Source organism: Cottoperca gobio, chromosome 15, assembly GCF_900634415.1.
Source record: "Cottoperca gobio chromosome 15, fCotGob3.1, whole genome shotgun sequence".
NCBI lineage: Eukaryota > Metazoa > Chordata > Actinopteri > Perciformes > Bovichtidae > Cottoperca > Cottoperca gobio.
The window spans coordinates 14,692,255-14,804,911 of NC_041369.1; the positions used below are offsets into that span (position 1 = coordinate 14,692,255).

The following is a 112,657-nucleotide window of genomic DNA, read 5'->3' on the forward strand; positions in this document are numbered from 1 at the left end:
TGTGTTATCTTTTTTTTTATAAATAAAAAGGTGTACTTTACTTGAGTATTTATTTCAGATGTCTATTACACTAAATTTCAGAAGGAGATATTGTCATTTTTATCCCACTGGATATATCTGACAGCAATCTTGGAACCCATTGGCCTGATGACGATAAACTGCGGATGCAGAATTTGTTTATAGAGATTAATCTGACAGCAATAGACTTTAAAGATAACATTTTTTTTAACACAAAATATGTTATTATCTTATATAATATGAGGCATTGTTGTAGAGTAAAATGTCCAGAAGTATAATTTAGTAGAAATTGGCTTCATTTATGCTGCTAGCATATCTCTGCGTCATTAAATAATAAGAATGATGTGGCTATTGTACATTAAAATGTTGTAGGCTACTTTTGATACTTTCATTTGCTGTTAATGCTTTTTTGCTTTTACGAAGTAAAATGCAGGACATGTACATGTAGGCTACCATAGTATTAGTTGTTTTACTTTAATGAATGAGGAAGAAAGTACTCTAACCTTATTAAGTAACCGTGCAGAGGACTTCCTCCTCAACGTGCCACAGGGCTGCCGCCTGGTTGGACTCAAACCCACAGCACTGCAGTTCACCATTCTGCATTGAGATGACAAGACATGTCTAAAATAATCTTCAACACTACTGTTTTTTGCTATCTAGTCTTTTTTGCACTGATAAAAGCGGCATGCAGGGGTAAAAAATATATATCAGATGATTCACTCAAGCATTGTACTTGTAATTCTTAGCTACTTGCACTTAAGTATTACCATCTTTAGCTACTTTTAGGGAAACTTTGTACGTTCAACTATTTTTATTTCACAACTTTAGCGACAAGTTACTTTTGATGCATTGTATTAGACTAAACTGCCCAAAGTATATAAAGCTGGAGAAATTAGTAACACCACTACAACATTAAGTAGAAAAATGCATGACACTGTGAGGCGTCATTCTGCACAATAAGTACTTTCTTTTGACATTACAGTAAGAACATTATGATGATAATACTTTTACTTAAGTAAACAATCTGAATCTGAATACTTCTTCCGCCAGTACTCATCTAAACAATGCGCTGTACAGTAGGAAGCAATAATCTCATTGTTGAAGTATAAAACAGGACATGACAGTATTTATTCATTGAACATGCTCAGAAGTAGTCCCTGCTCTGTTTGCCGCTCTTTATTAAACAACTGAGCCAACAGTTTTGAAATCTTGAACCAATATTTACCGCTGGTCATCATTGCTTCAGCACTGTATTGATAACTTGGCGACCACTCTTCATGAGATGGCAGTTCACACTGTACCTTGCTCAATGGACTGATCAGCTGATGGAGCCTTGCTCTGTTTTGTCAATGTCAGACTGGTATTGAACTCGATAGAGTTCATCATATCAATCACTTTGATCATTGGAACTCTGTGTTGTTCACCTTTGGTGACAGCCTTTTAAAGCCAAATAATCTTATCTCAAAAGCATTTTGTGATAAAAAATTAATTAAAAGACCTGATACACCTTGTATGTTTTGTCTTGACTCAGGCTTTATCAGCAGATTTCCACTGCAGGGACTAGTTTTGGGCTCCCTGGTGGGTTCCCATGCTCTGTGTTTCCTGTGCAGATCAGTGAGCTGAGCTGAGCTGATCCCCCTGATGCTCCCCTCTCCCCATTCTTTGCAGATAGAGCCAGGAGATTGACCACCCCGGTGAGCCTCAAGAAGCTTGTATCTCAATCCTGCTGATAGCAACAAACATACACCGCTTCTGCCTTCTCCCCAGCAGATGGACTGCTGTCAAAACAAAGACTCTCTTGAGGAGATACTGTTACAATGATACAGTTTCCGGATGAGTGAAGGCATCTGATGTTTCTTGAGCTTATACGGCGAACAAACCGACACAAAGATACAAGATACAACAAAAATAACAGCAGATTTCACTGACTTCAGTTTTTTAGAGCACATGGTGGAAGTCCCACTCATCTATAATCATCTGTGTTGGCTTTCTCTCGCATTCATACTGACCCTCGCCCCTCTAGGTGTTGTAGGTCCAGAACCCCTAAGCCATAAATCCTATTAGTCAAGGATTCTCTGAAGCATTATAAGTCGTTTTCCCATCTTTCATTGATTGCATTATCACTTGCTACCTGAGAGAAATCTGCCCCTGTATTATTTAATAAAAAAGTATTTAAACAAAAACACATTACACCTCTAACCAAAACTCCAAATGTGTGAATTGTTTTTAATGATGCCGGGACTGTATATACATGTCTATCAATAATCTCTGGAGTTACTATAAAAGCTAAACTTGATTATTCAAGCTGTGTGAGAAAGCATCTGCTTAAAGCCTTCCTCTTCCTCTGTGGTGTCCCCTCTCCCTTTGCCATTTTAGGACTCATGTGTTACAGCAAATTGGACATGGCAGGGCTGCCCCAAGAGACGGAAGTTCAGACCCCTCGGTCGGAGGTCGTGTCACTCTGGGAAATGATGTGTCATGATCAACATTTTTTGCTTTTTCACACGCCGTTATAATGTGTGCTTCATTCAGCTCACCTCCCTTCCCTTTCTGCATTTGCAGTTGTTAATTTCAAGGAATAAAGAAGAGAAAATGCTGATGATTATTAAGCGTTTTGCTTTAAACTGGTGCCTCTGGTTGGTTAAGTGAATCTCATAGCAGTACTTTTAGTAGTCCATTATGAACAAATCCATGATTGAAGACAAATACAAAAGTATAGTTCTGAAGGGTAAAGGGTAAGTGGCGATTGTGTGTAACGTAAGCATTCATTTACTCTTTCTCTTTGAAGCTGAGATACTTTTGCTTCTCTCAGTTGAGCATGCAGCCCAGCACCTGACGCTAGGTCTCCAGGTTAAGCACAGTATTATCTTCATGTACTGCCCACCAGAGCAATGCCCTCTCTTTCATCTCCGCTGCTGATGCACAACTGATCCTGACTGAGTAAGCGAACAAGTGTCCGAGGTGTGTCAAACTGCTGAACTTAAAAACAGCCAAACGTGTTTTTCTGTGTGGCATTCCCACACATAAACTTGAGTGCTGCATAAGCAGTTTTTCCTTTGTGTGATATATGTGTACATGTGGGTATAAATAGGCAGGTTTCCACTGACAGTGAGCCAGTGCATGACAGCATGACTCATATAATTAACCGCAGCAAACGTCCAGAAATGAATCAATGCATTCTGTGCGCTGAGTTTAAAGTGGCTTTGTTAAATTTAATGCAAAATCCATGTCCTAATTATAATTCTGCATTACCTTTAAGATCCTGTGAATGAACGTTTGAATGTGTCCCTGTTGTACTCCCTATCACAGCAGAACTTCCACAGAGCCGCAGGGAAAAAGCTTGGTATGCCGGTTCTTTTGTTGGTGAGAAGGTTTTGCTGCATGCCAGGCAAAGCAATCCAGCAAGCCCACAGGGGTCATCTGAGGAGGGAGGAGTTTTGATTATGATCATTATTTGGTAAATAAGATGTCAACAAGGTGTTTCCTTGACACTTTATTGAGTAAAAGGAGGAAGGTGCAGAAATGAACGCCCCCTTCTCAATGGGCCCTCTAATCTCCTCTTTCATGTCCCATCTTGTCTGAAGGGTTTCGGCTTCGGCTGCCATGTGCTAGTCTGCCTGGGCCTGGCACTTCTTACTCGCAGGTGGGGTGAGTATCCTGGCAAGCATGTGTTTATAAAACCCACTTGTTTGGGCACAATACTTGAACTAACTTCTTTTGAGAGAACAGTGTGAATCTGTGCAAAGCCTTTTCCCAAAGTCCTTTAGAAGGCGACAGCCCATTGAGAGTAGAGAAGAAGGGATTACCTTCCTCGACAGTGGTGCATTTCCGAGAGAGCTGATTAGCTCTGCATTCATTGTTAAATCGAGCAAAGGAAGGCCCTAGAGGAGTGAAAGGATCCAAATAGGTGGGCCCAGAAATAAAACAGCCGCAGGAAGCCCTGCACAGGCAACCCAAAGTTTTCCCAACATTTCTTTCCCCCACTCCTAAGGAGGTGCGGCGTGAAAAAGGAGATTAGCATACAAAATTAGAGGCGGGGTGATTTTTAAGGGCAACTTGCCTCATGCCCTCCACCCCCATGGCCCTACTCTGTCTGGACAAAGTTAATTAAACTAGTATTAAACAGTAAAGAAACTTCCAAGCGCTTGGGAGTTAGGGGGCTCTTTGAGGATTACCATGATGAGGGAGAGGACGGGGAGGTATTTGTCGAGGCGAAATTGAGAAAGGCGTGATGGAACGAAGAGTACGCTGGAAAGTTTTCTTTTCTTGTTGGTTTGCCCCAGAGTATCCTAACCCCATTGTGAACAATGTGAAGAGGAAGGTTGTGTTTACTGCAAACCATCAGGTATCACAAAGAGTAAAGAAGGATGAACGCTTTCTTCAGGCTGAATGATATATAAGATCGAAGGATTTATTATTCTTTCATTACATTTGAATAGAAAACAAACCACAAAGGCAACTATCAATAAAGCAAAACTAGGAAATGCTGTGCAATAAATTAACAATGTACAGTACAAAGTGCTTCATTTTATATACAATTAAATACATCAAGAGGGCAGCAAAGGTCAGGGCGGGCCAGATGATGGGAGAGCAGACTTTTCCCCAAGAAATGTCAAAATGTTTCTAAATAAATTCAACGCTCGGCAGTGATAGATGGAATATACAAAGAATACGGCTGACAGTCTTAGTCATTCATGGGAATACAACCAGAAGGGTTCTTGTGTGATTTTAAAAGCTAATTATATTGTTGCCAAGCAGTCAAATCATCCACCGCTCAGTTTTTCCCCAAGGTGTATGTGTATGCATGAAAATAAATAAAGCATGTTGTGGATAATTTTGAAGTTAGAGAAATACTCCTCAAATGCCCAGTGACTTTTCAAGATGTTGTACAAAGTATAAAAAATATATTTTAAATACATTTATACCAAAGATTCTAAAAAGTTGTAAACTTCTCTATCACGTGGCTTTGTGCACATCCCACTGTCTTTAACTTTTAAAAGAAAAAAAAAGACAAGATGGTCTGAAATTGTATGTTTGCTAAGCTTTGTCCAAATCACACACTATCTGAACAGACAAAGAGTTTGGGTGTTGACCGGAGCTGCAGTGGTACAAATGCGATGACAGCAGGGGAGAAGTGATGAGGATGCTCAGTGCTTCTTCCTCAGTCTGAGGTTCTTCCGGCGGCTACCGGCACTCTCATTCCTTCCCCTCTGACCACCTTTCTTTACACAAAAGTACTTGGTCACTGTCTTCCTGCACTGCTCACACTTCACCGCGCAGCACCAGTGGAATTTACAATTACAGCTCGACACCATCTCAGCTTTACGCTCCTCCACAGCCAGCCCGCACTCTCCACATAGCCTTTTGCAGCTGCGTTTCTCCCATTTGCTCAAGTTCTTGCCCTTCTTGAGGCACTCGCGGCCTTCTGTGCCCGGCAAGCCCAGAGTGCGGTTTTCCAGGCAGTAATCGGGGGAGTCTTCGAGGTGGACCAGCTCCTTACGAGAGATGGAGTTAAAGGTCTCGGCGATGGCCCCCCGGCTGGCCGCGCTGTTCCCCGCTCCTCGGAGGAGATCCACCTTCAGAGCCCTGTGGTACTTCTCCTTCAAGTAGTTCCCCACCTCCCTGAACTCTGGCAGCTGCAGCCAGCAGGTTTGGGTGGTGCAGCTTCCTGACACCCCGTGGCACTTACATGTCCTCTGCATGGTCCCCTTCACAGCCTGGAGACACAAAAAGAAAATTAATTAAAATGTGTGTTGAAGAAAGTTTTGTGTGAAAACAAAGACATTGATTCTGTGGTCGTGAGTGTGCATATGCGCTTATATGTATGTATGTCTGTGTAAGTATGTGTGTGTGTGTGTGTGTAAAAGACAGAATGTCCATTGTCTCTTGATTGATGTGTTGTCAAATTAACTGATTGTGTTCTCAAGGTTTGCCAGTTAACTAAAAATGGGATGAATACACTGAAAGAAAGAAACGATAGCTTCAAGGTCCATAGCCGAGTCTCTTTGTCGTCCTCAGTGTTTCCTGACTTTACCTGACACAAAACAGCTGTCGGTTGAAAGGAAACGTTTTCTTTTCGCGAGGAGGGGATGAACTTTCTGTTGAGGTGAGGCTGAATCAAAGTTTCACATTGAGTCCTATTGTCCCCCCAGAAGAAATAGGAGTATTTATTTAGCATGTTCATTATCAACATGTTTTCTAGAAGACCCAATGGAGAGTCCCATTGAGTGGAGAAATGAAAAAGGAGTTTTTTCTCTCTTTCTATCCCCATTTTTTTCTGTTACAATGATGCTCCAGGTGCCATGGGGATCCTAGGGCCCAACAGGGGGGAGCAAAGGCACCGTAAACAAAGAGCACTTCAGCTGCACGCCTGTGGTCCCCTCAGACTCCCTCGGGGCCAAACAAAGACCAACATAAATGTGGGATCCTTATTGCAAGAATAAAACTAAACACTTATTTTAAAAAGCAGCATAATACAGAATGCTGTGCAATGTCTGGCTCCCCAGGATCTCTAATTAAGCTTGCACCAGTGATCCTGTGATTCTCGAGTTGAGGTTTTGTCATAAGGGGCTTTCAGCACTGGTAAATAGGCCCTTCTGGTACACCGAACACACTGTTATTATTGGGGACGAGTGGCACCTCACTTATAGCGACGTGAAAGGGATGCTTGGGTGGCAGTGTAATTCTGAGCAGGGAAAAAATTATTCAAAAGGTGCTTTACACTGTGCAATCAGTTGGAGGGCCAAGAGGGATTCCCAAAATGTTAAGCAAGCTGCCACCCAGTTTAAATACTGTATAGCAAATCAAGGCATCAACATCACATACTAGTGCTACATCTTACGCCAAGGGCTCATCTCTCATTGCCAAGTAGACGGAGTGAATCAAGAGCATCGACTGTACCTTGCGCCCGGCCTCGTTATTGTGGAGATTCATGGCTGCCCGTGAATCCTGCCCAGTCTCCAACGCATCCACAAACTGTTTGGAGATGGCCTCGCCGAAGCCAACATTGTCACTGCAGCCGCCCCAGAGCCAACCATGACCGCCTAGGAGCATGAACAAATAATTCAGTTAAATGTATCCCTGCTATTTGATTTAAAAGTGGGTATTTGTGCAACACAGTTGTTTGCTTCTCTGACCTCGTTGTCCGTTCCTGGTGTCATCACAGCCACAGTTGTCGAAGTCTCCGAGACTGCAGTTCCTGGTTAAAGTGTACATGACTCCTGCGGAGCTGATGGCATGAACGAACGCTGTCTCCCGATTTGCTGTCAGCAGAGAGAGACTCATTCATTTGTCTCATCACACAGATCGCTCAGGATTGTACTTAGTAAGTGCCATTTCTCAGTAAGTGCAATTACGCGAATATCATATTACATATCTAGTCATACTTTAAAAGTATAAAACAGCTTGAAAATGTTTGACTTAATTAGTCCAATTTCCAATATTCTGTTCAGGACCATGAAATGTCTTAATGGTGTCTTCATTTCTAACTGTACCCAGTTTTTAAAATGTTGTATGGCCTAACACATTGGACTCTTTGTCTTGTGAACTTTATAAATTGCAAATAAAGGCAGTGATTGGGGGGGATGTTGGGAAATGGATCAGTGTATTTGTTTTGCCTTTTTTCCCACTGTGCTAACTGTAACGATCCCAAAGGGTGATGATTTCCACAAAGGGAAGAAAACCTCCCCTCTAACACAGAAACTTGAAACAGAAGCACGCAATTACAAAACATCTTTGAAATTCCTTTAGCAATGCTTCCCGTTTAGAATCTCTCAGTGTAGGGATGTTTGAGCTGGTGGTGTCTGGAGCTTCTGGACTTACCGCTGCGCAGGCTGCTGTGAGTGGACAGCTGCAGAGCTCTCTCGGGGCAGTTCCAGCGGTCCCACGCAAACTGGTATTTGCACTCTTCTATGCCACTCTGAGCTCCTGCTGCCACACTGCTGGAGTAGATCAGATATGCCTGAAGCAGCAGAGACAGGGGAAATATTAAACCTATAAAATAACGCACAGGCACCCCCTTATCTTGCAATAATGAAAATAAGATTTAAGAAGTAGAGATGGTTCTGAAGCATCTGGCATGATGTAATAACCAAATGTGTCTTCAGGGAAGACTCACCTGATGTTAAAATATGAGAGGTTGCTCATAAATCCAACCCCATTAGTTGTACGTAAATATACATTTTGGGAGACAAAGTTGAATAACCTACACAAGCCTAAGCACAGAACACAGAATGGTCATAGATCAAACACATCATGAGAGCACTTCTGGTGTTACAAAATCAAATGTTATATGTAAAAATAAACTAGGAAAGGTGATGTGGATTATTTCTTCCTACTGGTGTCCAATGTTTTACTCTTCAATGTGTCTTGCCACTTTCCTTCTCAAGAATTTCAAAGTGGATAACACATATCAACAAGTCCTTAAAGTAGATTATGCTCGTTGTCAGTTTCCTGACAAAAACAACTGATTTAAACATTATTCTACTTTTTAAACTCTATCGGCCCCAGTGAATGCGCTGAATTGTTGAGCTCTCTTAAACTAGTACGCTCTGTCCTTGGCTTTCGCCCGCCTCTCTTCAGCTTGCTCACACTGTGTGAACGATAATATAACTAATATGTCTCAAGTGGCCTTTGCTGAGATGGAGTGCCACCTCTTTCACAGGGGTCTGGCTCACTAATGATGACCACCCACTACAGCAATGCCTGCCCTTGCCCCTTAAAACATTCAACCCGCACATACGCAGAGCCTCTGAATAAGGTCAAGTGTACGGAAGGGGGGGGGGGGGGGGGACAAATGGCCAAGAATATCACTGATATATCATTAGTGACATTGTTGTATACATACAGGTACAAGAGCTTGTCCATACACTTGAATTCAGATATCACAAGGACAACACAGAAACCATATTTTCTCTGCCTCTCTCTTTCGGGAAAAGGACTCGGAGAAAAGATCAAAAGAAAGTTGGCTTACCTTGGGTCCAGTCATCAAGAAATTATTCACTGACCTGGAAAAGGAGACAGCTTATTCACTCAGGGAAGCTCAGTGTCCTTCACAAATTCCTCTGCTAACATCTCTCATTAGTGCGCTTTGTAACATGTTAAACCGTGACACCAGTATGCATCCAAACCTCAGTGAACAATACTGTGGAAATTGTTCAAATGTTTCTAAAAATGCAAGAACTGAGGGCAATGACTACGTTATTACCCATGATGACAGGAAATGTGGGGTTGCCAGGTTGTGGTAAAGAAAAGCCCATTTGTTGGTGTTCCTCCGTTCTACTTGAAAATTAATGCAGTTGTAAATGTTGGTAATCCATTTATAAATGCTCATGGGCTTGTCTGTTGTTGAGTCTGCCATTATAAATGTTAATAAGTCATTAATAACATTATTTAACTCACCCAGTCTTTGGTTTTAAGTGTTAATAGGTTAATAAATGGATTTTGGTTGGCAGCCCTTTTCTGGAAATAAGTTTTCACAACCTGGCAACCCATAAATTGTTCTTACTAATGGTTTACAAGTGATCTGTAATGCATCAGGAAATTAATTTATTCCCCATCAATTAAGCCATTAGTTACATATTATATTACCTTTATTCAAAAATGGTGGCCCTAATGGTGAAATTAGCAAAAAACTAATCCAGCCAGTCTCTAATTTAACGTTTCCTTATTTCCAATTGCCAAATTGTTCAGTTCAGTGATGTTATGGGTCATCTTTTTGAATAATACTATATTAGAGAAATGAAATTACACAAAATGAATCTGCAAAAATAACAATCATAATAATATTCCACAATAAATGTAACTTACCAGCAACCGTATGACCTCATGTGAGCCAGGAGAATGAAAATGTAATAGAAAACCTCCAAATGCATGAACATCCTGACAGGTGAGGGGGGTGACGGTGACTCTGAGCCCGTCCAAAGCCTGCACACAGTCTGACGATGGAGAGGAAACTGAGCTACCAGCACATGAAGCTTCACCAGGGCTTCCAAAGATTCAAGGAGGGGGCTCTGAAATGGAGCTGCTCTCGTCCCAACAAGAGATTATCTGCTTAATTAAAGATTTTCCCCCTTCTTACTCTCTCGGCCAATCAGAAGTATTGCACCAAGGAGAGACTGAAATGATCAAAAGGGCACCCTGGGCCTTCAGGGCCGGGCAACGGTAGGTTCCCTGCCTCCATTCAAGAGCAAAGGAAGATCTGTTTAATCCTATAGGAAAAGTGTAACACTGATCCCTTGAATTTCTGGTCGGAGAAAAAAATTCTAACAACATCTAACACGCAGCTGATTGTCAGGGATTAGTGGAAGATAGTCCTCTGGATGGCGAATTGTTAGTTTGGTAGCTCTACAAATATTGTTTGTTCGTGAGGAAGTAATTCATGGTTTAACAAAGGTGTGATTGGATCAATGTTTATCACCCTAAACCACAAGGGACTATTACTCACACGGAAGACGACAAAGACTCAAAAGTGTCATCTGACCATTGGATTTCAAATGGGGTCAAACTGCATCGTTCTATTTACAAAATTGGCGACATGTAATAAGTTATTTCCACAAAGGGATCGTTGGCAAGTGGCTGCGTAACTGATTCTTATAATAGTCAGGGATATATCATTTCTACTTTTCCCCAGACACCTGCAAATAAGAAAATTGCACACGTATATTCTAATTTTTCCATTTCATATGCGTGATTTAAAAAGTCGCTGATGTCATAATAAGGAATCAATAACCGCGATTCATTGTTATGTTCCGTCAGGAATGAGAGTATTGTTGTCGTATTAACTTCGGGATGTTTTCATCTCTCGCCTACCTGTTCCCGTTTTCCTGCTGCAATATTTTCAATCGTGACTTCCATTTATTGAGGTGAGAATTTGTCTTTGTGATGATCCTCCGACAGAAAATAAAAGGTGGATTGTTACAGAGTGAAGGCCGAGCCATTGATCAGATATGGGACATTTGCATCACTAATCCAGACGGTCCCTACCTAACACTGCATGGAGAGCTATTCCCCAATAACCCCGTCTGACCCTTAGGACCCTTTCCTTTGGCATAGGCAGCCCTTTAGCAATCTTCTTGTGTGCAAATTAGGATTAGAGAAACAGTGATTTGAAAGGGAGGGGGGATTTCTGAGGGATGTTTTTGGATTACGATTTAAAGAGGAATGACAAGTGAATTGAGACAACAGCTGGATCCATCCTGTTGTTTTAGCTTTTTTTTTTTATACAAGAGAAATTATTCTTTTACATGAAGCATCACCAAAAGTGCTCAGTTCGGCCTGTATTTGATTAATTATTTCCCAGGAGCAAGGTGGGAAAAATAGCGGCATCTAGCTTTTGCACGAATGTAATTACATGAGCAAAGTGAAATGTGCATCCAATTAAAAACGTATCCAAAACATGTGCGTGCGTTACATAATTTATCTGAATCATTTTAAGTTTACTAAGATGTGACATCAGAATCCCTGATATGCAGGCAGCAACACGTTACTTAACAAGCCCTCTGAGTTGCACAAGTCTGCATGAGCAGAACTGAAACTGCCTGGCTGTCCACATCGGTGTCTGAGCTCTGGCAGTGTGACTAACAGCGAGGTGTTGCATGCTGTGAAGAGGATGGCCTGACAGTCAGCAGCCAATAGACAGAGGGCTGATGTCACTGCTGTGGCAACAGAGATCAGCAGTGGTGGGACCACTTACATGTACACATTTGGTACATTGTGTAGCAGAATGCAGGACGTTCCGCTAAAACCACCTATTGCAACAAGCAAATCACATGTACTGGTTTTACACAGAGCAGATGGAGGTGTTAGATATTTATTTTATTTGCCATAGTCATTCACCAGCAGAGGGAGCAAGTTCACATATCCTTCAAATGGTTAAAAGAGGTGTTGATAACAAACACCAAAATCCTTTTTTTATTAGAAACCCCAGTAAGGAATTTAAATTATTTGCTCACTCACCGCTGTGTCAACTTTTAAGCCTGGAGGAGAGGACACATAAAGCTGCACAACGTTAAGCACTGTATCTACAGATGTCTGTCCTCAAGGAATGTTCAAACAATATCTGCAACCATTTTAAATATGTATGGTGATGTCACAAGTGCAGCGATTTTACAGCAACGTTACATTTGCGTGAAACAAGTGAGCCAAGCATGAACAGCAGAGATAAGATCCCCATCAGTATAGGCATGTAGACAGGAGACGACGTCACAACATGCACGAAAACAGGAAGAACTAGATAAAGATAAAAACCTTCAGATTCTACATGTTGTGTAGTAGAGCACAACTGCCAGTTAACATCCAGAGGTTAACTTTTCATGTGATGAATTTACATTTAAACTCATGTGCTTTTTGGGCATTTCACAAGTGAAATTATTTCAATATGAAACTATTGTATGTCACAGTGCATAGTTTTTTCAAAATAGGTTTCAGATGTGAGAAACTACATTTTACATGTAATAATTAAGCACCACTTTTTGACAGTGACTTTTTATTTATGGCACACATTGCAAATCACTTTGTTGCTTTAAAAATAGTTCTTTACAGTATAGTTAATACACTAACTTTAATAATAGTTCATTATCAGCAGTGGTGTTATTATTGTATTTTTTTTATCACAAGCCACTGATTTAAAAAAAAAAAAAAAAAAGTGTAAGAGAAATGGTATGATCATATTTTTTATTCAGTATACGAATAAAGAGTATTACAGAATTCCAACAAAAAACAGCAAAACATATTTTGTCACAAGTAGAAAATTTGGTTTATTTACGGTACATACAGTGGGCAAAAACATTCTTTGAAAAAATTTGCCATTCTTTTAAGGCATTCAAACTTCAAGAAGTTAACACTGTAAAAAAGTGTTGCTCTGTAAAAGAGGAAGTGTGACATATTACAACATTATCAATGATATAACAAGTTCGGATCTTGTTTTAGAGCAAAGGGTTTGTCTGGTTACTCAAAAGTTAATGATAGTAACCCATTATGTTTTTAAAGGTTTTGTTGAATGGTCCCTCTTTTTTATTATAAATAAGGAATTTTATTTCTGAAGTGTTCCTTAGAAACAGACATCAAACAATAGTGATTAGACAGAAAATTTAAGCCCTAATTTATTTCCATAACTTGCACTTTTAATTATGTATTTATTTTAAAATCAGGTGTGCAACCCTCATAAGGCATTTGGGCAAGAGTTCTGACACACTTCAATATTATCACACAGCACAAAAGGTAAATGCACCCCCTACACAAGCCTCATGGGCCTTATCTGAGGGAGGGGGACACCTTGTCTCAGTGCATTTCAAATGAATACAAAAGAAATGCATATAATTATCATATTAAGAGTGAGAAGTCTGGTTCTATGTTTCAGTCTGAGTGTGAGGCGGCTTCACTACTCAACCAGAGAACTTAAGCCTCAATAAAGAACCACCCTGTACAGTTGGAGACAGTGGGTGTGAAAGTATCCCAAAGTTTAACACATCTGAACTGTATGCGAGTTACTCTGGTATGATAAATAGGGAAAGTTCAATAGAGTGTTGGCATTGAACACAGTAGCTTATGGTTAAGTAAGACTAACATCTTACTAAAAAATAAAGAAAATAATCTTAGCTTAAAATAGACAAACAATAATCAGGATGAAACTCCACTCCTTTTGGAATGAGACAAAGCAGTACAGACAGAAGTTAGAGTGAAAGGCCCTCAATATTACCTGTTGAGAAACCTCTCCGTTAAGGGTTTCAATAAAGCTTTCAAAGTGCCAAAGACAATTAATAAATAAGATATACAGTAAATTATTCTGTAATTACTGTTTCTACACACCGCTCACACAAACTTGTTTGGTTGTCCTACTGCTGCCAAAAGAGACATAAATCCCAATTAGCCTTTAATTTGAAAAAAAAAAAAAAAAAAAAGTATATATATATATATATATATATATATATATATATATATATATATATATATATATATATATATATATATATATATATATATATATATATATATATATATATATATATATATATATATTACGGTGAAAAAGCTGTGCTTGCACATGTAGCCAAGTCATTGGCTGTGGCAAATAGTTGGTGAGGACACTTCAAAACTTAAAAGAGGCCCACGCAATTTATGGAAAGGTCTACAACTCTTTAAAGCCAATATTAGTCTCAGGAGGTTTAACTTATAATCAGAAGCATGTAATCACGCCGCCGCCCCCCCCCACCACCACCACCACCACCACCACCACCACTGAAATGCTGCTATACCTGTTGCTACGTCCGGTCTTGGTTCGACATGTCGGTATCAGTTGCAAAGTTCCTTTCTAGTGTGACTCAGCCACTTTTGTTGCTGCCTTCACCCGTTCGCTGGATGCGAGCGTTGATAATTTCCTTCGACACCCTCTTGGGGTCCTTGGCCAAACCCATGAAGCACATGAGGTCTATAAAGGCAGTGGTGAGATTGAGCTTGACGCCAAACTCACTTGTGGCATAGTCAAAGGGGAATGTGTGATGGTAGTTGTGGAAGCCTTCTCCTGCAAACCAAAAAGAAAGACATAAGTGTTTTGCTGAATGTCAACCTAGTTTATTACTTGAATTAAGAAATTCAAAGAACAACCATAATGTGAACTTCTGCTCGTTTGAGGATCATCCTAGGAATGTGGCACAGTGCTACAAACACGCAGCTAGTGGAAGCATGTGACTGATAATGTAATTTGATACAAAGTGGAGCAAGTGAATTGGGAAAAAAAAAAAATCTTAAAAGGCTGACTGACTTTCACATGATGTAATTTTATAAGCTACCGAAATCAGATTTTCTAAATTAGTCTGTGCAATCAGTATGACACCGTTGGTTGTCATGGTAACAGCCGAGGTGTGCCCACAGCCTTCGGAGATATGACACCTATGAATCCCATAGGGCATTGCAGTAGAAAACATCCAATCAACAAGCTTAAGATTCTGTGGACCCACACAGGTATTGCTGAAATCTGTAGAACTTGTTGGATAAATTAAGACATCTGTCATTCAAGCCTCTGGTACCAAGTAGTGAACCGTCCAGGAGACTAGTTTGGAGGTTGATGAACATTAAAAATGCTTTCAGAGCAAGGCCCTACCACATTTACTAAGAAATGTTGTCACTACAGCTGCTCTGGGTGCTTAACAACAAGTGAGTAACATGGAAAAGCTAATTAGCATGACATAATAGGTATGATTTAAAAAATGTTTACAAATAATTGGAACATAATTGTTTCCAATACATTTTCATTTGTTTTCAAAGTTGCTGGAGACAGGGGCAGCGCAACAAACAAACAATCTTGCTTTTAAACTTGGCAGATAAAATGAGGCAGACAGTGTTCGCTCTGTTAAGACTGGATGGAAATTGCGGTTAAAGCGAAGAAAAGTCTTCCAGAAATGTTCATTTTTGTGCAATCACAAGTTAGCTCGAGAATTTAATTAATGCCGTTTTGCCGCTAACAATGCTCAGTGCTGTTTGCAGCATCACACCCCCGTGGTGTCAGCCACCACAAATAAAGTCTTGACTCGTGGGAAACAATGATGCTGAAAATAACCCCAGTGTCCAACGCTAAAGAATGACTAAATACACAACTCCAAAACTGACCACTTCTAAAGTTCAAAGCTGAAACTGGCACAGCCGGGACAAGATAAACATTAGCAACTGGATTAGCAAACTGTTCCAACTACAGATACCAGACTGAATCAGCTTTCAGACAGCTCCCACTGCGGTTGACTTTACAAGACATGCTTTCAGCAAGTGATGAAAAGATCATTCAAACATCCCTCAGGCACATAAAGGCATTACATGACATAGAATACCGATGAACGCATCGGCACATTAATGCAGGACAAATAATCGTGAATGATGAACATGCTGTTTCCTTACCTATGGCACTGAAAGCAACAAGTGGGTTTTCCCTTGGGTTAATGCTTTTGTCATAAGGCCTGTTGCCCCATATGTGCGCAGCGCTGTTGACCAGCCAGGTGGCATTGAGCATCACAGCGTATCTCAGGAGTCCAGGGACGAAGTACGCCACGCCCAAGGATTCACCCCAGAAGTACCAGGGCACCAACATGGGCACGAAGAAGCAAAGGATCACCACGGACATCTTGTAGTGCCTGAAATACACGAACAAACTGCATCTCAAACAGATCCATTCTCACTCTGCAATAATTAATAATGTAAATAGTAGTTATAGATCAACTGACATTGAATCTTTTGTCTAATAAAAGTCACACACACACACACTACATTATATAATCCAACAATATTCTTAAACAAATTTAAAAGCCATTTAAATGGCTGTTTAAATGGCTTAAAGAAGCCATTTGATTGCTCAGGGTGCAATAAGTTCAACAAAAGTAATCTTACATTGGAACATATACATACTAAGATGATTAACCTCCTTTGCATGAGAGCAGAAGTAAAACAATCTGGGACTGTAGCCAGAAGCATAGATGTTCACAGTAGACACTGCTGGGATTTGATCCTTGGTCCCTTATCAGTGGATCATTGATATCAAGTGTTATCATGGTCAATATAACCCAGACTACAACATCCTGCACATCTTGGGCCAGAGGGGAAATTCCTTTTCAATAAAAAGACACTAAACAAACACTGGAAATACAATTACATAAATCTATTCTCCATTAGCGATATTTTCAGCGGCAACAGTCAGTGCTTATGCAGGAAGTAGTGTGCCATTCATAAATCCCTTTGGGAAGCGAAGGTGCGAAGGACAAGGTGATAGATGGGCATTAGCGTTAGCGTCCATGGTGTGTGTTAGACTGATCGTCAGTCTAGACATTTTTATAATTGTACCATGACTGAGTTTCTCTCCCCCCCCCCCCCCCCCCCCAAGTGGTTTCATATCCATAACCTCAACTGCAAATTAGTTGAAATATTTAAAACGGGGTTTGCACATGAAAATGGGCCGGCAGTTCTGCAGACAGGTTTGCACCAGCATTGTGTCCGATATGTTTAAGAAAGAAATGTTTTTATTTTTGCAAATGAGTTCAAGAATGTCCCTTCATAATCCAGATGAAAAGTTAATTTCCCACAAAAAAATAAATATTTTATGACAAATAGCTGCAGAGGAGATTACTGTGAAACGAAAATACAGTTATGATTCCAAGTGGACTCTTATCACGGCTGACTAGGATCTGCTTAGTCTGCATCTTTCAGCTCCTGTCAGAGAGACACATTTGAACAGCAGTAAACCACAAAACAACTATGAGTAATGTTTGCTCACCGTCTCTGAAACATAACCACTTTATCTGCCTTCAGGTCAGTCAGCTCCAGTTTTTTGCCCTTTTCAACGACATCGGGATGTTTGCGAACCATCAGCCAACCGACATGGGCAAAGAAGAACCCCCGAGTGGCATTGTGGGGGTCTGCGTCCGTCTCAGAGTACTTGTGGTGGACGCGATGGTCCCTCGCCCACTCGTATATGTCATTCTGCTCACAAAGAGACAGGCAGAGATAGAGAGGATTACGCAAGGCACGCATAGATATGCATGGGAGAGTATCAGATCATCAGATTAAGGTCAGCGATAACAAAACAATAAATGTACATCACTCATATTGCATAATTTGAAACTGAAATCAATAACAAGTTGAAGAACAACATACATCTGCCACTTTATGCTTACAGTCAAATGCAAGAACAAGTAAATGTGATGAATATTAAGTATTAAGATAGCTTTAGGATCCCCTCCAAGAATGTTTTGTGACACTTAAAAATACTTCATTTGAGCCATACTTTGGGTTTATATGTTTTTTTCTCCAATTGCCCGATTGAATGTTGTTAAAATGATATCGACTCCTTCTCCCTCATTAGAGAGCTTCAACTTTCCACATCGGACTTGTGTGTAAGTTGCATATGGGATCCCGATTGGCTTACAAACTAGTTGTGATGTCACAAAATCCTGTTCGTACATCAATGTGTTAAACTCAGATTTAAAAAAGACAAAAAGTGACCACAGGGAAACTTTCCCCCCCCTTCAGCAGATGAATGTGAAAACATTGTTTTAGTCACAGAAAAGCAAAACCCTTTTTTGGAGTGGAGGGTGACTTAAAGTAGCACCTGCCAAGAAATAAATAAGAAAATACATTTAACACAGACAGATGTTGTGCAGCTGCAACAATCTAATTCCCCCTGTGGGGATGATTAAAGGCTTAACTTATTTACATTTATTCCCGTTTTTACCTGAAAGGCCATGGAGTTGCCGAGAGCGAGGAAGACTCGCAGAGGAAAAGAAGCCTTATAGGATCTGTGGCTCCATAATCTGTGTGCACCGGCAGTCACACCGAGAGCACTGATGAGATAGCACACCGCAGCTGGAAGAAAGAGGTGGAAAGGACAGATATTTCAGGGGAATCTGTCATCACCACACTGAGATTAATTTTACGCCCATGAGAGCAGAGTCACTGGGACACCAAGTTCTTTCCATTACACCCTGGCCTCTTTGTTCAGAGAAAAATCATGTATATGGAGAGATGGGACAGTGGGAGCATGCAGGTCTGCCCTCACACTTTTGTTGTTCTAAAACTGCTGAATGTGTTTCTATGTGAAGCCCAGACAAGACTACCCAGGATTTGAGACCCGGGGGCTTCTAACTGGCAAAGAGCATTCTGTTGTGGTGCCACACTGCTCACAATGGGATGTCTATGGGAATGGTGATTGTGCTTTGTCTTCCCCGGTGAAATAATATGCAGCTCAGCATTGCAAAGAGAGGGGGAAATTATGCAGTAGCAGTGTGGAAACAAAGTTGAGACTGTTCACGAATTTGAGTCATGCCTCAATAGTCTACATGTAAATATATATAGAGCATAAATTGTAATTATTCAGCTAACAGTTTGTCTATTATCACTGAAATTCAAATACTTCTAATTTGGGAAATGCGACACATTCTAACAATCCCAAATTGTTTACAATCAGCCACAGGCTGGAGCTCTTAAAGAGGCACAATTAAAATAAATTTGGATGGATTTGTAGAATTGAAATTACAAGGCCAGAGTGACTCATTCTCCATTATTCCCATAGGCAATGACCCCCCCAGGCTGTATGTATTGTAGTTAGCAATGATCACACAACATCAGCACATTCTGTTCTCTGACTGTGGCCTACAGGGAGAAAAGGAAAAACAACAAAATGCTGCGCAGCTAAGCCTGCTTTACAGTATAGTATATACTTACTCCACGCAAGAGTTAAAACCGATGCGGAGGGCACGAGAGTCAGTCCATAAAGCGCACCCAAATGAAGGAGGGTCATCAGCATGATATTTCTCCACACCAGCATCCTCGGCGGTTTCGGACCTTCTTTCTCTGTATAGGTATCGTCAAAAACATCTTCCACCGACGATGTTTCGGCCATGGCTCCTCCAATCTGTTGCTTGTCAGCGTGATGATTCCTGGTTTCCGTTTCGGTCATTTTTTTTTTTCCTGAAGTGGTTCTGTAACAACAGTGCGCAGCAGGAATAAAGAGAGAGAGAGAGAGAGAGAGATGTTGCTCTGTTAAATGCGTACAGTGGGATGCAGCACAGGGAGGAAGGTACGGCGGCTGGCTGTGCACATGCAGCAGTCTGCGGTTTCACTCTAGAGCAGCGCCAAGATCGGAAAGTGGCTGAAAGCGTGCCAGTCTTGCTCTAGTGGCATACTCTGGTGTGTTGGTTTGTCTATGTGCCGCTGCACTGGTTCGTATAGACGGTATGTAACGTTAGTGCATGCACACTGTTACAAGTTATACCACTTCCTACCGCCAAATGCCGACTGGCACATCCCAGTTATGATTATGATATCGTGTGGAAGTCGTGTTTCACTAGATACTACTTTTGGCCGGCTGTGTGCCCCTCTCTTATAAGGGTCACGAGTTGAGTCTAAATTATATGCCACTTTTACTATATTGCTGCTTTTCTTTGCACTCGCATATGGCACATGAAAACGGGATACTCCCCTTCCAAACATCTCTGTCCAGCGGTATATAACACTGAACAAAAGTAGGACAAAACTGTTGTACCGGAAGATGCCATTCACATGTAGCCTACTGTGTAAAAGTTATAACTTGAGTTAATGCCACATTAATAGCACGCTACAATATTACCACTTCCTGTAGGCAACTGGACGTTAAACTTTTATGGTGGCTAAGCTAGCAGGGCTAGCCGTACGGTGGACAAAGTTAGACCGTTAACGTTAGCTATATATACAAATGGGCGTTACATCAGGTCATTTTTAAGTTTTAACAAATGAATTAAAGTTCTTACATGAATGTAAGACGTGGTACAGCCTCTGATGCAGCAGTGATGGTACGCTGTGTCGGCAGAGCTTACAGCAGCATGTGTCAGTAAGACTCGTAAATTATGCCGGTGGACATATGCAGCTGCGACACCAATAGTCAAATACCACTAACATTTTGCATATGACACTCGGGCGTCTCTTCAAAAATGTCCATTCAAATTATTTTTGACACAAATGGGTGCTAAGGTTGAGTTTACTCACCGTGTGCTCTCCGGCCGCTTTGCACTACAGATGCAGGCACCAAAAGCAGCTGGGAATCCGGGTGCCCGTCAGATGGATGGTAAAGATGAGACGGCTAAAGTGCGTAGCCTGCTGGTGCGTTGGTCCCCGGATACTGATGTACTCTTATTGCATATTCTGAGGCCGTTTTAAAGCAATTGCTCGATGAGGAAATTGATGCCACAGCCTCTGGATATCCTATTGGCTGTTTGCTTATGTTAAACACCCTCCGTTTTTTACCATCCTCAGAAATTCTTATCAAATCTGCAATCCAGCCAATTACCCAATCTTTCAAATCAACCTCTCGATCTTAATATGACTCTTTTGCTGATGAAACTTTGCAAGATGTTGACACGGGTCAACTTATTTGCCACGATGATGTCATACAGCATTGACATCATACAGTCTATGTGGCCATCCTTATATTTGCATTCATATGACTGCCCTTCGCACCACTGGCATTTCCCTCCTTCCCAAGCTGTGCAGACATGCAGTGAAATGGTTGTGAACTTTGGCCTGGGAGAATACGTCCAAAGGTTAGAGAAGAGGGGATTCCCTCACCACTCACCCGATGAAGGTCTAAGGAATAGTAAAACGTGTCTCAAATAAATGTAATTTTAAGTGAACAACAGTGTACGGGAATTCCCTTTCTCGATACAGTGATATTAAATATATATATATATATATATATATATATATATATATATATATGTATATGTATATGTATATACATATACATATACATATATATATATATATATATATATATATATATATATATATATATATTTATATATATTTTTATATTATACCCTAGCACCCAGTCAGGGTTGTGAGGGTACAAAGGTTTAATTCCCAGTGTTTCTGCTAACCCTTCATGAGCATCATCATCCCATGACTTCCCTCAAAAGTTCAAACACCATCCTATCTACAAGCCAAGAACACCTTGTCGCAATGTATTATCTCAACTGTGATAACCTCTAAGGGAAAAAAACTCAGTCCAATCATACTGTACACTCATTATATTATTGACCTTTAGTAAACTGGAATGAATGGGATGTCTCCAGGAAGGATGGCTACTAAGAAGTTGTAATGGCACCATCTGCAGCACATATACAGCTACTGCAGGGCAGACGAAGAGAATCACTAAGACAGGAGGTTGAGACAATAATATGAACATCTAACACGATATAATGAAATCCAAAGTGATAGCCCTGCAGCAAATGTTAGGTTTGTGAAGCTTATAATTGTTAAACAGTGTGTAATAGATGCATTGACTCAACTCTACGGTCACCTTCCACTTAGCTGTAGTAAAGCAACATCTGTCAGAGCAGTAAGACATGAACTAATAAAATGAATAAAGGTGTACATTGTCTAAATGAACAGCAAAATCTGCACATGCTCACACAGTAGTGCCAGTTAGTTGATATGCAAAAATCAGCAGCAACATTTGCTGGCAAAGACTTCTCAAATGTGAGGATTTGCCATTTTTCTCTGTTCTATATCATTGTATATTGAATATACTATGAGTTTTGGACTGTTGATTGGGCAAAACCAACAACTTGAAAGCAATGCATTGGACTCTTTTTTTCAGATATGTTATGCACCAAGATTCATCAAAAGGAAAATGATCCAATTTATTTATTATCAAAGTAACCATAGGTTGCAGTCCTATAACAAAGACCTGAAAGGAGGTTTACCAAGAAAATAACTGAAAACACCTGTGTGGGTGAACCATGGGTGCGAGATAATCCATTATCATTTAGCATACAGTGCATCATTATTCAATGCCCCATCAGCGTTTTTAAGCAACGGATGTTGTTGAAGTGTTAAAGCCCACCTCTGAACATAAAGCATCTGCTACCTTTCAAAAAGTAGCACCACTTCACAATGAGGAGTATGTGGGAACATATCCACAGGCACAGCCAGAGTTGGAGAAAATGCTTGTCCTGTGAGTTTCTTCTGCGAGTCAGGTTCACAACAAAGCTCCCTGAAGTTCCTCATAGCCTCCCCAGCCGGTTTACAGGAAACATAGACCAGCCTGCGGATAGCAGGTTGGTTTCGTAGAGCTCGGACCACTTTGTGGTGGAGGCCAGCTCGAGAAGGGTTTACCACAGCTGCTACAGGTCCTCCACATGCCAAACTCAATTGAGACATAAGGCCAGGAAGCACCACCTCCGCCTTCCCAGGGATAAACTCACAGTTCAGTACATTATTGAGAGCTACGTTGTGTCTAGCATCTTCCACTGCCTGTTGTATGAGCTCTATACCGATAATTCTGTCCACTCTGGGAGATATAGTAATGCCGATGGCACCTGTCCCACAGCACACATCTAGGAGAGTACCACCAACTTTTGTTCTTCCTTCACCTTCCTCAAGGTTTGGGACACACAGGTCTCTCACTGTGCTATACAGCACCTCAGCAGCTGCCTGGTTCACCTGGAAAAAGGCTTCGGCAGAGATGCGAAATTTGAAGCCCAGCACCTGTGAAACAACAAAGCAAATACAAATTAAACATAAAGAAGACATACATGGATTTTGTGCTGATCGTTCTCCTCTGTTTATTATCATCACAAATTAGTTATTTTAGGGAGTTTGAAAGACATGAGCATTCAACAGGTTAGGAGGGTCTAATGCAGGGGTCGGGAACCTTTTTGGGTAGGAGAGCCATAAAAGCAAAATATTTCCTTGAGAGCCATATATTTAATACATTTGAACGTATAGCCTGTTAAATAGGTCATAATTGCCTTGAGTTTCCCTGTTAGTTCATTGTGCTATCCTCTGTGCGCGTGGGCCCGCACGCATTCTTTACTCGCAGAGCTCCCTCTTGTGTCCCGCCTGGGTCTGTCCCGGGTCGGTCCATAATGACATTAAAAATAGTTTTATGCGTGCATTTTTTAAGAATAACACGTCTCCGAGTATTAATAGCATATTGGGTATCAATGTTGCATTGAACAGGTGCTCTTTTATTAAATAAACTAAATGCTTACGTTATTTATCTCATTTATGTGCACGTGTCAGTGTTTACTGCACGGGTGTCAAACTCAAGGCAATTATGACCTATTTAATCTCTTATGTATGTTGTTGTTGGTGTTGTTTTTGTTGTTGTCCTGCATTTTAGCGCCTTGAGATTGCTTTTAACTTTGAAAGGCGCTTTACAAATACAATTTATTATTATTATTATTATTATTATTATTATTATTATTATTATTATTATTATTGTTATTATTATATCCGGCCCGCGAGAAAATATCATGTCTGTCATAACTGGCCCGCCTGCTTTGGTAATTAAATCAATACATGGAACAACCACGGGAAAAGACATTTGAGGAAGTATCTAAATGTGTGAATGAAAGGAAAGTTTTTGGAAAGCAAAGGGAAACACACCACAGATCTCTGGGACGATGTGAGCTGACCTTTTTGTACGACATAACGAAGCATCTCACTGTTAAACCTGCAGCTTCAGGGCCGTGTGATCACGGACATGTATGATGCCAAGCTGCGCATGTGGGAGACTCTGATGCAGTCTCAGTTTTTAATGTTGACCCTCTCTGTGATTGAGTTTGACACCCCCGGTCTACTGCTTGCTTTGTGCGGTTTCTCCTCTGCTGTTCGCAAAGGGCAGGGCTCCGCCCCCTACACACACACACACACACACACCCACACCCACGCACACACGTGTAAGTGTGTGCGCTGTGCAGTCAGAGAGAGGGGAGAACTAAAAATAAATCTGCTGCTAAATGTTTTAATTTAAAATGGCACAGTATAATTATTTATTACTTGCTAATCATGTTTAAAAAATGTCTGCTCAAAATTGTCTGCGAGCCATATCGCGTCATCGAAAGAGCCATAGGTTCCCGACCCCTGGTCTAATGCAAGATGCTATCACGTGGCATTATGAGACCTGTAGGATCCAGTGTTCCTGGATTTTGACCCAATTCAGGATATCCTGGTCTGTTGTACATCAATTTTGACTTAAAGAAAATGTAGAAATGTATCTGTCTTTTGCAAGTTCCCCAACTTTATGGAAGTCTAATCTTGAATCACTGGAGTACTCTGGTCGAGTATTATTGTTATTGCTGATAATTGGTAAACATTTTCTTCTAATGTCTATTTCATTTAATGCAACTATTAAATTAGCAACATAATAAATGTATCGCCATCTAAAAAACATGTTATTACAGTAAAATTAGCATGTTTAAAATGATTGTAGTTAGGAAAAGTTTTGTATTAAGACAAAGATGTACCACCAAAATAAGTACTTTGTTGTCTGCTGCAGTTGGATGCACGATTATGAAGTTGCAATGCTGGCATGTTACAATGTTTGCTGTAAACTATGTGAAGTCCCTTAAAGACTCTCTGTAATTTTGTCCTGATGTATTACCTCTTCATATATGTGTGGCTGGCCATGCAGGAGCTGGTACGGGGATTCCTCATGAGTGCAGCGAGTCATAGTACTCTCCTGGAAAAACAGGGAGTCCAGTTGGCAGACTGATCCAGGACCCCCCATGAAGTACTCCACCAGGTCAGCCTTATAGACTGCCACCTCTTCTGGGGTGAGCGTCTGTGGATGAAAGTACACTATAGCCATGGTGTGGCCCTTTGTGTTGGTCCTCACTGTGACCTCTCTCCAGTGCCCCCCAGTGTTGAACAGCAGGCAGGGCTCCAGGGAAGAGAGGCGGATGAAGTCCTGATAACATCTGGCTACCAGTTTGTGCTTCTCCGGTATGTTGAGCAGGTGGTCTCCGTTGACAGAGACAATGTTTCTCTTCCTGCCTGTGCCCACGTAATATCCAACTGTCTTTGGATTTCCATCCACTCCTCTGTTAACAGAAAATGTAGACTTGTTGCGGTAGCCATCCCTAACTGGCGATGGCAGAATAGGCAAGACAGGGAAGTTGAGTTTACTAGTGGCCGGTGATGAGGCCTGCGATTGTAAGTCACCTGAAATATGAGTGGAGAGCTGGGACAGTATCCCTTCCTGATGCTTTTGCTTGAGCTCAAGTTGCTCATCATAACTCAGCCTCCAAAGAGGGGTGACCACATCAGCTAGCCTTTCCTCCCAGGACAGAGCAGTCGTGGGGGGTTTGTTGTGACTTTTTCTCCACTGTGTCTGTGATGGTAGTTTTCTCTGGTCAGCTAGGATTGTGTCATTAGTTGAAAACAACAGACAAGCTTGCTTCGAAGTATACATAATCTTGCGTTGGACAAATATGACTGACCTGCTGCGTGCAGCTGCCAATGCCATTTTGACTTTCAAAGAAGGAACTATTATGGTGGAGGGCGCAGCGGCTGTCAGGTAGTCACGGAGACGACCAGTGCAGCTAAATATATAAAAATGAAAAGCACTCTGACTTTAAATATTAGAGTTTAAAAACGTAGTTCTGCCCGGTGGTATGCATGCTAGTGCTTTCAAACTGTTATGTCGTGTTATTTACGAGCCAGGTAGCTTCTGAACGTCATCTCCGTGCGTCCCAGGACAAGTAAACATTTCCGCTGTGTCGCGATCACCGCGATGGACTCAAACAAGGACGAAGCGGAGCGGTGCATTAAAATAGCCATAAATGCGGTCAACAACAACCAGCTGGACAAAGCAAGGAAATTTCTAGAGAAGGCACAGCGCCTGTTTCCGACAAACCAGGCAAAAAGTACGTCGAATAAACGCCTGTTTCGGCAGTGGTTGTATGTCGGATGGTGGGCCATCGCACCGCTGTGAAACCAAACCAGCTAACGTTAGCATAACCGTTTTAACGTTACACCAGCTGCTCCTAACTGACACTGGTATTTGTAGTTTTTCCAGCCCCCCACCCGCAATGTCTGCCACATAGTTGTTTACTTAATGTCCTAAATCTGTGCAGACTTATTCGCAATTTGCATTTACATCCTTGCTAGCAGCTTCAGTGCTAACCGATAGCTCACTATGCTCGTGAATTATCTGATTATGAGCGAGACTCAGGTGTCATCGTTTCATAATATGGCTCCACTTTGTTTGCAGACTTATTGGAGTCGTTAACGCAGAATGGAAAGCCTCCAGGTGAGAATGGCAGCTCTGTAAATGGAGAAGGACCCAATATGAGGCAACGCAGCCACGGAGAGGAGCCTGATGTGTCCGCACGGGGGGCCACAGACACGGCCAAACCATACACTGCAGATCAGATGGACGCTGTTAGAAAGTCAGTGCCCATGAACATCAGTTCTTTTGTATTACTAATGACGTACTAACGATACACTAGAGCTAATCAAATTAAAAAAACACTACATGTTTTATTCAGTACTCTGATATCAATCAAGTCACGTTCTTGTTTTATATTAAAACTTGGTCTCTGATGAAAGTAATGTGATTACTAAGTAGCTAGAGGCACTGTTTATATCAAATACATTAATTTGAGTTCAGCCTTTAGTAAGAAAGATCATTCTCACTAGATTTAATTAAAAATAATCAGTGATTATGAGAATGTCTCAAAGTTGCAAAATCAAGTGCAACATTTCAAGCCAGATTACAAGAAATATATTCAGATTGCTCTTTTTCTTTTTGCTGACTATTCACTGCAAGTCTGCAGTTGTCTTGTGTTATAGATAGCGATCATCATCCTCAGAAATACTGTTAAAATGCACAGATGGAATGTAACAACCTCAGAATAATCATATGGTTGCTCATACAATCAGAAGTGTTTGTGTCATTACTCTATGCTTAATGAGGTATTTGATGTCACATTAATATCCAAGAAGATGTATCTATATGTTGTGTTTCCATTTTTTTACTATCTCTGGTGGCGGTTTGTTTGTTTTCTGCAGGATTAAGAGCTGTAAAGATTATTACCAAATTCTGGCGGTTGAAAAGACTGCCTCTGAGGAGGATCTTAAAAAGGCTTACAGAAAACTGGCTCTGAAATTTCATCCAGATAAAAATCACGCACCTGGAGCCACAGAGGCATTTAAAGGTACATTTAAAGTAATCTCCTGTGCTATGGAGGACATGTGAATGTAAGCTTACCACGTCCAAATTTGCCGGGGCTTTTTTGTGTGCCTTGCAGCTATTGGTAATGCCTATGCCGTGCTGAGTAACACTGAGAAACGAAGGCAGTATGACCAGTACGGAGAGGAGAAATCACACCCAACCAGACAGAGACACCATCGTGACTTTGAAGCAGACATCTCGCCTGAGGACCTCTTCAACATGTTCTTTGGTGGAGGCTTCCCATCAAGTAAGTAAAGGCCAGATGGATATAGGGTCAGTCTGGGATGTTGTTGTACTTTGGTGCAGTACTATGGAGGCTTTGGAGTACTTTGGTTTTCATGTTTGGAGTAACATGTTGACAGCATTTGAGAGCAAGCCAGCCTTCTTAACTGTGTTCTACATAACCTAAGCGTTGACTTAAAGGGCTATGGTGTTGCTTTTGCTTGTTGTATGCTGTTGGCTCTGCTCAGCCCTTATCAGCAATCATTGTCAGAGAGTCTTGACTGGCTGTTTGTGAATCTCCTTATTTTTTCACTCCTCCGCCTTTGCTTTTCGTCTTCCACAATCCAAAAAAACACGGGTGGATCCCAGTGCCAAGCTTGACTAAGCACAACTTTTATAGTTTGGTTCACCATCTGACTCTCTTAAAGTTCCTGTGGTTATTCATAAAGAAAAAAAATCAAGTAGGTACTTTCGTATAAAGTAGTGGGTGTAATGAGAGATCATCTGCTATCCTGGAAAGACCATATTGAATCTGTCTGCAAAAGAACAAAAGCAAATGATGTATTTTCTCCGCCACCGTTGGTCTTTTGGTGCGAGTAGACAAATTGTTCTTTACTCCTGTGATTATAAGTATTCTACAGAGTTGTAGTGCTACATGGTACAAGTGTCTGTGCACCACTTTAAAGTCAAAACTGCTCCACCAAAGGAAAACATAATAACATATTAAGGCTGGCCAACACAGGGGAACAGGGGATATGAATTGTTACTTTGTACTTATATTGTTTTTATTCTATTTAATTATTGTGTGCTTGCCACTTTACTTCATATGTTCTTTTGCTGTAACAAGTTAAATGTCCCTGTTGTGGGACTAATAAAGGATTTCTGATTTAGCATCAAATCAGAGATTCCAGTTTCCCAGATTTAATAAGGTTAGACTGGAACACTCTTTTGTGCACCAGTCAATCCTAAAATTAAATATGGACCCTAATCCCGGATCAAATGTACGTTGAAGCGTCTTTAATACATAATCTTCAGTGATTGTAATGTTATGTTAAATGTGCGTGTCGTCGTTCCTGGTCTTCAATGTTTGTCTGTCTATGTTGCAAATTGAGCAAGAAAGAGAAAATTATCAGACTTAACCATAAAATATCATCATCATTATCTTATCATTAATATCTTACTGTAGGAGCATATGTCAAAACCTTTTTTAACCAGTTTCACAGTTACTTGAATATGGTTTGCCAGTTGTTTTGGTTGCGATCTGTCATTTGTGTGAAGATACAGGCATTTTAGTAGTTATTACCTTTAATCTCCTCTGTGATTACTACATCCATTGCACTGCAGTGTAATGTAATGTCTACACTATTTGGACGTTCACATGGCTAAGAGTCGCAGCACTACGGAGTGCCACATTACCGTCATTTAATCTATATTTTCCTAAATTCTTTTCAGGTAACGTACACGTTTACAGAAATGGAAGAATGCACTTTGCTCACAATAATAGGCAAGAAAGACGAGAACAGCAGAGAGATGTAAGTCCTGTCTGTAGTACTTTAATTTCACTTGAATTTGATACCAGCTGATGTACTGTATGGTCTGTAATCAAATGTTTTTTTCTTTCTCTCTGGACAGGGAGGCCTGGCTCTGTTTGTCCAGCTGATGCCCATCTTAATCCTCATCATTGTTTCTGCTCTTAGCCAGATGATGGTCACCCAGCCTCCCTACAGCCTTAGCTACCGCGCGTAAGTATTCAACCACTCGGAGAGCTTTCTCAGGTTGTGTGAAAGGTCTCCTCTGTCTCACTCTTTTATTACGTCTTCTCTATACATCAGGTCAGCTGGACATATTCACAAAAGGCATACATCTAACCTGAAGGTGCTTTTCTACGTGGGAGAACGTTTCAATGAAGAATTTTCTGGGAATAACCTGAAGAATGCTGAGAGAAGTGTAGAAGAAGACTACATCTCCAACCTCAGAAACAACTGTTGGAAGGAGAAGCAGCAGAGTAAGTTCACAGCAGGGACGGACCCAATAATTATTTTAATTATTGATTAATCTGCCAGTTATTTTTCTTCAATTGATCGTTAGTTAACGACTTCTACTTTACTGCAGCTGTACAACACGCCGTGTGGTGTGTTCTTAGTTCTTTGGTGACATGAAATAACACTGAGTTTAAAACAACAGCTTACAAAGGATTAATTGAATGTATGTGATATTTAAAGAGTAGTTTGTTGAGACCTAACGTACTGACACACTCTCCTGTACTTTCAGAGGAAGGCTTACTGTATCGTGCTCGTTACTTTGAGGATTCTGAGTTGTACAAGAGGGCAGCAGAGAATGGGGACTCCCAGCTGTTCCAGACTATCTGAGATTCAGGTTATATTGGATGGCTAGAAACCACTTGTGCACATATGGGTAAGTTGCCACAACCATCACAGTGACATTACAGTATAATTGCTACTGTATACAGTGCATGAACAGCAAAGACTCCTCATTGTATCCCACTATTTATAGATCACTCTTCCTTACAGTTTTACAAACCATACCAAACGTTTTTGGATTAATTCCCACCTTTCCAGGCTGCTGTTGCCATTCACTTTAATTAAACTACTTGCCACCAATATGTAATCTATTAAAAGGAGCATTTAATTCAGCGGCCAGTTGTATTTTCGTCCGCTAACTTATTGACACAGTTGCAGGCAGGGCCTGATACCTGATATTTAACAGCTATGTTGTCTCAGATGTCGGGGTTTCCCCACAAGCACTTTGCCTCAAGAAGAGTTTTTAAAACAGGCCCTGTTCACAACAGGACTTTGACCAATTAAAAGAAAAAGAAGAAGGAAAACCATCAATAAAGGCAACTAATGTGTCACTGTGATGGATTAGCCATCTTAAGCAAGGGTCAAGTCTCTGCAAGTTGTAAGTTGGTTTTAATACTCAAGTGCACAAAAACCAATGGCCAGGAAATATATTGAAAACATGTTGTAGAATTTGAAAAATGGAGCACAATTATGTTAAGTTTGAATTTCATTGGCGAGTGCTTGCAGAATTGTTAGTATAATCAATTTGTAGCTGTTCCACTGATACTGAGCATTGCACAAGGGATGGTGATAATGAATGATTTATGTAGAGGTCATTTGGCCAGTCTGTACATGTATAGGAATCCAATAAAAGCTCATCCCATGTAGTGACAGCTGCATAAAACTATCATTGATCATTTTTGTTTTCCGCAGGTTCGTCGGTACTTGAATCTAATTAGAAGAAATCGGTCAGAGCCCGCTGAAATTGGAGCATATTTCTGCAGCAAACCAAGAGAATCAAAAATGCCTTACGTGCAGTGGGCAGCAGACCTCATCAGGAAACCTCTCTGCAACTTGGTGTAGATTGACTTCCTGTAGAACTGTGAGAAGCTTTGAGTTGACTGCTGACATTTTCTTACTCTAGTGTCTTCAGGATTGTGAGAGTCCGCTGGGCGTCACGGGGGAAAGTAAGAGCATAGTTGTCTATTCGAACGGTAAATGAAGCTGCTAAGATTAGCGTTCTCTGTCCCAGTCTTTTTGTTTTCCTTAAACATTTTTGAGAAACCTCATGGCCTTCTCATAGACAGATGTCTGAGCCACTCACAAGGAAAGTGTGTAATTTTTATAGTTCTTAACCAATGTAAATATTCATTTTACTTTTAACAGTGCAGGGTTTATTGGAGTTAATATCATTTACTATAATGTTATTTTGTGGATTTGCTTGTAGCCTGTTGATCATAAGTATTGAAATTGTTGCACAAATAAAAGTAAACCATATTTATTAAATTAACATGCTAAAATTGTATAAAAGTTTCTTTGAATTAAATTTGTCTGATAAATGACTGGTGCATATTTTCTCTTTTAAACAAGACTAAGAGTGAGGCTGTAATTAGCATGCTAACGTCAGCATGCTATCATGATGATGCTAAGCAGGTGTAACGTTTACCGTGTTCACTATTTAAGTCCAGTTTGTTAGCATGCTAATAAGCACTAAACACAAAGCACATCTGTCATTATTTTTGCAGGTATTTGTTCAGAAACCAAAGTATTGGACAGATTTTGACCTGTTGATGGTGCAATATTAAAAGTCATGTGATCATTAGTCATAACAATTCATCCCGTGGGAGACATGAATGTCCAAATCAGATGTAATGCCCCCAAACCAACAATTGTTAAAACAATTCAGTCAAAGTGACACATTTTGACCTGACGATGGTATTGAAGAAGTTATGGTATCGTCAAAGGTTTATTCATACTGTGGAAACTGAATATCTATAGAATTTTATGGCAGTCCATATAATAGTTGTTGAGATATTTCAGTCATTGCCATCCCTAGCATGGGGACACACACACACACACACACTTTATGACGAGTCATTGATTTCTTACCAGTTAGAACAGAAAATAATTTATTTATGTTCTTAAGTAGTTGAAAATACAAAACGCACGCTTCAGGTAATATTTGACTATCAAATACATTAGTCATTCCCTCAAGGGTGTGACATTACATTCATTGGATCCATGTTCCAACATGAGTCTTCTCTGTTGAGCCACCTGCAACCAGGTGAGTAGCTGCCATGAGAAATAAGTTTGGTTTCTGAGAAACCTTGATACACATGTAATACCCCATCAAAGACAGGTATGTGCTAAGTCATGACAATGTTGTTAGTGCCATTTGGAGCCATAAAATTGTTTTTAAAAAAAAGAAGGCAAAGCTTAACCCACCAGCTGCTTTTCACAGTACATATGAATTCAGTTCAGCTCAACTCAGCGACAGAAGCCCTTAGTCAGCAGCACTCTTCAATCAGCAGCTCCCCTGAACAATACAGTTTCCTCTTGATAGCCCTAAAACTCTTACTCAGCCTCAGAGAATTTTGGTTCTTTGCAAATGTCTGTGATGACTTGCTTCCCTTGAAGAGCTTCTGAACCTTTGGCCACAGTCCACTGGACTCCAGCCTCAGCACCAGGGTCACATGGAAGGTCGGGACCAGGGTGGCATCTACTGCTATTTGGTCCACAGTACATAGGGACCCCTGGTCCCCCCTGTCCACACACAAGTCGATGAGGGCTCCCCTGAGGCCGCAAGGCTCGCTGACAGCAAGGTGCAACAGCTCTTGGCTGATGTGGTGCAGTAGACAGTCAGCTAGGATGAGTTTGGAGCAGCCCAGGATGTGTGATGCATCGGTGAGACTTTGGGCTATTGTTTCTACAACCTCAGTAGCCAGGGTCTCCTCCAGGGGATAACAGAATAAACTGCTGTCTGATTCAGACAGTGACATGTCTGCCACAGATCCTAAAACAAAATAATAAAAGTTAATAGGTAATCAGTAAAAGCTTCAGCCTCATTTAACCCTTTTGTTCTTTGTCAGTAAGTGCTCTATTTTAACAAGTGTAAGTCAACTCAAATAAAAATACACCTGGGTTACAACCCAAACAGAACACATTGGAGCCTCCTAAGACAAAAGCCTGCAACACTCACCAGTTTCACTCCTGCTGCACTGATCTGCTGTGACCCTCTGATTGATTCCCTTCAGCTCAGTCAGCCTCTGCAGCAGACTGCCCCAGGACAGCCGCTTTGAACCCCTGCCCTCCGCTGGAGATGGAGGAAAGCTGCCGTCCAGGGAATGATTGCATGAAAAAGACATCTTTACAAACAAACAAAAAGACCCTATTAAAAATAAAGTGCAATGGTATAGTCCAACGGTGGGTCACACCGCCTGAGCCAGCCAGCTGGAAAACACTCTGCAACAATGGAACAAAGCGTTAAATACCCACGCCAGGAGGCCCCGCCCTCTGTATTTTTTAACCAATGAGCTTTCAGCTCACGTCTTCAGCTCTATACCCTGCCTGGTAACATGCTTGGTCCCTTTGATGAAGCGAAGGCCAGGCCTGCCCTGACCCTGCGGCCCCGACCCCAACCAAAGTTGTTTACACAGCTTTATGTTTTTCTAAAATAATTTCACTGTCAAATATGACAAAAAACAGCCAAATCGACAGGCCAATCAGCGCCCGTCGTCAAAATGCTATGAAACAATAAAAAGACACACCCCCTCAGTTTTTGGGCAACACATGATACAATGAAAGAACTGTGGAGAGATTCATTCCTGTCAATGACAGATCAACTGGCAGCTCAACCTGACACGTATAGCACGTAGGGCTCGTTTTCCTGTAACAGGAAACGTGGGGTGCTGACAATGGATGTTGCTGCTTTTCTAAAAGTAAGAAGTAATAATTAATATATCCAAAGTAGGAGTCACTTGAGTGTTCACAAAGCCCCTTTTTACGATCCTGACGTAAACTCGATATTGTTGAGTTGCAGAGACTGGGAATTATTAATAGAGTTTATCATTCTCCACCTTGTAAAAAAAAAAGATTAAGATCTACAAGTTCTTGCCAGAGATTGTTGTATTTAGGTAGCCTTCACGTATAACCAATACTTTTATTAAATGTGTGCTTCAGTTTATTTTGTGTAAGATTATAGTTTAATTATTTAAAAATATATATTATTATGTTATTCCCATTATAGAAATTGAATGAAGCCCAGGATTAACTTTAGAATCAACTTCTCCGACTCCTGATTTGAGACACATACACACACATGGACCCTCCCGGCCTCCCCCACTCCTTTAAAACACGCCACTCTTGCTCAGGATCAAAGTTAACATTATCATCATCAGCTGTCAATCGGTTACAGTTTGTTTTGTTTTTGTGATAGTTTAAATCAATAGTAATTCATACAGTCTCTTGTGGACCCCTGAAGCTGAATTATTTCTTTGTGTTTCCAGTTTGACAGACATGGGAGTATATAGGTCTACAATTTGATAGGTTTACTAGTTTAACACAGGCAATAAGTGATCAAGTAATTAAAAATGAATGAGGCTTTCTGCACACTAAAGCTCAGCCCCACTCCCATTTAACAAAATTAATTTTACCATTTTTTAAAGGAAAACAATATAGCCAACAAGTTATAGACCCACGTTACAAAGCTTCTTTTAAATGGCAAAACTCGTTTATTTAAATGAGAGTATATGACATCTACGATATGTGTAGCTAGATGTTATTTTATATGTATACAGTATATCTTTTATTTTATTTTACTGTGAAGTTACTTATGTTGGAACATTCCTGGTCCTAACTAGTGTGATACACTACAGATGCAGATGGTGGTGCCACTGCACCACCTGTAAATTGTGTGTGTGCGTGTGTGTGTGTGTGTGTGTGTGTGTGTGTGTGTGTGTGTGTGTGTGTGTGTGTGTGTGTGTGTGTGCATGTCTTCATGTTTCTGCCTGAGTGCACCTATTGTTTTGAGTAAATGTGCCTGCGAACACACAATCTTTGAAATGCATCCGTCCATATATGCATGTGCACTTTAATGGTCACAACTGTGTCTCTGACTCTGCATATGGATGGAAAATGTATAATTTACCTAAGCTTAACCTTCTACACTACAATGTTTTGGGTAAAACATTAGAGCCACGTCATGGGAAAAAAAGTAAAATGGATAAGAGGAAATACAGTGTGGCAGGCGTTGTGTTTTACAGTTCAAACAGGCCTGAGAGAGCTGTTAGGCAGACCAGCCTCAGGCTATGTAATTAATGTATAATACATCTACTACCAAATGGATTCTCAGGAATGGATTTTTTTTTCTGAAGCAATTTGCTTTATCTGATTACAAAGAAAAACCTTTGCTTCCTATATTTTTCTCTCTCTTTCAGTAAATTGGTGTGAAAAGAACTGGAGCAATTATGAGGCACTTTAATGTATAATGCAATATATTTACACCTGACTTAGCTTAGATACAACCTTGTTCTCTTTTTAAAATATGCTCATGTTGTTAATTCATGAGGGGGAAAAGTGTTCCCTGGATTGTGTTTGCCGTGTCGTATCTATAGCAACAACCTGCTGTTGTGAGCAGGGTCCATCTGAAATGTGTTGTTGAAGCTACAGTGTAATAATCTCGGTTGCCCCGTGTTTTTAGCATTGCTCATGACTTGAGAAGGGAGGTGGTTTCAGCCACTCTGACAACATGATTCTAATAAAAAGAAGAATTAAAGTATCATTCCATCTCAATGATAGATATTCCAGCATGTAGCCTCTCACTCCTGTGCCATCTGAGCCCTGTGTGTTTATCTGGAAACCTTTTAGCTGTGAGTGCAGGATTCTCTGTTTGGCTTCATGCGCCTGCGTCACCTGAAGTTGGAGTTGGGACAGAGTTTAATTTAGGTTTTGATTTATTGCTGGAGGAAGCAGAAACAGACCTGCACTCTCAAGGGGGCAGCAGGAGAAACTGTGATGTTTGGCAAGTTTTGCTGAGACGCACTCTGCCTTATCAAAGCATTAACACTTTACACACCAATAGATAGATAGAATTCGAAAATCAAATCTGTGGGTTTCTTTAAGTTTTCGCACATTTGGGCAAGTACGACTCCATCAAGCGATGACTTTTGTTCTATGAGCTAAGCTTAACTGAAATATGCCTTTGAAAAATATTTTACATATGAAAACCCAATACCTACTGTATCTTACATTGTGAAAAAGGAGCCCATAGGGAGAATTGCATGAGAAACTCAGAGCATTATAGTTGAGTGACAGCATGAGAATACAACATTGATGAGGTGGAGTTTCTTTTAAATGTACAAAAAGCATATCTCCTATCTCACTTGTTTGACTTCATTCAAAGGAAGTTAACAGAAGTGCAGTAAAGCCTATTCAAAACAATACAGTGGAATAATGCACCACAGGCACAGCATTAAATGCATTGTAATACACCTTTTCTTATGTCTCATATCAAGTTGTCTTCTATTGGTTTTCATTTCAGATTAACTTTACTGTACTTTAAATCAGACTTTTTTATTCTTGTTGCCGGTGACAAGATATGAGCATTGAAGGCAAACGCATTTCCTCTGGAAAAGGTATCCCCCTTGTTTCCTTTCACTGACTACCGACTTGACATAAAACACAAAAAATAAACTGAATTATTTGTCTACAGTTTGTATTGTCCTGCCTTATTATTGATATTGATTGAATGTCATTATGCGCAGAGGCTGCAAAACTAAGTGATAGGAGCAGAAGTGAGAATGTCAATGCATACACGATGAACCACATGACATCAGACAAAGAGAATAGGATCCTGATTATTATTTATAAGTACTCTTACCGTGACTTGTCCCTGAGTGAAGCTATCTCTCATTTTAGAACCATGTGCATTATTTAGCAATGCTGCCAATGGTTTGCTTTTTGTGTTTGGTTTTGAATTAAACAAGACTTGTAGGGCTGTTGTGACTGCTCTTTGAATCTTAAAGTATTCTGCATATCATCCATGTTTACCCTTTATTACAGGACGTACTAATGTTAAATGCACATTATAGTTTCAATTGTTTTACCTTAAAGAAATAGTTCAACATTGAGGACTTTTGATATAGAGTTAGGTTAGCTATATTAGCGGAGAACTTTATAAAATAAACAGTTTTACCTCATCGTGAAGACAGTGAATTTGTCATATAAGCTGGTAAGAGCCTATGGCCATGTAAGTGACAATGCTAACACGCAGCTGTTTAAGAAGGTAATGCTTACCATGTTCAACATCTTCACTTAGCATGTGAGCATGCTCACATTTGCTAATTAGAACTAAACACAAAGTAGGCTACAGCTACGGCTGATGTAATTGTTATTAGGTTTGCAGTGAAAAACTACAAAACAAAGTATTGGACAAATAAACCTTTGACCTGATGATGGTGATAGATGAAAGGTCAGGGGATCAATATTTTTTTTTTCATAATTCATCCTGACATTTACATCCGAAAAGGCTGCTGTTGAGGCAAATAATTCAGTTGTAATATCGAAACACAAAGCTTAATGACAATACTTGCAAAATAGAAGTAATTTATAACTTGTGAAGACTTGTGAAATAGCCATTTCCCAATTTGGGCTGCTAAACATGAAACACAAGACAGCAGTTGATCACTTTCTAATCTCTTATACATGCCAGGCACCTGTTCTTGATGACAGTACCCACCATCTTTATCATTGAGCATCATCTGATCTTACTGTTTCTTGCCATCACAATTAGATTTCCTCCCTTTACTTCACAAAGCATCAGTCCTGGGGGAACCACGCTCACATGACTGACAGGGGAATATTTTCCCCAGCTTTTATAAGGGGATTACCTGAAACCCCCTTTGGCTCTGTGACTCTAGGATTACTCAGTCGTTTATTTCTTTAACTTGCTCTAATAAATGAGATGCATATTGTTGGCCTGTCATGTTCTGCCCTCCCCTCTTTGGATCCCTGCTCTGTGACTGTCACATCACATCTGTCAGTGAATTCTGTGACTTACTCCCAGTGCAGCGGCGGATTTTCATCTAATATGTACCTTAAAGGATGCGTACTGTTAATGCCATTTTGCTTAATTTGACTCACTGCTCTTAGTTTGATTAATGTCACTGAGAATGAAGCTGACTGATTGCAGCAGCTGTAGAGCACTATGTTAAAATGCATCAGTATAAATACACATATTATAATTTATCGCAGGGCACACAACGTGAGGACAGCCCAGGTCAAACCAACTGCATTATGCAGATTTGTTGTTTGCACACATAAATAATTTTGACCAATCTAAGTGTAAAGCTGTGTTGTAAAAAACGAGCCTCCCACTTGCAGTATGCTTCAAATATTTGTGAATTAAGACATGCTTTGTTGCTTTCAGACACTGATTTCATCACATCAAAAAGTTCTGCATCGTGTTCCATTTAAACAACTTCCCCTCTCGTTATCTTTGCTCGTAGACTTGATTGCGCTCAGCTGAGAGATAAGATCATGCCCTGTCTCGTGCCTGCCTTTATTAAGAGGGCCACTCTTTTCAGGATAAAATAAAGATGGCATCAGTTAATACAGCATTTCAATTACAAGCTGTGATCCAGTTTGTTCCTCTGGGGACAGGCTAAGAGATGCAGCAGGCGGGGCAGATACAGTCAAATACTTTAGCGGGGCACAAATGCAAATGCTCTGCTTCCCGGTTGTGGGTCAAGAGATCAATTTATTCCATACCATAGATACACAGTGATATCACAAGCCAAAGCAGTAGCCCTGCTAATTAATTCAAATGTTCAATTTCTGTCATGGAGATATTGCTTCAGCTCAATGGTAATGTACAGGCCTTGTTCACGGCATGTGTTAGCAGGAATAGCACACGTGTAGCCTAATTAACAACATTATGGCTGCATTGCGTTTAGGTGTTCCAGTTCCAGGGCGATGTTGGTACGTAACCGGCTCACTGTCACAGTTTACTGGGACAATTAAATGGAACAGAGCCATCGTTAATGTTATTAGCTGCACCTGTGCTTTTCTTGCTATGATATATATATAAAATGTTTGCTGGGAAAAAGGACTTGTTCAGGGACATTCATACAACAAGGATTATAAACTGCTCTGACATCATCAGAAAAGTCCTAGTCTGCGATTATTACACATCAAACATAAAGCTCTTTAAATTATGTCACAATCTATACAATGAAACCACACAAAGATATGTTTTGTGTTTGCTGAAACTATGTAAGACACAGTGAAACAGCACTTTAGAAGTAAATGTGGGCACGTTTTACTTTATTTATGCAATTAGCTTCAATGTATTTATCATGTAACTAAAATAACTGGAATGATTTGTAAATGGGATCTGCAGACAGATAGACGTCAACAATGTAACCTGTAACTAGACTAATTAACTGATGAATTACATACGGAGTATATACTGTAAATACATGCATTTTTCATTTTATGGCCCGAATGATTAATCAGTTTGAAGTGCAGCATGTAAACACCAACTTTCAACATCAAAATGCAAATACATCCCAAACAGTGCTTACCCTGCATACTTTCCTCAAATCTCTCTCTCTCTCTCTCTCTCTCTCTCTCTCTCTCTCTCTCTCTCTCTCTCTCTCTCTCTCTCTCTCTCTCTCTCTCTAGTAGCAGCAGAGGGAGCATCCTATAGGCTAATCAGTTGGTAGTTTCAATCCAGCCTCAGCATCCTCCCCCTACCAGAAGAGGAAAGCCGACAGCCGGTGTGTGCGAGGTGTTTTTGTCCGCTACCATGGTGGAAATTACGGATATCGTGTGCCTTCTCGTCCCGCTGGTGATGCTCGCGGGGTCTACCTTCCAGACCGACGTGAAGAGCGTCAAAGAGGCGGAAAAAACGGGGAATTTCATGGAAGACGAGCAGTGGCTGTCCACCATTTCACAGTACAGCCGCAAGATCAAGCACTGGAATCGCTTCAGAGACGTAAGTCCGCCGTGTTGATTGAGAGATGCGCGGTAATGCGGTATAAGATGCGCTGATGGGGAAACACGCACGGACATTTAGAAACAGTAGTAATAGTTGTCTCACACTTTCTTGGTCTGATAATACACACAAACTTCGTACTGTTGTTTGAGCATAGCAACACTGTAGACACACACACACACACACACACACACACACACACACACACACACACACACACTTTAGAATAAATGTTTCAAAATAAGAAAATATTAAAAAGATGGGTTTGTGTTTACAGTATTAACAGGGCATTGAATGAATGCCCTCTTCGCACACATTTCGTTGTCCTAACGAATTACCTGGAATACTAGGTCAAAATCAACCTGCAAACATTACTACTCTTCCCACTTTTTGTATATGGTTCCTTTGTTACCAGTATACACCTATTCCATCATACTGCCCTTAATACGGGTTACCTCAGATGTGTTTCCAGACTTGTCCCTGGAGATTTCACAAACAAGAGAATTAAGCAATTAGAGCAGAGGGGCGGGAATTGATTGATGTGCATATTCACCTACTGAACAGACTGAACTAGGTTGCAGGGATTGATTAAAGCCTGCAGGCTATGCACGGTGATATATTGCTGTGTCTGTGAATGTATGGACTTTATTTCGCCTCCAAGCTCTGTAAAATGATTAATAATGATCCCAACAGGATTTGGACAATAGTGCAGTTGGATTATGTTCCATATAACTTCTGTTAATTGGGTTTTAATTGATCCAGGGTGGTTACACGTGATAAGTATCATTATTGGATTTTAAATGTGAGCAGTTGGCCTCAGCTTGAGCATGTACAACAATGCGCTAACGTTTCAGGAGGAGAAGCCTTTCTAAGTAGTAACCAACGCAGAGAGGCTGTGGCTGTGTTTTTTTTTTTTGATCCGCATTCATACGCCTCCTTATGGATGTCCCTGAAGAAAAGGTGAATGCGTGTGAAAATTGGCAGCCGCCCCTTCTGGGAATCGGATTACTTTGACCGTGATTACTTAAGGAGAATGTCCTCGGGAACTATACTTACGGAAGTAATGAAATTGTGTGCATGGAAAGATTAAGTCAGAATTATTGTGGGATTATAACTCGCTGGATGCTGCTCTATATTTGCACAGCTTTGATCCAAAATGTTAGTTAGAGCAGCAACTTCACTCTGAATTCAGCACATCATGATTGGCTGTGCAAAACAAAAACCCTCCTAGAGAGAATAAAAACACACACACACCCGAAATATGTGGAGCATCCCGAGATATAAACGGTTCTTCTCAACATTGCTCAAGGGGTTGCCATCTAGCACGAAGATGTCACATGCTCTGATTTCCCTTTTCCTCCAATTTAACATCAAAGCTGCTGTGTAGCACAAACAGATCCAGCTCCACGGTGTCTCTTTCATGACTATTATTCCCAGAGGTAAATGTCTTAATGTGTATGTGCATGTGTATTTCCAAGCATACAGTGTGATCGCTTCTACACTCCTGCAAGCGCTCAAGCGTGATTTTGTCAGGGCTGTTGCATCTGCGCGTGTTTGTGCGTTATCGAGCGCGTTAAAGGGCAGCAGTGGTGTTGTCTCTGGTGATGATGATGATGATGACAGGAGAAACATCACAGAAGCGAAACCACTAAAACTCCCGGGGGGATCGCCAATAGAAAGCACTTTGATTTCAGCTTGCTGCCGTAGCAACAGCAGTCTGTGTGATATGATGTTGAGAGGGCGCATGTATCACTGAGGGTTTGATGACTCTATCCCCCCTCACCAGTCCTGCTTCAGGGGGGAGGTCTAAGTGGAAACATCCTTTTATTAGGATTTTAGCCTATCTTTCAAACTGTAAACTTCTTCAAGCAAAACACCATTTGTGCAACCAACTAGTATTTCCTTGATGATTCCTAATGAGAGCTGCTGAATATTGAATATGATGAGCATTTAAAAAAAAAAAGAAAGTCTGAACTAGAAAAGGAGCAGTTCAGTCTCTGGGAATTATATGGTTGATGTATAAAGAACTGCCAATGACACAGTTATAGGTATTCAGATTACACAAATTGATGTTGAGTTGCATAGTCCTCTGAGAGTTGAATGTTGAATATTAATCCTACACTGGAAAGCAATAATCAAAGCTGCACAACATGAAAGACTAACTCTTTCATTCTCGCTTTTGCATGTGCGCAAACAAAAACAGATGCACAAAAACCCTCACACACATAAACACACACAATAGGCTGCAGAATGCACACTGTAAATATATCATATTTATTCTCTTGTGAAATGTAAGAGCAGAATCTGGGTAAGAGGCTCTTTCACTTCAAATATAAATAGCTCCCACACTTCAATTCAATCTATTTTACTGGAAGACAAGGCGATTAAATTTAACAGTTATAGTCAACAAATAATAGAATGGGATACCTTCAATCCTTTAATCTGACAGGTGCACTCAACATTTCATTTCACTAATGCAACAAATCCAGGGAAAAAAACAGAAAACAGGGGAACCTGGAAGGCAGTCATGGTAACTGGATGCAGAGTTGGTATTTTAACCTTAAGACTCGGCGTTATTTGTTCAATGAGAAATTTGACACATTTAGTTAATTAAAATGGATACAACATGGAATTGCTTATTAATTACTTTTTTTCTCTTTTCTCTTTTATACAACCAGAACTATATTACTAATAATAAACCTTCATTCGAATTAGACAACTTTATAATGGATGAATAAAAGAGACATAAATGATAATAAAATGTACTATTTTTTATTTTAAAACCAGATGCTGAATAATATTTGAGACTCAATTAAAGGGACAATTAGATGTCAACTGGGATCATCTCACCAGTCGAAGCATTGTCTATTTTCATCTCAGCATGAAATTAAATGGCTGGAGACTACTGCATTTTATGCATAGTGGATACAATTCATTCTACTAAAGGCAAATCAACAGTAAATTCAATGTTTTGCTCAACTTCTCTTGAAATGATACTGTCCATGAAATTGCCATGCCATGAAATTGGTCGGGTATATTTTATTCCTGTTGATTTGATATAAACTCTATATGTGTCTAAAAATGGATGACGATTAGGACTTAGCAATGCAAGCTCACCCAGCAGGAGGCTGTTTGTTGTCAGCATCCATCACACATGCCTGTGTGAAACATGGCAGAAAGGGGTCAGTGTTTATGATGTGATTTTGGGTAAATATTATTCTTGTTTTCTCTGCTTCCCTTGTAGCGCTGTCTGTGCCTGGTAAATTCTTATCTTAAAAACATATGCCTCTCCACTCGGGCAGCGCTGGATCACTCAGTACCAATCCTGCTTACACCTGTTATCCATTCACTTAATGTTTAAGGAACAGAAAAAGCAAAGTGCCAGCACAAAAACATCCCATTCTTTGGTGATGCCAGTGGATACATATGTAGAATCATTTTGAGCTGGTTCTGGTAATCTGGCAAGAACATTTGTTGAGAGGTTTACCTTAGAAACCTCTAATCGCCTGCCTGATTTTAGCCTTAAACTGGCTGCAGACCAGCATCATTTCAACACTTTGTGATTGTGGGGTCCCCTGTCAGTGCTCCTTTCTTTACCATTTTACAGCAGCATATGAAACATGATTGTGGATAATTGCATCTGTAACACTGGAGCCAAATACTCCATTAAAGACTATCCTGATGAACAGTAAATTTTCATCACCAGCCCTGCGCTCAGTCTGGCTTTCATATCGTGCAGCCGCTCGACTACTCTATACTCTCTGATGTTAGAATAGACTGCCACTGATGCATTAAAGCTATGAATGATGATAACAGCTTATCAGAAATCCATTAGTCATACTTTGTCCTGGCATAAATTGTTACTTATCATACTCCAGATTCTTTATGAGGCTGCAAACGTCCAGAGCTGTGTTGGCGATGCAGATGGATCTCGATCTCTTCCAACAGTTTTTTGGAGAGATGGTGTGGTTGTTCAGGGTTTGGACTGACTGGTGCACTGAGGGGTGTCTTGGTCGGCTACCAGAGGCCTAGGTGGGCTGTAATTGAGTAGAAAAAGAAGCAGCCTTTCATCATGCCCTGCTTGCATGACTACAGCTGCGCCCCTCTGCAGTACAATAGCCACAGCTGAAGGGCACAGGTGCCGCAGAGAGACAGGCAGAGGATTTTCTAAGTAATGAAGAAAGATGATAAATATCACATTTCGTAGCAGATTCAATTGTATACACAATTGAATAAAAACATTTTCATCCAGAACTCTCCACACAGCTGTTAGCCTACTAATGTCTGCAGAAAAAAAGACACAGGTCTTTTAAAGCATCCTTTTGTACAACATTCTTCCTTTCAGGTGGTAGAAATCCCTGCACTTCAGCATTTCACATGCGTGACTTCTCAGAGTGACCTGTTTCTGTGTTGGCTAACACCTGGGAGTCGGTATGCCAAATAGGTTGTTTGCTGCAGAGAACACCCGACATCCAGGAATCTGCCTGTAATGAGCTCTTTGTGGGATACTTCCTATTCCTCATGAAGTTAAAAAACCTGTATGTACAGTAAATAGCTGACCTTTCAGCAGTAGCTACAAGCCCTACAATAGTTTAAACGGTGTGTCAGTGTGATATTAGTTTGTATTCAGTTAGGCTTACAAAACAGGACAATTTCAAACTCAAGAGTTGATGTTTCATGATTAACTCTCATTTGAAAATGCACTGCGCCTCTTAAATTATAATGAGACTGTGTGTGGCTTTTGCGATTCTATAAGACAGGTTTAATAAATCACATTTTTTTCTTTTAAAACTAACAATAATTCTCAGTGGCAGTGGCTGGCCCTACAGTAAATGCCACCCAAGTGTTATTACCTTTGGGCTTGAGCCAGACTGAGTTACAGCCAGTGTGAGATCAGCTTCCGTAGACACAGTAACTGATACAAGAGAATTTGATTAGAAAATGTTAGAAGTGGTTGAATATAGCAGTGCAAATCCGAATGTTTTCGCACATAAGGGTACCCGAGAGACTTGTTGAGAAAGTGTTAGTTGTAATCAAACTCAGAAAAAAATACGCACACATAAAAACCTGCAGTGTTTAGAGGGGGGATGCTTGTTTTAAAAGGAGCTAGAGGCTGAGAAGATCTCATGGTCAGAACTAACTCAAGACAAATACATCTGATTGAGAGAGCTGTGACACTGTTTACACAAAAAAGTAAAGACACCTCAAGGTGTTATTGTCAGTCTTTGCAGCTTTAGCTCTTGGTGTGGTAATACTACTATAATAATAATAATAATAATAATAATAATAATAATAATAATAATAATAATAATAATAATAATAATAATAATAATAATAATAATAATAATAATAATCATAATAAGCTTTATTTGTATAGCACCTTTCATACAAGAATTGCAGCCCAAAGTGCTTCACAGCAAAAACATAGTACACGATTAGACAGAGCATTTACAGTACAATAATCACAGTGTTGATGTAAATGAGTGTGAAGTAGCATTACAATTTATATAAAAATAGCAGAATTAAAATAGTATAAAATAACATTGGAAATCATGCCTAGTTTCCCTATCTGTGCCGTACTTAATGACCCAGGGTCTCCTGCCGGGAAACCACATTCATCACATCATTCTTGTAAATGTTTTAAACTATCAGAGCCATATTTTGTAGTGGTAGTTAGTATGCAATGACCTGCAGGCTGTAGTAAGAGAGATACATCATAAAAAAGGAAGGGGGTTATTTTTCTTAGCCTTTCCAAACCAAAATACAATAGTAAAACTGTAAGGATTTGTAATGGATTACACAGTGCGTTTGTCTGCTCTAACAACAACCAATAGCATGTCAGGCTAACTAGCTTACTATGTACAGTAGGTAGTAACCTAATCTGGTGCTCGGAGGCTGTTACTACTTTACTTTGTCGTTGTTGTGTTCACCAAACACTTAGTTCCCATAATAATAACAGTTCTCTGTTAAAAAAAAAAGAACAATAAAACTAAATCTCTGTCTTGTTTGTGCAAGTAGGCCTATGTAAGCTAACAGGGTTAGCCTATGTTCGAATGAAAGTCTGATCTTGTGTTTTTCCGTACACTTGTAGCCTACTAGAACTAGCTCTACACTGCAATAGCTGAATTAATTTTATATATACTTCATAAATAAATTAAAGTCAAATGAGGACCTTTTGCCTGGGGCACACAGCGTTTGCTTCACTCTTTTAGCATGATGTCATTTAATCAAGTGTATTTATCGCTCCTTTTACGTGGTTCTTGTTTTAAACCAGGTCACCTTGAAACGTTTAAAAGTTAAAGACAGTGTTTTCAACCTACTCTGAGATTTCGTTAGCTTAATCAACTAGCTAGCTATAGCTGATAGAAATCTGCCAGTGACAGTTAGCTTCAGCCGGCAAAATTAGCGGTGACCAGCTAGAAATGAGAAGGCTGTTTGTCATCCTTTGTCTGAAATTTAAGAATCATTTAGAAAATCATAATTAAAGGAAAGCTTGACAGGTAAAAGCAACAGCAGGCTAACAAAGGGCTTGTAGGCGACAATCTCATTCAAAGAAGTTTGTTATTTAAAAAAAATATTAGCGACCCTAAGGATGTTCAAATTAATTAGTAGTTTATGTGAAGTTCTAATTTGGAGACGGAGTTTCTTCCTCGACTTAATCTTGTAGACTTCTTGATTATGTCAAAACATTTATTAAAGTAATATGGCAGCATAGAAGATATACACAACCGTGGACAATTCAGCGTCACCAATACACAGACCACATTCAAGCAGTCTCTCGGTTCTACCTGGATTGTGCCGTTTACACGTGTTACATTTTGCCTAACTCTCTTCTGCGGGGCGTTGTCCTCTCATTGGTTGGCTGGGGTCATGTCCGGTTAACCTCTTGTAGGCGCATGAGCATGTCCACGCCCCTTAGCGCAGATGCCTTCCTTTGGATTCTTCAGTCGCCTCCCAGAGGAGGGGTGTACTTATAACATGTTTATAGTAACATTTCTTTCCCTGTCCATTGAATACATTCAATACATAATATGTATTTTCAGTAGTAAACAAATACACATAGTAGTTAGTTACAAATAGTAGTAAACAAGTAGATATTAATACATTCAGGAGTTAATTATTTCACATTACAAATGACACAATTAGAATAAAGTAATCATGTGAGAGAAGGATTTTTTAGCAGCATTAGATATGAGTGAGCTTGATGACTGGACTTGTTAGGCACAAGAAATGACAGCCAGTCTGCGATTTCCACTTGACAAGCCAGGTTTCAGTCCTTGTTGCTGCTAGTCTGGTTGTGACTTTCTTATTCGATTAGCCTACATTGTTTTCGACTCCCCTGTCTCAAATCATTGGCTGATTCTTATCCTTCTTGAAGGCCCTACAAAAGCAACTTCATTGATTTTCCATTGTTGTTCATGTATGCTTTTTAGTTGAGCTTGGTGTTTTCACTGAAGTGTGAAGGTTCTCGCTGCTTGTACCAGATTCTCCTGTGAGTTGCAGACTGTTTTCTTATTCCCCGCAGGGCCCTGGAAGGCACAAGGGCTGATTTTATTTATAGATAGTGATTACAGGGCTGGCATGAGTGCACAGAAACTGTGTGGACTAACTGTGATTTTTACAGGCTAGCTGTAACCGTGTGTGTGTCTAATGTGTGTGCATGTTGTATGTATTGCGAAATGACAAGATGACACAAGAAAGTTTGAGAACCGCATCAAACTGTCAAATTCAGTGAAACTAGTCAATGTTTGTGTTCTGTGCCTTTTGAATATGTATCCAGTGAAATAGGAAAAAGCAATTCACCGTTTACATAATTGAGTGCAATTTTCAGACAGCTTTTGCATTTGACCTTTTATCCATCCTTTGCTGTCACAGTATTCCTGACGTCACTCATCTCTACTTGAGTGTGAACAGTGGCATTAGAGCCTTTCTTATTATGTATGGAGCACAATATCTATAAGTGCCACACACTTCAGTGCCGACATAAATGAATACCTTTTGTCCACCAACTTCAGCATGAGAGAAATTATTCATTTTTGAAGCAGTAAGGAGAAGTGAAAAGCAGACAATATGTCTATTCATCTGTCAAAGTATGTTTTATCATGGAAACTGAAATCTATCAGCAAACTAAAGCATAAGAAAAGGCCAACGCTTTGGGTTGTAATTGCTTTCATTTGTGCAACCTGGTGCATCGTTTGTATGACGCACATAATCCACATTTGGAAAGATCTTGGTTTATATTTCACATCTGATTATTTTTATGTTTGGGCACAAATCTGACCACAATCTGGATTTTTTTTAAGACTAAATCTTTTGTGCCATAAGGTCCACAATCATTCTCTGTCGAGTGTTTTCTATTTGTGTCGGAACATAGTTTTTAAAAACCGGAGGGATTATTAGAAAAAGGAAGGCTCCTAAATAATGAAGCCAAGCCTTCAGTCCCTAGACCTTCAGCTGGGAAAATGTTTGACAATTCTCAAAGCTGTTAATGACGTCAAATAGAGGGCAGGTACACATGGGAAATGCTGTTTACAATTGTAGACCCGAGAGTGGAAATACACCAGTGGCTCGCTCTGATGCAACATATCACAACACAGAGGACGACTCAATACTGATATAAATCAGGACATCAATATAATGGAATACATTCTAAAGATTCATTAAATCAATCAATTATAATTATCCATCTATTGCGTAATGCTTACATCGAAGTTTACATTTAAACTCACAGGGTAAAATTGAAGGCCACTCAGCCGAGTATATCAACAATTATTTAGCACAGATCTTCTTTCATTTTGACCTTGGTCACACTAAAGAAACTTTAGCAAGAAATCAAACTGAAACCACAAAGATATGATTTTGAATAGTGCGGGGTACATGCCCAGTGGAAATGACCCCCTTGTACATATCTAGGAGAAGCCTTTTTTCTCCGTGTCTGCTTCTTGGTAATTTTACATGTTTAAATAGCCTACTTAAGTATTATTTAGATTCTGCAATGTTTTGTTTTTTTTAATATAAATTTAGAGGCTTAAAAAGGTAAAATTATCAAAATCTTCACTTGCACGCACAAAAAAGCATATTTTTTGTTCTTTCCTCTGAATCTTCTCACAACAGATTTATATTGTGATTCCTAATGGGAAACGCTGCTCTATGTATCGTCCCCACTATTAATTTGTCTAATCGCTCTAGTTCTCAAAAGAAGTAACCCCCGCTTCACCTATTACTTACCCAGTCCTTCCAGCTCTCTTACATAAGCCTCGCTGTTGACTCCGTCCTGCAAGGGAGGCAGACCAGACTCTCAGCGTTTGATGTTCTGCCTCTGCTCTGCAATCCTTAAGCATCAGCTCATAGCCCTGTGTGCATGCAGAAATACAGGAATCAGCATGCTTGCTTCTTGTGCCCTGCAGCCCAGTGTGCATGAAGATGAGAGGAGAACATATAGGAAGATAATATTGTTGAGGTGGTTTTGTTTCATCTTAGGCAAGTCTCATGTGATCTGTAAACCAAAACTGAGAGATTGTGAGCCTTTTATATGAATCTCTAGGTGGGAGGAAGTGATACGGTGCTGTATGGAGCAACGCTGCTGAACACAACCTCGGGGAATGTCATTTATTTTTTCTCAGCTCTATTTCATCAGATTTTGGGGCTATATTTTACACTAGTAGTTCACTCAGTAGTGTGCTTCCACATGATTTCCATTGATGTAAAATATAACATCAGTGCATGAATTTGTCATGTAAAGACGCACTTTTTCTATTTCACACAAAGATCGATGTCTTTTGCATTTCTTAAAATGCTGAACCCACTGCAAGTCTCCTTTTTCACTATTTTAAGCTGACATTAAGATGTTTTGCTGCTTGCTGGTCGGCTAATGGAGGCTTTCTTTCTCTGAGAGAAATCCTCATTGTAGATGGTTAGCCTCTTTGTGCCCTCATCTATCAGTGACTCTCGTCTTTGAAGGGGTTTGTGCATTTGGTCAAGGACCTTTTCGGAACAGACTTGACTGAGAAGAGGATGAAAGAAAAGGACTTCAGCGGCAGAAGTGGTGGGTGTGCAGCCCGGTCTGGAGTCTGTAGGAAGATTACAGTAAGGAGGACTTTCAGTATTCAGTCTCATTTTGCAGAGCAGGTGACTGTCTGATCAAAACCTTGCCAGCCTGCACATGTCCTTTGTTAGATCAACACCTAAATGTTAGGGATATGCATTGTGCCAAAAAACCCATATGCTACTTACATCCATGACTCTTGTGCGTTGGGAGAAAAGGAGGGAGTCGTGTGAGGAAGTTATAGAGCCACAAAGTCCTCAGAAAAGTTTTTCCATTTTGTTCTGTGGGAAACACATTAAATCGTCTTGCTTTGATCAAACGTGAACAACTCTTTTGTTTTTCATCAAGAAACACCATTCAAAAATCAAACCTTTTTGCATCTATTTAAACTATAAGGTTGTAACAGGCTTACAGAGTAGGACCTCCCTTGATAATACATAATGTTGTGAACATGTTATCTCAGAAAGTGTGTACGTTGTCGCTCTGTGCTGTTCTGCGTGGATTTGATGAATCCACTGAAGGCAGATATTAACGCTAATTGTGCGAATAGTCAGACAGATCTCCACATACAGGGTACTGTGTGTTCTTTGTTACTGATGAGGCAGTGATGCACTGTCACCACGAACAAACCCCTCCGGGTAACCACAGAGAACACAGAGTGCATCCGACAGCTGACATTTACCTTGAAACACCTGTCAGTCACACGCGCGCCCTGACAGATAGACACAAGCATCCCTTTCAACCAGCTTCCTGTTAGTTCTTCCTTTCCAATCCACCGACATCTTTTTTAGTTTCACTTGAGCTGAGCCCCATTTTACAGTGGACAGGCTCATCGGGTCGTGATGCCCATCCTACGGATTGTGATCTGTCCGTCAGTATTGTGGAGATCGACAGCATTGTGAAGAGTCTGCCATATTTGATGAGGAGGGTATGCTTCCTCCCTCCGTTTAGTAAGAGGAGATCTTTTTGATGTTATCAGGTAGATCACAGAGCTCCTTGATACAGCTGAGTGTTTTCAGCTCTCAACTTGCTTCCTCTAATCACTTCTGTGTAAAAAAAAAACAACAGCAGTCTTTTCATCAGAATTCTGCTCTGTGAGCCATATTTTCAAGTGATATTACTTCTCTGCCGTGTGCCAAACTTGTCACCGTGCTCTGCGTCTCATGCTCACTTTTATTGTATACTCAGGAGAATTTATTTTCCCCAAATGCATTTTCTGCAGCCTCTCTTTTATGAAATCATTGATTTCCAGTCCTGTCAGCGTAGCAGGACACTTCCCTCATCGGTCCTGGCAGAAACACAAATACAGAAAGGCTGCTAAATAATGCAGGAGCTGAAGCATCAATAAAGGAGACATGGGAGGCGTCCGATTAATGGCCAGGTCGTAAACTCTTTGAGGTCTTACCTTGCTAATGCTTGACTCTAACAGGCCCAAAAAGGTTAAACTACATAACCGGCAATCATTCATTAAGCTCAAATGGAGTGTTGAGTTAAAATCCAGACATGAGGCTGTTTACTGGAAGTGATTTTTCTGTCATTGAGCAGGGGAAATGAGCTCGGCGATGCCGCGAGTAGAGGGTGACTAGAGCAACAACAGCGCCGTTTGGCATATATCAAACCTCGAGTGGAGTCCCTGCCAGTGATGAAAATATTTACCTCTGTGAAATAAAACTGTGAGGGTCAAAGAAGAAAGTCCCAGCTTTCATCAGGGCTGCTTATTTCACGTGTTGTCAGGATTTATTGGCTTCCGGGGAGCCATTTGGCACACGCTTTCAGTATAGTAAATGTTTACGGCGATGAGTAAGTCATCTCTAAGGAAAGGGGGGGTGGCTGATTGTAAATATCTTGACTCATGACTCATGTTTATTATTTCAGACACAGCAATATGCTCGAAAGAGCTTTACATCTGTACATCTCTCCCCATTCCCTATTGATTGAAGGAGATACAATCATAGGTGTCATATTTAATGCTCTTGAATGTTGGGGTTTATTAAGATATGCCTCCAGATGCAGCAAGAGAAAATTAATCGAAAAGTGTATGATTTTTCCAAGTTTTTTTTCTATATTTGTTTAATATTAAAGACCCATATATTTAAATATCAGCTTCTTACTATGAGCGATGGGGTCCTACAACAACATGCTTTTTTTTGACTAAATGTCATTGAATGCAGCTTAATACCCTGTATCTAAAATGACCCTTTTCTTCCTCACTAATATTGGCTCTTTTCTCTCCTTTTGCTGTCTTTTCACCAGGAGGTAGAGGTCAGTTCTCTTCAGTTTTTCTACACTTTTTCTCCAGCTGTCTTTGTTACTATGTCTTTTTCATTCATGACTAATTTCCTTGTCTTTTTGTGTGTCTTTATCTCTACGTCTCCATCCATCTTCTCTCTTTTCTTTTTACATTTCAAATCTCCTTCAACTTGCCTATTTTAATTAGAACGATTAATGTTCTAATTAAGTTGGGAAGGCAGAGCACTTAAAAAAGAGCCATATGTCTCACATGTAGGCATCGGGTGCAGATGTGTGGGGCTCATTTCCATACAGATGTACATCCACAGTACATGCCCATTTGTCTCTGGTGTGACTCACCAATTATCATGCTGCAAGAATAATGTATCAGTGTGCTATGATAATGTAAAATACTTCTCCTCTATGAAGATGACAGAGTGTTCATGTTATGCTATCAACAACACTGTGCTCTCAGGCCTGCAGTGTGTGCATTTTGTGTCTCCTCATTTTCTGCCGCTGCTAATAAATGATGTGTTTCTTCATGTTTCTGCAGGATGATTATGTTCGTACCTGGGATGAAAATCAAGGTTCAAATGACAGTAAGTGTCCCATCATCTCTTTCTCACTGTGTGGTTAGTAAGTAACTCCCTAAACATATTTTGTTGGTTTTTGCTAGTTTAATACAGGCTCATATATATGGCGTTATATGTGTGTCTTAATCCTGAGCGTGCAATGAGACATTTTGAGCAAGTACATACATTATATTTTCATAAATGTAGTTTCTTAATCTGGTGTTATTAACCTCGGTGAGCATTGAATTTTGTTTTCTCAAATTATATTTCTGCTAAATAATAATATCTATTTACAAACTGTAACCGTATTTGTAGTATCAGAAAAATACTTTTTCCTAGTCTGGCTGCGAAAGTTCCCTTAAGACACTAGTAGCCTAAAGATAAGTCCTACTTCTCCTTGATGCTTTTTTCTCTTGTGAAAAGGAAATATGAAATACTTCCATTACAGCATAATGTAAATCCACAGTTGTGTAGCTTGTTGGAGTACATATTTAGTGCAGTTGCTTTTTCATTGACCCACACTCTCCCGTCGGGCAGACTCTCTTTTTGAGCTCACCTTTATGAAATTCTGTTATATCTTGGCTGCCTGACAGCTGACTCCAAACCCGGTCGGTTTCTGCAGTAAAGACGCTTTCACCTCACTCGTCAGGAATACATTTCTTCAGTGGCAGCAAAACACGTTGAACAGACATTGAGAAAGTCTCTAGCCTAGCAACATCAAGGGTATACACAACCCATAATGTAACGCTCTCTTAATGCTCAACCTGTAACACAGCGATCGACACACTCACTCTCAAAGAGAACATCTGCTGCTGTTAATACATAAATGTCTAGTCTATTATCATGTAACATAGGTTTAAGGGGTTTTAAAAATAACACATAGGTTAACAGCCAAAACTCGAAGTATATCCACATATATATCAGTCCAACATAAAAAAAAATAAACCATATTAAATCCAATCACGTTATTTATGTGCTTGCAATAAATCTTTATTTGTGTTCAAAATGTCTCATCACACGCTCAGGATTGAAACATAATTGTATAAATGTAGGCCAAAAAAATAAACTAAATTAAATGTAACTGCCTGGGATGCATGCTGATGCAGTGAAAGCAAAGCCACATGATTTATTGAGACGGACTGCCATTAGCCCGTACTGTAGCATGGAGACAGAATCTGTGGCCTGTGTTTGAACTGTGATGCTTATCAGACCGTCAGTGGTTCATCGTGTTAGACAAAAAAAAAAAGAACACAGAGTGCATCCGACAGCTGAAAGAAAAGAAAAAAGGTTGAAAGATGTTTTGCGCTCTGTTTTATCTGCTGAGTGATAAGGATGTGCCTCCCCAAAGAGATACTTAGCATTGGCTCGACTTCAACCAATCACAACTTCCGTCCGGCTTCCTCTTTTTTTTTCTCTTTCTCTGCTGCACTGGAGAACGAGCCGTGCGTCGAGGCTGACTGTCTGAGGTCTCCTCCTCGACTCCTGCTGAGACTCCAGCCTTAATTGAGCCTCTGCAAGATGAAGTCATGACAGAGTCGTGTCCTCAGCCATTGTCGTTTGATTTGCAGCTTAAATGAAGTCGGCTGAATGGCAGAGTCCATTAGCACAATTTCCAAGGGCTTAATGAAGGACTAATTATGGTTTCCAATGAAAGGCCAGAGAGGGAAGTAAAAGCTTGAGAAGAGAGTGGGACAGAGGTGGAGGCTAATATGCCTTGATTTAGTGTAAAGTGATTGACATCAACATTATTCCTGCCAACTCTAAGGCAGTTTGGTGATTAGGAAATTGTGGACTGAGGGCAGGACACAAGTTGACTAGTGTAGGAGAGTTTGGTATGGTGAAAATGAGAAAGTGTAAATTGAAAGGATGTCTTTGTGCTGTGTTCATGCTGTTTGTTCACCAGGAAGAAGACAAAGAGGAGGTCATTAGCAACAGCACATGCACAAAAACATGATACACTGAACTAATGAGTTGTGTTATCCTTGTATGTGTCATCACATGTTGATCTGACGGGCTTCATAAGTCTTACAGGAGTAAATACATCCTGAAACTGAAATTTAGTCAGAAATACTGACCCACAGACTAATTTTGCAGTTTGAGCAGTTCTTTGGTCCAATTTTCCCACAAGGATGCTGTGCAAAGATCCATTATAAATTAACTGTTGCTCCATGAGGAGATCCCCATCAAGGAGCGGATACACGCATTATTTTTCACTTATGGAAACCTTGACGAAGGTCTGTCTCTCTGCCCTTCTGGTTAACATTAATATTGCTTTTAAAAAAACACCCCAGTGTCATGTTTACATAAATATTGGAAAATTCTGCTTCTTGTCACTTACGTCCAGTGGCTGCATCGTTTGCCATAACTACAATATCTCCCTAACTGTGATCCTACCATGGTTGCCATGTGTAAATATTGCATGGTTTAAAAAAGATTGGCATTGAATGATACATTTGTTTTGCTGAATCGTCCAATATGGACGGTCTCCTATGGCAATAGTTGAAGTAATACCCCAACCTTTACAAACCTCGCCAACATATATCAACTTCAAAAGTGGCATCGCTATAATGTAGGAATTCAAATGCGTGTGCTCAGCTTTTATGACACTTTAGCAAAGCTTTATATGCTTGCCTTAGGTTGTCAGATGAAAAGTACTTTGCTACTTTCATTTCACACGGTATAAAGCCCTTCATCTATCTATTTCCCTTTCCCTCGTTTTGACATGAGTGTACTATCTCCCTCCATTGATCTGCCTTCCTTTATGAGTGGCCTAATGAAGCGAAGGAGCAAGAAGAGGAGATTTGTCCCTCTGAGACATCACTAAATCAGCGCGATGTCTTCACTCCCGAGCTCAGATGAGCCTGCAGGCCTCATTTCTCAGCCAGGCAGCTCAGACTGCTGCTCCGCCGTGCAGAGGAGGACAGGGCTTTTGAACTGTCAACGCTCCTAACACACAGACAATCACCGGCAACAGCAGACAGAGGTGGAAATTTGCATTCAGGAAACACAGTGGCTGACTCCACTTGACAGCGTTATGCAGAGTGACGGAGAGGTCAGGGTAATTTGCAGTCGATTTCTACAGACAATTCATCAATCCTGATTGAATCCCCTCGCTCTGATGACACTGCAGGAAAGCGGTTGTAATTTGAACAAAACAAGTGTATGTGCAACACACCAACACACGAGGGTTTGTGTACAGCACTCACTGAAAACGTGATTTTTTTTTAATACATGCTTTTAAGTGTACCTTGGAATTCCAGAAGCTTATCTCAGCCAGCGAGGCCAGGTGAAAGGTGAATTGACACTTTCTGTCAAATCAATGGTTTCAGATCAATGACCGACACTAAGGAGATCACGCTGAGTCCACACTCCACAAGGTCTAGAGTTTGATACCTCTTGAAGCCATAGATATATGCTGTTGCTTGGAGCTCACACACACATACACACACACACATATTTTGTAGATTGCCATGAAACGTCTTGTTGAAGCCTTCAGCTGGATGGCAGCCCACCAGTTCAAAACGCAAGCGTCAAGATGCTCAAGCTACTCTTTTAATTCTTTGTTAAAAAAATTCTGCTTTGTGTTAAACCTCACCACAATATCCATCACATCTTCCCCCACTAGGGAGTCTGACCAGCTCTTTCTAGACACATCTTGTGTCTGGACTTTTGCAACTCTCAACCTCCAAAAGCAGCCGCTACAATCCTCCAGGGACTACTGCTGCCCTTCTCACCTTCACACTCCACAAATTTGTCCAGAGTCACCCCTTCCCGCTCTCCCTCCTCGGGCCTCCTGGGGCTGCTTCTATTACATTTAAAACCCCACATACAAGGCTGCGAAGGGATCAGCAAGTTACTCCAACTCCAGAGGGGAGTCGAGCCCCCCGTGTATTTATCATCTTCTCGCTACTGAATCTCCTCTATTCAACGTCCTCTACATATGCTCCTTAATAAATTCATCACGTTTTATCTACGTGTAGCTTGATAATTATGTCCCTATCATTTTTTCATGTTCATGTTAGCCAGAAGATTTAAAGTTGAACTAATAAATATTTCATGTTAATGGGTAGTTTGGGAAATATGCTTATTCTCTTTCTTCACCAAACACTCAACAACAAAATGAAATTCCAACATTCGAAACCATTCCTTTGACAATTAATCAATGTGTAAGTCCTCTAGCCATGAACCCACAGAGAATCATCTCCTCACTCTGCAGTTCCCCTCAACTCTATTGAACATTTTAGCGTCTTTTAGCATTGTTTTGGTTTCACGTCCTGGTTCAGTCTCACGCTGCTCTCATTAACCTGGTATGCTAACGTTACCCGCTCGACCACTTTACAGCAGACAGAAGAAGTTAGCTGCTAGCTGTTGAATATAGAGGAACATTTAGCGATCAGGTATTTTTCTCAAGAGTTGATAGCCAAAACGGGCTATAAGGAGAGTGAATATTAGACTTACATTCATCGTAGAACACGTCTCAAACCAAATGCTAACATTGCCCAGTGTCCGCTAGATATGTACATTTTGCCATGACAATAGCAATAGCTAAAAAATCAATTAATGCTGGTTTAAATTGAGACCTTTATTCTCATTTTCTTGGCTGCAATTTTTTGTCACTGTGGGAATACAAGCCTACTTTTGCATTAACTGGTCCAACAGACATGTCGGGCTTTACAGCTACCTAGAAGACAAGATGGCGCTGATGATGTTAGAGACTGAGTGTGTAAATAGTAGATAAGAGGGTTGATGATGGGGATGTTGCCTGAGCTCTGCTTCCGTTATCCTCAATCTTCAGGGATAAACCTCATGCAAATCTGGATTGGATTAAACAGAAGCACAGGGAGCCTAATTAAGAGTGGTTTACTGCTGCAGGCATTAGTTTAATACCAAAGGAGAGACTTTCAAAAAGTAAAAATGGAAGTAGGTAGGTGCATCTGTATACTCATGAATGAGAATACAGAGTGAAGATGTCGGATTCATGAAGACAAAGGAATGTGAAAAGAAGGAAGAAAGAAAGATTGATAAACATGATTGCACAACGGGGGTTTCAGAAACGGAGAGGGAGAGAGTTCTCAGAAACACCAGATTGAGCTGCAAATCACAGTCAACCCAGAAATGATTCCCGGACCACGGAGAGCCTGTTGCTATGGAAACGTCATCATCGTAGGCACCGCTTTAATCCGTGGAAGCCTGTTAAGTTAACATGAGGCTCAAGCAGCCACCTTATGCTTCTGTACTCATAACACAACGCTGTGCCAGCATTGTAGCCGCTCGCTACCGACAAGATTTATTTACAAATGTTTTGCCATTAGAAGGCAGGATTATCTGCTCTTTGTGTGTATGTTGCTTATTTCATTCTTCAATTTCTTTCACTTAAGTATTAAGTTACATTTTCATTTGACGGATTGCAAAGTACATTGTTTTAGTGTACTTGCCCCCTTAAGCCACTGTGCTGTATCCCTATTAGTACCTTAATCTCCTTGTCTTCCTTTTTGTCAGGCAGTATGGTAAGTGTTTAATTGGCTGATGCACCCTGATTCTGCTGATGCACTGGTGTGAAATCAAACATGCACGGGAAGAAGAAAAAGAGGCAGGCAGCGTCAAAAGAGGAGAGAGTTGAGAAAGAGTAAGAAAGGCAGAGAAAGGCTGGGAGATGTGTGTGTGATCCTGCACAGAGATACTCTTCACAATCAATACCGACCGGGATACGGGGCGACCAGAGAATAAAGCTGCACTGTTGACAGTCAAAATAGATGAAGAGTCTGCATCTGGGCATTAATGCCTACGAGCCTCACTGTGTCTCAGTCAGTCAGTTATACAACCAGCTCAGCCATGACAAGGGGGTGTATTGTTTTGGATTTGCTTCTCAAATCAGATATCTGTCGGTTCGCTTCAATAATCCTGTGATGTTGGCAGCATTAATATATTCAGCCACGGGAGAGGACAAGAGAGGAGATCCTAAGCCAGTCTGTGAAATTATAATAGTGCCATAAAACAGGATACAGGAAGAGCAGGGGATGAATACAAGCACCTACGTCATGTAGGTTAAACCCGCAAAAGCAGTCTGTGAATAATCTGTATCCCGGTGTAATGGACTGATGGATAGTGTAGGTGAATAAAGGCCGAGGGATGCGAAGAGAATAGAGTGTGACATCCAGGTCGGGCTCCAGGAGGCCTGCTAGGAATAGACAGCTGTGACATATGAGTGTGTGTGGGGTGCTGACACACGGTACAGCATTAGCTGCTAGCAGAAAGTATGATGGATGGATATGCCAGAGTGAGCTAGCCATGCAGGCTTTAGCCTACATTGCAAAAAGTATTTGTCCAAGCAGGGTACACCTAAAGAGAAGTATTACAATCATATTTAAATAAGTAAATAAGAAGAAATCTGCCAGTAAGGTGTGACAATTGCATTTTCCTCCAGGCCAAACTTTTATTGAACGGAATAACATTGTTTACATTATAAAGTTGATTTTACAGAAACTCAATATAAGCACAGCTGCAATACAACCATACTGCTTTATCCTGTTAGAAGGTCTTTTCATTTCTGTGTTCAGGAGTTTTTCTACCCTCGATAAAGCACAAAATGCCTCAGGATGCAAATTTTTTACTGAGCAAGACCAACACTTCTGCAGCACTCTAATAATTTAGTTTGACTTTTGAGGTTATGCTGAGCAAATACAAGGGAGAGATTTGGGATTTGAGACAGTGAATAGTAGAATGATGGGCAGAGAAAGATAGTGAAGCAGCAGCAATACTACAGTATACATTTCATGTTCTATTTTTTTCCCCAGATGTAGACACCACCAAGGACCCCTGTCAAAAGGTTAAGTGCAGCCGACACAAGGTGTGTATCGCCCAGGGCTACCAGAGAGCTGTATGTGTCAATCGCAAGAAACTTGAGCACAGGTAAGTGTGTGTAGCCCCTGGGCAAGAACTGACTAACTCACAAAGCACACGCATAGTGAAAGATCGTCTCACATTAACATGAGGTCAACTCAACCAAGTTTACAGGCAGTGGCTTGTGCTGGGCTGCGATGTGGTAATAATAATAATAATAATAAAGTTTGTCTGTGCACCAGTACAGTACGACTCATGCATTCAGACAACATGGAGGAGGGCCGTTTGCTTCTTGTTCAGGCCGGTGCTACTGTGTAGTTTGACTTAGTGGAGCTGAAGTGTTTGTGTGTCCTCTGTCCTGCAGACTGAAGCAGCCTGCTCTCAGGTCTCCTGATGGAAACTGTCAGCCCTGTCCCATCTCCTCCACTGGGCCTGTGTGCGGATCAGACGGACGCAACTATGCCTCAAAGGTACACTGAAGCAAATACATACCCATAGGGCTGGGCAGTAATTCAATATTATCGGTTCATCTACTGGTTTCGTGTCTCAATGATATATTATCATATAATTGTATGATTTTTACAAAATTCTGCCAATTCTGTCCAAATTTATAAATCAAAGCAATTTGTAATCAATGATTTGTTATTGAAGGTTTTGTTTTATACATTTGAAGAGTTGTATTAAATCCTTTGCTTTAGATATTCAGTTGCTTTTATATCAGGAACACCAATGCAGTCTGATAAAACAGTCCCACCTAGTAAAAACCTACCTTCAGTTTTTGTTGGATTATGTTGAATCATACTGAGAAGTGTTGTATTATATCCTAAACATTTGTATCAATGGGGGTAGAGTAAATAACAGAAACACCTGTCAGTGTAACACAATATAATTCAACAGCACCATAAACTACAGCCTCCAAAATGACCATAAAGTAGAATCATCACCGCTGATAAACCCAGCGTACACTAACCGCCCAGCACCAAACAGAAGGACAAAGTAAGCCCCTCGCTGGTGAACATAGTGAAGCTTTTAGCAACTAACGACACCTCAGATATTTCCCTTAGGAGTTGGTGGAGAGTAAAGCAGAGCTTAAAGGAGAGTGCTTATTGGACTTCTGCCAGGTTTCCAGAAACACAACTCTGAATGAAATGTCTTCATTGTCTTGTGGGTGTTTTCTAACACGTACGCCATAACCTTTAGGTGTTAAAGTAACTTTAATGTTTGTCATATTTGCTTAAACTGTCACTATACTTGACAGTAGTGCATGAGACAGATAATCTGTGAAAGTCGAGGAGTCACCAACGCAGAGTCTAACACTGCTCTTGAACTCGGCTGACTCCTCGGCTCTGATTGGTTGTTTTCCTTCTGGCGCACTGGAATCTTGCAAACGTCATTAGGAGCGCTGGGGGAAGAGAGGGGAACATCCACAGATTGATTATCTGTCTCATGCTCTGAGATACATGTTATCTTGATCCATCCAACCAACCTGAGGATATAGTGACAGTTTCAGCAAATATGACAAACAAGTGCTGCTTTAATATGTCAATATCATGTTTACAGGATGTTTCTGCTGCCACCATTTGACCAATAAACAATCAAGGGCTTAAGTTTAAACATAAAGAAAACAATATCCTTTCTCTGGCTTACTCAGTGTAATGAACATGTGCATTTCTATAAAAATAATCACTGTGTGGAGGTGGAGGGTGGGAATCATTGGCATTGAAACTCACAAATCATCCCCTTCAACAAAGAAGTAAAAATATATGCATCGCATATGTTCTGCATGCTTTACAATAACAGACACAGACATGTATACAATATGTGTAACAATATATTGTCAGGTGCTGGTTCATATTCACAGCTTTGACTTTGTGTTACATGCTTCCTTACATAATGTACTAAGCATTGTTGGGTAAATAGTGAAATACATCTTGCACATTCAGAGCTGAGCGCTTAGAAGAGACTCTCGGGGGGGGGGAAAAAGCCTGAGACAAAGAGCCATGATATATAGCCTCAGTAGGACCAATTGGTGTCTTGTGGTGACAGACATGTGTTTATTGATTTATGCTCTGTCTTTTGGATCACTATTCCGACCTTGTGTACAAGCAGAGTTTGGAAAGCGCAGTCAGGAGAAGGCTCTGATTTGAATTAAGGCGTACAGTCGGTCACCTCATGAATATTTGATCCGTGTTGCGGCAATAACTCCTTTCTCTTCACCTTTGTGTCCCCTTGTGTTCCTCATTGTGTGTGTTAATGCATGTATCTGTGTGTTTGTGTTCCAGTGCAAGCTGGAGCAGCAGGCGTGTCTTACGGGGAAGGATCTTACTCTCAAGTGTTCTGGTCTGTGTCCTTGTCCAACTACTGCCCCTACATCCATGGAGAGTAAACATGGTATGATCAAACACACTGCACATATGCCAACAAATAAATATATATTGATAATGAATTCACTGCAATACAAAAAGCTTCAACAACATGATAAGGTGCAACAAATATCATGTTCTTCCTCTCCCTCTGGCCTCCACAGAGAGCTGTACCGGACAGGATCTGGCTGATCTCGGAGAGCGTCTGAGGGACTGGTTCCAGCTACTGCAGAGTAATGCTAAGCAGAACAACAATAGCAAGACTGGGGTCAGAACCACTGCAGCCAGCACCACATCAGGTTAGAGCTACTATTTAATGAATGCAGACTGCATTAAGAGGGAGTTACAATACTATAGTTACAGTGTAAAAACATGTCTAAACAAGTTAAGTCGTGTATTTATTATAAAAGCCGAAAGAAGTCCACAGGGAAAATAAAATCCTCACAAATTCAGCTTCACAGTTCTGCTGGAGCTGCTTCCACCTTCATGTTTTCTGCAGCTCTCACTGGATAGATCTTGTAACCGATTGCTGGATATCAAACATGACTGAAAACAGTTGCAGGGCTGGAAACTCTTAACCACTTTTGGTTGGATGGAACAAGATAACATCACATAGAGGAGCATACCGTGCTTCAAAGCAACAGGAAGTAAGCCTCAGGACCTGTTCGGCCACAAGTTAGTGCCCGATAAGCACCAACTCGTAACCGGGCTGTAAAGTGAAAAGTGAGAAGTAATAGGGCAATAATGATAAGTTCTAATGCAGGTTTGGTAGATGGAAACAGTTTTTTAACCGGTAACATAATGAAGGAAATTATAAATGAATAGGATTTGCATTGGAGATCATTCTGCTGGCATTGTTTCATTTTCCATTTGTGCAGCTGTGCCCCGATAAAAATGTTTGTTTGTCTGTCTTTGTGTTTGCAGTGCTGGACAGGAGCCTGGTGGCCAGCTGTAAGGACTCCATAGGCTGGATGTTTTCCAAGTTAGACACCAACGGCGACCTGTACCTGGATCAGGCTGAGCTGGCAGCCATCAACCTGGACAAGTACGAGGTCTGCATCCGGCCCTTCTTCAACTCCTGTGACTCCTACAGGGACGGCAAGGTCTCCACTGCCGAGTGGTGCCTGTGCTTCTGGAGAGAGAGTGAGTATTCTGGTGAGGGTGTGAGGTTTGTAGGCTGTGTGTGTCCACATGCAAACACACGATCACATGCCTCAATGCTGACATATTCCCCTTGCGTTCAAACTTTAAGGTGCCCGCAGGTGTAGCCACCTCCGTGTTGTGTGCTGGTCCGTCACTATTTGTCTTCCTACTCATCCTCCCGTTCCCCTGTGGGGTGAAACGGTCACCACACGGAGCTAAAAACATTCCTGCTGCTTGTTGACAGCCTGGTTCTCCCACAGCTCTAAGACTGTCTGTCAGCCATCCAGCCAAGCAGAAACTAGTTCTTTGTCACAAGCTCATACAGTTCTTTGTTTGGTAGAGACACACTGGAATTAATTTTAAGATTGCATGTGATTAGAAAACATTGATTACATTCGGAAGACATGTCTGTTTTCACCGTGTATTGTTTTTGGCCGACTTTAGGTCGTCATTATCTCCGTTCTGTGTTTAATCGTGCCGAGGAGTGTGCTTTGTTCTCTTTTTTTAAAATATTTTCTGTCGTTTTAAGAGCCCCCCTGCCTGACTGAACTCGAGAGGATCCAAGTACTAGACGGCGGCAAGAGAAGGTTTGGTACGTATCTGTCTTCTCATGACAGCATGTGAGCCCTATTGGATCTGTCTTTCTTGGTGGAGGGATTTCATCCAGCAGATGACAAGCAGGAGGCAGGGATTAGTCCCTGATCAGTCTGGTGGATTAGAACTTGATACTGACAGACGGCAAGGGAAAACAGCCATCAGTGTGTCTTACATGTATGTGCGAGCGGGAGAATATGTGAATGTGTGTACGCATGTGCGCACTGCAGATTTTGGCTGGCTGACTGGGCTCTGAGTCAGGACTCTCCAAGGACACAGAACGGCGAGCAGGGGGCACCCTGCCAGCCCGTCGCTCAGATGTTCCCTTGAAAGACTGGACGGACAGTTCTGTTTTGCCCCGTCTCATTTGTGTTTTTTCACATGATTATGAAAGTAGCCTCTGAAATATTTAACGTCATGACAAACCCCTTAATCTCATATGAGTATGATAGTTTACTCTCCTTAAGGAAAACAGCCAACATGATAGTGATAAATGCAACTGCAGCATGTTTTTCTGCTTTCTGCACTGCTATGCGTGAACACAGGCTGCATTTCATATTCATGTAACAGTTCAGAAATTGAAAACTTTCCAATCTTGTGTCCCTTATCCCATGATGATTAGCTAGCCAGACCCCCCCCCCCCCCACACACACACACACACACACCCACACACACACACACACACACACACACACACACACACACACATACCACCCCAATATGCTGACTTAATACTTATTCACCACTATCTTGCTCCGTGAACATATTTGTATTCATGGAATATGGAATTGGATGCCACATACAGTATGCTGCATGCATTACATTCTCACTTGGACTCGGCGCCATGTGTAATGAAGCATGATGCAGTATGTGTTCATCTGCTTGTAGGTTAAGGTCGCTTCACCATACCCGACTCTTGTTTATTTGTGTTTTTTTTGCGTGTGGACGCCAGGTCGATTCATCCCCAGCTGCGATGAGGACGGCTACTTCAGGAAGCAGCAGTGTGACAGGGGAGAGTGCTGGTGTGTTGACCAAAACGGAGGAGAAGTAGCCGGATCCAGGATGCGTGGCAAGCCAGATTGTGGTAAGTCCCGTAGGTTTCAGCTGTCAATATATATATAGGAATAGAATTTGAATGGGGAAAAGAAATGAAAAATATCCGCTACGGATTGCCCCACTTCTCTACATCACCCCCACATGCATTCTGCACAAGGCTTTCTCTATGTTTAAGGACTGAGGCCCACTGCAACATAACTCACTGCAGGGACCGGTACTACATTCATGTGTCCAAAGTCATTTGCATTCTAAAGCACAGCTTGTCGCTGTGAGAAAAGTCTTTCAAGATAAATGAGGGCTGGTTGGACTGAACCTGCGCCTGATAAGAATGGGTCCCCTGGCAAGGTTTAGAAATAGCTATTAAAATCCAGACAAAGTCAAACACATGCCCCCTTTTTACCATTGCAGTCAATGTTTTTAAATTGATTTCAGCATTTCTCATTGATGGAAAGGACTCCGTCAAAGTTGGGAGGAAGACATGCTGAACAGAATTTATTGCAGTATACAAGATTGCCAAGGTGGATAATTCAATCTCCCTCTATCCCCCGCTTGCCCTGCACGTTTTCTTCCTGTCTCCCTACAGATGATGAAATGGCATATTCAGGTGATATTGGCAGTGGGGTTGGATGGGAAGACGAAGAAGAGAAAGAGGCTGAGGACACTGCAGAGGAGGCTGAAGAGGAAGAGGGAGAGGTGGGAGAGGTGGATGATGGGGGCTATATCTGGTAAACGTGTAGCCCAACCTCTCTGCAGGAGAATCTTGATGGTCCCGAACACAAACACAGACACAAACACACACACACACGCACACACAGATCCTGAAAAGAGATGGACGTGGTGAAGCTCTCACACTCTGAACAACACTGGCGTATGAAAAAGAGGGTTGCAAGGGTTGGTAGAGGGAAGATGCATATGTTATGGGTGTATTTAATGTTACAGAATTTAAAAGGGGCAGGGGAAGGGGACATATCACGACTAAGAAATGATGGAGTCTGGAGAATTTTGTCCCTCATACTTGTGAATCTTTGTTCTCTTTTGTTGTAAGTCCTTTGAACTAGCTTTGAGCAGTTTTTAGCTGATGCATAATGGAGACTTTAAGCAGCTGCAGGTGCTCGTCATGTGCTTGCATTAAAAAAGAATAGAGAAGGATTGGGTGCATTTCAATAGTCCAAATTGGCCTCTTTCATCTTTTCTTTCTGCAGATTAGCAACATTTAGATAACCAGTTTTGATTTCAGGCAGGAAATAAAGAGAGGAAGCCAAGTTTGAATATTGAAAAGGAACCTTTAACTTTCCCGTTTTCATGTCATTCGCTTCGGCTCATGTGACAGTAGTCATTCATGACTTATTAAATAGAAGAAAGGTTTCTCACGCATCACTCTTTAGCTTGTATATAATGTGTGTATCAGAAGAGTCACCTATTAGTCCCGTTATTAATGCCTTGAAAGACTAGCAGAATATACTGCTGAGTTGACAAGTGTACATCGTATCATAATGTGGATCAATTACTGTGTTTAATAAAAAAATTAAAATAAAGTGGTCTATGTGGCCCAGTTGGCCACCGTACATCGGAGTCTGTGATTTTGTTCTCTCTTCATTCCTTGCCAAATTTTAGCACTGTCATGATCCCCGAGCATCGGTGTTCGGTGTATATACAGTATACTGTACAGCTATATATTCTTTTGTAAGCATTGACCATTCCTAGTTAATTTATGTGTATTTCTTTATGTTTGTATCATTTGCAGCCATCAGCTAAAGAAAAAGTTCACTAACAAGTTAAACTGCATTTTAAAATAATATTAAGTACAAACATTTGAATAAATAACATGTTATGATGCACATTTTTGCAGGCCATCTTAAAAACTACCATTTCAAAGACCTCCTCTCTGAAGAGCACATCTTATTGCAGCTCACTTGTGCTCTTGCTTTACCTCGCTCTGCAGTGGAGTGGAGCTTACAGCTATGGGAAACCAGGAGAAATGAGATACAGACCCAGGTCTGCATATCAGCACTTCTAACAGCACAATGCCTATAGAAAACTCTCTCCCCAGCCTCCTCGGGACATTGCCCGAGCCTCTCCACTGAACTATTCAGTCTGGGAACAGTGAAATAGAAACCTTACCGTATATTTTTGTATATGCACATTCTTGGAAGCTCAGGCCAATAAAGCTTGTCTTAGCATTGTAAAAACTGACAGTAACCAATCCTCTGAAATATCATTTCTCAGTTTCACGTTTCGGCGATAATGGAAATCAGTACCAGTAATGTCCCAGTGGGTGAAATCTTAAATATGCTAGCTGTGAGTGGGTATTCCTGCCAACAGATGTCTGAATACCTGATACCGACAGCAAGACTTCTGGCTACCCAGAGGGACCAATCATTTTCAGCAACCTGTCAGCCCATTATGCTGAATATTCCTCCTGCTTGGTGAAAACAAGCCATATGTGACAGAATCAGGTGTAACTCCTAACACATGCTTCTAGGAAAAGTGTTATGTATTTTCTTCATGCTAAAGCTGTCTAAAGGCTTATTGTAAATGTTAGAGGTGGAACTGGATGCACTTTTCTGCCATTGTTTTATTTGATGCTTTATGAATGTACATACTGGATCGAGGTAATAATTCAAAGTATTCAGCCCTCGAGCTCTATTTATATACCTTTGGTATTTTAGTTGTCATAATGTGGATTGTTTGTAAGAGAAATATACCCAGCATTCACCAAAATACACTTTTTTATTAATACAATTTCAATTCAATAAAACAATATCAGCATTTATTAAAGTAATTTTAACTGGCTGTTAACATTAAGTGGTTCACAGTTTACTGCATGATTCTGGCTGAGAAACATTTACATAACGTTTTAGTTGCATTTACTTCTTTACATCTGTGACATTGTGCCTGTCTTTGTAACACATGTATTATATATTAGAAAATATCTTCTTTTTTTAAAGAAATTACACATAATATCAATTTGATTATCTAATATGATTTTCATATAATCCATATCGATTTAACCATCCAATCTTTTTTTAATGAGCTGTAGGGGTCCTCAGTTATAGTTTGCTTTGTTCACCCTGTAGCCTCCACACTGTGCTGACTTCTTTTTCGGTCGTGTCTAACACCCTGAACACATTGACATCTCTTGTCTGGTGAAAGTGCTGCAACACTCTCTGGAAAACAGTCACTGGGATGCTGAAGTTGAGGTGTGGGTAGGTCACTTTGGCAGCTAAGTCCCTTGTGTTGCTGGACACGATACCTGCAAAACAGCAGATAATCATTATACTCTTAAAATTGCAAATACAGCAGTGCAGAAAGAGAAATCTGGTAAGTGTAGCTGCCTTCTCTCTACATATGTAGTGCATTGTTACAGGCAAGTCTTCTATGGTCCTCACATGCCCCCCGCTGATCAAAAAGAGTACATGATTTTGTGGTTGCAGGGCTTCTTACCCAGCAGCTCTCCTGAGCGTGTCCGCACCACAGCACCCCCGCTGGTCCCTGCTTGTACTGCACAAGTGGTCTGAAGCATGACAGGCTGGTCGTTCAAGGTGATGATTTTAGAGAGGACGCCAGAGGTCAGGGACGGACCACATCTCCGACCCAAGCCACCATATCCCACCACGACCACAGATTCACCTGTAGGCAGAGAAGCTGAGCATCAATCTTAGAACGGTTTATTTAGTGTAAAGCAACAAAGATCTCCTCTGGCACTGAATGTGAAGCACGATGTTACTCGTTACCACAACACAAGACTGAAATCCTACCTGGATTGTAACTCTGAGCCATTCGAGGGACCGCAGCCTCTGTGGCGAAGTCTCTCAGCTGCACCAAAGCCAAATCATAAGGGGATGAGGCTTTAGTGGAAAACAGCACATCACCCAAAACATCATGGACTCTGTGAAACAGAAATTGCAAAAACAAACTGCAAGCATTACATATTCTGCATCGTTTGTGCCAAATCAGTACACACTGTGATCAGAAACACTAGAGCTGCCAAAACGCCCTGAACCCACACAGGTGTTTTCAATTATTCCGTCTGATTAAACCGCCACTAAAGTTGAAGTTAGAAAGTAGTTAGCCTACTGGTAATTAACGTGAGGTAACCAAAGTTCACATACAAATAAGAACGGTAAAGGTTTTTGTAGGTTTCTACAGACCACAGATGTATAACCACATATTTTTGGAAGACACATGGATGAATCTCACATTCTGTTTTACAGGAAATTGAGGAATTGCACTCAACCACTGAGAAGACGTCCAATCAGGCAAAATAAGTGAAAACACCTGTGTGGGTGAATCAAGGGTGTGAAGAGCCTTTTAATGAAAGGAGTTAAAGGAACGGTTAATACCAAAACCTGGACTAAACCGCAATGTCGCTAAATATACAGTAAAGAAATATGTTACTTGTGATAATCCACCAATCTTGTGACTACTCCCTGGATTATTGGGATTTTAGAAAGAAGCGCTGTTGGTAAGTTTTTCTGGGGCTAATATCTTAAAATGTCATCTTAAAAAACAAAAGGCGTGAGTAATAACATTAATGATGGCTGTATTCAGGAGTGTCAGACCCCTGTAAGCATTTCTTACAGGGACACTTAAATCAAACTGAGCCATTGTTAATGTTATTAGTTCCACCTGTGCTTTCCCTGCTATACATAGTCAAAAGGTTTGCTGTGAGAAGGGTCTACTCAAAATATTTTTGTTATATTGTAGCATTAAGATGATATTCAGCAGTGCAACAAAAGGACCCTGGGAATATGGATACACTTCCCACTTAAAGGGGTTAAGATGTGCTGTCACCTGTCCCTGAGATGGAACTTCAGGGTGACCTTCGACTTCCCGTTGACAACGTGGCGGCAGGTCACAACCAGCCGAGAGGCGACAACGACCCCTGAGCCCCAGAACTGTCCACTGTCCACAAAGCACACAGTGGGGCCTTTAACAGATTTTGACTGGTGGGCTGCGGTGGACATAAGGAGGCCTTCCTCTCCCTGATGGAGCCAAACATCTCTGAGTGGATCTTGAACTCTCATGCAGCGGATGATGTTCTTGAAGATCAAGTGGACAGAGCAGACTAGAGTGAGGCCTATCCACTCATTCGCCTTCCAACCAAATGGAGACACGATCAGTCCAAGGAGACGCACATTGTCTCTGCCTTTCACCACAAACAACCCTCCACCCTCTGAGCCTGGCAAGCACCGGGCGTCTGTGAGGATGACAGCGTTGTCCTCTCCAGCGAAGTTGCTGATGATACCTCTGCTGAGGGTGCTGATGAAGAGATCCAAGCAGAGGGAGCCAAAAGGTGAGCCACATGCAACAACCGGGCAGCCTTTCTGGAGAGACGAGCTGCTCTGCCAGGGTATAGTCTCTGCATTTGGGCTGCAGTCTGCCACCACACTTGCCTTGAGTACAGCGAACCAGCTGAGGAATTGGGCATCTCTGATCAGCCCCTCATACTCTTCTTCAGCATCATCATCACCATGGAAACGCCACTGGACAGCCTCTTGGAAAACAGCCTGGAAAGCATGTTTGAACTCCAGGCAGTTCACCAGCATCAGCAACTCTGCGTCAACTTCCCGTTGAATTGTTGTTTTGCTTCTGGAGGGTGAGGAGGATGCTTCTCCCTGTGCAGACTGGCTGGAGTCCAAATCTCGCTCACTAGAAAAGCTGACACGGATTTTAAGTTTCTCACTGAAGCTGTGCGGTGACAGAAACCTGTGGTCTGCGGAGAGGGGCTCTTTGTCGGTGGCAAACCGGGAAAACGGGACGCCGGTGCATATCACTGTTCCAGTTTGAGGATGGACGATAACTCCACTGCAGCTCACAGATTTCTTTGCTGAAAAAGCCTCAAATATGTTGACTACACAGCAACACTTTTCTACCTCCTTTACCTCCATGCTGTTAGCAATGCATGTGAACTTTAACCACAGTCGATAACGGGATTTAGCAACTTGTACGCTCTGGAAAACCGTTGAAAAACAGCACAGAGACCAGTGGTAAGACAAGAAAACAAACCTCCATACTGACCAGGTATAACAGCAGACTGACTCAGAGTTTAAACTAGTGTTTTTTTAGCTAAAAGTTTTCACACTAGTGTTTAATAACGTGAATTATGTCGTCTAACTTCCTAGTTGAGTCTCATTGGTCGATGAGAAAAAGATTATACCTACCGATTAATCTGATTGGTCTGAATGTAAATACGAAACTATTTGAGCCAATGGGAAACAAGGAGGCGGGAGCATAGTTGTTTGTTCTGCTACACAGCTTCCATATATTCTGACACTGAAAATAAAATGTTAAAGTTTTGGTAATCATAAAAAAAAAAAAAAAAAAGTGGCGACCTTAATGCCCCCGTTGTTTTGAAATGAATGTGTTAAACTACTCGTTTTAATGGCAAAACATTTTTTTAAGAAAGCCGTGACTTGCATTAAATGAAATGGAACAGCCCAATATATTTACCAGTTATATATTATTTACGGATCGGCTGTACAGCTGATAGATGTTAACTTATACTGCAAAAAGGAAACCAAGGTTTATTTGAGAAAGAAAAGTCTCATTTTATGGTTTAACTGGGTTAGATCTTTAATTGTTTCGTAACAGTACATTTTAAGCATTTTATTACACTTGAAATAACCTTTGGATAACCTTATCCATTATTAATTATGTGTTGTAGTAATAATATTGTTACATCAAATTACTATTTACTATAAGGTTGGCTATTTACAAATTAGCCAGGGAAGAAAGATTTAAAGGATTGTCAAAAATATTTATTATGCTCAAATTTCACACGTTGAATAACAATAAGACCGTACTTTTGTAACAGATACATTATTTCAGAGCTTGTTGTAACATAAGGCAAGCCAAATTTTTTTATTGCGAAATATAAATAAGAGCTTATATACAAAATGTATAATATTGCACTAAGAGGTCATTTCATGCTTATCTTTTGTATGCTCCATTTGTATGCACAGCTCAAGTACTCTCATAATATCACTGCGTTTTGTGAGCAGCCACTAATCACAAAGTACTCAAAGTTGTTTTACAGCAACTAACCATAATTAAAACAGGTAGATTGGCATCCAAGTATGAGTTTGTTACATCACCCGGCTGTACTGATGCAGTTAAAATATACTGCAATTGTTTAACACTGTGTGCTAATAAATAAAGTTTCTCACAGCAAAGTGTCAGTTAATGCACTTGTGGTCACATTCATATAATTGGCCTGTAGTGGTAAACCCTTCAATAATTAAAAAAACATGCAGGAACTATCAGCATCCCTGGAGGTAACAGGCTACTTTGTTGTTGTTGTTATTATTATTATTATTATTATTATTAGTATTATTATTACTTTTCTAAACAAATATGGCACAAAATCTCTGCAGCACTTTCCAGAAAAACTATTTTGTTCTTGGATGAAAAAATGTATGCTATTCGAAATTCCCATTAGTTTGAAAAAGGTAAAGATATAATTATAATATTCATCCTCAATCAAGGAAGAGTAACTCCAAGTACAAAAATGTTAACCAAATTGACCTTCACTGTAAGTCTACACTAGCAGCTAAAAATAAACCCGGGTCAGAAACTGGTTCACAGCGATGACATGTTCTATATGGCAGACAGAATTCTCCACGGGGTTTAAGTAAAAGTAGAAATCACACCATGAAGATTATTCTCCACACTCGATCTGAACAATACAGACTGATTCATCACTTAATCTTTGACTTGCCGTGGTATGATTGATATGACATACACATTTCTTTTGAACTCTTAAAGAAAACGGTGTATATTAACAAAACGCTACTAGAAACACATTTCCTACGGGCACGGTCAAAGTCCTAAGTATGGTATATTTGATAAAAATGTCTCTCTACGGCAGGTAGTTTGTGTCGAACATGTCTTTGTGTGCGCAGGTAGCGTGGTAAACAAGGTTACGAAAAGAACGTGAATCAGTCAATATACTGGGAAAGCCAGCGAAAACCGTCTCCATATCCTTGTCTCTTCAGCACGCTACACATGAAAACTTCCATTGGCCTCAAATTCATCTCCTTCAGTGACACTTTGCCCTGAAAAGAAACAAAAGCACATATTTAATTCACCACCCATTATAATATCCTTTATTGACATTGTACTATAAATATCTTAACACTTGGAGCATAGTGTGATATTTGTAGAGCTGTGGTCTGACTCAATCATTCCACACTTTTACTTCCTGCTTCCTTTCTCTCTTTTCTCTTCTGCCGAGCGACAGCAGGTGGTTAACACTAACTATGAAAAATTAGCATGAGACAGTTACCGTGCCAAATGCTTCTCAACAGCATATTGCGCCCCGCTGCTACTGTATTAAACAACAGCAATGGCGATATAAGCACAGTTATACCTGCCCATGGCAATTTATTATTGTATTAGAAACCCAACGTTTGACTGTCTTAGAGCGACAGTGGGTGCATTAACAATTTTCTTCTGTGCTAGGTCTGGCCTTGTGAGATTTGTGAAGCTCACTCTTAATATGCAGTGAAAAAGTCCTTGCATGGACACAAATGTGCTTTTTAAGGAGTAACTAGAGCAAATATACCAGTTTAGTGTTTCTACTACCTTCCTCCAACCACATGGATGCAATAACAGTGTACAAATAAAAAAAACATGACTGACTTCAGCTTTCATTATTTTTACCCACATCGGTTCATTACCTTTCCAGTTGTGTGTCCATGAAAACCAAACATTCCTCTGAGTGCATCCTCACTGATGGCCTCTGGACGGTCGATCTTATTCCCCAGGATGAGAACCGGGACGTTTGAGATGGTATCGTCTGTTAACAGGGCCTGCAGACAGAAAGTGTCTTATATTCACCAAAGAAAACATTCCTATCAGTAAAATCTACAAATAAACTGTGTTGATGCACAAGTGAAATCAATATAATGAACTTACATCCAGTTCAACTTTAGCCTCCGCTAGTCGCTCATGATCAGCACAATCCACCATGTACACGATGCCGTTTATGGCTGGGAGGTAGTTCTTCCAGATCCTTCGTGCTGTGAAAACAACACAATGTCAGCGTTTATGTAACTCAAAGCTGTCTGTGCATCGAACAGCGTTTTCCTTATTCCTACCTTGTGTATGACCTCCGAGGTCAAACGTTGTAAAGGTCATCCCGGCAATGGTCAGCTCTTCAGAAGCTGAGGACAGAGGGGAAGCACTGACTTTAGATAAGTGTTGAAGCAAGAAACACAAGGCTGATTGCTGAACTGAAAACATGTCAAATCGCTGGGTGTACTTGGATGTAGCGTTGGCACATGCTGTCCTAGCCTGTCGTCTCTGAGCATGTGTAGGAGTGTTGTTTTTCCAGCATTGTCTAGTCCGAGGAACACTAGCTTGCCGCTCTTCTTGTACAACCCTGAGGATACAAAGAAAACAAACGGTATTATAACCTCACTATACAAAGTTGTAAAATATTGTATTTTGTTTGTTTCTATGATGAGCAGGAGGAGAGAGAGAGAGAGAGAGAGAGAGGCCATACAATCATAACAAACACCAAAGGGGGGCTTCTTCTTCTTCTTTTTGTCATAGGGAATTCCATTGAAGTTATAATAAATGTGTTATTACACATTCATCCACACTGATTGGTATGTGGTTTTTAGAAATATAGATGAGACCAAAAAGAAATTGAAAATCTGCACAGCTGTGAGTGTTTGGGCTGGAATTGGTGAAATATACTAACATGTAAAAGGAAAATACGCTACAAGTGAGTCTGAATAATGTAGTTACAAAGTGTAGATTTAGTTTTTTTTTGTTTTGGGGATCTACATTGATCTATATATTAAAATAACCTGCATAATACTTTGCCCTATTTGTGCTATGTATTTTGTCTGTAGACCCATTGTTTTCTTGACCTCTACTGACAAAGCAACAGACAGTTATTCAGACTGACTAAAAAGACCAACTGCTTTTTGTTTCTGTCAAACAAAGCAGTTGTGTTTAAGACACGCTCACCAGAAACATTGGGAAGTTTCTTTTGTGTCAAGACCGTATTTTTGCATAAACTCAGTGTGGTTTATAAGCTACAGTCATTTTAGTTTGGGTCTGTCAATTGGCAATTTGTTTTCCATGACCACCAAAACGTTCTGTTGGTTAAGGTTAGACAATACTGATATTTATGTACGATACTCTACCTAATAGCTGCAAGACACTGCTGAAGCTCTTGTAGATCCAGTCAAATATAAAAGACATTTCTCTGGACTGCCTGTAATACAGATCACATAACCAAAATGATTTATTATATCATATTAAAGAGCACAGTACAGTGTTAGTTCATGTATAAATTGTTGTCCGATCTAAACCCAGCCCCCTTTCTCGTCGTAAGCATACACAGGTAAATGAAAACATGTCACAAATAACAACGGAACACAAAGACAGAATAAATTGGCAATTAAGTATACAATTACTAATGTAATGCACTGTTTCAAAAGGACATAATCTAGCACTGAAGCTCAATTGTTAATCAATATTCCTTACCCTGGATTATTCTGCTGGTATGTGTAAACTCCGTATAATCACACAAGCTTTAAAGTATAAAAGGAAAGGAGGGCAAGTGAGCAATAAACAGGTTTTAGAAGATTTTTAGATGCTAGTTTGCGCTGAGAGCTGTCCCACTAAGTCACACACTGGTCTTCCTCTGACTATTTTTATGACAAGTTGTGGCAAGGACACTTGATCTCTGCAGTCACCCCCTGCTTCCCTCTCACACACACTCAAACACACCTGTCACTCTATGTGATACTTGATGTGCTTGTTGCAGTGAATAGTGGGGCCTTCAGTAAGTAAGGCTTCGGAGGAATTACCCAACTGTTGATTACTTTATCTTACAATGTCTCAACTGGGTCATTTGTAAACAAAACTCCATTTGTATGGCATTTAATTCTTAACTCTATGGATTAAACACCGACACAACAAGCACTGTGTGCTGCGTTAACCCAATAAATGTCAGGTAGTCATGACAGAAATCGCAGCAGGTTTTCATGCGAATCTAAACTCAGTATTTAATAACAAATATACACGAATAACACCAAAAAAACACGACAGACTACTAAACTCATGACGGAGCTCATCAGAAATGTTTGTTCCAGTGATTTCAGGATTACTGCCACAGTTCGGCTTATCACATGAAGCTTGTAGTAACGACATCAGCTGTCAGTAAACAATGATACGTTTAGAAAACAACATGAGCGCGCAAAGAGGTCCACAATGACCAAACTAAACATTTTATAATGTCAGTGAAGTGCTTTAACAAACACAACTAGACTTAAAACGAAATGTATAAACTAGAACAAAGGGAACTTAATGTGTAATTGTGGGTATTACCTCGGTCTGCCGAATTTATGAGCTTCACGTCCGTTGGTTTTTGGTCCAAGCCTGTCCCGTCCACTGTCATGTAGCCTACGAGTTTGACAGTTTGCCGGAAATACGTCACTGGGTTGGCGGGAGGAGCCCACATGCCGGTAATGGTTTTCTTAAAAATTAAACATTAACGCTCACTCTGTCTTTCACAATAGGATCATTTACTGCAGACATTTTAGGGGAACTTTGTTGCTTTTAACAATAGTAACACAGACAGTGTAGTAAATTAAAATGCATTGCTTAAAGTTATGTATTTTGACCCAAACATTAGCCAAATAATTAGTATTATGATCATGTTTAGCAGATTTCTTTCTTTAGGAATTCTCTACATGTACTACTCCTACAAATCTGACATTTATTTTTGCCATTATACTTTTTCTTTATTGGTCCATATAAACTTTGATTTTACCTTTTAAGTTTACCACTATTGTTATAGGAAAATAAAGAAGGCGTACAAACCTGATTAATACACGTTTATCACCAATAATTAAGCCAAAGGAATAACCTAACACACATCACAAGTCATTACGTTAGTATAAACATTACATTACAAAAATAATCGTAATGTGGAATACTGAACACTAGGTGGCAGCATTATAACAATGAAAAGTTCAGTCTAAAGCATTTTTATTATCAAGAAAGCAAATTTCAACTGTATTTCCACACAACTCTCACACTAACAGCTATGCTCATTAAATTGTGGCCACAGCAGCAACAGAGAAATTAAAATGCTCTCCTCCTAATCTAGAATAAATTCTGTAATAAGTGTTATGCAAACAAATAAAATCACACTTTGATGACAATTTAAAGAGAATCTTTATTAATGCAGTTCAGAGTCTCATACATGATGGCACAATTATCTACAGGCATAGAACCTGTACTTTGTTGCACATGTCCAAATAGATATTTGTTAAATAATTGAACATGTGTTGGTCAAGACATAATTCCTCTTTCTCTACATTATCTAACCACTATCCCTCTATCTACAGGGAAACAGCCAGCCCAGACCCGACCGTGTCCCATCCCAAAGCATCCCAAAGCATCCCATTGGTTAATATTGATAAGACCATCTTCAAGTATTCTGAGCAATGAGCCTTTCATTCTGCTTCGATCCAAACAGCTGCTGGTTTACTTCCTCTCAAAGTAGAACCATTTATCCACTGCAAATGAAAACATCAGTCAATCTCACATCAGATCAATCAAATTAAGCAGAAATCCAATAATCTGTTTAAAAATATATTTTTTTACAGGAATATGTTTATTGAAAATCTACCTGATGAGGGGATAGCTTCTTCCTTTCCAGGAGGACTTGTCTAAAAATAGAGTGAAACATCAGTTATGAACCAATAATCAAGGAGGAATGAAGCGTGGCATTGACAGATGTTATTATGTTGCAAAAAGGGATGAACAAAATCATACTTACTTTAGCAACAACAGCTTTAGCCTCATCCGCTGAACAGTAGTAAGGGCTGTCACTGGCCGAGATGCATGTGTTTTTGCTGTATTGCGTGATAAGACGGTCATTTATAGTTTAGAAGCCATAAATTCTAACATTTCTGTTTATATTTGTCCTAAAAAGCATCTGTATTTTTTTTTAGCTGTGGTCAAAGCCATAAGAACAGTGTTTACCAGTTCAGTTCCCCAGCATTGACCTTTTGGGAAATGAGGTCTTTCCAGAACGTGTGTGTGCTCTTGATTATCTCAATGGCAAAGTCCTGAAAGAACAAAATACAGTAAGGGCTAAGTGGAAAATAAGTTGTTTAGTTAACTAAAACATTAATGCAAGAACAATGTGTTAATATATATGAATTCTAGGTCGAGGGAAGTTTGATAACGGCAGTTTCTTGAGTTAGCTGTTTGAAAAGGAACAACTCGACTCCGAAAGAGCAAAAAAGGTGCTTAAGATTAATCTAAAACCATTTGTAGTACACAGTAATAATGATGGCGTGTTCGGGTGGAGACCTTGTCTTTGAACTCGTCGTTGAAAGCAAACTGGTTCTCTGGTTTCCCATCTGGAACTTTGTACATCCTGAACCAGTCGACCGTTGCCTCCAGGTAACCAGGTTTCAGGCGCCGGACATCACTGATGTCTGAATAGAGATGGGGACAACAAAACAAGTTCAGTATGACTGACGCAGGACGGCTCAGAAACTCAGACAGAGGGAGAAAAGAAAGTGCTTACTGTTCAAGTCATTGGCTTCGGGGTCCTCTACATTGATTACAATCACTTTCCAATCAGTCTCACCCTCATCAATCATGGCCAGGATCCCGAGCACCTTCACTTTGATTACCTCCCCGCAGGAACACACCTAGAGAGGACGTTTGAGTTTCGCAGTTCATTTTCTGTTATCAGCAGTATTTATTTATTTTTTGTATTAAATGAATGTACACAACAAACAATGAAATCCATAATCACTGGGACTTAATGGCGTAGCGAAAGATGACAAACATTTACGTGTTGTACCTTAGTGCCGATCTCGCAGACATCGATGGGGTCGTTATCGCCGTAGAAGCCAGTGTTTGCATCTTTGTGTGAGGGATCTTCCCATGTCTGCAACAACACATGCCAGCTGAATCATGTTGCACATGTTGAATCCTGCAGCAGAATTGCTCTTACACATCACAGTTTTTAGTGAGGACAACATAAGTATCCAAAAAACTAACCTGAGGAATGGCTCCATAGTTCCATATGTAGCCCTTATGTGGGAAAACATTGGCAACATATCGCAGCTTGCCCTTCTTCACATCTTGCTTTACTGGGTTCAAGGCGTCTTTTGTAGTTATCTGAAAATAAATAGTATTGCTGTTATGACAAATTACATTTCATTCGTGTTAAAGTGCATTTGTGATGTCTTATTGCAACAGAGACGCTTCACATTTGAACCCAGTTGCGTAAAAAATGTTACATGACTAAAAATTAATATCTGTTGGATAAACTGCATAACATTGTGGTCAAGCTAAAGTTGCTCAAATCTGATCCAAAAGTTGATGGTGGAAGATTATTTGAGACTCATACCTCCATCTTTGCATTTGTCCACCTTGGTACTTCAATAACCACGTGGAAGATGTTCTGTAAGAGAAAAACAATCTGTCATAATTATCTTTAAACTATTCTGAAATAGTTTAGGACACAACTGAAGATGACACAATAATAAAAAAAACACATAACTGCTTATATAATGTGACTTACATTGCTTTGGTCATAACTTTTCCATTAAAGTGATTAGTTGTTTTATAAGGATAAGATAAAAAAATATCTAGTGCAATCACGAGAGATGTTAACGCAGCACTGGGGAATAAAGAGTAAAGGCCAATGCCTGCACAGATAAGACTATGCCCTTGCTATTCTGGAGAGCGTTATTTAAACCAGTTCAGTGTCTGTAATATAGTTAACTACATATTCATGGCAGCACTGTGGGTGACTTTCCAGCAGTGGGTATTTTTAAAGGGTACACAAAATGCATATATAATTACTGGAGTAAAGGTAACGGATGCAAACTTACCTGGCTCTCATCAGCATACATTGGTATGTCATGGAATGGTGAGATGTACTTTCCCGCAGCATTTTCTGTTAACAATTAAGCGAACATCAACTATCAACATGACATTCAAGCTGATCTAATCTGTCTCATCAGTGTTTGGGGGGGGGGGGGGGGGGGGGGGGGGAGAATGTGAAAGCGCAAAGTAGACAGTACAAACTGAAACGTGCACATAAATTACATTAATAGCATAAGCGTTTAGTTTATTTAATAAAAGAGCACCTGTCAATGTGAAAAGTGAGTTGTGAATAAAAAAAATATTATTTCTTTTGAAATTCGAGAAAAAAGAAAGAAAACACCTTGAATTTCAGGCAGGGCGCTGGGCTCTGTTAGACAATGGTAGGGGAAACACTGCATAATGGAGCTCACACTTCTTACTTTCACTTCTGGCTGTATGTGTGCCAATGAGCTTGATGAAAAACACAATTAAAAAGGTTGGTGTATTTTTAGTTAAACCAATAGAACAGGCAGCGCCAGTTTAGCTGCCTGAAAGGCAACTAAAGGTTACTATTACTTAACCAAAGTTAGCTGAGTAAACATGCATTGTGTAATAACCATGGTCTGCAGTCAGAAACTTAAAGTGTTGCATTGTTAAAGTGAAGAGAGTGACTTGAATTTTGTCTGACACTTGACTGCACTGGATGACTACAAACTATAAAAGGAACTTTAAGAAATTATTTCAAAAAAATAGTGAACGAGGATAATCAATAATCTGTCTGTGCAAATAATTTACAGAGAGCATTTAGTGCAAAAGGTTAACAACTTAATCGCAGTCTTACTTTATCAATAAGGGGTTTATTAACAATCAAATCAGAGAGGGCGTTGTCTCACCAACTCCAAGCTGTTATGAGCTTAAGCACCTTGCGAGAGTTCCTTCTACAAAGTTCAGGCAAGAATAATGGTGTAAAATCAACTATAAGACCTACTGTGACCTTATGTCAGAAACCAAGTCATCTCACCGGTGTTGACCCGGCACAACCGGCTGTCGCAACTTTTGCACCAAGCAATTATGAAGAAACAAACAATTAGAGATGTGCTTGTAATTCCCAGTTTAAAAACATATGTCAACACTAACACCGGCAGGATGAAAAAACAGCAACAATAAATGAATGAGTGACACGTGGAAGGTTAAAGCTAGCCGGTGAGGTTTGCGTAAAGACCTCAAGTAGGACAAAACTCTGTCATTTCTACTCCGTTTCTACTTACTGAAGAACAGACAGTAGTTCAGGGCGTTTAGGTTTCCCCTCTGTTCCACTGTGAAGCTCATGTTGAAGCGCAGGGTTGTGTTGCTGTCTGCTCTGGGATGGAGGATGGCGGCGGAAGGAAACGTCTCTGCTTGAGTAGTGTAGACTGGGAGGGCATAGCGCATGCGCACATATGATGCCTTCAGAGGCTATCAGAAATATCGGATTTAGCAGATCAAAATATAAAAATGTGCAAAGGTATAAATGCGGAACTGAACGGAAAGCCTATGGATGAATAGCAACAATAATGTTACAATAAGGCACACAATGTCATCTGGTATTGTGATTATCAAAGTATTAAACTAAATATAGTTTATTTTAAGATATCAAAGGCTGTATTGCAGTAATCTTTATTTGTTGTACTATGTTACCTGTCTAAAGTATATTAAAGTAATTGTTACTTGTTTTTTAGCTATTATTTATTTCAATATAACCAGCTGGTGAGGGTGGCTATGATCTTACATGACATCAGATCAAATAGATTTATAATTTTGGGGTGCAGAAAAGTCTCAGAGCATGCCACAAGACATACACAAATGACACAAAAACAATCTTGATCTGGTCTGGTCGAATTGAACTCGAAACTTTTCTTTTTTAACTCTTTAAATTGCAAGTAAGAAAATCTGGATATATGAATATTTTGAATTATTCTTGTAAATTTTTACCTGGAAATGTCAACTTCGTAATTTACTTATTACTGTAAACCTTAAAATAAATTCTCTATTGTTGCAGATACTCCGTCACTCTTAAAGTATATTGCTGCTCATTGTTGTTGTAAAATGCCACTTTTCGTGTGTGTGTGTGTGTGTGTGGGTGTGTGCGTGTGAATAAGTGAAGGTGTGCGTGTGAATAAGTGAAGGTGTGCGTGTGTGAACATGTGAGGGTGTGTGTGTGTGTGTGTGTGTGTGTGTGTGTGTGTGTGTGTGTGTGTGTGTGTGTGTGAACAAGTGAGGGTGTGTGAACAAGTGAGGGTGTGGGTGTCAACAAGTGAGGGTGTGTCAACAAGTGAGGGTGTGTGTCAACAAGTGAGGGTGTGTGTCAACAAGTGAGGGTGTGTGTCAACAAGTGAGGGTTTGTGTGTCAACAAGTGAGGGTGAACGTGTGTCAACAAGTGAGGGTGTGTGTGTGTGTGTGTGTGTTGTGTGTGTGTGTGTGTGTGTGTGTGTGTGTGTGTGTGTGTGTGTGTGTGTGTGTGTCAACAAATGAGGAGTGCAAAAATTTGACGGTCTGGGGTAACTTAATATATAGTGAATCGCAAATTCTGAATGATGTACTTTTTTTACCTGTTTAAATAAATTACGAGATGCAAATGAATGCAGCATCGAACCTGCATTGACAATGTAAAAGTCATTTTAATAAGGAAAATGCACTTAAAATGATACATGTAAATATACATATTGCCGAAAAACGGTCTGTAACCGTTATAGTATTATATAATTCGATTATTAATAATATTATTAATGTAAACACAGGATTTTGCTGTTGTAGTTGTTTGAGGTGAAGCTAATTTATCGATCTTGGATAGGACTGCAACTAACATTTTTTTTTGTCATGGCTTAATCTGCTGATCCTTTTCAACACTAGTCAATTGATTGTTTGGTTTGTAAAAATTATGAAAATAGTGAGAAATGCAGACACAATTACCCAGAGCCAAAGGTGACACCTTCACAATGCTTGTTTTATCCAACCAACAGTCCAAACCTCAATAAATATCCTCCAGTTTTGAAACCGAAAATGTTTGGCATCTATTGGCTAATTGATTAATTGACTAAGCTGTACTTTTACTGTTAGGTAATTTCATTCAAAACAAAACGTCATATTTCTTAAGCACTTGTTTGTGAAACATGATGTTTTGTATTGTGTGCAATGTTTTTATTTGCAAAGTAACTAGTAACTTAAGATCTCACATAATTGTAGTCAAGTAAAAAGTACAATATTTCCCACGGAAGTGTAGCTGTAGAAATAGAAAGATACCTGAAAATATGTAAAGTAGGCCTATAAGTAGTATACATCAAATGTGTACTGAAAGTAGCATACATAACTTGAGTAAATAGTTCCACCACTGGTTATCATTAACATTGGAAACTTCAAATAGTGTAAATTCATCCATCCATCCATCGTCTCCTGCTGATGCGGGGTCAGGTCGCGGGTGCAGCAGCTCCAGTAGGGAAACCCAAACTTCCCTTCTCCGGGCCACATCCACCAGCTCCGACTGGGGGATCCTGAGGCGTTCCCAGGCCAGTGAGGAGATATAATCTCTCCACCGAGTCCTGGGTCTTCCTCGAGGTCCCCTCCCAGCGGGACGTGCCTGGAACACCTTCATAGGAAGGCGCCCAGGTGGCTTCTTTACTAGATGTCCGAACCAATTATTAATAATTGTTACTAGTCATAATTCTATGTGTTTGCTTGTTTTAAACCTTGTTGCTCATGCATACACTGACATAACTTGTGCTAGCTAACCATTACTGTTTTAAGTAAAGGATGAAAAGAATAGTCATTCAAAAATGCATTAGGCTTAAAGATGAGGCTACTTTTATGATGTGAAAGTGTTAGGTGTTATGTACAGATTGAGTTCATGTAGGGAGAAATCTGAATCTGAAGGGTCAGAGAAAACGGTGTAACACTAGTAAATGTGGTCTATTTTCAACCAGCCTGCAGAAATTCTAAGAATAGACATGTTTCCTAAAGTATAAAAAGTAGGCTGGCACCATGCTGATGCTCTGCACTTCTGACTACATATCCGCCCGCTGCTCGTCGTCCTTCCTGCCTTTGCTGAGGGAAGGGACGGTGCTGACGGCTGGGAGGACGAAAGGAGAGACAAGAAAGCTTTGGGGAGATATTAGAGAGTGGGGAACGTCCCAGGTTTCCACCGTCCGTCGGGAAATAAACACCCCAATTTTCTGTAACAGCTGGAGTTGTCATCGAATCGGCGCTGAAAATGTCGACCAGTCGTCAGTTTAGCGAGAGCAGGGCCATCCCGACCAGGACGGTGTTGATCAACGACACAACGCAGCTACCTCATGACTATTGTACCACCCCTGGGGGCACTTTATTCTCTACCACTCCTGGAGGTAAGGGAATATCAGGGCTACGTACAATTGTATTAAGAAGATGGAAGATGATTGTCATTTTGTGGTGTTTGTACTCTCACAAAACCTTTAACTGCTCATGTAACTGTGGCCTATAGGCTGCCTTGTCATCCCGATCAAAACAAAAACAAAGTTTAGCCCCGCCCCTGTGCTCTATCGCGGGTGTCTGATTGGCTGGTTTGCAGCGCAGAGATTCTGATGAGTGCATTGTGTTGTTATATTTAAAGAAGATGTAAATGTTATCTTTGCCACCCATGGTAAACAGGACTGTAATAATCAGAAGCTTAAAGCAAATACTATATATCAGCTTTGTATAGCTAGGTTACTTTTGCATTGCAATTCAGTGCATGGAAGGCACTTTCAGATAAGGAAGTACAATAAATCTGGTAAGGATACTGTACACATATTTGCTTTTATATCAGTACAGATTAACCCTGCATAGCAATGTTATACAGTCTTTCTGTCAATGTTTTTTGTTTGTTACATTCAATATTGATTCATTGCTTAAAATATCAGAAAATAGGGAAAAATGTCCATCACAGTCCATGACGACATCTTCAGATGTCAGTCCAAACACCAAAATATAGTCATTTTACAAAGATCTAAAACAGAAAAGCAGCACATCTTACATTAGAGAAGCTAGAGCCAAAGAATTTGTGGCAATTTTGCTTGAAAATACACATTTTGTTTGAGCCTTTTTAGGATAAGTATAGTTTAAGGCAGGGAATTCCAAACGGGAGGCATTGAGCCATTGCAGGGGAGCACACGTAGCCAGAGGAAAAAATAGACCTGTAACTAGAATGAAACAGTGTTTGGTCACAGTACACATCTTGTCCTGTCAAACACAGGTGTTATAGATCAAATGAATTGCTGCATTGCATTGCAATAATTGCTGGAACTGAGCCATCGTTATCGTTATTAGTTCCACCTCTGCTTTTCTGCCATGACAAGTTAAAGTGGCCGCTGTGAAAAAGGTCAGTGAATCTGATTAATGCGGGAACGATGAATAAACCAGAGTGCTGTGATGCCAGCAAGGCTATTAGGTCTATCTTCCTCTCGATCTTGCTCTTTATGTTTCACATCTAGTTTAATTTCATTCATTTATTCATAAGGACAACACACTTTAATGAACATTTCTGTAAATGTGGTAGTGTTAGCCAGCTGGCTAAGTTTAAACTGCAGTCCTTTTGGAGAGATGTTTTGAAACCAGTTGAGGTGATGGTTATAATTGACAGACAGAAGACAACAAGACACCATAAAGACAGCCACATCAACTAAAAAAGCATTCTCTAACACAGCAACAATATTCATTATTTGGTGCATGTAGCCATTCAAGCAAGCAACACAAAGCAACAAAACACAGCAAAGTACTGATTATAGCCATATTTCAACACATGCGAACATGCAGAGCCGTAAGCAATAGGACATAAATAAAATATGATGATCATGATGGTTAAAAGATGCATTCACATATTAGCAAAATGGTGATTTGTTGTAAGAAAGATAGATGCTTTTAGACTGGGTGGCTTTAATCTGGGTCCTCTGGAGGTCCTCGCAGCTCATTTGATAGCACTTGCATTAGATGCTTCCTCGGATAGAGCACGAGTAACTGAAACTTGATACGTGTCTGGTTGCAGGAACCCGGATCATCTATGACCGTAAGTTCCTACTGGACCGGCGTAACTCTCCCATTGCCCAGACTCCCCCAGCTCACCTGCCAGTCATTCCTGGAGTAACCAGTCCAAATGTCCTGAGAGAGAACAAGAAGAATGAAGCCAACAACCACATCAAAACCCATGATGGCAAGCCCATAACCGGTAAGAGCTACAATATGGACTGAGTTACCCACTTATGTAACAGGAAGCGTTTTGATTCTATAGTCACCCGTCTCTCTCTTCTCAGACATGTGACGAACACACCCTGTGTTGTTGTTATGTAATTATTCCACTGAATTACCATCATGATAATAAAACAAGCCAAGCCTTGTTCTAAGAAATGTGTCTCAACAACTGTTTTTCTCTTGTTTTCAAGGTGATGATGCTCAGTTTGAAATGGACATCTAACAGACTGGAACCCACCAGCATAAGCAAATGACCTGGCATCACACGTGCCAGTGGCTTGGCTTGTAGAAACCAATGTTGTGAGCCCTCATGGCAGCCATCTTCTTTCGCTCTCTGTCTCGCTGCTGGATGTAATGTGTGTAAACCATGGGAATTCAATGTATCATACATACAGGTACAGTGTCGCCAACTCCGGAAACTATGTTTATTTGTATAGATTTTCATGGTTACCAGTTGATGTACAAACCACACAATGAGGGAGCGGGCCTGAATATTATGTACCCAGACATATTGTCCAATTAGCAGATTGCAGTGCTCACCTTCCAGCTTTCTGTGAGTCAGGATCTTTAACAGAGAACACTGTAAAACTGACAATATTCCAAGTTAACTGGGATAGGAAGTGGTAATGTTTAGTACTGGCATTAAAATCAGTTAAAAGCTTTGATATTCATCACAGATTTTGGTTTTGAAGACCCTTGTAAGCATGTTATTTAAGTGATTTTTATTTCTTTGCGGTTTTACTTCTTGAAAAGGTCCACAATATATTCTCCGTTGTGTGGTCTGTTTAGTTTCCTGTGATGGTATGCAAAGGGACGCTTTGGTTTTTTGCAATTAGGTGAAGTTTTCATGCCATTCCAAGACGTAAGGTTCCATTACCAACACAAGCCTGTGTACGTTTCCAATGTTCAGACTCTGGAAAGTGAATTTTAGGCTGTTATTTGTTATCGTGAAATTATTGTATTTCCAACGTAATATATCACGTAAAGTTCATTATAAATCTAACAATGGAAAACAAGCTTTTCATTTACAATTACATTTCAGTACAGTATAACAATATCAAGCCACTCGATTCATCACTATCGTGGCCTTGCTATAAATTTCCCTCCTGCTGAGAAAAGTTAGTACTTTGACCTAAACTGATTTGTTTTGTTGGCTAGAGCTTTGTGTTCACAATCTGGTCTATCTTATAAAGGGAGTAATACTTGGCAACTTCTGCCATGTGTTTTTTGAATATCCAAACCAGATAAACATTTAGATTAATGTGGAAATGGTTAATATCCCAATGGTAATGTTTGGGTGAAATACAAGAAGAATTTAGAAAAACTTGAAATAATCGAGATGTTTTATAGGTGTTTTATTTAAATAAAAATGTTTATTAGTCTTCAGGGTATTTGTTTGGGTATCGGCACTGTCAAGTCTTTTGATTTGCTTCAAATGTCAAGGAACCAGAAGACATTGTTTGCATCAGGCTTGACAGATGTTGTCCCTTAATCTACAAATCTGTCCCCAGTGTCCTTAATCCATTTTTACGTTACCTTATTCTTCTCATGTCTGTCCATGCCTTACTTTACACCAAATGCAGTAACGAAAACTAGGTTCCTAGTCATCAATTTGTACTTTCCAACAGATGTTTATTTTTTCACTGTAACATTGAACAGGTGACATTGTACTTGGTAATTGAGCAAAACAAATACTTTTTATGGGAATGCCACATGGTCATTAAGTCCCAATAATCTGTTTTAGTTTTTATGCACCACAATCATATTCCTCTCTATTAATTGTAGCTCTTAACTTAATCACCATGAAGTTCCCAATTTTTCATTCCCACCACAAGTTTGTTACTCTGTATGAGTGGAACCACTGAACGGCTGAAATGATGTCTATCAAAGATTTTCTTTTTTTTCTTTTAGGCTTTGTAATTCATTCACCGTGTTTGGTGACAAATACATTAAGGAGTTGCTTGAACCCAATTTTCATTGCACATTTTTGGCGATAAAACTTTCTATTACGGCATCATAAATCAGATTGCAGAATTTTTTCAAATCAGTTTGGTTTGACAATGAGGGCTTACCATTGTGTGTTGAAAGAGATTTGAAACAAACTTATTGTGGCTTTCTGTTCTGAATTGAAGTAACTTTATTCTAAATGAAACTCCAATGCCAGTGGACTGTTGCTACAAAATCAATAAAGTTCCGTAACAAAGACAATAAGACGTTGTGTTTTTAATTGTCTCTGTTTTGTGTGGTTTTAGCTATTTTGAATGTGACAAGCAGTTATGGAATCATTTAGAGTGGTTTAGTACGGGCCATTAGGAGCAGTAATCTCTTTTGTATGTTTTTACCACAATGTTTTCTCAATATGTTGTCTAAATAACACTGATTCATGCCATGTAAGAGAGCCGAGCCCTCTTTCCATTTGAAATGTCCCATCACAAATATTCATTAACAAAATAAAAATAAAATCTCTTCGCAAACCTTTTGTGTTATTGCACTCATTCATTTTCTATTCAGTGAACACTATGAAGAAAGGCAATGTATGGAAATGATGGAAATTGGGGATATACTGTCCTCAAACATACGTGACATGACAGTAATATAAATCTTCAATTGTTTTCTTCATGTGTAGTACATTCAAGCCTAAATTTACAATTACGCAAAGTAGGCAACTGCCATGTTGCCCCAGACTCCAAGGGGTCCTATACGACCCAGGATCTCTGCATGTCGACTGGTTTTGGTGATTTGATTAATTGCAGATTTTAAGGTAATTTACACCGCTATCAAGTACAAAGTCAAATGTCTGGTAGAGGGGCCCTGTGCCAACATTTAGTTTTACGTTATTTAAAGACGTGAAACTAATATTTACTTATACTTACTAATATTGTGTTCACATGGTGCAAATTCCTAAATAAAAATGGGTTTTATCAAATGAACACAAACTAACTGACATGTAAAAAACCTATAGGTGCCAGGTAATGTTACTCAACCATAGCACATGGTTGGCTTCTAGGTGTCTTGGCAAATTAAGAAGCTGCCATGTATGATCTTCTGTGTGCCATATACTTAGACAGGGTACATAGAAAGAGGGTGGTAGGTGAGGGGTAGAGATGGGAGTCAGTAGGGGTCCCAACATCACATTTTGACCACTTCCCCCTAAAACAGATGTATCCAGACATATATTTTGTACATTTTCATTATGACAATGTCCTTCTTATTATCATTAAGTAATGAATACTGTGGTTATTGACATCTTGCTGCATCATCCTTTGAACTGAATGGCACCAGGTAATATACAGACGTTGCATGACTGACGTCCAGTGGACTAAAGAGAAATCACAGGTGGAGGTTTTTTCTCTAAAAGTCAGTTTCCCCCCAGGTTTCCCCGTAGTTAATATTGTCTATGGTTTGGCCGCAGTACTTTTACATTTTTACAATTTGCACATCCAAAAGATCCAGTCTGCATTTTTACTTTAAAGTTTGTGCGGTAATATTGATTTGACAGAATGAACGCCGATATAAAAAATTATGTTTGCGAGAAAAAAAAAAGCATTTTCAAGTTATATGTACAATTGTCTTTGTAACGCATTTGAATAATATAGCCTATCATGCACTAACTCTATGTTATATTATATTTTAGACTGAAATACAATTATTTCGCTGAGTTCTATAACTTTGTTTGCGCTTTTACATCAGGCAAGACAGTAGGTGCCCACTCAATTCTCTGCAGGCATTTATCCGGTCGCCTGATGGTCCTTCCTCCTTTTCTACGTCCCTGAGCAAGGCCGGCGTCAAGATGGTGAGTCTTGTAGTAAAATATTAAGTAAAATCCGTTGATCATCGAGGCCATCCGTCCATCTGCACACATTTCATGTCCATAAAGTGATCGTTTAAGTGTGCGCTACAATAAAATGTCAATATTGATGTGGTCTGAAAGTATCTGAGAGAAAATTCCGCCATCATCTAAATGCTATCGTAACTGATGTCTGCCCGGACGCTGTGCACACTGTATTTACCTCCTTTTAGGATGGCTTGTATAGTTTCTACTATGTGTATTCATTCAATTGCATTAGGTACATAATCTCTATAACCTACATTATTGCTGAAAGACTCACTGTAGTAATTAGACGTGAGTTTGTAGTCAATAAAGTAACGCCAAGTGCTAGCACCCAGCGGCTAACGTTAGCATACACTACACGGGTAGCCATGGCCGGGCCCTCATGTTTTGTGAACAGGAATATTGAACTGCTAAAGCACTGCTCTGCTTTAAACTGACACGTGGTGGTTTAAAAACAAGACTGCGTTGAGGTCGTGGAAGTGTTTAAGTTTCATGGTTAGCGAGCTAAAGGATAATGTTGTGACAGCATTTACTTGATGCAAGCTGCAACAAAATGCTGTAGCCTCTGTTTTCAGTGTTGACGTTTGTAGTTAAAGGCTTGCACTTAAGCAGTTGTTTAAATGATGTGTGATGATGAACATTATGAACTTTCTCCCATCTTCAGAATGACACAGTAACAGTCAGGACCCGGAAATTCATGACGAACCGGCTGCTTCAGAGGAAGCAAATGGTAGGTGTTCATTGTGTTGATGCCATCATGAGCTGAGTTGTGTGTCCTACCTTCATGTATTCACTGCCTGTTCTCTCTGTAGGTCGTAGATGTCCTGCATCCCGGCAAGGCAACAGTCCCAAAGACTGAAATCAGGGAGAAACTTGCCAAAATGTACAAGACCACACCTGATGTCGTGTTCGTATTTGGCTTCAGAACTCAGTTTGGTGGCGGAAAGACAACAGGCTTTGCCATGGTTTACGACTCCTTAGACTACGCAAAGAAGAATGAGCCCAAACACAGACTGGCCAGAGTAAGTTTTCAACTATTGTCTACATGAATGCTGTGGTAGTTTTTTTTTATCACAGACAATGATGTTTATTAGCAGTATGCGTCCCTTTTTAGACCCTAAACAGGCGTAGTGCTTTTTTAATTGTTGCTGAGCAAGCACCAACTCACCTGTACTCTCAATTAATCTGGACAATGAGGGAAAACGCATGACACTGGGCACTATTTTGCTCATCTTGAGGCTCGTGCATTAAACACTGGCGCTCAGCAATGCAAAAGCAGCGCGTTAGAAGCTTAACACTCATTGAAAACAATTGCAAAAAGCCTGCTCCAGGGTGCTCAGAGGTGCTGTCTGATTGGGGCCTTACACATTGTACAGCAGCAAGAAGTGAAATGTCTTGTGGTCAGAGTTGTCGGCCACTGAATGAACCCAATTTTGCATGTACATCCTAAGTAGTTTGCAGATTGTAGGCAGAGCAGTATTTGACATGTTATAACCTGGAATAGATCAGATTTTCCATCATTTCCATTATACATCGTTGATGGGTTATTTTAAAATCGCCCATTCATTTGGAGGCACTTAAGCCTTTTGTTTAATGTAGTCATTACACAATTTTGAGTTCATTTTGTTGACATAAAAATGTAATCATCCTAACTCTTTTCTAAAGTCTTACAACTGTCATATATATATATATATATATATATATATATATATATATATATAATAGTCCATATTGTGATGTAGTACACATTTATTTTCGCTTTTATGTCTGATAGGCCACCAATACAGTCGTGCGGGTTGACGATATTGACAAAGTGATGTGATCATTGTGAAAACATTATCAACAGCTGTAGATTATGGTTGCTTGAGTATAATTTGGTATAATTAACTTTAGTCTGTAATTAATTAATTTGTGTTCCTCAGCATGGTCTCTATGAGAAAAAGAAGACCTCAAGGAAACAGCGCAAGGAACGCAAGAACAGAATGAAGAAAGTACGAGGCATTAAGAAGGCCAGTGTGGGTGCTGCTGGCAAAAAGGTATTGTGACTGTTTTTATATACTTTGTCTCCTATTTGTTGAGTTCACAGTATCCTGTGAGGCTTAGTGAAATATAATTCATTTATTGTCTTTCCTAATCTAAGCAAAGAGGCTTAATTTAAATGAGTGCACTTGATTCTTTCTTTTTTGCACGTCTATTCTTTTTCTACCCTGCTAATCTTTATTTTCTTCCACAACTTTTACTGTTTTCATTTCCTTTGCCATCTTTCCAATCATATGAAATGTTCTTCGGGAACTGTAGAAGGTAAATGTTGTTTATAAATAGACTAACTTTAGATGGATACTAGCTAATTCCTCCCTTTACACCCTCACCTACCCATCTGTGAGCCTTAATGCTTTCCCCTGGATGTACATGATGCATCCAATATGAAAGTATTTGACCCACTAGTGAATACTTTGTCGACGATTCCTTCCTAATACTAATAATTACTAGCTTGACCTGAGAAATAAGTGTGCTAGATTCTGTTTTGGAAACATAATGACCAATAAAGGAAATTACTTTTAAAAACAGTACTAATCTGTTAAAACTCTACGGCTGACCCTTCGTAGTCAACTCATTTTGGTCTTAGTCGACTAAGATTTCTTAAGTAGATTAGTCATTGTTTTATTGCTTTTTTTAAATGCTGAATGACTTATTTCCAAGAAAATTAAAAGTACATCTCTTGTAAATACAAGATTTAAGATTTTTTTTTAATAAATTAGTTGACAAAACCGTATGAATATTGTGTTAGTCCGAGGACAACCCTAAAATACTGTAGTTTTTGTTAGAATGAAAACTCCTTTAACCTCTCGGGCACCGATCACTGGCCTACAGTCACCTAGAAGAGATGTAAATGCCACAGTTGCAGCTGTAATGGCACAACTGGCTTGGAAAACTGACACTGTCCAGCCATGTCTACAGCCGCTACAAATCCATTCAGAGATCTTTTCTATTCCATGTTTCTATTTTCAACATGTTAACATTATTTTGTTCCATCTTTTTTTTCTCTTGATTTTGCTTCCCATGGATTTCATTTGCAGAAATGAGGTGTCAGTGTGCAGGTATAGAAGCAGAACAAGCATGGTGTGCCATTGTGTCACACCTAACCCTTCAGCTTTTCCTTAGTGTTTCCCCCTTTTACCCATGTTGTTTCAAACTCCCTGCTAAAGGTTTTACCCTCTACCCCAGTCATTAGTTCCTCTGTGTCTGCCATAATGGGTTTATCCATTAGGCTTTGACCACTCTGCTTGTATTTAGACACACACATGATTTAATGTTTCAGATCTCTAGTTTATAGAAGTAGAACGTAAGTGTAGCATGTGGATCTTAGTTATTTCACGTGTTGTGTGTAGGGCAGTTGAACTAAACTCCTGCCAATGTGTGAATTTCTCACTGAAATTTGTTTCCTTAAATGTCTGACCCAAGTCATAACAATGGTTTTTTAAAAGCTTCAAACTATTATGTTAAAACTGTTGGACTCTGACTTTATATTACTTGTCAAGAAGATTTGCTTTTGTATTAATTTTGCTGTTATCTCTCTACAGTAAACCCGGACTGCCAGGGAGGGTCTTCGTGCTCAAGATGTTCTTGTATATTGTCATCCAATAAACTTTGGAAAGAAATCTTTGCTCATTGGGTATATTCTTTAAACAAACATTCATTATCTGAAGCCTATATTTTACATTCAGCTCATATCTTAAACTCATGGCTCTAGAAAAAGTGTGTTGGGGTGTCTTTTTTATGTGAATTATTTTTTTGTGAAACCAGAAAGTTTGCTTTTCATAAGGATTATGGAAAAAATGCAATCGCGATATTTAAGGGAATACTAATTTTTACATAATAATTCTCATTTGATTGAAAAACATTATCTTGGTGTGATTTTTGCAGGCATCCGTAGCAAACAGATTAATTTAACAAAATATGATGTGTAGGCCAGGACATCACTGCAGCACCACAACACTTGAAGGGTATTTTGACGCATACATTTACAAATATTGCGCCTCCTGCAATCTGAAAATTGCAGAAGCCATAATGCAGTTTTTCAGTAAAATTTCCAAGGCTAGATAAAACATGTGTGGCTGGTAGATTTGCTTCACTCACCAGCCAGAAAAGCAATTGTAACTTATTGAGTGGCTGCTAACGTTCACTAGCAATTTGGCCGGTGGCAAAAGAACCCTGAATTTACTGGGATAATGAACTTGTAATTTTCTTCTCTTATGACGATTGTTTTCCTCAAAATGTGTGCGGACCACTTTGAAGAACATTTTCTCTATTTATTTTTACTTCACAATATTAACTTTTATTGGTGGCTTTGTTCCTGTCATGGGCCATTAAAATGTTATCTAAACATATTAGTGTTAAAGTGATGGTTTTAAATGAGTTTAAAGATTCAGCTGTAGTAACACAAATGGCCACACGAGGACTCCCTTTACTGAAGAAAATCCAAACCTAGTTGGATTCACTGACATGCATTGCTAAAGTGTTTTACCTGTTGGATAAAGTATTCATCAGTAGTTCATCCAAGAGGCCAAACCTGTGATGGCTAAATTGTACTACTACACAGATAAGCCAGTCTGTGTAGACATTTGCCTTTTTCTGTTAATAAACACCGTTTGGAAGCGAACAGATATCCCTCTTTGCAGCGTGACCTTTTCAGCTCATTTGCATAGAAATACCCTGAGAGTGTGTGTGTAAATGAAGTGATTAAAATGGCAGTGAATGGTCTGTCCTCAGGGTAACCCCACACCACATGCCCGCCTCCCAATGTCTCCCATTCTTTTATGGATATCAGAATTTCCTCATGTTGAGGATGCAGGAGCTGCAACCCGGTCTGCCCTTTTAGATCATTTTCTTTTTGCTTTCAGGGGAGAAATGTTTACTTCCTATATAAGAAGCTGAAGTAGAAAAAGCAACATTTATAAATGAAAGATATAATGCTCTTTACTAATGCAGCATACAACAAATACAATATGCACTGAAGTGCTAAATATGATAACTTGTGACCTTCACTTTCTTGCAAGTGATACCTTCCTCAAGAGCATTATTATTAGGGGCCGCAATTTGACATATTTTCATGCCTCTACAAAGTCTTGAATGTAGGGCAGACACTTCTCCACCAGAGTCCTCAGTGTCTATACATCACCAGGAAACGGAAAAAACAGCTTGGAGGCACTTCCATTGACACATTTTGAGTTGTGGGTCCTTTTTTTCCCAGTAGAAGCACCTATATATACCCAGCATCCCCGGTGGGCTTTTCTTTTTTTTCAATCGATGCCAGCCGGCTAAGATTAAACACTGACAGTTTATCTAGATAATTTGGACTCCAACACAACAGAAGCGGGAGTTACTGTATCAAGAGCCCATTGATTAAGTGGACAAGTAAAGTGGTGTAAAGGTGAATGTATTAAAGGGAAATCCATTTTCCTATAGAGCACAAAGAATTATACTGTATTTTTTCCTAAACACGCTATGACCCAGAAAATAGCAGGTGGATTCACTCATCTCAGCTAAAGTGTGTGTTGTGCCACTGTGGAGGATGAGAGTCGGTGGGTTGCAAAGGTGTGGAAGAGAAAAAAAGGTGCAGGGAACAGACAAGGAATAAGGAAGTGGGGTCTCTCCCAGCTCTGCGGCGCTCTACTGGTGTTTAGTTGTGGGAGGTTTGACATAAGTGGAGCTTTCAACCCAGGGTATGGTAACAGATGGTGTTGGGAAATTAAGCTCCTCTCTCCACAGCCTTGTCGCTTCGTCCCAGGAGTCTCTGCCTCTCTGTCTTTGTCTCTCTCTCTCTTCTTCTGTCCCTGCAGCGTCCTTTTTCAGTGTCTCACTCATTCTCGTCGCTCCTGTTTCTTATCTTTTTGCCCCCTCCTTTCTTTCCAGTTGTTGGACGAGTGTTGTTCTCTCCACCTGTGTTTTTGTTAAAACTGGAAGGAAGGATGACATCAGTAGGATAGGCAGCGAGCTAATGAAATAAGTGAGATTTTATTGAGAGAGTAACGGCAAGAAAGGACAAAGAAGACAGGTTTGTGATGTGAAGGGCGAAAAAGCTAAAGGGTTGAGGATGGATGGAGATGAGAGATAATTGGTCAGACGGTGATGTATGGCGTTGAGGTGCAGAGCAAATGTGATATTGGTATGTTTGGAGGCACACCGTATGCTGGCTGCAGATTCAGCATCAGGAGGCTGTGCCCAGGGCCACCAGGGTCCCCTGTACATACCAAATAAAACTAGATCAAGGACAATATTCACCTCTGATTTCCTTTAGGACAGGAAGGAGTTTTGTAATGAGAATATTCCTCTGCCTGCTTGTACAACAAAAGTGTTTTTGCAGTCAGGCTTATGATAGATGGTAATATGGAACACATGTTTACGCCTTCACAACAGGTGCAGTTTTAATGGCCTGCCTCTCTCCATGCACGTTGAGTTGAGATGTTATATTATAAGGCACAAATGGACAGAATTCCTGATGATTCACTCTGTGTTTTTACCAGCACGTGCATGCATATATCAATAGCTGCAGTAGATGTCAAAGATAATGTCGTTCTCCATGTCACAATAATGTGTATGCCAGTTCATTCATTCGCAACAAACCGGATATTATTTAGCAATTTAGTTTATATTTCTGTCATTACTCATTTTCTCCCGCATCTAAGTGTATAATAACCAAGCTGACCCATGTTTGTTTGGCATCCATCAGCTCCAAACTGTATGTTTTCAGTGGCACTGTGAACATGTTTGCAAGGGGCAACTTGGTGCTGCAAAGTGTGGCCGGGCATTCGAGGATGCTATGCATCTTAATGAGGTATGTCTCTCTTGTTGGTCTCAGCAGGGGAATCATCACAGCTCATTTTGCAGTCCTGCAGTGTCCTATCAGCTTTGGCAGCCTGCACTAAGTTCACTCCATCTGCCAGTTGCTAGGTGCTGATATATAAAATGATCTGTGCCTTGGTAGCCCCTGAGCACCAGGGAAGTGATTTGCTTTTGAGGACAAACTGTGTTTCGTGAATCCTAATTATCCTCTTTGCATCACCAGCCTGACATGGTTTTTGTCATTTATCCATCTCTGGAAGTAGCAGAGGAGGGAGGACGGCAGAGACTGCAGCAAACTACATCTGCTGAAACAGACCGAGCTCACATGGATATACTGTATAGTGGCTGAAATGCAACAATAGTATTTTCCATCAAATCTTTTTTCACAGGTTCAGCAAGAGGTGAAAATAAAAAAGATACCTGCTGTCTAATTCTGGCACTAACTGGTGTGCACGTGTGAAAAATCACTTCTCGGTTTCAATCATGTGAGGTGCATTGAAACCACTCTGTGGCCTTTTCTTCAGGCTGCGAACATGCTGTCTGAGGCTCCGAGGACATCAGACCGCTATAAAAGCGTGTCAGCCCACCTGCCTCCACACCACCTATAAGTCCCAAGGAATTCTGTTCATTTTGTTGGCATGGAAGAGCAGGAAGAAAGGGGAGAATAATGGGGATGGCTGTAAAGGAGGAGAGAAAAAGGGGGGGGGGGGGAGGGGGTTTGCTGAAGGGGAGGTAAAGGAGAGAGGTAGAATGGGGAGGGTGCGGTAATGAGAAAGAGCAGCAGATGTGAGTGACAGTATGATGGAATGCTCTGTGTGATAGCCATGCTGTACTCTCCAGACAGCGAGGTATGTACGTGTCTGTGTGTGTGTGTGTGTGTGTGTGTGTGTGTGTGTGTGTCCTTGGATTTTAGAGAAAGGATACCAGGTTTGAGCAAAAACTTCAGTTACATGCACAACATTTTCCATGAAATTCATCATGGTCCATCCATTTGCCAATCAAATTGAATTATAATACCAAATGCTATATAATGCAGAATAACCAACCCTACTGTTGTAATATCACACAGATGTATTTGTTGCCGCTGTAGTGAGCTATTCGAGCCCTGATTTATTCTAGACATGATGTTAATATTAATATTATTGGTAATCATTGGCTTCTTATTCACTATGTAAACAGCTAGCCTGGCTCTGTCCAAAGGTAACACAAACTGCCTACCAGCACCTCTAAAACTCACTAATCAAGATGCTATTTCTAAGTTCTTTGAGGGCCTGACAAGAAATAGTCCAGCACACAAACCACAACATATCGTTGTTACATTTTGGACTTGTAACTGAACAATAGAGATTTATCATGTTAATTATGAGCTTTAGATGTGCTGGTAGATTAATTGTATCACCTTTGGACAGAGCTAGAATAGCGGCTTTCTCTTTTTCCAGTCTTTCACTGAGTCCCAATTAAAACATATACCTATCTCAAAAAGCTGAATTGTAAAAATAACGAGTTGTGGATTTACGTGCCAGACTATTTCTTTTTGCTAAGTTACAATAATTATGTTATTATATTAGTTATGACACCGTAGCTTCATATTTAACAGATTGATATGTGAGTGGTGTAGATCTTCTCAGCTAACCCTCACAAGGGAGCGAATAAGCATATTTTTTTTACAAAGTACTGAACTATTCCTCTAAATATCTTGGTCCCACTCTTGGAATGTCAATTAGCGTTTCTTGTAAAGACTTTAGAGAGACATCTATGTGAATCCAGTAGGAATAAAAAAAACTAATTATCAAAAGCAAAGAGAAATTACATCCCACAAACCCAAATGCTTTCTAACATATCCTCCTTATTGTAGAGACATTAACTGCATATGGACACATTTATAGATTCAATTTATGAACAAAATACTCCCTGGAGCACCAGCCTGGTCCTGTTTTCTTCAATCAATGAAACAAATTTGTGTTTGCGACTTGACGTTGCATCACGCAGCTTCCAAAGTACCAATATGACGGTGGTGCATGGTTTTCCGATAGCAGTCTAACACCAAATTGTCTCAGTCTCTTGTGGGTGCACAGCAGTTTGATATAGTCTCTTTCTATATCATCAGAGAACACAGCCAAATTGTAATGGACTAAATTCCTCGTAAGGATTGGCTAAGGTTGTGTTTGGACTGCACACAGCACTTGGCTGTCTGTATGGCTGAGTTATTCCGCCATTTTTCAGCCCGTGCACATTCCTCCACTCATTGGTATTCCTGTTCATATTACCCTCTTCAATCAGCAGCAGAGGAGCTCTGATTAATGGCAACAGTGAGAGCAATCTCCCAGTGATTCATTAAACAGGACTGGCATGAAGAAAAAGGGAGATTTGCTCATATTGCCTCACAGATCCCATAATATGTTCTATCGCTGGAGAAATGCTTAATTCATGGGGTTGTTAGTGCTTCTCAACATATCTGCACATAAAGTACATGAAGCTATATAACATATATGAAAAAGTCAATTCATCATATCATCAACTCATCATCCTTAAATCAGGTCATAGTTGGAATAATGGATGTACCCTGTTTAAGTTAGAGATTTAATCACCTGTCTTTCAACAATTGTCCAAGTAATTAACATTTAATTGCATTATCCCCGTTCATAGTTCAATGATCATCTCATCACTGGTATATTGTGATATTTATTTGAAGAGAGAGTGACTTGGAATATCAGCCTTACCTTAACCCCTAACCATGGCGAAACATTTTCTATATTTCCATATTTGAACTCATATCATCGTTGGTTTTCATGACATTTAAACATCTATAAATCCCTCTTCTTTAACCTCTGCCGCCAGCCCCGAGAAAATCACTAAAATGAACTTTTCATACAGGGACTTGCTGATTGCCTGGGGTACTAAAGTGTGAGAATAAAGTGACCTGATATTCATACATAATCTTAGGATAGTGTTCCACTATGATATTGTTGTCTAATGGGATATATGTTACTATGTTATGCTTCTAAGCTTGATTATTGTAGTATGGGGGGTGTGATTGTTGCTTTGAGATTTCAATTCCAGCATGTTTTTACACGGCTGTCTGCTGCATTGTAGTTTTACATTTATGGCTCAGTGAGTCCCTTTATTTAACTGACAATAGGAGCTAATTTGTATGATTTTATTTGATTAAAAAACTTGTGTTATTTCACTGGTTTTAAATAATACATGTAAAATACTGAGCACCATAACAAGCATCGCTGAACAACACAAGGCAAAAGCACGTCCATCGTTCTAATGTGCATTCAAGAGTTCAAAGGTTAAACATGCTTGGAAACATTGCTTGCAAGCTCATTTGGAAGCCAAAAGAGACATCCAGCACCTAGACAAAACACATCCCCAGAAAAATCACCTCAGTGCTCCCATTCACCATATCATCACGGATTGATTTCTATCAAACATTTCCCCTGCAAATGTGCACGAGCATGGGCCATGAGGCGAGTGTCATTACTGCAGCTCATTTGCGAGGTAAGAGACGATCGGATGTGACAGGGGCGGAATTAGCTTTGTGTTGGCTTTCCGTCACTCTCATCCTAAACTGCTGCTGGGTGGGGGAGCATGATTAAAAGGATATATAATTCCACCCTGCACATTAAAGACCCCTTTGCCCCACTTTCCCTCCCACCTTTACTGTAAAGCACATAAAGGCCGGAGCCCTGGCTTCTCTACTGTACGGCACGATGCTGCGATGGAAGCCTCTCCTATTTCTGCCTTTCTTCTTCAAGGTGATTGCTGATCTGAGAGATAAAATGGATGAAAGCATCCAGGTGGAAAGCCAATCAAATAGAGATCCCTTGTATTGCTTTTTCATTAAAGAACACCTACATGAAATGGTTGTAGCAGCCAGTACAACTGAGCTGAGGCCATGTTTCTTTACACTGGCTATATAGTGGTATCTTTTGCACCGAGCAGCCGGCTGTCTCATTGAGCAGTGTTAAAAATCAATAGGCTCTGACCTTACCTCTGTCAGAGGCTGTGTTGGAGACCCCATCAGGACACAGTGTGTCCTCCACTGTCTCAGTGCAAGCACCACTACCAAAGCCACTGGTCAACGCTGTGGGCGGCAGTCGAGTGCTTGTGGACAATATGATTTTAGCCAGCATCACAGCGGTATCTCAGCAGGTAATTTGTAAAATATATAACTTTCTCAGCATTATTGCAATATTTCCACAGTAACTTATTACATCATAGGCTAACATATATATTCAAGTACAAAGCTTCTGAATGCTGCACAGAAAAGCTCACTTTTCATGTGTTTGGCCACACAAGCAGTGTGCGTGGCTCTGGGGATGCCCATATCAGTTGTCATCATGTAAGATTGGATGCATTCCATGCCATTTTGTTCAGACCTTCATGGTGTCCAGATGATGTATTCTAAAGATTTTGGTGATCCTCAGACTTTTGTCTCTAGCGCCACCATGATATTGATTATTTTTGGTTTTGATTGAAATCCCTACATGTCTCGCTAGATTGCCATGTACTTTGGCACAGACGTTCATGTTCCCCTCAGGATAAGTTGTAATAACTTTGGTGATCCATTAACTTTTTTATCTAGCACCACAATGTGTCTAATGCTTTGGTTTATGACCAAATACCTGTATTTACATCAGCCTCAGCTGTTCTTCCTCTGTTTAGTGCTTATTAGAGGATGTTAGCATGCTAACACGCTAAACCTTAGAACAGCATAAACATTATACCTGTTGAACATCACCATGTCGGCATTGTCTTAATGATCACGTTAGCATGCTGATGTTAGTATCTATCCTGAAAGCACCGCTGTGATTAAGTACGGAGTTGCTAGTACACTCTTGGGATTGTTTTAATAATTGCATCAATGACAACATTTGGCAAAACATGACTAATGAATATTAATAGTCATGAAACCCGTCTAGTGTTCATGAACCGGTGTTCGGTAATTACTTAAGATCAAGACCCACAAATGCATCGCATAGGCCTAAATCTGTCAACAGCGGAAATCATTCAAGTAAATGGCAGCAAAGAGAGTTTCCCTTTTCCCATTTGACCACATAATTACCTTATAAGTTAAATAGATGAACCTGAAATCAATGAACCCGACTAAAATATAACCGTACAATAAATATTACATTTATTTTTCACATTTTTCTGATTTGAATAGGTTGTCATGCTATCACCATAATTCCAGAGAGGACTGTATCTACTGTAAAACCTGGAGAAATTAGGTCAGCTTCTAATCTCATAAGGAAGGTTACACCTCAGAAAGAGTGATTTCTCTCTGTGTCAGTATTTTCAAGTTGTGTAGATGGATTAGGCTACGTGTTGAGAAGCCCATTAATAATTAAGAGGAACCCAGAATATAAGCTGCTCCCTGTTGTGCAGTCAACTGCACTGGCACAAAAAAAGAGCTGGGATAGAGGAGAAGGGGATGAATGGTGTGAAGTGCTTATGAAATATGGATATCAGGGAAGAGAGCTGTTCAGGAAAGTTAACATGGAAATGCTCATTCATTGGTTTAATGATTCAATGTGGGACAAAGAAAATTGACTTCAAAAATCACCTAGATTCTCCAAATGTATTTCTAAATCAAAGATTGTGAATTTTGTGAATAAAAATCATCTTGCTTTGTGTCTAAAAGCCCGCAATCATCTGTGACATGACTATACCACACACTGATATGCCTTCTCTCTCTCTCTCTCTCTCTCTCTCTCTCTCTCTCTCTCTCTCTCTCTCTCTCTCTCTCTCTCTGGCATCACTAGACAAGACAGCAGTAATTGTCTTTACAGAGCATCATCTGTTTTATATATAAATACTCATTATCGTCCATTACAGGAGGAACGATTACTTTAAGTACTTCCCTCTGAGTGTTTGTTGGAGAAGTGGCATAAAATAGAACACCTAGGCAATCCCTAATGGCTGCAGTAACGTATGCATGATTTCATGCCTGCTGGCGCAGCTATTCCAAGAGCAACAGCTATGATTAGCATCCCAGCGGTGAAGTTTATTCCCAGTGAGGTTCAACCCAGAATCTCAGACATCTGATGCAAAGACTTCACAAAAAACTTGATCAAATAAAATGAAAAGAGATTGTGTTGTGAGTGCGGTATCGCCACTACGGAGTTTATGTTTACTACCAGGGCAACATTATTCACTGAACGGTATTATAGCTTCGGGCTTCTTGGGATATATCTGCCTTCGTAAGTATTTTAGTGAACTGAAGAAAAAGCAGTGAAAAGAAAGCAAGTCTGATCTTGAATGTGAACCCTTGCCATCATGAATATTTACTTAATAACTTCAGAAGAGTAAAGCGCCAGGATACTCCTCGGCTTTGGTTATATTAACTTGAAATGAGTGCATTATGAGCTACTTGAGTTGCTTTCTGCCAAATGTTACATGCTCCGTTGAGCAAACGACTCTGAGGTTTCCACCGGACTCTGTTAAAGCCCAGACCGCAATATTAAGATTTAACATCACTGCTGACATAGGTTGGAGGAAAAAGCTGTTTTTGTATTCCCAGCTGAAGACCAGCATCACACAAACTCGAGGATAGAGTAGCACGCTATCAATGGGCTGACTGGCCAACTGGCTCTGGCGTTCAGCTTCAAAGAACTGCCTGCAGGCATCGTTTCTAATATTGTCTCAGAGTCTGTGTTTTTCACAAAACTACTGATGCATGAGTGGCCTGGAAAAACAGAGGGGAAACATCAAAAGTGCTTTTGAAGTGCTGGGGGTTTTGTCGGACCACAACTAAACGTTTCCACCTGAATCCTGATTGGTATGCAGCCATCACCTGATGGAGATGAACAATCTCTTTTGGATTATGTTTTCAGTCCAAATAGATCAATTGAACGTGCAGATACATGTAGAGGAAGTGCCTCTCAGGGTGATTATACACTTTCTCTGCACATGCTGAGAGAGCTGTACAATGTTTAAGACAGGGCAGAGCACCTCCTTTGTTCTCAGGATAAACGACTGTGTTTGCTTGTGCGTGGTTCATGTTAATCCACAACCAAAACAACAGTATCAAATCGGAGGATATGTCTAATTGTATCATCATTCAGCCCAAGCACACAGCTTGAGCAGTGTGTACATTTCTCCCCCTTCCCCCCACCCACCTCTCTTTTTTTTCTCACACACATGCATGTACCTAGTATAATGTAACACCAGGGCTGGGTGTTGCAGAGAGAGTGATCCTCAGTAGGGGATGTGTAAACAGCTGCAATGTCAGTGCTGGGCACACTTTATCATCACAGCATAACACAAGATCCATAGGCATAATATGTAGCAGAGACAGTGTCAGCTGGACTTGGATGGAAAATCACAGTGACCCTTAGTTACTAAGGTTTTGTTATTTATTTATTATTGTTATTTTGTATTATTATTATTATTATTATTATTATTATTATTATTATTATTATTATTATTATTATTATTATTATTATTATTATTATTTGTAATACACTTACTGAGAGAGACACTATTCATTAATACTTATTACTGTACATTTAAACTCTTCCTTAATAGAAGAAAATAAGAACAACCCCAGGTTTCTTTTCAGCACTGTAGCCAGGCTGACAGAGAGTCACAGCTCTACAGAGCCTTCTGTTCCTATATCTCTCAGTAGTGACGACTTCATGAGCTTCTTTAACCATAAAATTATAATTATTAGAGACAAAATTAATCTCCTCCTGACCTCAATTGGTAATGACTTAACTTCAACCTCCGGAATTTCAAAAACATCTGTAACTCCTGAAATATATCTAGACTGTTTTACTCCAATCAACCTTAACCAACTAACTTCAACAATCTCATCGTCTAAGCCATCTGCCTGTCTTTTAGACCCGATTCCAACTAAACTGTTTAAAGAAGTTTTACCCTTAACCTCTTTATTAAATATTATTTAATAAAGAGGTTATTAGAGGTTATATTATTATTTAAAACAGCTTTAATAAAACCACTTCTTAAAAAGCCTAGCCTTGATCCAGAGGTTTTAGCCAACTATAGGCCGATATCTAACCTTCCCTTTCTCACTAAGATCCTTAAGAAAGCAGTTGCAAAACAGTTATGTGATTTTTTACATAATAATAGTTTATTTGAGGTTTTTCAATCTGGATTTAGAGTTCATCATAGCACAGAGACGGCACTGGTGAAAGTTACCAATGACCTTCTATTGGCATCAGACAAAGGACTTGTCTCTGTTCTTGTCTTGTTAGACCTCAGTGCTGCTTTCGACACTGTTGATCAGGACATTCTACTACAGAGACTGGAACATTGTGTTGGCATAAAAGGAACCGCATTAAGCTGGTTCAAGTCCTATTTATCTGAGAGATCTCAATTTGTACTTGTTAACGATAAATCCTCCATGACAGCCAAAGTCAGTCTTGGAGTTCCACAGGGTTCTGTACTTGGACCGATTCTATTCACCTTATATATGCTTCCTTTGGGCAATATTATAAGGAACCACTCTATAAACTTTCATTGCTATGCTGATGATACCCAATTATATCTCTCAATTAAACCAGATGAAACCAATCAATTAGCTAAACTTCAAGCATGCCTTAAGGACATAAAAACTTGGATTTAATGCAATTTAAAGCAATTAATGGTCAGGCTTAAAGAAATAATATAGAATTTTAAAAAATGGTTTCTAGTAAAGAAATGGTACCAACCAATTCAAATGTTTTTAAACACATGCCGCTTTTGAGCAGCAAAGTCTTTTCTGTGACTCTTCTGACAATGCAACAAGATCTCTCCTCTGCTTCTCTCTCCTCTCCTGTAGCTCTCTCACTTGTTCTGTGAACAGGTCTTTCTTGTCTCTTTGAGTAATTGCTTTTGATGGGTTGTCTGTTTGCTTTCTTGCTTTCTTGCTTTTTTTCTCATCTGTTACATTTGTTGTTGTTGTAAGAGCTGTGCTGAGTTTTTGTCTGATTCAAGACAATTTCCAATCAGAGCCGAGGAGTCTCTAACGCAGTGTCAATCATTGCTTGTTAATTCCGATCAAACTCTCAAACCAGGCAACGACGCTGATTAAATATGAATTAAGACTCTGTTACTGCATTGCCTATTTTTAAAGCTAGTTTGCTCCGGCCATTGGGCTGTGCTTGGTTTTTGACTGTTTTCAACATGGCGGCTGGGTCATAAACTTTCTTATTTTACACCAAAACTATATTCTCAGGTGAACATTTACGTTTTTAAGTCTGACGAACAAAACTAAGTTTCACTTTCTCACTCTGTGAGTCTCCAGCTGTCTGGGAAAGTTTGACTGGACAACAGAGTACAAACAATTCCACCTCCCAAATGTGAAATGAACATAAAAGAAAAAGAAAAGGATCGTGAAGCAGAATGGGGTTTCACAAGTACTGGTGGTAAAGTTGTGGATGAGCTGAGAGCAATACTGTAAGGAAGAAATCTTCATTTTTGTGCAGGTGGATATGGCACAGACAAAGCACTCTGTCAGGTATGTTTATAGAAAATGTCAGCGGGTATAGAATACTAAAAACATCTTAAATAAAACAAGGAATAAACTAATTAAGCTCCTTCCTCCTCACAGGGTGATTCTAGTGCCCTGCAGTTTGATTTTGTTCCTTCCATTTCGCCTGGTTCACTCTCGACGCCACATGTCACTCTACATTGGCCTCACAGTACAGTAAATCTCTGCTCATATTTAATTGGAGAGACAAGAGAGACCCATCTCGAGCCCGTGGTGTCCCCGAATGCGGCTTCTTAAGCACTTAGAAACTCATTAAACTTGCCAACGCTGTCCTTTAGCACTACCTGACATTTTCATATCAAGTATCATAGATAAGTATCGTCAACAAAGACCTGATGAGAGTCATCTGTGTCTATTGTTTGAAAGATAAGTCTTCATTCAAATAAAATTGAGGTGTCACAACCAAATATTGTTTGTAATCACAATCAGTGATTAAGTTTAGCTTGTTTGCTTGGTGCAGCTATATAGCAAAAAGAACGAGGGAAACCCCGTCCACGTACCTTTCCGTACTTATGGGGTGTTTTTTATCATTTGGGCTAAGTCTGTTAATTCCAATTAAGGCAAATGGTACGGTATGCGATAATATTTTAGATAGCAGTGTATTTCCAACTTTGTGACAACACTTTGGGAATCTTTTTCAATATTCCGATGCCCAAATGCACAAAGCCAGGTCCATAAGTACAAATGGTTTTCTAAGGTCGGTGTGGAAGAAGTTGACGTGCCTACGTGGAGCTCTGACAACAATGAACTGGAATGCCTCCTTTCAGCCAGGCCTCGTTAAGTACGTTTCCATCCACGTGTTTTTTATTCACATTTCCAATTTGTGTATAAAAACTTGAGAGGAAACAGCTGAAATTCTGGGAAAACGTTTTTCCACTTGGCCGAAGTGGGAAAGTTGGTGTATCGATAAAAAAAAACTAAATGCGACAAAGATGAAATGGAAACAGACACGGCGAATAAATCATGTCGTACAAGCTAAGATGTCAAAAGTAAGATCTGTGAGGAGCGATGTGTAAATGAATACACTAAACTAAGCAAACATCAACGCCATATATCAAAACATACTTAAAAAAAAACATGTCGATTTCACTTCATTAAGTCCACGCGTAGATATATTATTTTGAGACCTGGAGCGCTTTATTTGTCTTGTCATGCAGGGACGCACCTACACATGTGCAAACAGATGCAGACGTACACACACACACATACACACAATTCACACCAGTTGGAGTACACATTTGTCACTCTGGCAGGCAGGCCTCCCATTCTCTGGGTTGGTGGCCTGGTTTCTACACGGGGGCTGGGCATCTCCCCGCCTGCGCTGCCTAGTAACTGTCAGATCTAGACTGTGATTTATGCAAATTGGCAGGCAAGGGCTTGTGGGTCAACAGCGATATGAGGTAGGACCATCATTGGGACAGTACACAAAGGCAAGTCAACAGAAGCAGTCATGCTGCAACACTGTATACCCCTACCAACTGAAGGATAAAAGTTGAAATTGAAATTGTGTATGCAACGTAATAATTGGGAGTTGGAAGTTTTACTGAAATGTAATATATTTATAATATATTTGTTATATAATATATCTATATATACTATATATATAATATATATATACTGTAAATGTTAGAGGCGTAACTTTACTAGCTTCAAGTCAAATTTGTTGTAACACCAAAACTCATTATATACTAACACAATCTCTAAGCGCCCATAACTGCAGAGTAAATTCTGAATATTACAAGATTAAACCACTCAACAACACAGACAAACCCTTCCATCTCTCTCCAGAAGACACAATGGGGGGAAAAAAAATCTATCAATCAAACATGTTGCCAACTTCTGGACTTGAATCTGTCCCAAATGGATCTCTCACAATCGAACACCTGCTCACTTGTTCCCCGAACACTTTAGATGATTACTTGTGTGCAATCTGGCACACTCTGCACCCGTGCAACACTTCTGTAAGGAGATCACTAAGAAGCAATCAAACATATTGGACAACTGCATTCAACTCTCCCTATCTTTGTGTTAACCAGGCGACCACACAGAAACTATTCTCAATCATCACATTGATCCATGTAACAGAAGCGCTTCCTCCCTGAAACATCACACACTGAAGAGTTTTATGACATGACGTGTCTCTATGGATAGAAGGATTAGCTAAATGAATCATGAAACCCAACATTTGTAGACGGCATGAGTCCCAAACATCACAGATCTTCCTCTTCTTCACACCTACCTTGTCATTACTTGTATGATTATGGGAGAATCTGTGGGGCTGGTTGGCGCTCCCCTAGACTTTGTCTCTTATGATGAAGAGATTCATGGGAAGCCTGAACTCTGTGCTGGAATATAACAAGAGAGAGAACATCCTTTGCTGGACAGAAAATAGATAGGGGAAAAATGACGATCACCGTCAGCCTCTCTTCTAACACACCATCTACAACTACAAGTGATGTGCTTCCTCACAGCCGTGGCTTGGGTCAAAGGACGGGGCCCTCACTGCCACAGCTCAGGTTTGCAACTGCTCTGTGTCTGCCTTTTCATCCAGCCGTTGCTGTCACCAACCACTACCACCATTACTCCTTCCACATCTTCCTCAGACCTCAAACCATTCCCCTGTTGTGTCAAAGTTTATTTCCCCATCAATCTGCTTCCTCCCTAAAAACCAGCCTTTAAAACAACCCCAACCAGTCGTCTTCTGCAATGCATGACCTCAACTCAACTGTACCCTATCCCAAAACAGTTATTTACTAATTGTAAGTATTTCATATATCCATATGCTCTATCATTTACTAGGTTATATTACAATGGTTTTGAAATGTAAGATCTGTTTATTTAGACTATAAAAATCTATTAAGAGATTCCAAAAGGTTTTAAGAGGAGTCGATATTAAGCTGTGGTGTCAGCGTATACTTTTTTCAGTCAGTTAATTAATTTACTGTTCTTTGCTAAATGTCAAATCAAAGTCAACCTGTGGGGTTTTTCTGTGACCAAAAAAGTAATGCTTGAGTTCACTGTTCCTTACCAAAACTCATTGTGTGCACTCTTGAGGACTACTTAGGTCTGATGCATCTCCATCTTCAAATAACATTTGCAAAGGCAATGTTTTTGAATATTTTACATCGTGCATGGTTTGCTAGCTTGCAGTATTCTTATCAAAAACTTTGATGGCGCACTGCTACGCTTCTTGCTCATTACTGCCATAAGCTGACAATGAGCAGAATAGCGAGAACTAGTGACAGGAATGTGTACCGTGTTGCCTGTGTGCTAGTTTGCTGCACTTGGGCCACAACTGGAAAAAATCTATTAAAAAATAAAATGTTTAAAAAGATATTTAAAAGGACAACACCTCTCTGTGGTTTCTCTAAGAACCAGGTGATCAAGGTGGTATTGGAGGCAGGAATATGACATTGCCAACCTCTGATACAAACAGTTGGTCTTTCTATTTTAACAGCTGGGCGCTTGTGGTGCCTGGCACAGTTTAATTAGTGTGAATACATTAGGTCTGTGTGAGATCTTGCTACCTGGCAGGGGTTAGAGCTGGGCAGGGACTGCAGAGGAGCAGGCTGCACCAGTAGCACTCCCAGGCCCTGCGGTAATGACCCTGCCAGGCTGACACAACGCTCCCACCTGGGGGACCACTGCAGCTTTCAAATGACAGATGGAGGGCTGCTGAGACAGGGGAGCTGGGCTGGATTACTGCAGGCTAACAGAGCAGCCATTAGACCAGCCAGTCTGCCAGCAAGCCAACATGTCTTTGTGTTGGCGGCACCTTTGCCTGGTAAGTAATTTAATGGTGTGAACAGACAAACCGCCAAAACACTAAGTACATGTTTACTCTATCATCATTTTGCATCACTGGTTATGTTTGGAATTATTTTCATGCTGCGTGATTCGTGCTCAGGTTCAGTTATTGTTTGTTTTTCATCTACAGCTTAATCCAAATCACTAGACCGCTCAAAATTACAGGAACTCAGTTGAAGACTCCAGCAAATTGTTTAAATTCTCAGTTCCAGGGATGTTTTAACCTCTTAACGGATGGACGACCGTTTTGGTTTTGTGTGGTCAAAATAATTTAAAACAGGGCAATGGGTAGGACATTTAATTAAGGATCAAAATTGGTGGGCCAAAAATTGTAAAATGGACACTGACAGCAGCCATACAGGGGCACTTTCCTCCTCCATAAAATACTGTTTTAAAGAATAAAACAACCACCATCCAAAAGTTAATACTTACGGATTTTGTCACTACTACTGTTGTCTTACTTCTGTTTAGGGGATAATCATGCTCTAAGTTTTGGGTCTAAAGTTCCCACAATGCTTTGTGGGATGTAAACAGGAAATATAATGTTGCTATGCCATGCCATGTTACATTTCTTTTAGCCTATATTAGTTTACATTTTGGGAAAGTGGCAACATTAAAATTATGCCGAATTAGTTATCAGTTCATGTTTACATGGATTACTTTGATACTGAAAAGAAAACTTAAAAACCAGATGATTCTCAGGCAACTTCTGGAGTTATAAGGGGCGCCTTTTTTCTGTGATTTCTAAGCAGTGGACGTTAACTCGCAATGAGACCAAACACAATTATATCTTCTGAAAGTGTAAGTCACACTGAAACTACCAATATCTGTATCATGCCTGTGTGTTCAGCTATGAGTTAGTTATGACTGTGAACAAGAATGCGATTTCTGACGCAAATTTCGGCAATCGGGTGCTAGAGGTTTTAAAGTTTCTGACTGTATGACCTGCGGGTCACAGATACTGACGTAGCTGCTGACGGTGTTGGTACACAGGCCCAATCAGCAGGCCGAACTACAATAACGTACTTCCCTTTGTTTTCAGGATGCTGGCTATCTTAGCTTCACATGTCTGGCATTGTTTGAAAACTTCTGCTACACTAATGGACACAGGTAACAAGAGAGAAACGGATTATTTCATGGGACGTTTGAGATTTATTTTCAGACTGGTCTCATGCATCAACACAAGAAAAAAGGAAAAAAAAGATCTGACGTGTTTTGATCACTGTGCCAGTCAACTCGTGGCTTTTGATTTTGGATACATGCTTGCAGGCCAGAATTTCTCTGTCTTCTGTTCTTCTACGTTGATCAGAGAATTTATTTGAAGCCATCAGATCTCAACCATGTGGGGACTTCCATTGTTGCCTCTGATGACCAACGCTGCTCTTGTGTTTCACTCTGCAGAAAAAGGAGCTCTTTGGTCTGGTTTGTGTTAGTGATATAATCGTTAATAAATGAAAGCTCTTCTACCACACACCCTAAGGCAAAGACTGGCGGCTGGCTGGGACTTCACTAGCGGCAGGAGAGCAAGGGGAATGAATGCGACAATTCCCATAAAAAGAGAGAGGGATGGAGAGATTGGAAAGAGAAATTAAAGGTGGGGAGGAGGAAAAGAAGGGAATAGACACCGCCCTTAATGTGCACTGTCCATGTGCTGTCCAGAAAGGCTTGAATCTAATGGGGACAAGCATGCACAACCTCCTGAAGGTTGTACAAGCAATTATGCCACTTAGGAGTCTTTGACAGGCAAGGTCGTATCGGCATACAGACACGAGGAGCATTATAATATAATGTTCTGTATTCTGTGACACACCCTTTTAGCTAAGAAAATATCAATCTTCTGAGTGTCACTCACCGTCCTGTGTCCACAGTGACCTAAAATCCTCTGTAATCCTACCTGTGTTGGAATACGTGTGGTATCAAAATGAACAACACATAGTTAATTTGGTTCTACTTGTACTCTTTAAAGAGCAATCAAATGCAAAATCACAATCAACAACATGTAAAACAGCAGAATTAAAACATTGGATAAAAGTGCACAAAAAGATAAACATAATTAAGAAGAAGACAAATGGTAAAAGTGAGTCTTGAGAAATCATTTTAAAAAGGGCAGAGAGTTTTTTTTTTTGGCTAAGTTCCTCCAAAGTCCAGTCTGAGCTATTCCAAAGAGTTGGAGCCCTAACGGCAAACACCCCGTCACCCTTGGTTTTCAGCTTTGACCGGAGAACAGCTAACACGGCTTTATCGAGGGACCTCAGGGTACGTGAGCAACTAGAAGCTCATTATTTGTCAGTGGCGCCATACTTGTCTTTACTGTCCCAATTCCTGTATGTTTTATTTTACCCAGAGGATATGGAAAAGCAAAAAGAACAGTGAGAAACAGATTTCTCTCGAACCCAACAGAAGGGAGCTCCTATGAGCCGATAACAAAAGCAGATGTGGTGGGAGGACTTTGCCAGAAAGGGTTGATGTAACAGTTTGCTGGGTGTTTCTGGTGATCATTTTATTCACTCAGTGCAAGCTGTGCTCTGTTGTCAGGGGAGACGTTAGCAAGTGTGTGTGTGTGTGTGTGTTTGTGTGTGTGCATGGGTAATGTGTGGAGGAACAGTGTGTGTGTGCACCTGAGCCCCTTGGTACCAGAAGAAACATGGTTGCCATGGACACAGGAGATTATTATAGGATGCAAACACTTTCATCTGCGAGTATGTTGGAAAGTTTAATTTGAGCCATT

At 40.2% G+C, this 112,657-nt stretch overlaps 11 protein-coding genes across 13 annotated transcripts; 4 read left to right on the plus strand and 7 right to left on the minus strand.

The window, feature by feature from the left end:
• Positions 1-4,408: 4,408 nt before the first annotated feature.
• wnt8b (wingless-type MMTV integration site family, member 8b) lies at positions 4,409-13,887 on the minus strand. The gene is made up of 7 exons (XM_029450231.1): positions 12,111-13,887; positions 9,826-9,942; positions 8,990-9,023; positions 7,840-7,978; positions 7,155-7,280; positions 6,919-7,061; positions 4,409-5,735 (listed from the first exon to the last, which is right to left on the minus strand). The coding sequence occupies exons 1-7, from the start codon at positions 12,200-12,202 to the stop codon at positions 5,166-5,168; spliced, it is 1,221 nt and encodes a 406-aa protein (XP_029306091.1). The 5' UTR covers positions 12,203-13,887; the 3' UTR covers positions 4,409-5,165.
• Positions 13,888-14,249: 362 nt separating this feature from the next.
• scdb (stearoyl-CoA desaturase b) lies at positions 14,250-20,735 on the minus strand. The gene is made up of 6 exons (XM_029449481.1): positions 20,515-20,735; positions 19,216-19,472; positions 18,227-18,357; positions 17,270-17,475; positions 15,904-16,136; positions 14,250-14,536 (listed from the first exon to the last, which is right to left on the minus strand). The coding sequence occupies exons 2-6, from the start codon at positions 19,448-19,450 to the stop codon at positions 14,337-14,339; spliced, it is 1,005 nt and encodes a 334-aa protein (XP_029305341.1). The 5' UTR covers positions 19,451-19,472; positions 20,515-20,735; the 3' UTR covers positions 14,250-14,336.
• A 719-nt stretch (positions 20,736-21,454) lies between these two features.
• trmt2b (tRNA methyltransferase 2B) lies at positions 21,455-25,808 on the minus strand. Its single transcript, XM_029449479.1, has 2 exons — positions 24,917-25,808; positions 21,455-23,016 (listed from the first exon to the last, which is right to left on the minus strand). Exons 1-2 carry the CDS (start codon positions 25,778-25,780, stop codon positions 22,393-22,395), a joined length of 1,488 nt encoding a protein of 495 aa, XP_029305339.1. The 5' UTR covers positions 25,781-25,808; the 3' UTR covers positions 21,455-22,392.
• Positions 25,809-25,915: 107 nt separating this feature from the next.
• On the plus strand, positions 25,916-31,574 carry dnajb12a (DnaJ heat shock protein family (Hsp40) member B12a). Its single transcript, XM_029449480.1, has 9 exons — positions 25,916-26,180; positions 26,528-26,705; positions 27,328-27,473; positions 27,567-27,737; positions 29,165-29,244; positions 29,345-29,454; positions 29,545-29,717; positions 29,984-30,127; positions 30,946-31,574. The coding sequence occupies exons 1-8, from the start codon at positions 26,048-26,050 to the stop codon at positions 30,079-30,081; spliced, it is 1,089 nt and encodes a 362-aa protein (XP_029305340.1). The 5' UTR covers positions 25,916-26,047; the 3' UTR covers positions 30,082-30,127; positions 30,946-31,574.
• A 564-nt stretch (positions 31,575-32,138) lies between these two features.
• On the minus strand, positions 32,139-33,456 carry LOC115020193 (DNA damage-inducible transcript 4 protein-like). Its single transcript, XM_029450141.1, has 2 exons — positions 33,212-33,456; positions 32,139-33,025 (listed from the first exon to the last, which is right to left on the minus strand). The coding sequence occupies exons 1-2, from the start codon at positions 33,375-33,377 to the stop codon at positions 32,520-32,522; spliced, it is 672 nt and encodes a 223-aa protein (XP_029306001.1). The 5' UTR covers positions 33,378-33,456; the 3' UTR covers positions 32,139-32,519.
• A 6,264-nt stretch (positions 33,457-39,720) lies between these two features.
• On the plus strand, positions 39,721-66,413 carry spock2 (SPARC (osteonectin), cwcv and kazal like domains proteoglycan 2). 2 transcript variants are annotated; one of them, XM_029449146.1, is made up of 11 exons: positions 39,724-40,006; positions 52,305-52,313; positions 52,834-52,879; positions 59,647-59,761; positions 60,057-60,162; positions 61,975-62,083; positions 62,220-62,354; positions 62,980-63,198; positions 63,728-63,790; positions 64,745-64,876; positions 65,432-66,413. In XM_029449146.1, exons 1-11 carry the CDS (start codon positions 39,818-39,820, stop codon positions 65,575-65,577), a joined length of 1,269 nt encoding a protein of 422 aa, XP_029305006.1. In that variant the 5' UTR covers positions 39,724-39,817; the 3' UTR covers positions 65,578-66,413. The 2 variants fall into 2 exon arrangements, with proteins under 2 accessions (XP_029305007.1, XP_029305006.1); XM_029449147.1 differs by lacking the exon at positions 52,305-52,313 and having other exon boundaries at positions 39,721-40,006.
• Positions 66,414-67,559: 1,146 nt separating this feature from the next.
• Positions 67,560-70,957, minus strand: tysnd1 (trypsin like peroxisomal matrix peptidase 1). The gene is made up of 4 exons (XM_029449915.1): positions 69,643-70,957; positions 68,607-68,737; positions 68,293-68,478; positions 67,560-68,101 (listed from the first exon to the last, which is right to left on the minus strand). Exons 1-4 carry the CDS (start codon positions 70,737-70,739, stop codon positions 67,899-67,901), a joined length of 1,617 nt encoding a protein of 538 aa, XP_029305775.1. The 5' UTR covers positions 70,740-70,957; the 3' UTR covers positions 67,560-67,898.
• A 637-nt stretch (positions 70,958-71,594) lies between these two features.
• On the minus strand, positions 71,595-76,300 carry sar1ab (secretion associated, Ras related GTPase 1Ab). Of its 2 annotated transcripts, XM_029449917.1 has the most exons (8): positions 76,198-76,230; positions 75,352-75,398; positions 75,009-75,079; positions 74,114-74,233; positions 73,950-74,015; positions 73,768-73,871; positions 73,530-73,661; positions 71,595-72,905 (listed from the first exon to the last, which is right to left on the minus strand). In XM_029449917.1, exons 3-8 carry the CDS (start codon positions 75,064-75,066, stop codon positions 72,789-72,791), a joined length of 597 nt encoding a protein of 198 aa, XP_029305777.1. In that variant the 5' UTR covers positions 75,067-75,079; positions 75,352-75,398; positions 76,198-76,230; the 3' UTR covers positions 71,595-72,788. The 2 variants fall into 2 exon arrangements, with proteins under 2 accessions (XP_029305777.1, XP_029305776.1); XM_029449916.1 differs by lacking the exon at positions 75,352-75,398 and having other exon boundaries at positions 76,198-76,300.
• Positions 76,301-77,030: 730 nt separating this feature from the next.
• Positions 77,031-81,157, minus strand: ppa1b (inorganic pyrophosphatase 1b). The gene is made up of 11 exons (XM_029449565.1): positions 80,979-81,157; positions 79,737-79,801; positions 79,250-79,303; positions 78,898-79,017; positions 78,698-78,784; positions 78,416-78,542; positions 78,196-78,323; positions 77,863-77,948; positions 77,657-77,732; positions 77,507-77,546; positions 77,031-77,393 (listed from the first exon to the last, which is right to left on the minus strand). Exons 1-11 carry the CDS (start codon positions 81,139-81,141, stop codon positions 77,362-77,364), a joined length of 978 nt encoding a protein of 325 aa, XP_029305425.1. The 5' UTR covers positions 81,142-81,157; the 3' UTR covers positions 77,031-77,361.
• Positions 81,158-83,750: 2,593 nt separating this feature from the next.
• Positions 83,751-88,420, plus strand: eif4ebp2 (eukaryotic translation initiation factor 4E binding protein 2). The gene is made up of 3 exons (XM_029449566.1): positions 83,751-84,087; positions 85,743-85,922; positions 86,137-88,420. Exons 1-3 carry the CDS (start codon positions 83,955-83,957, stop codon positions 86,166-86,168), a joined length of 345 nt encoding a protein of 114 aa, XP_029305426.1. The 5' UTR covers positions 83,751-83,954; the 3' UTR covers positions 86,169-88,420.
• A 921-nt stretch (positions 88,421-89,341) lies between these two features.
• rps24 (ribosomal protein S24) lies at positions 89,342-93,436 on the plus strand. Its single transcript, XM_029450398.1, has 6 exons — positions 89,342-89,426; positions 89,636-89,738; positions 90,442-90,507; positions 90,590-90,799; positions 91,700-91,813; positions 93,359-93,436. Exons 2-6 carry the CDS (start codon positions 89,736-89,738, stop codon positions 93,359-93,361), a joined length of 396 nt encoding a protein of 131 aa, XP_029306258.1. The 5' UTR covers positions 89,342-89,426; positions 89,636-89,735; the 3' UTR covers positions 93,362-93,436.
• Positions 93,437-112,657: the final 19,221 nt, after the last annotated feature.

What these genes read in the sequence shown, in the direction of transcription:
- tysnd1 (XM_029449915.1), bottom strand. Translation starts at nt 70,739, where the DNA reads ATGGAGGTAAAGGAGGTAGAAAAGTGTTGCTGTGTAGTCAACATATTT. An exon ending in AAGTTCCATCTCAGGGACAG is followed by an intron (nt 68,738 to 69,642) that starts GTGACAGCACAT and finishes TCTGTTTCACAG; the next exon opens with AGTCCATGATGTTTTGGGTG. An exon ending in GGCTCAGAGTTACAATCCAG is followed by an intron (nt 68,479 to 68,606) that starts GTAGGATTTCAG and finishes CTCTGCCTACAG; the next exon opens with GTGAATCTGTGGTCGTGGTG.
- rps24 (XM_029450398.1), top strand. An exon ending in TGCTTCAGAGGAAGCAAATG is followed by an intron (nt 90,508 to 90,589) that starts GTAGGTGTTCAT and finishes TTCTCTCTGTAG; the next exon opens with GTCGTAGATGTCCTGCATCC. An exon ending in CCAAACACAGACTGGCCAGA is followed by an intron (nt 90,800 to 91,699) that starts GTAAGTTTTCAA and finishes TGTGTTCCTCAG; the next exon opens with CATGGTCTCTATGAGAAAAA.
- spock2 (XM_029449146.1), top strand. Translation starts at nt 39,818, where the DNA reads ATGGTGGAAATTACGGATATCGTGTGCCTTCTCGTCCCGCTGGTGATG. An exon ending in TGCAGCCAGCACCACATCAG is followed by an intron (nt 62,355 to 62,979) that starts GTTAGAGCTACT and finishes TTGTGTTTGCAG; the next exon opens with TGCTGGACAGGAGCCTGGTG. An exon ending in GCGTGGCAAGCCAGATTGTG is followed by an intron (nt 64,877 to 65,431) that starts GTAAGTCCCGTA and finishes GTCTCCCTACAG; the next exon opens with ATGATGAAATGGCATATTCA.
- ppa1b (XM_029449565.1), bottom strand. Translation starts at nt 81,141, where the DNA reads ATGCGCTATGCCCTCCCAGTCTACACTACTCAAGCAGAGACGTTTCCT. An exon ending in GGACAAATGCAAAGATGGAG is followed by an intron (nt 79,018 to 79,249) that starts GTATGAGTCTCA and finishes ATTTATTTTCAG; the next exon opens with ATAACTACAAAAGACGCCTT. An exon ending in ACGACGAGTTCAAAGACAAG is followed by an intron (nt 77,949 to 78,195) that starts GTCTCCACCCGA and finishes TTGTTCTTTCAG; the next exon opens with GACTTTGCCATTGAGATAAT.
- sar1ab (XM_029449916.1), bottom strand. Translation starts at nt 75,066, where the DNA reads ATGTCTTTTATATTTGACTGGATCTACAAGAGCTTCAGCAGTGTCTTG. An exon ending in CAGTGTCTTGCAGCTATTAG is followed by an intron (nt 74,234 to 75,008) that starts GTAGAGTATCGT and finishes TTGTATCCTCAG; the next exon opens with GGTTGTACAAGAAGAGCGGC. An exon ending in ATGGACACACAACTGGAAAG is followed by an intron (nt 72,906 to 73,529) that starts GTAATGAACCGA and finishes GTTTCTTTTCAG; the next exon opens with GGCAAAGTGTCACTGAAGGA.
- trmt2b (XM_029449479.1), bottom strand. Translation starts at nt 25,780, where the DNA reads ATGGCATTGGCAGCTGCACGCAGCAGGTCAGTCATATTTGTCCAACGC. An exon ending in AGCCACACATATATGAAGAG is followed by an intron (nt 23,017 to 24,916) that starts GTAATACATCAG and finishes GTTGTTTCACAG; the next exon opens with GTGCTGGGCTTCAAATTTCG.
- wnt8b (XM_029450231.1), bottom strand. Translation starts at nt 12,202, where the DNA reads ATGCCTATACTGATGGGGATCTTATCTCTGCTGTTCATGCTTGGCTCA. An exon ending in ATGAGGTCATACGGTTGCTG is followed by an intron (nt 9,024 to 9,825) that starts GTAAGTTACATT and finishes CTCCTTTTCCAG; the next exon opens with GTCAGTGAATAATTTCTTGA. An exon ending in TCTTGATGACTGGACCCAAG is followed by an intron (nt 7,979 to 8,989) that starts GTAAGCCAACTT and finishes CTGCTGCTTCAG; the next exon opens with GCATATCTGATCTACTCCAG.
- LOC115020193 (XM_029450141.1), bottom strand. Translation starts at nt 33,377, where the DNA reads ATGTCTTTTTCATGCAATCATTCCCTGGACGGCAGCTTTCCTCCATCT. An exon ending in GTGCAGCAGGAGTGAAACTG is followed by an intron (nt 33,026 to 33,211) that starts GTGAGTGTTGCA and finishes ATTTTGTTTTAG; the next exon opens with GATCTGTGGCAGACATGTCA.
- eif4ebp2 (XM_029449566.1), top strand. Translation starts at nt 83,955, where the DNA reads ATGTCGACCAGTCGTCAGTTTAGCGAGAGCAGGGCCATCCCGACCAGG. An exon ending in ATTCTCTACCACTCCTGGAG is followed by an intron (nt 84,088 to 85,742) that starts GTAAGGGAATAT and finishes GTCTGGTTGCAG; the next exon opens with GAACCCGGATCATCTATGAC. An exon ending in TGATGGCAAGCCCATAACCG is followed by an intron (nt 85,923 to 86,136) that starts GTAAGAGCTACA and finishes CTTGTTTTCAAG; the next exon opens with GTGATGATGCTCAGTTTGAA.
- scdb (XM_029449481.1), bottom strand. Translation starts at nt 19,450, where the DNA reads ATGACCGAAACGGAAACCAGGAATCATCACGCTGACAAGCAACAGATT. An exon ending in GCAACTCCATGGCCTTTCAG is followed by an intron (nt 17,476 to 18,226) that starts GTAAAAACGGGA and finishes CTTTGTGAGCAG; the next exon opens with AATGACATATACGAGTGGGC. An exon ending in TGTTGCTTTCAGTGCCATAG is followed by an intron (nt 14,537 to 15,903) that starts GTAAGGAAACAG and finishes TTTGGTTTGCAG; the next exon opens with GAGAAGGCTTCCACAACTAC.
- dnajb12a (XM_029449480.1), top strand. Translation starts at nt 26,048, where the DNA reads ATGGACTCAAACAAGGACGAAGCGGAGCGGTGCATTAAAATAGCCATA. An exon ending in AGCCACAGAGGCATTTAAAG is followed by an intron (nt 27,474 to 27,566) that starts GTACATTTAAAG and finishes TGTGCCTTGCAG; the next exon opens with CTATTGGTAATGCCTATGCC. An exon ending in TACAGCCTTAGCTACCGCGC is followed by an intron (nt 29,455 to 29,544) that starts GTAAGTATTCAA and finishes TCTATACATCAG; the next exon opens with GTCAGCTGGACATATTCACA.